Source organism: Salmo salar, chromosome 03 (assembly GCF_965601325.2).
Source record: "Salmo salar chromosome 03, fSalSal1, whole genome shotgun sequence".
Classification (NCBI taxonomy): domain Eukaryota; kingdom Metazoa; phylum Chordata; class Actinopteri; order Salmoniformes; family Salmonidae; genus Salmo; species Salmo salar.
Window position 1 is genome coordinate 52,661,841 of NC_138293.1, and position 119,386 is coordinate 52,781,226.

Sequence of the window (119,386 nt, forward strand, 5' to 3'; positions counted from 1 at the left end):
AAGATCATACCACTAAACGACACCACCGTTGCATGTTTTCAGTTAGTTTACAGAACTATAGTTTAATAGTGGATCCAAAATCAGTTGTGGGGAAGGGATGCGAGGCCTCATTTTCCCATCGTATTGAGAAAAACAAACACCATAAGGAGAGTGAGTGAGAGAATGCCAATGAATGCTCTGATTGCTGTGAGAGGGAAACCTTGTGGTCAGGTGTTACCATGGCCACTGGGAGAAAGAGGATGGAAACAGAAAAATGGTTTCGACATTACATTTATTTAGACACACTTTGACATTCAAATAAAAAACATTTTATGAATAATATGGAACACTAAAATTCAGGACACAAGTGTATTAAAATACATTGAAAAAATCATAGCCATGCATTTTTACATGACCAGTATTTAGATTTGAGTGTGTTCTTACATAGGGAATTTTGTTTTGCCCTAATTAAACAGTTCACATCACTGTCCGGCTGTGGTGAAGTGGACTAGGAGGAGAGAAACACATTGTGCATTGAGCCCTGTAAGAGCTTTTTATTAGTTAGCACACCTGTGCAATATTTTGGTCTGTGTAATAATACATATATAAATAAATAGTTAATCACAATACTTGCAACCTCACCAAATCAATGCCCTAAAAATCTCCCAATGGTACACTCTACAGATCACAGGCAAGCCAAGCACTCCAGTAGTCTGGGTACCAGTCTCTTTAGCTAATCCACTCCCTGTACTCCATGTCATTTACCAAAGATGAAGATTGGCAATGACAAGGAGTGGCAAGGAGTGGAATGTTAGCTAAAGTGACTTGTACTCAGACTAGCACTGTTGCACACAATTGGCAAACACCACACAAACACATACACACACACACACACACACACTGAAGAATGAGCAAAAAAAATTTGATCAGATCTTTTTCTAGTCCATGGGCTCAAACAGCTTCATTCTCTCTTGGACAGAAAGACCCTCTTTCAGACTCTGACAGACAAAGAGACGACACAGATGGATAAAAAGGGAAGAAATTAGGCACAAGATCAGTGTTTTGTTTTAAGTTATTGCAGAGTATTATCAAATTGGGATTGAGTGAAAGTTACAGTGGCTTGTGAAAGTATTCACTCCCTTGGAATTTTTCCTATTTTGTTGCCTTACAACCTGGAATTAAAATGCATTTTTGAGGGGTTTGTATCATTTGATTTACACAACATGCCTACCACTTTGAAGATGGAAAATATTTTGTATAGTGAAACAAACAAGAAATAAGGAAAAAAATGAAAACTTGAGCGTGCATAACTATTCATCCCCTCAAAGTCAATACTTTGTAGAGCCACCTTTTGCAGCATTTACAGCTGCAAGTCTCTTAGGGTATGTCTCTATAATCTAGCCACTGGGATTCTTTAAGGCAAAACTGCTCCAGCTCCTTCAAGTTGGATGGGTTCCACTGGTACACAGCAATCTTTAAGTCATACAACAGATTCTCAATTGGATTGAGGTCTGGGCTTTGACTAGGCCAATCCAACACATTTAAATGTTTCCCCTTAAACCACTCGAGTGTTGCTTTACCAGTATGCTTAGGGTCATTGTCCTGCTGGAAGGTGAACCTCTGTCCCAGTCTCAAATCACTGGAAGACTGAAACAGGTTTCCGTCAAGAATTTCCCTGTATTTAGCGCCATCCATCATTCCTTCAATTCTGACCAGTTTCCCAGTCCCTGCTGATGAAAAACATTCCCACAGCATGATGCTGCCACCACCATGCTTCACTGTGGGGATGGTGTTCTCGGGGTGATGAGAGGTGTTGGGCTTGCGCCAGACATAGCATTTTTCTTGATGGCCAAAAAGCAAAATTTTAGTCTCATCTGACCAGAGTACCTTCTTCCATATGTTTGGGGAGTCTCCCACATGCCTTTTGGCAAACACCAAACGTGTTTGCTTATTTTTTTCGTTAATAAATGGCTTTTGTCTGGCCACTCTTCCGTAAAGCCCAGCTCTGTAGAATGTATGGCTTAAAGTGGTCCTATGGACAGATACTTTGCAGCTCCTTCAGGGTTATCTTTGGTCTCTTTGTTGCCTCTCTGATTAGTGCCCTCCTTGCCTAGTCCGTGAGTTTTGGTGGGCGGCCCTTTCTTGGCAGATTTGTTGTGGTGGCATATTCTTTCCATTTTTGAATAATGGATTTAATGGTGCGCTGTGGGATGTTAAAAGTTACAGATACTATTTTAGAACCCAACTCTGATCTGTACTTCTCCAGAACTTTGTCCCTGACCTGTTTGGAGAGCTCCTTGGTCTTCATGGTGCCGCTTGCTTGGTGGTGCCCCTTGCTTAGTGGTGTTGCAGACTCTGGGGCTTTTCAGAACAGGTGTATGTATACTGAGATCATGTGACACTTAGATTGCACACAGGTGGACTTTATTTAACTACTTATGTGACTTCTGAAGGTAATTGTTTGCACCAGATCTTATTTAGGAGCTTCATAGCAAACGGGGTGAATACATATGCACGCACCACTTTTCAGTTTTTTATTTTTGAGAATTCTTTTAAACAAGTTTTTTTTTTCATTTCACCAATTTGGACTATTTTCAGTATGTCCATTACATGAAATCCAAATTAAATCCATTTAAATTACAGGTTGTAATGCAACAAAATAGTAAACATGCCAAGGGGGATGAATACTTTTGCAAGGCACTTTACCTCACCCCTAACCGCTCACCTTTGACCTGACTCCTCTGATTTGCCTGGTGAGTGTCGACCTCTCCTTCTTCAGGAAATCAGGGTTGCTTGTCAACTTCACTATGTCTACAGTGTATGCATAGAGAGAAGTCCTGAGTCACTATACATGCCAGTAGGATTATGCATAAGTATGCATGCAGGTGTGCACATGTGAGTGTGAAGAGGTTGCACTGTGTGGGTTGGGGGTGTTTGTGTGTGCATGTCTTACCGTATGCCTGAGCAGCATTGGAGCCGTCGCCGCCCCTGCCCTCATCCCTGGGAGACCCTGTTGCAGTCTGGAGTTCCTCTCGCAGTTTGGGAATGTCACATTGGACCTTGGACTGGCTGAAGCTCAGCTCAGCATACAGGGCTTTGAGCTTGTCTTTGGCGTACGCCTTATCCTGCATATACATATTGGGAAGATTGAAGTTTTGACAGATTTCCTTTGACGGTCTATTGACCAAAAAATCTGGTGAATTCGAGTGGATACACATGGTTTCAGAACCCCTATGGAACGGGGAGCCAATAATTTATTTTTGACTACTTGAATCTAGAGATGTGCACTGTTATTTGAATATACAAATAGAGTGAATATAAATTTTTGCGCAAAATAAAATTATAGGCCTATTTTAACACTGAAAAGTATTTTTTCTGAATTACATTAAAATATCTATGTGACATTGTTACATACAAGTACATACTATGACATTTGAAATTATTAATTTAATAAAACATTTACTTTTCAATGTAGTTTTGTAGTTTTTGTGACATGCACTGTGCCCCATAACAAAGACTGGGAGCCTTCATGTGTGTAGCGACAAAGAGGCTCAATGTGTAACAAGTGTAGAGAGAGTTCACTAATGCGATGCAAGGTGGAATGAAATCATGGAATTAAAAGCTAAAAGAAATGAGAAGGAGTAGGCTACAACGAGCAACCAACAGGGGAGTTGGGACCACATTTTGCCTATCTAGCTATAGCTGACTAGCTAGGCTATTCCATTCAAGACAGGCACTGTTACAGTGCCTTCGGAAAGCATTCAGACCCCTTGACTTTTTCCACAATTTGTTATGTTACAGACTTATTCTAAAATTGATTAAATCGTTTTTTTCTCTCATCAATCTACACACAATACCGCATAAAAACAAAGCAAAAACAGGTTTTTTGAAATTTCTGCATATTTATAAAAAATCTCAAATATTACATTTACATAAGTATTCAGAACCTTTACCCCACACTTTGTTGAAGCACCTATCGTAGCCCGAGTCTTCTTGGGTATCACGCTACAAGCTTGGCACACCAGTATTTGGGGAGTTTGTCCCATTCTTCTCTGCAGATCTTCTCAAGCTCTGTCAGGTTATATGGGGAGCGTCGCTCCACAGTTATTTTCAGATGTTCGATCGGGTTCAAGTCCGGGTTCTGGCTGTGCCCCTCAAGGACATTCAGGAACTTGTCCTGAAGCCACTCCTGCGTTGTCTTGACTGTGTGCTTAGGGTCGTTATCCTGTTGGAAGGTGAACCTTCGCCCAGTCTGAAGGTCCTGAGCGCTCTGGAGTAGGTTTTCATCAAGGATCTCTCTGTACTTTGCTCCGTTCATCTTTCACTCAACCCTGACTAGTCTCCCAGTCCCTGCCGCAGAAAAACATCCCCAGAGCATGATGCTGCCACCACCATGCTTCACCGTAGGGATGGTGCAAGGTTTCCTCCAGACATGATGTTTGGCATTCAGGCCAAAGAGTCCAATATTGGTTACATTAGACCAGAGAATCTTGTTTCTCATGGTCTGAGAGTTCTTTAGGTGCCTTTTGGCAAACTCCAAGCCGGCTGTCATGTGCCTTTTAATGAGGAGTGGCTTCCATCTGGCCACTCTACCATAAAGGCCTGATTGGTGGAGTTCTGCAGAGATGGTTGTCCTTCTGGAAGGTTCTCTCATCTCCACAGAGGAATTCTGGAGCTCTGTCAGAGTGACGATCGGGTTCTTGGTCACCAGCCTGACCAAGGCCCTTCTCCTCCGATTGCTCAGTTTGGCTGGGCTGCCAGCTCTAGGAAGAGTCTTGGTGGTTCCAAACTTTTTCCATTTAAGAATGATAGAGGCCACTGTGTTCTTGGGGCCCTTCAATGCTGCAGAAATGTTTTGGTTCCCTTTCCCAGATATGTCCCTAGACACAATCCCATCTCGGTGCTCTACGGACAATTCCTTCGACCTCATGCCTTGATTTTTGCTCTGACTTGCACTGTCAACTGTGGGATCTTATACAGACAGGTGTTTGCCTTTCCAAATAATGTCCAATCAATTGAATTTACCACAGGTGGACTCCAATAAAGTTGTAGAAACATCTTAAAACCTCTATGGGCAAGGCGGGACGAATTCGTCCCACCTACGTAACAGCCACCTGAATTCAGTGGCGCGATTTTTGAATCGTTTGAAATACTATTACTTCAATTTCTCAAACATATGACTATTTTACAGCTATTTAAAGACAAGACTCTCCTTAATCTAACCACACTGTCCGATTTCAAAAAGGCTTTACAACGAAAGCAAAACATTAGATTATGTCAGGAGAGTGCCCAGCCAGAAATAATCAGACACCCATTTTTCAAGCTAGCATATAATGTCACAAAAACCCAAACCACAGCTAAATGCAGCACTAACCTTTTATGATCTTCATCAGATGACACACCTAGGACATTATGTTATACAATACATGCATGTCTGTTCAATCAAGTTCATATTTATATCAAAAAACAGCTTTTTACATTAGCATGTGACGTTCAGAAAAAGCATACCCCCCGCAAACTTCCGGGGAATTTACTAACAGTTTGCTAAATTACTCACGATAAACGTTCACAAAAAGCATAACAATTATTTTAAGAATTAAAGATACATTACTCCTCTATGCACTCGATATGTCCGATTTTAAAATAGCTTTTCGGATGAAGCACATTTAGCAATATTCTAAGTACATAGCCCAGCCATCACGGCTAGCTATTTAGACACCCGGCAAGATTAGCCTTCACCAAAATCCTATTTCCTATAAGAAAAATGTTCTTACCTTTCCTGTTCTTCGTCAGAATGCACTCCCAGGACTTCTACTTCAATAACAAATGTAGGTTTGGTCCCAAATAATCCATCGTTATATCCAAATATCCTCTGTTTTGTTCGTGCGTTCTAGACACTATACGAATGGTAAATAACGGTCGTGCGCATGGCGCATGGCGTGACAAAAAATGTCTAAATATTCCATTACCGTACTTCGAAGCATGTCAACCGCTGTTTAAAACCAATTTTTATGCCATTTATCTCGTAGAAAAGCGATAATATTCCGACCGGGAATCTGCAATAAGCTAAACAGCCGAATGAAATTTCTCCACGGGGGCGAATCGTGCACACGCCTCATTCAATGGTCCTCTGATCGGCCACTTGGATAAGGCGATAATCTGTTTCAGCCAGAGGCTGCCTCGTCATCGTTCAGGTTTTTCCCGGGTTCTGAGAGCCTATTGGAGCCCTGGGAATTGTCACGTTACAGCTAAGATCCTTACTCTTCAATAAACAGATGCAAGACGCACGACTCCTTGTCAGACAGGCCACTTCCTGCATGAAACCTTGTCAGGTTTTTGCCTGCCATAGGAGTTCTGTTATACTCACAGACACCATTCAAACAGTTTTAGAAACTTTAGGGTGTTTTCTATCCAAACCTGAACAATAATATGCATATTCTAGCTTCTGAGTTGGTGTAGGAGGCAGTTAAAAATGGGCACATATTTTTTCCAAAATTCTCAATACTGCCCCCTAGCCCAAACAGGTTAAGGATGATCAATGGAAACAGGATGCACCTGAGCTCAATTTCAAGTCTCATAGCAAAGTGTCTAAATACTTATGTAAATAAGGTATTTCTGTTATTTGTTTTTTATAAATTTTCAAAATGTTTCACTAATCTTTTTTCACTTTGTCATTATGAGGTATTGTGTGTAGATTAATGAGAATTTGTATTTATTTAATACATTTTAGAATAAGGCTGTAAGGGGTCCGAATGCACTGTATTTGGAATGATAAATAACATTGTGGCTGCTACAAGGTAGGCAGTCTTGGGTGTAGCCAAGTAGTGTCTCGCTCTCACCTGCACAGCTAGAGCAATAGAGCGCCAGCCCCTCCCTCGCACAGCAGTGCTCAGGTTAGAAACGTATGTGATATAGTACATGTAATATTTTTGCGGCCAGCAAATCTTTTTGTCATATTGAGTGGGTCTGAGCGATTTGTCGTTAGCGTGCAGTTTAGGCCCAGTCAATTTGAGTATGTGGTAGACTGAACCGAAAAATGTGAATTTGATTGATCCCTGTCGAGGGAGGAGCAGATTTTTTTGTATACAACTGTAAAACATTCTTATAATAACTATAAAAGTTGTTGACACTTTCAATTCTTGCACATTTTATCATAAAAAGTAGATTTCAACACTATCTGCTCAGGCAAATTTGACGAACTTCTAAAGTTGGAATCAATCAGAACTCCCGTACATACCCATCGTGATGAAGGCAGCAATGGCCTGTTTCTATCTACAATGTAAACACAGTCTCTTGTGAAAACGCGAGCGGCTGTCTGATGTAGGAATGAACGACTCCAGGATTTTTGGAGTCGCCTCCAACTCCTGTGTCTGGAGTCGTAGTCGACTTTTGCTCGACTCCCAAAACACAATGAAACTGAGTCCTACTAACAAATGTTGCGTTTTAGAGGACTGGCATGAGCATGATACTCATCAACAGCTTATAAAAGGCTTATCTTGATCTTGTTTGAATATATACAGGTATGGAAGGTGATGTGTAAGAACAAGAATATTTCAGTGGTATTTCTACTATGCCCAGCCTTGACAGATCCCTTGGGATGATGCAATGCACTCTACGCTAATAACCAGATGACCATTGTGCGCATGTTGATTTTGTTTGATTCTGCCAGTGGTTTGCGGTTATCAAGAATGATGCTTGACCAAAAATTAACTGTGATTTTCAGGCTGAACTGATGGAGAATCCATTTTTACAACAGCTGAGAAGTGATGCGATACCATCGATTTTTTTCTCACAACAAAAAAGAAGATTAGAGGTAATCTAATGTTAGCTAGCTTGCTACTGTAGCCTAGCTGGACTATCTGGGTAAGTTAGCTAGCTAGAATTACAGTCCTGTATTGAACTCTGAAATCTTTGACGGATGTCAAAAACGTAAGCTAGCTAATGTTAACAAATAAGAGCATCTCAATTTGGTAGCATCTATTCCACTCTTGTCTGGAAAACACTCCGTTTCAAAAATTGAATTGTATGTATAAATCGTACATGGTTGGTTAGTTGGTTCTCAGGCAGTCTCAGCTCGATAGCAATCTTGCTGCCATTGTAGTGATGCTAGCTAACTAACAGCAAGCTGACTATTGAAACGTCCATGGTAAGTACGCTTAGCTAAATTGTGTATTGTTGTGTATTTTGTTGTAAGTGGTACATAATCTGATTTCACCAACATGCGCTTCCAACCCCTAGCTCTGCACAAGGTGAAGGAAAGTTGACCTAAATATTTATAAGCTGATGGCTAAGATTGCTCATTTTACAGTAAGCATGGTTTAAACATGAATTGGGTAGTGTTTGTATGGTTTGTGTTTGTGTTTGTGTTATGGGGTTACAAGTGGTTAGAGGTAGCCTGAGGACCACACCCAGCTAGCAATGAGGAATCGGCCCAGAAGAGGCCCTCTTCTGGGGGGCCGAAACTGATTGAATCGGCCCGGAATCGGGTGTCGGCCCGGAATCAAAATGAATGACTGACCAGAATCGGCCCAAGTACATCAGGCCATTTCCGTCTACAGGAATTCAGCCAACTTTGCCGGCATCTTACCAGAATCCCCCCAGAAGCAGCCCGATACAAATTTAAATAAATGTATACAAAATTACCCGATTTAGTCATTTTAAATATTACTATTATACATTTTATATATACAAATTATACCCATCCACAAAAAAAAAACATTTTGTGTTGGAGGAAACACCATACACCTGGTGACCGTGCATGCGCCTGGCCCGCCACGGGAGTTGCTACAGCGTGATGGGACAAGGACATCCTGGCCGGCCAAACCCTCCCCTAAATCGGACGCGCTGGGACAATTGTGCGTTGCCTCGTGGGTCTCCCAGTCGCGGCCGGCACAGCTCTCGAACCTGCATCTGTAGCAATGCAGTTTGCACTGCGATGCAGTGTCTTAGACCGCTGCGCCACCCAGGAGGCTCCATCCGCAAAGTTTTTAATGCTTATCAATTGCCTTGCACAAAGTATCAAAATACTAAAATACTACACAGGACTCTTAAAGATTTTTATTTAAATGTTAATTGTATTTTATCATCACAGAAACAATGAGAAAATATGGAACAATAAATAATGAAATGTTAATTATATAAAGCAGCCCGTGTAATCATCTGCCAGAGAGTAGCCCCAATCGGCCCAAGCCCCAAGTAATACATTTGGGCCAGATAACTCACACCGGAATCGGCCCAAGCCCCAAGTAATATATACACTTGGGCCAGATAACTCTCACCGAAATTGTCCCGAGCCCCAAGTAATACATTTGGGCCAGATAACTCTCAGCGGAATCAGCCCGAGCCCCATGTAATATATACATTTGGGACAGATAACTCTCACCGGAATCGGCCCAAGCCCCAAGTAATACATTTCGGCAAGATAACTCACACCGGAATCGGCCCGAACTCCATCCCCACATCCTAGCCATAGGTAATACTGCCGAAGGCGGCCGAGAATCGGACCACATGACGTTGGCCGAGTCTGACTCTCAGCCGAGTGTCATTTTGGGTGCACAAGCATGAGGGAGTGGACACACCTTGCAGTTATGGAGCGTAACAAGATTGTGAGACAGAAACCCACAAGGGACACTGAAAGGTACAGTAAGGGAAAAAAGTATTTGATCCCCTGCTGATTTTGTACGTTTGCCCACTGACAAAGAAAGGATCAGTCTATAATTTTAATGGTAGGTTTATTTGAACAGTGAGAGACAGAATAACAACAAAAAATCCAGAAAAACACATGTCAAAAATGTTATAAATTGATTTGCATTTTAATGAGGGAAATAAGTATTTGACCCCCTCTCAATCAGAAAGATTTCTGGCTCCCAGGTGTCTTTTATACAGGTAACGAGCTGAGATTAGGAGCACACTCTTAAAGGGAGTGCTCCTAATCTCAGTTTGTTACCTGTATAAAAGACACCTGTCCACAGAAGCAATCAATCAGATTCCAAACTCTCCACCATGGCCAAGACCAAAGAGCTCTCCTAGGATGTCAGGGACAAGATTGTAGACCTACACAAGGCTGGAATGGGCTACAAGACCATCGCCAAGCAGCTTGGTGAGAAGGTGACAACATTTGGTGTGATTATTCGCAAATGGAAGAAAAACACAAAATAACTGTCTCTATCTCCCTCGGCCTGGGGCTCCATGCAAGATCTCACCTTGTGGAGTTGCAATGATCATGAGAACGGTGAGGAATCAGCCCAGAACTACACGGGAGGATCTTGTCAATGATCTCAAGGCAGCTGGGACCATAGTCACCAAGAAAACAATTGGTAACACACTACGCCGTGAAGGACTGAAATCCTGCAGCACCCGCAAGGTCCCCCTGCTCAAGAAAGCACATATACATGACCGTCTGAAGTTTTCCAATGAACATCTGAATGATTCAGAGTACAACTGGGTGAAAGTGTTGGGGTCAGATGAGACCAAAATGGAGCTCTTTGGCATTAACTCAACTCGCCGTGTTTGGAGGAGGAGGAATGCTGCCTATGACCCCAAGAACACCATACGCACCGTCAAACATGGAGGTGGAAACATTATGCTTTGGGGGTGTTTTTCTGCTAAGGGGACAGGACAACTTCACCGCATCAAAGGGACGATGGACGGGGCCATGTACCGTCAAATCTTGGGTGAGAACCTCCTTCCCTCAGCCAGGGCATTGAAAATGAGTCATGGATGGGTATTCCAGCATGACAGTGACCCAAAACACACGGCCAAGGCAACAAAGGAGTGGCTCAAGAAGAAGTACATTAAGGTCCTGGAGTGGCCTAGCCAGTCTCCAGACCTTAATCCCATAGAAAATCTGTGGAGGGAGCTGAAGGTTCGAGTTGCCAAACGTCAGCCTCAAAACCTTAATGACTTGGTGAAGATCTGCAAAGAGGAGTGGGACAAAATCCCTCCTGAGATGTGTGCAAACCTGGTGGCCAGCTACAAGAAACGTCTGACCTCTGTGATTGCCAACAAGAGTTTTGCCACCAAGTACTAAGTCATGTTTTGCAGAGGGGTCAAATACTTATTTCCCTCATTAAAATGCAAATCAATTTATAACATTTATGACATGCGTCTTTCTGGATTTTTTTGTTGTTATTCTGTCTCTCACTGTTCAAATAAACCTACCATTAAAATTATAGACTGATCATTTCTTTGTCAGTGGGCAAACGTACAAAATCAGCAGGGGATCAAATACTTTTTCCCCTCACTGTATAACATCAAGACTACAACAGTAATGACACAACCACCTCATTCTTTTCTCTGCAGATTCTCAATACACAATACAAAATTCCCCTGCAAAGGACTACTATTGGAGGTTTACAGATAGTACTTTGAGATGAGATAGGGAGTTTTGATTCTGCAGGGTTGTGCTTAGACAGTAAATGTATTGTTGCTTTCTGAGAGCGATTGAGGTGCCATGCCTCCTCAATCTCCCATACAAACCAACTCATACGGTGTAAGAACTGCCTTCCAAAGACTTTTCACACCTTCTTTAGCCCCCCAGCCCATTCACTTTGTTGACTGATCTTTCGTCTCAAAAGCAGCTCTCAATGTCCCCTCATTGTCCCTAAAGAATACTCTAGAAGGTCCCATTCGGTTGATACATTTACCAACAAAGGTGTGTTGCCATCTGTCCCTTCCACAAAAAGTGTAAAATGCTTACACCACAACCATGTCTTCCAATAGACATGCAGTACCAGCAAATCTTCTGCAGGAGGACCAAAAATGTGGCGGTTAAGAAGCAATTGTTTCCAGGAAACAGGATACCCCATTATAGTCAATGGGAGAATGGAGATCTTCGTGGTCAATATTTTTTGTAACACAATCAGGTATGAATATTTGCTTCTATTTAACCAATTACTTTAAAATCCCACACTGAAAAAGTTATGAGGATAATTTTTTTGCTACCAGCAGCTAGTTTTGACTTCACAATCCTGTGTAGAGAAGAAGAGCTAGAACTTATATGGTCATTGCATTCCGTGGGAAAGATGTTTCAGTCTCCTCCTTGCTGATAGTTTTTATATCAGATCTATTTTTATGATCGCACCACTTCGGGTATGGGATACAGTTTTGATAGAAAGGGCAAACATGGCTTGTTCAGGATTTAACTGCACTAATTTCTATTCTAAGGAGGACCATTTGTTTGGTAAATCTGGTAAGATTTAGTCCCGTGTGGCTCAGTTGGTAAAGCATGGTGTTTGCAATGCCAGGGTTGTGGGTTTGATTCCCACGGGGGACCAGTATGGAGAAAAAATGTATGAAATGTATGCTTTCACTACAGTAAATCACTCTGGATAAGAGCATCTGCTAAATGACTAAAATGTACATTTTCACTTTCATATTTTCATGTCAACTAGGGCTAGGCTTAGGATAGTAGAGGGATAGCTAACAGATAGCCTAGCTCCTAATGCTAGCTTTAGCATGAATGTTCCAATTTTATGTTAAATAATGAACGACATGAGAAGCATTGTAGAGAGCATTTGCTTGTTTGCTAGTGGCAAGTATGTTCATGAGTCATGAATACAGGTTTGTGACAGAGGTCTCATTTAAAAAAAATGTTTAACCATTATTTAACTAGGCAAGTCATTAGCTAGATAACGTTAGCTAGCTAGCTGGCTGATGTCTTGAGATATTGCTTCAACATATCAACATAATTTTCCTGCCTCATGATGCCATCTATTTTGTGAAGTGCACCAGTCCCTCCTGTATCAAAGCACCCCCACAACATGATGCTGCCACCCCCGTGCTTCACGGTTGGGATGGTGTTCGTCGGCTTGCAAGCCTCCCCCTATTTCCTCCAAACATAACGATGGTCATTATGGCCAAACAGTTCTATTTTTGTTTCATCAGACCAGAGGACATTTCTCAAAAAGTACAATCTTTGTCCCCATGTGCAGTTGCAAACCGAAGTCTGGCTTTTTTATGGCGGTTTTGGAGCAGTGTCTTCTTCCTTGCTGAGCAGCCTTTCAGGTTATGTCGATATAGGACTTGTTTTACTGTGGATATAGATATTTTTGTACCCGTTTCCTCCAGCGTCTTCAAAAGGTCCTTTGCTGTTGTTCTGGGATTGATTTGCACTTTTTGCACCAAAGTACGTTCATCTCTAGGAGACAGAACGAGTCTCCTTCCTGAGCGGTATGACGGCTGTGTGTTCCCATGGGGATTATACTTGCGTACTATTGTTTGTACAGATGAACGTGGTACCTTCAGGCATTTGGAAATTGCTCCCAAGGATGAACCAGACTTGGGGAGGTCTACAATTCCTTTCTGAGGTCTTGGCTGATTTCATTTGATTTTCCCATGATGCCAAGCAAGAGGCACTGAGTTTAAAGGTAGGCCTTGAAATACATCCACAAGTACACCTCCAATTGACTCAAATGATGTCAATTAGCCTATCAGAAGCTTCTAAAGCCATGACATCATTTTCTGGACTTTACCAAGCTGTTTAAAGGCAGAGTCAACTTAGTCTATGTAAACTTCTGACCCACTGGAATTGTGATACAGTGAATTATAAGTGAAATAATCTGTCTGTAAACAATTGTTGGACAAATTACTTGTGTCATGTACAAAGTAGATGTCCTAACCGACTTGCCAAAACTATAGTTTGTTAACAATAAATTTGTGGAGTGGTTGAAAAACGAGTTTTAATGACTCCAACCTAAGTGTATGTAAACTTCCGACTTCAACTGTAGATATGTTTAACGTGACTATGCATATATGATAAACAGAGAGTAGCAGCAGTGTAAAAGAGGGGTTGGGGGGTGGGCACACAATGCAAATAGTCCAGGTAGCCATTTGATTACCTGTTCAGGAGTCTTATGGCTTGGAGGTTAAAACTGTTGAGAAGCCTTTTTCTCCTAGACTTGGCACTCTGGTACCGCTTGCCATGCGGTAGTAGAGAGAACAGTCTATGACTGGGGTGGCTGGGGTCTTCGACAATTTTTAGGGCCTTCTTCTGACACCACCTGGTGTAGAGGTCCTGGATGGCAGGCAGCTTAGCCCCAGTGATGTATTGGGCCAGACACACTACCCTCTGTAGTGCCTTGCGGTCGGAGGCTGAGCAATTGCCATACCAGGGAGTGATGTAACCAGTCAGGATGCTCTCGACGTTGCAGATGTAGATCCTTTTGAGGATCTGAGGACCCATGACAAATCGTTTTAGTTTCCTGAGGGGGAATAGGTTTTGTAGTGCCCTCTTCACGACTGTCTTGGTGTGCTTGGACCATGTTCGTTTTTTGGTGATGTAGACATCAAGGAACTTGAAGCTCTCAACCTGCTCCACTACAGCCATGTCGATCAGAATGGGGGCGTGCTCAGTCCTCCTTTTCCTGTAGTCCACAATCATCTCGTTAGTCTTGGTTACGTTGAGGGATAGGTTGTTGTTCTGGCACCATCCGACCAGGTCTCTGACCTCCTCCCTATAGGCTGTCTCGTCGTTGTCGGTGATCAGGCCTACCACTGTTGTGTTGTCTGCAAACTTAATGATGGTGTTGGAGTTGTGCCTGGTCATGCAGTCGTGGGTGAACAGGGAGTACAGGAGGGAACTGAGCACGCACCCCTGAGGGGCTCTAGTGTTGAGGATCAGTGTGGCAGATGTGTTGCTACCTACCCTCACCACCTGGGGGGCGGCCCATCAGGAAGTCCAGGATCCAGTTGCAGAGGGAGGTGTTTAGTCCCAGGATCCTTAGCTTAGTGATGAGCTTTGAGGGTACTATGGTGTTGAACGCTGAGCTGTAGTCAATGAATAGCATTCTCACATAGGTGTTCCTTTTGTCCACGTGGGAAAGGGCAGTGTGGAGTGCAATAGAGATTGCATCATCTGTGGGTCTGTTTGGGCGGTATTCAAATTGGAGTGGGTCTAGGGTTTCTTGGATAATGGTGTTGATGTAAGCCATTTACCAGCCTTTCAAAGCATTTCATCGCTATGGACGTGAGTGCTACAGGTTTGTAGTCATTTAGGCAGGTAGCCTTTGTGTTCTTGGGCACAGGGACTATGTTGGTTTGCTTGAAACATGTTGGTATTACAGACTCAATCAGGGACATGTTGAAAATGTCAGTGAAGACACCTGCCAGTTGGTCAGCACATGCCTGGAGCACACGTCCTGGTAATCTGTCTGGCCCCGCAGCCTTGTGAATGTTGACCTGTTTAAAGGTATTACTCACGTCGGCTATGGAGAGCGTGATCACACAGTCGTCCGGAATAGTTGATGCTCTCATGCATGCCTCAGTGTTGCTTGCCTTGTAGCGAGCATAGAAGTGATTTAGCTCGTCTGGTAGGCTCATGTCACTGGGCAGCTCGCGGCTGTGCTTCCCTTTGTAGTCTGTAAAAGTTTGCAAGCCCTGCCACATAAGACGAGCATCGGAGCCGGTGTAGTATGATTCAATCTTAGCCCTGTATTGACGCTTTGCCTGTTTGATGGTTCGTCGGAGGGCATAGCAGGATTTCTTATAAGCTTCCGGATTAGAGTCCTGCACCATGAAAGTGGCAGCTCTACCCTTTAGCTCAGTGCGAATGTTGCCTGTAATCCATGGCTTCTGGTTGGGGTATGTACGTACAGTCACTGTGGGGACGACGTCCTCAATGAGCTTATTGATAAAGCCAGTGACTGATGTGACGTACTCCTCAATGCCATCGGAAGAATCCCGGAATGTTCCAGCCAAAACAATGCAGGAGTGGCTTCGGCACAAGTCTCTGAATGTCTTTGAGTGGCTACCCAGAGCACGGACTTGAACCCGATCGAACATCTATGGAGAGACCTGAAAATAGCTGTGCAGCAACGCTCCCCATCCAACTTGACAGAGCTTGACAGGATCTGCCGAGAGGAATGGGAGAAACTCCCCAACATTTTTTACAGTACCAGTCAAAAGTTTGTGATGCATGGAGGAGGAGATGTGATGGTGTGGGGGTGCTTTGCTGGATTCAAGGTTTATTTTGAATTCTAGGTACACCATAGCATTCTGCAGCGATACGCCATCCCATCTATCATTTGATTTTCAACAGGACAATGACCCAACACACCTACTCACTGCTAGTCACTGCGGTGGTAACGATCCACTCCAGTAACTCACGCAGCTGAACAATTTGTTTGTTTGTTAAACTCTGTCTGTAAACACGCTGGATGATTCAGAATCCATTGAAGAGCTTGAACGATTCATTGACGAGAGATACTTACGAACTCTTAGAAACATGTCGCTAGATTCGGAGGACTCAAGCATTGTTAAGGACAACCAACCCAATCAACAAAACAAACCAAAATCAGGTTGGACAATTGGTATCAATGATGGAACCAAACCATCCCCTAGTAAGAGGGCGCGTGTGGCGAGTGGGGAGAGGTTTACAGATATGGATGTTGACTTGTTAAAATCCATCAATGAAAGGCTTGCCAAACTTGATATCTTGGATATATTACGAGAGGACATCAATGCATTATGTGCTAGTCTAGAATTTAGCCAACGTCAGATTGATGATCTAAGGAAAGAGAACACGGAGCTGAAAGGTACTGTAGACTGTATTCATAGCAAGGTGGAGGTGGTACAAAGGGAGAACAAACAACTTAAAGAAACCTTGCTTGATGTACAGTGTCGATCAATGCGGGACAATCTCATATTTTCAGGGATACCGGAGAATGACAACAGCAGAGGCTGTGAGGACACAGTCCGAGATTTTATGTCAACTCAACTAAAACTGCCCACTGATGTTGTGCGTGATGTCACTTTCTCCAGAGTCCATAGAATAGATAAGGCCTCTGGAAATAGGCCACGGGCTATTATTGCATGTTTTGACAAAATTAAGCAAAAGGAAATGACGAAGAACATGGGCAGAGAACTCAGAAACACAGATTTTGGAATGAATAATCACTTCCCCACCGAGATCAATGAAAGGAGAAAAAAACTATATCCCATCATGAAGGAAAAACGTTGTCTGAATCAACGAGTCTCCATGGTGATGGATAAACTTTATATCAACGGGCAATTGTATCGGGACTCTAGAGTAACTCCCTGGCTATTTTAATTTAATGTTCAAATTTGAGTTTGTATGTTGTAGTGTATCATGACAACTTCAACTATAACGAATACATGCTCTATTGATCTTCACTTGACAAGGAAAGGGTTGCATATAGCTCAGGGTAATGTATGTAGCCTTCCTAACAAAATACATTAGGTTTTTAACTTGGTCAAGATAAATAATATTCATATTTTGGCCTTGACCGAAACGCATTTAGATGCATCTGTAAATGATGGGCAAATTAACATTCATGGATATAGTCTACTTAGAAGGGACAGGAATAGGAATGGTGGGGGTGTAGCACTGTATATTCAGAATCAGATTCCTTTTAAGAGGAGGGATGACCTTAATGTATGTCAAGTAGAGGCACTATGGGCTCAAGTACATCTGCCTCACCAGGCAGCCATATTGGTAGGATGTGTGTATAGACCTCCTAGCTCTAAGGTGTCCTATTTGGATGACTTATGTACTGGGTTTGACAAGGCCACAGATAGCAACAGAGATGTATTTATCTTGGGTGATTTTAATATAAATTGGAAGGATCACAATAATTTGAATAGAACAAAATTGATGAGATATGCGGAGAACTGTGGTTTGAAACAAATGGTTAATGATACTACTAGATCATCAATTAAGTTGGGTCATCGTTCAGACACATCCATTGATCTGATTTTCTGTAATATACCATCGCAATGCTTAAAAGCCAGATCAATGCCAGTGGGCTGGACAGACCATAATATTGTGACCATAACCATGAACACCAAGGTTCCAAAGAAACCCCCTAGGATTGTGGTCAAGAGAAATTGTAAAACATTTAATTATGAGCTATTTCTAAATGATTTGGCTGCTGTACCCTGGGAGCTGATTTATCTAGAGGATGATTTAAATCACGCTACTGAATGTTTTATTGATTTGCTCACTGAGGTTATGGACCATCATGCCCCTATAAGAAAGAGTACAGTTGGTGCTCGTCCATCTCCATGGATTGATGATGAACTGGGTGAGGCTTTTTCTCAAAGAAATATGTTAAAAGTCTTAGCAGCCAAATCAAAATCAGAAATTGATGAACAGAATTATAGAACATTGCGTAATTATGCAGTTAAATTGAATCGAAGGAAAAATAAGTTATTTTTCAACAATGCTTTTAATGATTGTAAAAATGATTCTAAAAAGGTATGGAATACAGTTAAGGGTTTACTTGGTACATCTATCTCATCATGCCCATCTAGTGTGGAGGTTGACGGGAGAATAATAACAAAACCAGTTGATATTGCCAATCATTTTGCAGATTTTTTCACAAAGAAAATTAATTTACTGAGCAACAATGTAAACATACATTCTTCCAAACAAGCTATTGTCCAATGGATTGATGATCACATTATGAGCAACAAGATCTGCTCTTTTAGTCTGCAATCGGTGTCAGTGGAGGAGGTGTTAAACCTTTTGAAGTCATTACCGGATGGGAAATCTACAGGTTATGATCTTATGGACAATTTTTTGCTTCGCTGTGCTGCTCCCCAGATTGCAGTTCCACTGAGATACATATTTAATTGGTCACTGGAAAAGGGGATGTTTGCAAATGTATGGAAGCATGCTAAACTTTGTCCTATTCCAAAAGACTGCAAAGAACCCGCTACTCCTGCCAATAGTCGACCAATTAGTCTACTCCCTACACTCAGTAAGATATTGGAGGGTATTGTGAGTAGACAAATATGGGAGTACATGGAAAATAATGATTTGATTACAGCCAATCAGCATGCTTATCGCAAAAATCATTCCACTACCACTGCATTGGTTGACATGACTGACCAGTGGCTCAATGCTATGGATAATGGCAAGTTTGTGGGGGTACTATTTTTAGATTTCAGTGCAGCATTTGATTTAGTGGATCATGAGATAATTTTGACAAAATTAATGCATTATGGTTTTAAGGAGGTAGCATTGAATTGGGTACAGTCATATCTAACTGACAGGAAACAGTCCACCTATATCAATGGTTAATTTTCTTCCCCTCATGCTTTAAACTGTGGAATACCACAGGGCAGCTGCCTTGGGCCACTTCTTTATTTAATATATACCAACGACCTGTCCTATGCCCTAGCTGAAACTCAAGCTACTATATTTGCAGATGATACTACAATTTATGCAGCAGGACAATCGGTTCAACAGGTACAGCAAGCTTTACAAGGAGATTTGGAGAATATTAGGGAGTGAGTTTGCCAGAATAAACTTGTTTTAAACACCAAGAAAACCAAAGTTATGTTGGTCTGTTCCACTAGGAAAAGGCCAAAACAGCATGGGATACAATTAAGTATGGGAGGAGTACAAATTGAAGAAGTGGCAGAAACCAAACTATTAGGAGTGCAGCTAGACAACTGTTTATCATGGTCGTCTCAAATAACTAATCTATGTAAAAAAAAAAAAAATATTTAAACAGCATGCATAATCAGAAGGATAGCTAAATATTTACCAGGAAAAATCTTAAGCAAATAACACAAGCTTTAATTGAGAGTCAAGTGAACTACTGTTCTGTGGTCTGGGGAAATGCATCATCAAGTGAAGTTAGGAGGCTGCAGATTGCACAGAACAAAGCAGCAAGGATTGTTTTACGGTGGAGATATGGTTTTTCTGTTGCAGTCATACGCAATGTTCTTGGTTGGTCATCAATCGACAAGATAATTGAAAAAAACATGCTTATTTTATTTCATAATATACATCATTTAAAACGGCCAAGTTCTATTCACAACGGTAATCAGTTGGTAAGAGACAGACATTCCGTAAATACTAGGAATAGATTGTCCACCATCTATGCGTTACCCAGACAGAAAAGAGAAATGGGCAAAAGAACATTTCGATTTAGAGCAATAAAGAAATGGAATAAATTAACTGAGCAAATCAGAAACCTTTCAATATATACATTTAAATATTATTTTAAAACAATTTAAATATAATACACAGAAATGTTATGGAATTACAGTAGATGAAGAATTCATATTTTTTAGATTGATTACTTATTGGTTTATTACGTTAGTATATTATGTATGTTTGTAATAGTGTGTTATATGTGAAATTGTGTTCGTATATAAATTGTATTTTAATATTTAAGGACTCTTGGAAGATTAGTCCAAATGGGGACTAAAAGAGATCCAAATAAAATCAAAAAACCTCCAGGCTGTGTAAGGGCTATTTGACCAAGGAGAGTGATGGAATGCTGCATCAGATGACCTGGCCTACACAATCACCTGACCTCAACCCAATTAAGATGGTTTGGGATGAGTTGTATCACAGAGTGAAGGAAAAGAGGAATGGGGGATACCTAGTCAGTTGTACAACTGAATGCATTCAACTGAAATGTGTTATTTCATAGTTTTGATGTCTTCACTATTATTCTACAATGTAGAAAATAGTAAAATAAAGAAAAACCCTTGAATGAGTAGGTGTCTCCAAACCTTTGACTGGTACTGTATTTTTAATAAATTAGCAACCATTTCTAAAAACCTGCTTTTGCTTTATCATTATGGGGTATTGTGTGTAGATTGATGAGGGGCAAAAAACTATTTCATCAATTCTAGAATAAGGCTGTAACGTAACAAAATGTGAAAAAAACTCAAAGGGTCTTAATACTTTCTGAAGACACTGTAGCTATGCAGCAACGCTCCACATCCAACCTGGCAGAGCTTGAGAAGATCTCCAGAGAAGAATGGGCGAAACTCCCTAAATACAGGTGTGCCAAGATTGAAGTGTCATACCCAAGAAAACTTGAGGCTGTAATCACTGCTTCAACATTACATTTACATTTTAGTCATTTAGCAGATGCTCTTATCCAGAGCGACTTACAGTAGTGAATGCATACATTTCATTTCATGCATTTTTTTGTACTGGCCCCCCGTGGGAATCAAACCCACAACCCTGGCATTGCACACACCATGCTGGCATTGCAAACACCATGCTCTACCAACTGAGCCACAGGGAAGGCCATTACTGTGTAAAGGGTCTGAATACTTATGTAAATGTCATATTTGAGTTTTTTTTTTAAATATACATTTGCAAAAATTTGTAAAAGCATTATTTTTGCTTTGTCATTATGGGGTATTGTGTGTAGATTGATGAGAATGATTATGTTTTTATCCGTTTTAGAATAAGGCTGTAACGTAAAAAATGTGGAAAAGGTCAAGAGATCTGAATACTTTCCGAATTCACACTTGATCTCACATGCCCAAATAGAAGAGGAGAGGTAGGCTACTGAAGATGAAGCAGCGAATTCTGAGTGTGTGTGAATAGTGCGACAAATATGTTTTTAATCGGTAGGCCTAGGCATACAAAGCAGAAAGATGACAATTTTCAATTAATCTGCAAGACAACATAAACATTTTAATTACAAAATCATCAGATTCAAAAATCATGTTAACAAAATTATTGCACACCGAGTGACTCTATGCAACTTATTATGTGACTTGTTAAGCACATTTCTACTCCTGAACTTATTTAGGCTTGCCATAACAAAAGTTTGGAATACTTATTGACTCAAGACATTTCAGCTTTTCATTTTTTATTAGTTGGTAAAAATGTCTAATGACATAATTCCACTTTGACATTATAGGGGTATTGTGTATAAGCCAGTGACACAAATCGCAATTTAATCCATTTTAAATTAAGGCTGTAACACAACAAACTTAGGAAAAAGTCAAGGGGTGTAAATACTTTCTGAAGGCACTATACATTTCGAACAAAGAACACCATCACAAATAGTGTGTCCCCATTTATTGAGTACGGAGACAAATAGCAAAGGTGTCTGGGGCTGTATTTGAAGTATCTAAATATAGTGTAACCTACCAATCAATGTATATTAAGTGCCGTGAAGGGCACAATCTTACAATGTTGCAATCCAGAAATGAAAGCTTTATCATATATGCCAAAAGCCTGGGCCTCTGATGGAGACTGTAGAACTGTCATCAACGCATGCTTCACTATTCCCCCTTTTCTCTAGGATCATTTGTGTGCCCAGGCCCCATAGGCATATCGAAAGGATCCCACCCTGGTCACCAATGTAGCTGACCGATGTAGAGAGAAGTGCCTTAACAGAATGCAATTTAAAGCTTGTGTGGTCCAAAGACGGGAACTCTAACACCTATGGCAAAAGCCTGGGCTCCTGACGGAGACAATATAATTCTCCCCGCTGCATGTTACAATAGTAGCAATAGTCACCTGTTAAACTGATTCTACATTGAATTTAGTCTTTAAAATGAGTTGGTGTTCTTCAACCCAAAAGGCACTCGACTGTGTAAAACAAAATCCACAAAGGAAATACAACAGGCAAATGCATATGTGGTCCCAATGTCTAATTAGTGACGGCAGGGCTATTTCAAACTGCAGCAGGATGGTTCTCCTCACAGTCTGAGTAAATCAGCCCAGGCTTGGTGAATAGCACTTGGTTGATCTCTGGGAGCAGGACACTGGAGAGCTGAATAGAGACAAAAGTGAGAGACAAGAATGAATCAAATAATTCATCACAGCTAAGGAATGTAGTTTATGATTTTAAAGGTTTTTGTAGTCTTGAATTATTACTTGGAATAAACTAGGGCTGACCCCATTTGGTCGACTGGCCAATTGTTTGGTCGATAGGCTGTTGATCGACCAAGATTATTTTAGTCGAGCAGCTGCAAATAGATTTTTCTTTTTAATGGCACACGCCTTTCTGATTCAGTCTGTCTCAGTGGACTAATCCATTGCGGAAGCCGCAGGGATGTCACGGTCCAAGAAGAAGGGGAGTGTGGATAAAATGCACAAGGCATGTCTCTCTCCAGAATGCGCTCTCGCCCGCCATTTTGAACGCATTCATTGTTTCATAACTTCATTGTGTGAATTGTTTGACATTTGATTGTTAGATTCTATCAATTCCCCATTACATACACTGAGTATATAAAACATTTAGAACACCTGCTCTTTCAAAGACATAGACTGTCCAGGTGAATCCAAATGAAAGCTATGATCACTTGTTAAATCCACTTCAATCAGTGTAGATGAAGGGGAGGAGACAGGCTTCGGGATCGGTGTCCCTTCCATGGGACGGTTGAGCTAACGTAGGCTAATGCGATTAGCATGAGGTTGTAAGTAATAATTCAATTTCCCATAGACATATCTGATATTGGCAGAAAGCTTAAATTCGTGTTAATCTAACTGCACTGTCCAATTTATAGTATCTATTACAGTGAAAGAATACCATGCCATTGTTTGAGGAGAGTGCACAGTTTTGAACATGAAAAGTTATTAATAAACAAATTAGGCACATTTGGGCAGTCTTGATACAACAGTTTGAACAGAAATGCAATGGTTCATTGGATCAGTCTAAAACTTTGCAAATACACTGCTGCCATCTAGTGGCCAAAATCTAATTTGCAGCTGGGCTGGAATAATACATTATGGCCTTTCTCTGGCATTTCGAAGATGATGGTACAAAAACATACAAAAGAACGGTTGTTTTTTTCTTTGTATTATCTTTTACCAGATCTATTGTATTATATTCTCCTACATTCCTTTCACATTTCCACAAACTTCAAAGTGTTTCCTTTCAAATGGTACCAAGAATATGCATATACTTGCTTCAGGGCCTGAGTTACAGGCAGTTAGATTTGGGTATGTTATTTTATGTGAAAATTGAGAAAAAGGGGTGGATCCTTTTTTAAAGAAGGATTTTTAAGCCTTGAGACAATTGAGGCATGGATTGTGTATGTGTGCCATTCAGAGGGTGAATGGGCAAGAAAAAAGATTTAAGTGCATTTCAAAGGGGTATGGTAGTAGGTGCCAGGCGTACCGGTTTGTGTCAAGAATTGCAACGCTGCTGGGTTTTTCACAATCAACAGTTTCCTGTGTGTATCAAGAATGGTCCAACACTCAAAGGACATCCAGCCAACTTTACAATTGTGGGAAGTATTGGAGTGGGCCAGCATCCCAGTGGGATGCTTTCGACACCTTGCTCCGACAAATTGAGGCTGTTCTGAGGGCAAAGCGGTATATACTGTGTATATGGAAAAATACAAGGTTTAACATTTCGACCAATCGATTGGTCGAAAGAACAGACTACTCTCAGTCGACCAAGATACTTTTTTGTCGGGGACAGCCCTAGAATAAACTGATAGCTAAAACGCTCCTTGTCACAGAATAACATGCTAGCTAGTGATAAAGCTATCTGCTCCTGCTAGCTAGCAACATATCTACTTGTTGTAACTGGCTAACTAGCAAGCTAGCTACATTACCAAGGTTGCTGCATTCTAAGTTGGGACTCTTTTTACAGCTTGCATTGATGATATCACATTTCTATAACTAGTTAGATTACAGATAAATAAAAAAGACTTTACCTGATAGCAGCTTGTCGGACAGAACTCACCAGCTGTCTACTACCTTAGATGCGGATAATGTGATTGGCAGACATGATCAGCAGAGTTAGTACCATGGATAAGACACAAGTTTTGATTGGTTTACAGATTAGTACCCGGTGGTGCCAGCTAGCAAACATAAAAGTATTTAGAAGAATACTTGATTTTTTTTGACACTGCCAACAAACGGAAATGTGTTCAGAAGAATATAAATATATAATATATAAAAATCAGCTCCTCTCTGGACAAGATCGATCATCTCAAAAACCAAAGCAGATAGCTTTCTACGGTCCACCACCTAGAGTGGCTCTAGTCAATTTGAGTGGCTCCGTGCGCTAACTGATTGTGCCACAGACAAATCGTTAGTGTGCGGCTCAGGCCCAGTCAATGCGACAACAAGAGACTTCTCTTTGTTGACCAATAAGTAGGCTGAACCATTAGAATGCAATTTTGTGTGGGCCCAATTGAAAATTTCCAAGGGAAAACTATTGTGAAACACTATCATTTCACTACTACTTTAGATATATTGAAGACATTTTCTGAAATTACAATGCAAAACTATTACACGTTGCTCCTATTTCAAATATCTGGATGTCCGACAAAGATGTATGATACTATATGAACAGGGAAAATATTTCAAATCCCATCCCTCCTTGAAACACATATACATTGGCCGTATCTGAATACCCATACTAGCCTACTACATACTTAAACTGCATACTAATTTCAGCGTTTGATCTAGAATAATTCACTCAGCTTTTCCGACTCAGCTGTTTGACAACACCTGCTAATCAGATAAATTGATGGTCTGTACCAAAATGAACGAATGGTGGGAATCAACGCAATCACGCATTAGATTATGCATTCGGGGGACTATTTTCGAAATTTCACATACTATAAAACTACTATTTAGTACGCTCTTATGGGTATTCGGACATGGTCATTGTTTATTTTCCATTGAAAAAAATGTATAAAGCATCTGCTAGAGGGCATTGATGTAGAGGGCAGATCATTGGGGGGTGGTCAGCATTTACCTCTCCTCTCCTATTTGGGCGTGTGAGATCAAGTGCCCAGGCCTAGTATATGTGCATTCTCAATGAAATTGAGTAGGCTGCCTATAGAAGTTATCTTTCAAAGGAAACCACATATGATTTGACTGTAGTTTACTACAGTGTCTGTAAATTTATGTTGTTAATGGAAAGAAGTGGAGGGCGCTCAACCAACATGAGTCGAGGTACAATCAAAAGATTGGATCATTGAAAAGGTGCAACACACGCATATGCTACCATGGTTTATAGCCTTTTCATTTTCAATAAATATTGATTACCCATTTATTTGTGTCTGCCTGCAAATTGTCATCCTAAAAGTTAGGTAATATCCTATATGCAAAACATAGCTCAAGAGAAAGTGCTAGTTCAGTAGCCATACAAGCGAGATCAGGTGCGCGTGAGGTCTCAATTAAGTAGAATAGGCTATAGAGAAGCACGGGGCAGTTATCTTTACAAGGACATGTACTTCATAAATATGATTACGCTATAATTTACTACATCGCTTAGAAATAAATATTGAACACCCATATTTGTATCCAGGGCTGGCTCTAGCCTTTAGGGAGCCCTAAGCGAGATTTAGTTGAGGGGCCCCCCACCTCATGGCAAAACATTTTAGTGCCCCCCTCTTGGCACATATGCTAAAATAACATTGTGGGACTGCGGGTGGATTCAGGACCAGTTCTTCTGGTAGCGGGTGGAAGTCAGACAGAAAGCCAGGGTGTGTGGGCAGTGCAGTATGAAAAGCTGCAAGAGCGGGATAAATAAATCAGTCCTGCACAGACTTCTATATTGATGCACTGCAGCACAAGTGTTATACAATGAGGAAAGTGATGAAGTGTCTGTGGTAAATGGTTTTCTCTGAGTGTTTTCTAAATGCTAGGAGGTGCATGCATGTACCCTGTGAACAGCTTTCAGTTCCTCCTTCAGAGAGTTGGTCTCCTGTTTGAGGCACTGCAGCTCTGTGTCCCTGACCCGTAGGATCACCTGCAGCACAACACAACAAATTGAGGTTAAAAAAAGACATGAGTGTTAAGATAATTTGTCAATGGAGGTTTAATAATAATAATAATAATGAAATGTACCCTTTGGAGTGCCGTCCATATCATTTTTTATGGATACAATTTAGGAGGATCCAGCACGTATCTACTTTTGAATAATCATATTTTGACTGAGCGAATGTGTAGTATGAATTCTGCTGTAATGTGAGTACCTCCAGTTCGTAGAGGTCTTTTCCCTGTAAGGCAGTGGCCGGTTCCTCGCTGAGAAGGGAGTGCTTGCAAGAGATCTCCTCGGTCAGCCTCTGAGTCAGCTCCTGAGGAGAGGTGGATGAGTGTCAGACACCAACATCAAAGAAGCTTCCCTTTTGCCAACCATCCATGTTGAGTCTATGAAAACTTTGGTGTCCTACTACATGAAAACAAACATTTTTTTATTTTCAATCATTTCCCTCGAGATCATTTAATTTAAAAAAATGTATTAGCCTTTATTTAAACAGAGGAAACAAGCTGAGACAGAGTATATTTTACAGTTGTGCCCTGTGATACAACAATAAAAACAACACAGCAATTAATACGAATTTAAAACCAAACAAAATTATAACATATAAAAAGTACAAGATGGAGGTTAAAAAGATTAAAATAAATAAACTTCTATAAGAAAAACACACATTGCAAAAAGCGATCACAATTTATAATGAAATGTTAATGTAATGTGCATTTAAACTGTTTTACAAGCGCCAAAACATCTAACTGGAGTTCTCTCTGCAATCCATTCAATGAGTGTGGAGCATGATATTCAAATGCCGTTTTGCTTAACTCAGAGTGAATACTGTATCTTTCAGATTTTGTGCACTTTATTTAATATTTTAGACAAATGTAATTTCAATTTAGCGACATCTCCTCCCAGGGTTTGCTGTGTGTCAATCACTGAGGTAAATAATTAACAGGAGACAGCATTAGAAGATGGCTAATCTCGTTACCAGACACTTTCTGACAAATCTGCAGAAGTTCTGGTGGACCATTATATTAAACATGGCCTGAAAGTTAAACTAAATAATTAGGATTTCCATCATCCTAATCGAGGTGTAGATTACATCTGACATTCCAGTGTTCAAACTTGTAAACAAGGCTCCATGGGATTTCTCTTAATGCGACTCCATGCAGCGAATGGCAATGTCTGCTGTGTCTGTGGGTATAATGCGAGTAGCCACTTGTGGATTTGACAGCTCTAACACAGTTCCACCACTGACATGGCCAAAACGGATGTCGGTTAGAGCGTATCTGATTGAATAGAGTCCTTAAAGGGGAACAACGGCAAATTTCGGGAAATTTCTAAAAGTACCTAAACCTCTCTGACTCAATGTTGGACTGTCTGTCACAGTGCACACCTCTCTCACACAGGGAGAGCGAGGTAGAGCTAGGTCACAGGGTTATGCGCCCCTCCCCCTCACTGCAGCGCTACTATGCGCTAGATATAACTTTGGGGAATAACACGGGTCACGGGTTCACAATTGTACCTTTTCTAAAGTCTCTGCCAAGCAGGGAAAAAAAAACTGCCTGTGGGCTTACAGCACATGCAACAATACACACACAAGGGAACTCCTCATAAACACTACACCTGTCTGTAACCAGCAGTTTTCAAAATGCAGACATCACCCCTTTTACTATATTGTCAGAAGCATCAGGATAACATGTCTACAGGGGGAACAGCAACAAGTTTCTTCCCTGCCCACTAATTTTGGTAATGCATGAAATAGCCTAGTATATCATATTCTGGCCCAAAATGATCAGACTACACCAAGTTTAACCAACAAAACCAAAAGAGATACAGTAAGTATAATATTTCATCAAGTCAACCTAAAATATCATTGTTATTGAGTCCGTTATACAATTGCCATTATCTAATGCAACATTACTAATGTAAAGAAAACAGAGAGCATGTAAAAAAATAAATGTATATATATATATACAAAAAATAAAGGGAACACTTAAACAACACAATGTAACTCCAAGTCAATCACACTTCTGTGAAATCAAACTGTCCACTTAGGAAGCAACACTGATTGACAATACATTTCACATGCTGTTGTGCAAATGGAATAGACAACAGGTGGAAATTATAGGCAATAAGCAAGACACCCACAATAAAGGAGTGGTTCAGCAGGTTGTACCACAGACCACTTCTCAGTTCCTATGCTTCCTGGCTGATGTTTTGGTCACTTTTGAATGCTGGCGGTGCTTTCACTCTAGTGGTAGCATGAGACGGAGTCTACAACCCACACAAGTGGCTCAGGTAGTGCAGCTCATCCAGGATGGCACATCAATGCGAGCTGTGGCAAGAAGGTTTGCTGTGTCTGTCAGCGTAGTGTCCAGAGCATGGAGGCGCTACCAGGAGACAGGCCAGTACATCAGGAGAAGTGGAGGAGGCCGTAGGAGGGCAACAACCCAGCAGCAGGACCGCTACCTCTGCCTTTGTGCAAGGAGGAGCAGGAGGAGCACTGCCAGAGCCCTGCAAAATGACCTCCAGCAGGCCACAAATGTGCATGTGTCTGCTCAAACGGTCAGAAACAGACTCCATGAGGGTGGTATGAGGGCCCGACGTCCACAGGTGGGGGTTGTGCTTACAGCCCAACACCGTGCAGGACGTTTGGCATTTGCCAGAGAACACCAAGATTGGCAAATTCGCCACTGGCGCCCTGTGCTCTTCACAGATGAAAGCAGGTTCACACTGAGCACGTGACAGATGTGACAGAGTCTGGAGACGCCGTGGAGAACGTTCTGCTGCCTGCAACATCCTCCAGCATGACCGGTTTGGCGGTGGGTCAGTCATGGTGTGGGGTGGCATTTCTTTGGGGGGCCGCACAGCCCTCCATGTGCTCGCCAGAGGTAGCCTGACTGCCATTAGGTACCGAGATGAGATCCTCAGACCCCTTGTGAGACCATATGCTGGTGCGGTTGTCCCTGGGTTCCTCCTAATGCAAGACAATGCTAGACCTCATGTGGCTGGAGTGTGTCAGCAGTTCCTGCAAGAGGAAGGCATTGATGCTATGGACTGGCCCGCCCGTTCCCCAGACCTGAATCCAATTGAGCACATCTGGGACATCATGTCTCGCTCCATCCACCAACGCCACGTTGCACCACGGACTGTCCGGGAGTTGGCAGATGCTTTAGTCCAGGTCTGGGAGGAGATCCCTCAGGAGACCATCCGCCACCTCATCAGGAGCATGCCCAGGCGTTGTAGGGAGGTCATACAGGCACGTGGAGGCCACACACACTACTGAGCCTCATTTTGACTTGTTTTAAGGACATTACATCAAAGTTGGATCAGCCTGTAGTGTGGTTTTCCACTTTAATTTTGAGTGTGACTCCAAATCCAGACCTCCATGGGTTGATAAATTGGATTTCCATTGATTATTTTTGTGTGATTTTGTTGTCAGCACATTCAACTATGTAAAGAAAAAAGTATTTCATAAGATTATTTCTTTCATTCAGATCTAGGATGTGTTGTTTAAGTTGTTTATTTTTTTGAGCAGTGTATATAACAGGACGTGTACTCAAAGCATGCGCTGACCAACAGTCAAGTGTCTTCATGGACATTTTCAACCTCTCCCTGACTGAGTCTGTAATACCTACATGTTTCAAGCAGACCACCATAGACCCTGTGCCCAAGGAAGTGAAGGTAACCTGCCTAAATGATCACCGCCCCGTGGCACTCACGTCGGTAGCCATGAAGTGGTTTGAAAGGCTGGTCATGGCTCACATCAACAGCATCCTCCCGGTTACCCATGACCCACTCCAATTCGCATACAGCCCCAACAGATCCACAGATGACGCAATCTCAATCGCACTCCACACTGCCCTTTCCCACCTGGACAAAAGGAACACCTATGTCAGAATGCTATTCATTGACAGCTCAGTGTTCAACACCATAGTGCCCTCAAAGCTCATCACTAAGCTAAGGACCCTGGGACTAAACACCTCCCTCTCTAACTGGATCCTGGATTTCCTGACAGGCCGCCCCCCAGGTGGTAAGGGTAGGTAACAACACATCCACAACATTGATCCACAACACGGGGGCCCCTCAGGGGTGCGTGCTCTGTCCCCTCCTGTACTCCCTGTTCACTCATGACTTTACGGCCAGGCATGACTCCAACACCATCATTAAGTTTGCCGATGACACAACAGTGGTAGGCCTGATCAACAACAAGACTGACCTTCTCCCTATAGGCTGAAACCTGGCCGTGTGGTGCCAGGACAACAACCTCTCTCTCAGCATGATCAAGACAAAGGAGATGATTGTGAACTACTGGAAAAGGAGGACCGAGCACGCCCCCATTCTCATCGACGGGCTGTAGAGGAGCACGTTGAGAGCTTCAAGTTCCTTGGTGTCCGACAAACTAACATGGTCCAAGCACACCAAGACAGTCGTGAGGATGGCACGACAAAATCTATTCCCCCTCAGGAGACTGAAAATATTTGGCATGGGTCCTCAGATCCTCAAAAGGTTCTACAGATGCACCATCGACAGCATCCTGACTAGTTGCATCACTGTCTGGTATGGCTACTGCTCGGCCTCCGACCGTAAGACACTACAGAGTGTAGTGCGTACGGCCCAGTACATCAGTGGGACCAAGCTTCCTGCCATCCAGGACCTCTATACCAGGCGGTGTCAGAGGAAGGCCCTAAAAATTGTCAAAGGCTCCAGCCACCCTAGTCATAGACTGTTCTCTCTGCTACCGCATGACAAGTGGTACCGGAGCGCCAAGTCTAGGTCCAAGAGGCTTCTAAACAGATTCTACCCCAAGCCATAAGACTCCTGAACATCTAATCAAATGGCTACCCAGACTATTTGCATTGTCCCCCCCCCTCTTTTACACTGCTGCTACAGTACTCTCTGTTATTATCTATGCATAGCCACTTTAATAACTCTATCTACATGTTAATATTACCTCAATTATCTCGTCTAACCGGTGAGCCCGCACATTGACTCTGTACCGGTACCCCCTGTATAAAGCCTCGCAATTGTTATTTTACTGCTGCTCGTTAATTATTTGTTACTTTTATTTCCTATTCTTATTTTTTAAACTGCATTGTTGGTTAGGGCTTGTAAGTAAGCATTTCACTGTAAAGTGAAATTATAATACCTGTTATATTCAGCGCATGTGACAAATACATTTTTATTTGATGTGATTTCATGCATGTCCATTGAATCAGAACGACAGCTGGCTAGCTAGCTAGCTAGCTTCATGTATATCAGATATTATCTTGCAAAGCAGTTAATTTAGCAAGCCAATCAAAAAATTGTGCATTGAAATACACCAAGGTCTCACCTCACCATATCTCTGCAGCAGCTTGCTCTCATGTCATCTTGACACAACACAGACAGATGTACACATACAATCTTGCATATTTCCATAACCCTATAACTAGCTACAGTAAATATAACACAAGGTTAATAGCTTGGCTAGCTAGCTAGCTAAATACACTACATGAACAAAGGGATGTGTACACCTTCTCATTGAACATCTCATTCCATATTCATGGGCATTAATATGGAGTTGGTCCCCCCTTTGCTGCTAAAACAGCCTCCACTCTTCTGGGAAGGCTTTCCACTAGATGCTGCAACATTGCTGCTGGGACTTGCTTCCATTCAGCCACAAGAGCATTAGTGAGGTTTTGCACTGATGTTGGGAGTTTAGGCCTGACTCGCAGTTAGCTTTCCAATTCATCCCAAAGGTGTTCGATGGGGTTGGGGTCAGGGCTATGTGCAGGCCAGTCAAGTTCTTCCACACCGATCTCGACAAATTATTTCTGTATGGACCTCGCTTTGTGCATGAGGGCATTGTCATGCTGAAACAGGAAAGGGCCTTCCCCAATCTGTTGCCACAAAGTTGGAAGCACAGAATCGTCTACAATGTAATTGTATGCTGTAATACTAATTCGCTAGCTAGCTAATGAACCGATTTTAGCTGTCTGGCGGCTAACATGTTCTTGATGTGTTCAATAACTTTAGCTAAATAGTAATTACATATTAATACCTAACATCAAATTTTGATAACATGCACCAAGTGTAGAACAACTTTGCGACAGACGAGTAGGTAGCTAGTTTCCTGTGTCACATGATTTGGGTGGACTGACTAATCGGATTGCAGAAGTGCTGACAAAAGTGGGCATGCTAGGATCTATTGTCCATCCGATCAGAGACACTGTGCTCCCAACCTCTATCTCCTAAATAGCGTCGCTGGTGGGTTTTCTTTCAAATCTTTGAACATATTGCGCAATATATGTTGTTTTTAGCAGGCGCGACTCATCAGACTATAACAACAATGTAGCCAACTTTCACCAACCTTTTAGATAAGAAAATATCTGCTTACCATTCTGTCATGTCAACCATTCATCCAAATAAAATCATTCCATGTGTCCTCCTTTTGTCTTTATATGTGTCTTCACACATAGCTTATTCCATGATATGGGGGTAATCCCGGCCCGGTTCCCTAATGGGAATTGAAATTTGTGCCCCTTCAGTTTTAGTTTTATGTCCCTATATAAAAATTGCAAAAAAGTTCAAATGATTGAGTGACAGGTTAGTGCAAAATATGTTTATCTGCTGCGCTGTGTCAGCACAATGGACAGAGCATGCAGCGATGTGTTTAAGGGGGCTATGGAAGCCACTGAGGCGGTTATATATGACTCCTTTGGGTTGCCATAAAAAGCTAAAAAGAATAGGCTAAGTGAACAACGTGATACGCCTCCACCTGTAATATTTGCCACTGCCACGATGGATATCAGAAATTGTCTTCGCCAAAGTATCCAAACAAAGCCAAAGTAACGGGAGACAACTGGCTACTGTGTCAGTGGTTGTTAAATGTTATGACAGCATTGTGACGTTCCTCTCTGACATCTAATGCATGCAATCGTGCAAAACAGAAGTAAGACTCAAGGCTACAGGGGTACTGAAGGCGGTGACTGACCCCGGCTTTAAGTTTACAGTCACCATAGTGCACAGAATCCTCAGTCTTCTCGATTCTGTAAACAAATTACTCCAGGCAAAAACAGATCTTTACACTGGAGTCAAAGTGGTCCACAGCGTCACGACTTCGGCCGAAGTCGGTCCCACTCCTTGTTCGGGCGGCATTTGGCGGTCGACATCACCGGCCTTCTAGCCATCGCCGATCCACTTTTCATTTTCCATTTGTTTTGTCCTTGTCTTACACTCCTGGTTTCATTCCCCCAATTACTTGTTCATTATTTAACCCTCTGTTCCCCCATGTTTGTTTGTGACTGATTGTTTGTTTGTAATACGGTCCGTTATTGTGGGCTCGCATATTTGCATTGTATTTGTGAATATTTGAGTAAATTTCCGTTTATTACTCACATCTGCTGTCTTGCGCCTGACTCCTCTACACCAGCTACACACAGGCAATATTACACAGTGCGTTGAGAAGCTGAGGTGTGACAACGAGTTCAAAGTAATTTGGCCAATGTTTAATGCAAGTGAACCACCACCAGCTCCAAACAAATGATGACATCATGTCAGTACAAATCTCTAGCAATACGTGGTGGACAGTACAGTAGGCCAGCAAGACAGAGGAGAAGAGACTGAGTGTAAAAGACTATTCTTGGATGCTGTCATTGGTGAAAAGTCAGAACAATTCCGCTAACGCAAACAGCCAACTGGTGGAGACCCTGTGTGCCCTTGATCCAGAGACCCATGACTTTCTAGATGTGAAAATTGTGAAACATTTGGTGGTGGTGGGTTCTAAGAATATGAAATGTTACTTATTCATGTCACTGATGGAGGGCTAAGGTTGACGGTCTACACCAGTAGTTAAGGGTTATAGGAGGAAGGTATATAGTGGGTGCAACTAAGCTTGGAATGTGTTGAGTGCAGGGAACCTATTACATGTGGCAGGCATTGATAAGGGGAGACGGGTGGATATCTTATAAACTAACAAATGTCACTGAGGGAGAGAGGGTAATGTATAACGCTTACATTATGTCAGGATATGTTATTGTTAGCCATCAGGGATCCTCTGGGAGGAGAAGAGACAGTCTGGTATCAATAACCATGACGGACTTGAGTTGGGGAGGAGTGAGCACCTTGGGGTAGAAGTCAGGTCAGATGTGAGGAAGTGAGGAAGAACATATATCCTAAGGTTTTGTCTAGCAACAGGGATGCATTGGCTGTTCAGTTGTGGAGGAGGAGACTCAGCCTAGGAGAAAGGGTTAAATATCAGTGCTTCTGTGAAATGTTTTTTTGTCTGAATTACAGCTGTAACGACCCTTTGGGAAGAATTAAACTTGGTTAAGCTTCTCTAGTGTCCGTGAGTTATTCAATCAGAAAAATAAGAACCTAACAGTGGAAACTGAGTTTAGTTTTTTGCCCACTGAAATCGCCCACTCTGGGTCAAATGAGGACAAGTGGACCCCACTTGATATCCTGAAACGATTCTCTGGGCCGACCGTGCTTAAAGCACTCAAAGATTGACCTTTGGGGAGTCCACAACTACATGCGAGAACTCATTTTACACTTTGACAAACGTGTTCAGTCAGAACAGAAGAAGCATGCTATACCCAAGGAAAGCTAATCTAATCAAACTGGCATTTGAGGGGGATCTTACAAGAATATTTCGGGGAGAATGGAATAATCAATGTTTCATGAGCTGAAATAAAAGATCCTAGAATGTTGTGCACAAATTTTGTTTACATCCCTGTTAGTATTTCTCATTTACCAAGATAATCCATCCACCTGACAGAATGATCATTACGCAGGTGAACCTTATGCTGGGGACAATAAAAGGCCAATCTAAAATGTGCAGTTATGTCACACAACACAAGGCTCAAATTTTGAGGGAGCATGCAACTGGAATGCTGACTGCAGGAATGTCCACCAGAGCTGTTGCCAGAGAATTTAATGTTAATTTATCAACCATAAGCCGCCGCCAATGTCATTTTAGTGAATTTGGCAGTACGTCCAACCGGCCTCACAACCACAGACCACGTGTAACCATGCCAGCCCGGGACCTCCACTTCCGGCTTCTTCACCTGTGGGATCGTCTGAGACCAGCCACCCAGACATGAAGCCCCTTTGTGGGAAAAACGTATTTTGATTGGCTAGGCCTGGCTCTCCAGTGAGTTGGCCCTCAAGTGGGTGGACCTATGCCCTCCCAGGCCCACCCATGGCTGCGCACCTGCCCAGTCATGTGAAATCCATAGATTAGGGCCTAATTTATTTATTTCAATTGACTGATTTCCTTATATGAACTGTAACTCAATAAAATCATTAATTGTTGCATGTTACGTTTATATTTTTGTTCAGTATAGAACCATGGAGAGTTACCGCAAGTCACAAAGAAAACAGGAGCTGCCTCCACTATTCCAGCACCATTTCAACTTCAACATTTCAACATAATCAAATCACCTATGCTTAGTCTAATACAGTGACAACTAAAAGATACCAAAAACGATTTAGTCCAATCAAGTTAAGCTAAATATGTGGCTGTCCATTGTACTGATTTCTGTGTGTGTGTGTGTGTGTGTGTGTGTGTGTGTGTGTGTGTGTGTGTGTGTGTGTGTGTGTGTGTGTGTGTGTGTGTGTGTGTGTGTGTGTGTGTGTGTGTGTGTGTGTGTGTGTGTGTGTGTGTGTGTGTGTGTGTACTTGCAAGTAGAAAAATACATGTTGACTTACCCTACTTGTAGAAAAACACCAATGCAATCCTCCTCTTTCATGTTGCCTATATGGTCCATAACTCTGTCAAATAGTACACGCTTTTAGTTTTTGTTGTCCTAGGCTACCTGGCTAAAATGCTTGCTTGCTAGCCTAACTTCCTTTCATGGGCAACGATGAGCCAGGCCACCTAGTTAACATTAGCATACTACAAATAGCTACATTTTGAACTTCCATCCTCTCAGGCCAGGGGCACAATGTATGAATTTATAGTTGGATCAGAATCTCTGTAATAATCATTGGTTAGTACGGAGAATTAAGTAAAACCACAAGTTCAAATCCCTATCTCCATCCATGGCTAATATAGGAAAGAGGCAATTTTAGGTAGATAGCTAGCCACAGGACAAGGACACAACGAGATGTAACAATTCATGTTTTTTTTCGGACAATGACGTTTGGCTTCTGATGTGATTGGTCTGAAGCCAAATCCAAACTGGCTTTCGTTGACACCTTTTTGTGGTGCGCCAGGACGATTCACGACTGACCTCACTCAGTTTAGCAAGAATGCTGATTGGCTATTATTTAAACAAATAGAGATACATTCAGCCTTTGAGAATCGAAGGAAATGTATGAATCACAGAGACGAAAGATACGCTATTTGATATGGTTTTTTTCTTCATTTTTTCTTGGTCAATTTTTTGGGAATACAACATGAATACCCGCCACTGGCATCAAGGAGGCTGAAACTCTTCTGAAAAGGTGGAGAAACAGTCTAGCTGGTTGGTTGGCAAAATAGCCAGTGGTGCCATTTCAGCAAAAACCTAGGGTATGGAATGGCAAAATGACTTCCTTAGCCACCAGCCTAGATTTCCAACGGCCTTGCTTTAGTGTGTAGGGCGCTGTCCATGTTTCTGGAGATTTTGCGCCAACCTGTCACTTCTTGATCAAAAGCACTCAATGGTCTCAATGGTCTCACTCAATGACACCCCTGGGTAAAGCTAGTTTCATCATAGAAATAGATGCATTCTATTATGGTTTTCTTGGTAGCCTATTGGTTTCCGTGGTTGTAAATGGAACTGTACGTATTGGAAACGTATTTATGGCAGGCTGGTATTGCTAAATTGATTATGTGGGTCAAATTTGATCCACAGAAGTGGATTGTGCCATATCACAATGTGTTGCTGTACTCGTGAGCGCCATTATTTTCCAGGTTTGAAGCGGGCCTATATGCCTATTTATTACTACTACTTTCAGCATTTAGTTTTCATTATTTTGTTAAGACAGGTGTGTGTATGGCTGCATTCACAAAGGCTGTTTGTTATAGGTGAATTCACCTATCTTCTTTACCAAAATGGCCTTGCTTTACTGTGTAGGGCGCTGTTTATTGTGCTGATACAGTGCAGCGGATATAGGCTACAGATTTCGCCCAACCTGTCCCTTCAAAAGCACTCAATCAATGGTCTCTGAGTCTCTGCATTGGAACTTTATGCTTATTGTGGTATAGCATGATAGTATAGCGTGAAATAAGCAGAATTCAATACACAGTGCCTTTGGAAAGTATTCAGATCCCTTGACTTTTTCCACATTTTGGTAGGTTACAGCCTTATTCTAAAATTGAACTAAATATGACATTTACATAAGTATTCAGAACATTTACTCAGTACTTTGTTGAACCACCTTTGGCAGCGATTACAGCCTTGAGTCTTCTTGGGTATGACGCTAAAAGCTTGGCACACCTGTATTTGGGGAGTTTCTTCCATTCTACTCCGCAGATCTTCTCAAGCTCTGTTAGTATGGATGGGGAGCGTTGCTGTACAGCTATTTTCAGGTCTCCTCAGAGATGTTTGATCTGGTTCAAGTCTGGGCTCTGGTTGGGCCACTCAAGGACATTCATAAACTTGTCCCGAAGCCACTCCTGCGTTGTCTTGGCTGTGTGCTTAGGGTCGCTGTCATGTTGGAAGGTAAACCTTTGCCCAGGCTGAGGTCCTGATCGCTCTGGAGCAGGTTTTCATAAAGGATCACTCTGTACTTTGCTCCGTTTATCTTTTCCTGACTAGTCTCCCAGCCCCTGCAGCTGAAAAACATCCCCACAGCATGATACTGCTGCCGCCACCATTCTCATCTGTAGGGATGGTGCCAGGTTTCCTCCAGATGTGAGACTTGGCATTCAGGCCAAAGAGTTCAAACTTGGTTTCATCAGACCAGAGAATCTTGTTTCTCATGGTCTGAGCGTCTTTAGGTGCCTTTTGGCAAACTCCAAGTGGGCTTTCATGTGCCTTTTACTGAGGATTGGCTTCCTTCTGGCTACTCTACCATAAAGGTCTGATTGGTGTAGTGCTGCAGAGTTGGTTGTCCTTCTGGAAGGAAGGTTCTTCCATCTCCACAGAGGAACTCTAGAGCTTGGTCATAGTGGCCATTGGGTTCTTGGTCACCTCCCTGACCAAGGCCCTTCTTCCCCGACTACTCAGTTTGGCTGGGCAGCCAGCGCTAGGAAGAGTCTTGGTGGTACCAAAGTTCTTCCATTTAATAATTATGTAGGCCACTGTGTTATTGGGGACCTTCAATGCTGCAGAAATGTTTTGGTTACCATTCCCCAGATCTGTGCCTCAACACAATCCTGTCTCGGAGCTTTACAGACAATTTCTTAGACCTCATGGCTTGGTTTTTGCTCTGACATGCACTGTCAACTGTGGGACCTTTTATAGACAGGTCGTATTGCCTTTCCAAATCATGTCCAATCAATTGAATTTACAACAGGTGGACTCCAATCTAGTTGTAGAAACAGCTCAAGGATGATCAATGGAAAAAGGATGCACCTGAGCTCAATTTCGAGTTTCATAGCAAAGTGTCTGAAAACTTATGGAAATAAGGTATTTCTGTTTTTTATTTCTAATACATTTGCAAAAAATTCTAAAAACCTGTTTTCGGTTTGTTATTATGGGGTATTGTGAGTAGATTGCTGAGTTTAAAAAAAAATACATTTTACAATAAAGCTGTAACAAAATGTTGAACAAGTCAAGGGGTCTGAATACTTTCCGAAGTCACTGTACAGTGGGGGAAAAAAGTATTTGATCCCCTGCTGATTTTGTACGTTTGCCCACTTACAAAGAAATGATCAGTCTATAAATTTAATGGTAGGTTTATTTGAACAGTGAGAGACAAAATAACAACAAACAAATCCAGAAAAACGCATGTCAAAAATGTTAGAAAATGATTTGCATTTTAATAAGGGAAATAAGTATTTGACCCCTCTGCAAAACATGACTTAGTACTTGGTGGCAAAACCCTTGTTGGCAATCACAGAGGTCAGACGTTTCTTGTAGTTAGCCACCAGGTTTGCACACATTTCAGGAGGGATTTTGTCCCACTCCTCTTTGCAGATATTCTCCAAGTCATTAAGGTTTCGAGGCTGACGTTTGGCAACTCGAACCTTCAGCTCCCTCCACAGATTTTCTATGGGATTAAGGTCTGGAGACTGGCTAGGCCACTCCAGGACCTTAATGTGCTTCTTCTTGAGCCACTCCTTTGTTGCCTTGGCCGTGTGTTTTGGGTCATTGTCATGCTGGAATACCCATCCACGACCCATTTTCAATGAGCCTGGCTGAGGGAAGGATGTTCTCACCCAGGATTTGACGGTACATGGCCCCGTCCATCGTCCCTTTGATGCAGTGAAGTTGTCCTGTCCCCTTAGCAGAAAAACACCCCCAAAGCATAATGTTTCCACCTCCATGTTTGACGGTGGAGATGGTGTTCTTGGGGTCATAGGCAGCATTCCTCCTCCTCCAAACACGGCGAGTTGAGTTGATGCGAAAGAGCTCAATTTTGGTCTCATCTGACCACAACACTTTCACCAGTTGTCCTCTGAATCATTCAGATGTTCATTGGCAAACTTCAGACGGGCATGTATATGTATTCTTGAGTGGGGGGACCTTGCGGGCGCTGCAGGATTTCAGTGTGTTACCAATTGTTTTCTTGGTGACTATGGTCCCAGCTGCCTTGAGATCATTGACAAGATCCTCCCATGTAGTTCTGGGCTGATTCCTCACCATTCTCATGATCATTGCAACCCCACGAGTTGAGATCTTGCATGGAGCCCCAGGATTAGGGATATTGCCAGTTATTTTGTGTTTCTTCCATTTGCGAATAATCACACCAAATGTTGTCACCTTCTCACCAAGCTGCTTGGCGATGGTCTTGTAGCCCATTCCAGCCTTGTGTAGGTCTACAATCTTGTCCCTGACATCCTTGGAGAGCTCTTTGGTCTTGGCCATGGTGGAGAGTTTGGAATCTGATTGATTGATTGCTTCTGTGGACAGATGTCTTTTTTACAGTTAACAAGCTGCGGTTAGGAGCACTCCCTTTAACAGTGTGCTCCTAATCTCAGCTCGTTACCTGTATAAAAGACACCTGGGAGCCAGAAATCTTTCTGATTGAGAGGGGGTCAAATACTTATTTCCCTCATTAAAATGCAAATGAATTTATAACATTTTAGACATGCGTTTTTCTGGATTTTATTGTTGTTATTCTGTCTCTCACTGTTCAAATAAACCTACCATTAAAATTATAGACTGATCCTTTCTTTATCAGTGGGCAAACATACAAAATCAGCAGGGGATCAAATACTTTTTTCCCCCACTGTATATGCCATATCTCACAATCGATTGGGGTTACCCGAAAAAAAAACATGTTCACTGTGATAGTATGTGTATTTTTTCATAAATCTGTGTTATTCCACAAAGTTATATCTAGAGCATAGTAGCGCTGCAGTGAGGCGGAGGGGCGCAGCTGGGATGTTGCTCTACTTAGCTCTCATAGAGTGAGAGAGCTGTGCACCGTGACAGCCAGTCCAACACTGAGTCAGAGGTTTAGGTACTTTGACAAATCTCAGAAATGGGCTGTTCCCCTTTAATCTACCAATGAATCATCTCCCGCAGCACCTTCCCCCACTTGTCTTGTGCACCTCTGTTGTATCGGTCTGACGTTTTGGCAATAAGGAGATTGTGTTTGTAAGTCTTATTGGGATAGTTTTCCCCGCAAGTGCGACACACATCGACAATTGATTTGAAGGTTGTAGTCTTTCTTCTTCTCGGTGAAGCCATTAGCTAGCTATATATGGCCAGCTAACTGTGTCCTTTGCTAGTTAGCTAGCTGGAAGGTAGGGCAGATATATTTTTTTCTATTTGAGGCCAGTGGGAATTGGTGAATCCGAAACCACTCAATCGCCCCTACCAACTCACTCAGAGGGTCTTCCGTTGTCACGTATTGCTGACCAAACTCAAAGGGTGTCATAGTCCGTGTATGTAGGTGGCAGGGAAGTCAGGCGCAGGAGAAAACAGAGTGGTTTAAAAAATGGAATATTTATTCCCAAAACCAACGTAGAAAAGAATCCGGGTAAAACAATAACCCGTCGCACACCGATATAGAAACAACACGTACATCACAAACAAACAATCACCGACAGAGAAATGAGGGGAATCAGAGGGTTAAATACACAACATATAATTACTGGGATATGAAACAGGTGTGTAAAGAGACCAGACAAAACCAATGGAAAATGAAAAACTGATCAATGGTGGCTAGAAGGCCGGTGACGTCGACCGCCGAACACCACCCAAACAAGGAGGGGCATTAACTTCAGTAGAAGTCGTGACAGTACCCCCCCCCCGACGCGCGGCTCCAGCAGTTCGTCGACACCGGCCTCGGGGACGACCCGGAGGGCGAGGCGCCGGGCGATCCGGATGGAGACGATGGAACTCGCTCAGCATGGAAGGATCTAACACGTCCTCCACCAGAACCCAGCATCTCTCCTCCGGACCGTACCCCTCCCAGTCCACGAGGTACTGAAGACCCCTCGCCCGACGTCTCGAATCCAGGATGGATCGAACGGAGTACGCCGGGGCCCCCTCAATGTCCAGAGGGGGCGGAGGAACCTCCCGCACCTCGGCCTCCTGGAGCGGGCCAGCCACCACCGGCCTGAGGAGAGACACATGGAACGAGGGGTTAATGCGGTAATTGGGGGGAAGCTTTAACCTATAACATACCTCGTTCAATCTCTTCAGGACTTTAAACGGCCCCACAAACCGCGGACTCAGCTTCCGGCAGGGCAGGCGGAGGGGCAGGTTTTGGGTTGAGAGCCAGACCCTGTCCCCCGGTGCAAACACCGGGGCCTCACTGCGGCGACGGTCTGCACCAGCTTTTTGACATTGTACGGCGCGCTGAAGGCGGACGTGAGCTGCGTCCCAGGTCTCCTCCGCGCGCCGGAACCAGTGGTTCACCGCAGGAGCCTCGGTCTGGCTCTGATTCCAAGGGGCCAGAACCGGCTGATAACCTAACACACACTGAAACGGAGTGAGGTTAGTGGAGGAGTGGCGGAGCGAATTCTGAGCCATCTCTGCCCAGGGCACAAACTCCGCCCACTCCCCCAGCCGATCCTGGCAATAAGACCTCAGAAACCTACCCACATCCTGATTAACTCTCTCCAACGGCCCGTTACTTTCGGGGTGAAAACCCGAGGTAAGGCTAACCGAGACCCCCAGACGTTCCATGAACGCCTTCCAAACCCTTGACGTGAACTGGGGCCCACGATCAGACACTATATCCTCAGGCACCCCGTAGTGCCGAAAGACGTGTGTAAACAGAGCCTCCGCCGTCTGTAGGGCCGTAGGGAGACCGGGCAAAGGGAGGAGACGACAGGACTTAGAAAAGTGATCCACAACAACCAGGATCGTGGTGTTACCTTGTGATGGTGGAAGATCGGTTATAAAATCCACCGACAAGTGCGACCACGGCCGCTGTGGAACGGGTAAGGGTTGTAACTTACCCCTGGGTAGGTGTCTAGGAGCCTTGCACTGGGCGCACACCGAGCAGGAGGAAACATAAACCCTCACGTCCTTAGCTAAGGTGAGCCACCAGTATTTCCCACTAAGACAGCGCATTGTCCGACCAATCCCAGGATGACCAGAGGAGGGTGACGTGTGAGCCCAGTAGATCAATCGGTCGCGGACAGCGGACGGAACGTACAGACGCCCAGCTGGACACTGAGGGGGAACGGGCTCTGCACGTGACGCCCGCTCAATGTCCGCGTCCAGCTCCCAGACCACTGGTGCCAGCAAACAAGAGGCTGGGATGATGGGAGTGGGATCCATGGACCGCTCCTCTGTGTCATACAGCCGGGACAGTGCGTCTGCCTTGACGTTCTGGGAACCTGGTCTATAAGAGAGGGTAAACACAAAACGGGTGAAAAACATGGCCCACCTTGCCTGGCGAGGATTCAGTCTCCTCGCCTTCCGGATGTACTCCAGATTGCGGTGGTCAGTCCAGATGAGAAAAGGGTGTTTAGCCCCCTCAAGCCAGTGTCTCTACACCGTCAGAGCCCTGACGACAGCCAACAGCTCCCTGTCCCCCACATCATAGTTTTGCTCCGCCGGGCTGAGCTTCTTCGAGAAGAAGGCACAGGGGCGGAGCTTAGGTGGCGTACCCGAACGCTGAGAGAGCACAGCTCCTATCCCAGCCTCAGATGCGTCCACCTCCACTATGAATTGCAGAGAGGGATCCGGATGAGCCAACACAGGAGCCGAGGTAAACAGAGCCTTCAGTTTCCTAAACGCCCTATCCGCCCCAGCTGACCACTGCAAGCGCACCGGACCCCCCTTCAGCAGTGAGGTAATAGGAGCAGCTATCTGACCAAAACCCCGGATAAATCTCCGGTAGTAATTGGCAAACCCTAAAAATCGCTGCACCTCCTTTACCGTGGTGGGAGTCGGCCAATTACGCACGGCTGTAATACGGTCACTCTCCATCTCCACTCCTGACGTAGATAGGCGATATCCTAAGAAAGAGACGGACTGTTTAAAGAACAAGCATTTCTCAGCCTTGACATACAGGTCATGCTCCAACAGGCGACCAAGCACTTTGCGCACCAGGGACACATGCTCGGCGCGTGTAGCGGAGTAAATCAGAATGTCATCGATATACACCACTACACCCTGCCCGTGCAGGTCCCTGAAAATCTCATCGACAAAAGATTGGAAGACTGATGGAGCATTTTTTAACCCATACGGCATGACAAGGTACTCATAATGCCCTGAGGTAGTACTAAATGCTGTCTTCCACTCATCTCCATCTCGGATACGCACCAGGTTATACGCACTCCTGAGATCCAGTTTTGTGAAGAAGCGCGCGCCGTGCATTAATTCAATCACCGGGGCGATCAGAGGTAGTGGGTAACTGTACCCCACTGTAATTTTATTAAGACCTCGATAATCAATGCACGGTCGCAGACCCCCATCCTTCTTCTTCACAAAAAAGAAACTTGAGGAGACGGGTGAGATGGAGGGCCTAATGTATCCCTGACGCAGGGATTCGGAAACATATGTCTCCATAGCCACCGTCTCCGCTTGCGACAGGGGATACACGTGACTCTTGGGAAGTGCAGCGTCTGCCATGAGATTTATCGCACAATCCCCCTGTCAATGAGGTGGTAATTGAGTCGCCTTCTTTTTACAGAAGGCGAGAGCCAAATCGGCATATTCAGGGGGAATGTGCACGGTGGAGACCTGGTCTGGACTTTCCACCGTAGTAGCACCAACGGAAACCCCTACACACCTACCTGAGCGCTCTCGCGACCACCCCGTAAGAGCCCTCTGTGGCCAAGAAAAAGTGGGGTTATGACTAGTTAACCAGGGAAGACCCAGCACCACCGGATACGCAGGAGTGTCGATAAGGAAAATACTAATTTTCTCCTTGTGACCCCCCTGCGTAACCATAGTCAATGGAGCCGTGGCCTCCCTAATCAACCCTGACCCTAATGGTCGACTATCTAAGGTGTGAATGGGAAAAGGTATTTTCACCGGTACAATAGGGATCCCTAAACTATGAGCCAACGTTTGATCAATAAAGTTCCCAGCCGCGCCTGAATCTACTAGTGCCTTATGCTGGGAATGAGGGGAAAAAATCAGGAAAAGTGACAGACACAAATATATGAGCAACAGAGGGCTCTGGATGAGAATGGTGCCTACTCACCTGTGGTGGTGCCAGAGCGCCCTGCCTGTTACCTCGATTCCCAGAAGAACCTGCCCGGCACCGACCAGCAGTGTGTCCTCTGCGGTCACTGACGGCACGCGAGCGGGAACTCCCTCCGGTCTCCCTGTGCACCCTCTCTCCTGGCTCCATGGTTATAGGAGAGGGGGTGCAGGAGGATGAAACCACCAGACCCTGATCTGGACGTCCACGAGCAGCCAGCCCATTGTCCAACTGGATGGACAGATCCACCAGCTGGTCGAAGGTTAGGGTGGTGTCTCTACAGGCCAGCTCCCGACGGACGTCCTCCCGCAGACTGCAGCGATAATGATCTATCAGGGCCCCGTGATTCCATCCTGCACCGACTGCCAGGGTCCTGAACTCCATTGCGAAATCCTGGGCGCTCCTCGTCTCCTGCCTCAGATGGTAGAGGCGCTCACCCGCCGCTCTGCCCTCAGGTGGATGGTCGAAGACTGCCCGGAAACGGCGGATGAACTCTTCATATCGGTCCAACGCCGTATCTCCTCCCTCAACCATAGCGCTGGCCCATTACAGGGCTCTTCCGGTGAGGCACGAGACGAGGGCGAAAATCTTCTCTCGGTCTGATGGGACTGGGTGGACCGTGGCCAGAGAAAGTTCTAATTGGAGCAGGAAACCCCGGCAGTTGGCAGTACTTCCGTCGTAACCCCGAGGCATGGCTAGACGGATACCACCCGGTTCAGGTTGACAAGGGGTGTTTTGGATCGACTGGGCTGGTGGAGGCGCTGGCTGAATCTCCCGTCTCTCTAAGCGGTCCATCAGCTGAACAGCGCGATCCATAGCAGCGCATAGATGTAATAGTCTTTCTGCATTCTTCTGGATGCGCTCCTCCACCTCCCTGTCCGGGATCTCTTCTCCTGCTGACTTCAAAAATTTGGTCGGTGATTCTGTCATAGTCCGTGTATGTAGGTGGCAGAGAAGTCAGGCGCAGGAGAAAACAGAGTGGTTTAAAAAGTGGAATATTTATTCCCAAAACCAACGTAGAAAAGAATCCGGGTAAAACAATAACCCATCGCACACCGATATAGAAACAACACGTACATCACAAACAAACAATCACCGACAGAGAAATGAGGGGAATCAGAGGGTTAAATACACAACATATAATTACTGGGATATGAAACAGGTGTGTAAAGAGACCAGACAAAACCAATGGAAAATGAAAAACTGATCAATGGTGGCATTAACTTCAGTAGAAGTCGTGACAAAGGGTGACTTCCAGAGGGTGGTGAGAGGACCAATAAACCCATCAACTTCAGGATCTTCCACTTTTAAATAGTAAAACAAGCATGAAAATCGAATTATCGAGTTGAATTACTACATCCATTGAATTACTCAAATAATTGTAGATGTTCACAAAGATGATGATTAGGAATTGTTGTATGTTCCTTCCCTATTGGAATTGTCTTTTTGGGCCAGACTTAAGTTAAACTGCAACACCAAAGCTGGCCTGTAGGTACAGTTGAAAGCGTGCTTCGAGACCGGAACCCTGGGGCCAATGGGCCTCCTGTTGCCAGCTCACTTCACGGCAGATTTTTTCCTGTCGGACCCGGTATTCGAACTCAACCCAGGTCTGCCGAATAAACGCAACCCAGGTCTGGTGGTCATTGATCTAAACTGGCACACTTGGTGAGTACATGCAGTGTACTGTATGGGTGTCTGGTGGTGTCTTGCCTGCTTGTGGATGCTGAGCACCTGGTTCTCCCTCTGGCACTGTAGCAGGGCCTGTCTCTCGGCCTCCAGGGCCTGATTCATCTGGGCGCACTCCAGACACTTCTGGGAGTACTGGCCCGACAACACCTCCAGCTCCCTGTGCAGAGACCGCAGCTCAACTCTGGACGATGGGGCAAAGGGGAAAGTCAGCAGTTATACAAAGGTGCATGTACTTTGCATTGAAACATACATGTAACACACACACACACACACACACACACACACACACACACACACACACACACACACACACACACACACACACACAGTGCATGCATGCACACACACACTTTAAAAAAGCCAGGTGCATGAATACAAATAACACCCAGATAAGAAAGAGATATACAGTCTCAATCAAATGTTTGGACACATCTACTCATTCCAGGGTTTTTCTTTATTTTTACTATTTTCTACATTGTAGAATAATAGTGAAGACATCAAAACTATTAAATAACACATATGGAATCATGTAGTAACCAAAAAAGTGTTAAACAAATCAAAATGTAATTTATATTTGAGATTCTTCAAAGTATTCACCCTTTGCCTTGATGACAGCTTTGCACACACTCATATACACTGTGGCAGTGTCCGAATAACCATACTTGCATTCTAAATAGTAGGCATTTTGGGTATGCAAAAAAAGAAAGTTTTATTGTATGTTAAATTTGGAAAATGTAGTGCTTTAAATGCCAGGATGTCATACTCATTTCAGGTTCTCATCTAGTAGAATTCACTGTACACTAAGAAAGAGAATCGTCTTTAGAAACGTGTGTTTGACAACAGCTGATAATCAGCTGAGGAGACACGCTGTACCAAAATGAATGAATGAATGAATGGTGGGAATCAACGCAATTGTGCATTAGATGATGGATTTTCAGTAGGATGAGCCTAGTATGATGATATTTGTTGCTTACTGCATTTGTTTTTAGTAAACATTACATTCTAGTATGCAGTTTAAGTAAGTAGTAGGCAAGCCAGATTTATTTTTCACACACATAGTCACTCACTCATACTGGGAGTGAAGGTCCGTGATGTCAGAGCTCCCTCCACTCTGACTCCTCTCCAGCTCCTCCCGATGAGCATTCCTGATTGCCTCGATCGCTACACACAGGCCACAAACACAGGAAGTGAACAGACATGTTCCTACATGCCCCCTCCCCCCCCCCCCCATCCCACTTCTAGGGGCATGTTCAGCAGGACACAACGTTGTGAAACATTCAGATGGAAATATGCTAAGTGGAACAAACATGCCACTCTAAGGAATCATGTTGGCTCTATTCATTTGAGTCAGCAACTTTTGACCATGTTTGGCTACAGAACATGGGCCAGATGTTTTACCTGCGACAGTGGCGGCTGTCTCCTCCTCCAGTAGGCAGTCTCTCTCCTGCAGGAGCGTGGCCACCTCCCTCTGGTGCTGCCGTTGCAGATCCCCCACCAGCTTCTGGTGTACCTCCTCAATGGCAATGAAGCCACGCTCACAGGAAACCTGCAGGGTATGAATTTCACACTTATATGTGTATACTTTTAACGCCTACTTTTATGGAGTATTTGGAATTATGTTGGTACTGATGTATATCAAAGCATTAGCATTTACAGTGCCTTCAGAAAGTATTCAGACCCCTTGAATTTAACCAGATTGTGTTACATTACAGCCTTATTCTAAAAGTGATTCAATATAAAACATTTCTCCGCCAACTACACACAACACCCCATAATGACAAAGGGAAAACAGGTTTGTAGAAATTATTGCTCATTTATTAGAAATACCTTGATTACATAAGTTTTCAGACCCTTTGCTATGAGACTCGAAATTGAGCTCAGGTGCATCCTGTTTCCATAGATCATCCTTGAGATGTTTCTACAACTTGATTAGAGTCCACCTGTGGTAAATTCAATTGGTTGGACATTATTTGGAAAGGCAATACGACCTGTCTATATAAGATCCCACAGTTGACAGTGCATGTCAGAGCAAAAAGCAAGCCATGAGGTAAAAGGAATTGTCCGTAGAGCTCAGAGACAGGATTGTGTTGAAGGACATATCTGGGGAAGGGTATCAAAAAATGTCTGTAGCATTGAAGGTCCCCAAGAACACAGTGGCCTCCATCATTCTTAAATAGAAGAAGTTTGGAACCACCAAGACTCTTTCTAGAGCTGGCTGCCCAGCCAAACTGAGCAATCGGGGGAGAAGGGCCTTGGTCAAGGAGGTGACCAAGAACCCGACTGTCACTCTGGAGCTCTGTCAGAGTTTCTCTGTGGAGATGGGAGAACCTTCCAGAAGGACAACCATCTCTGCAGCATGCCACCAATCAGGCCATTATGGTAGAGTGGCCAGACGGAAGCCACTTTTCAGTAAAAGACAAAGGTACATAAAGGCTCTCAGACCATGAGGAACAAGATTCTCTGGTCTGATGAAACCAAGATTGAACCCTTTGGCCTGAATGCCAAGCATCACGTCTGGAAGAAAGCTGGCACCATCCCTACGGTGAAGCATTGTGGTGGCAGCATCATGCTGTGGGGATGTTTTTCAGCAGCAGGGACTGGGAGACTAGTCAGGATTGAGGGAAGGATGAACAGAGCAAAGTACAGAGATCCTTGATGAAAACCTGCTCCAGAGTGCTCAGGACCTCAGACTGGGGTGGACGTTCACCTTCCAATAGGACAACTACCCTAAGCACACAGCCAAGACAATGCAGGAGTGGCTTCGGGACAAGTCTCTGAATGTCCTTGAGTGGCCCAGCAAGAGCCTGGACTTGAACCTGATTGAACATCTCTGGAGAGATGTGAAAATAGCTGTGCAGTAACACTACCCATCCAACCTGACAGAGTTTGAGAGGATCTGCAAAGAAAAATGGAAGAAACTCCCCAAATACAGGTGTGCCAAGCTTGTAGCGTCATACCCAAGAAGACTCAATGCTGAAATCACTGCCAAAGTACTTCAACAAAGTACTCAGTAAAGGGTCTGAATACTTATGTTAATGTCATATTTCAGTTTACATTTTTTATAAATTAGCAAAGATTCTAAAAAACAGTTTTTGATTTGTGATGGGGTATTGTGTGCAGATTGATGATAGGGAAAAAACTATTTAATACATTTTAGAATAATGCTGTAATGTAACACAATGTGGAAAAGTCATGGGTCTGAATACTTTCCAAAGTCAATGTGTTTGTGTAAATGTATTGGGTATTTGAGTGGGGCTGTGTTGTACCTTGATGTTTTCAAGGTCTCTCTGATAAGCTTCCTTCATGGCAACTTCATCCCCTTCCAGATTCCGTCTCCCCGCCTCATCTTTCATGGTGTTTACCTGCGTCTCAAGCACATGGATTCGCTTCTTCATTGTTTCCATAGACACCATGTCTATTTTGCAGGCTCCATCCAGATTAAATTTCTCTGCCTGCAGGGTGGAATCCAAGGTGAAGTCTGGGTAGAAGGTGGCTTTTTCGGGAGGAGTGTTAGGGGTGGTCTGTGATGAGCGGGACTCGTGTTGTGCATCTGTTGCAACACAGGCAGACTGAGCATGGTGGCTGTGCAGACGTATCATTTCCTCCTCGTGGATCTTCTGGAGCTCCTGCATCTTCCCTTGGAATTCCTCTTCCAGCTTCTGCACCTGCTCCTCGTGGCGATCCTCGATGCTCTCGATATCAGCTAGGAGTACACCCACCTTACGTCGGGTCTCGCTCTCTGCTGCGGCCCTCCCTTGCTCCACCTGCTCCAGCTTCTCCTTGAGGACCTGGCTGTCCTCCTGCAGTCGTGACAGGGCATGGCTAAAAGTGCGGCGGTCTTTGCTGAGCATGGCCTCTTGCTCCTGACACAGCGCCCCTAGGCTGTCGAATGCCCCCTTGCACTGCTGCAGTTCCTGTTCGTGATCCAGCTGCAGGCGGCATGCCACGTAGGTCACCTGTGACTGGACCAGCACCTCCGGCCAGTACAGGGTCAAGTCCTTTGAGCCACTGCTGCTGGGGATCTCCTGACTGAGTTGGTGCAAGACCTTGGCCCTTTTCCTCAGCTGGACTGCAAGTCTTTCGGTCCAGTCGTGTTGTTTCTCTGCCTTGTCCCCACTCCAGACTGATTGGATCCTCTCCAGCAGGTTGTCTGTGAGGCCTCTGGACTTCAACTGGACCTGTTCCTCATAAGGAGCCAGCTCTGGAGGACTGACATCAGCCAGACCCCTGGCCTGACCAGAGCTCAGATTGTTATCCCCAGCGCCGCCACACTGTTCCTCTGGCTGAGAGCTCCGCCACAGCTGCTCCCTGGTCGGGTTGTCAGAGTGCAGTTCTTCTTGTATCGGCTCTCCCTGGTAGCGATGCTGTAAGGTTAGAGAGATGTAAGCTAACTCCGCTCTGGCACAGAGCCTGCCAATGACGCTCTCCTCCGACTCAGTGTCGCCACCTACTGGTTCCCCACAATCCGTTCCGAGGGCCATCCTTTTCAAAAGCACGTCGGCATACATGTGTGCGGAGTCACCTTCGTCTCCACCAAGGAGGGCTTCATTCTGGCAATTTTTTTTATCTTGGCTCTGCATTGCCAACGCCATCTTCTCTAACGTAGACGCTTCCAGGGCTAAAGCTCTACCCAATGTTTCCATTCCAGCTTCCTCTCCTTCTGGGCATGACTTTGTGGCATACGTGCCTGTGCCCATTTGCTCAACCTTGTCCTCTGATAGTGTCTTGTCATCAATCAAGTCTTCCTCCTCCCTCTGAGCTCGGTGGCACTCGTGCCATTGCTCATCGGCAATTATTCCTCCTTGCCTGAGGCAGGCGGCAGCAGTGACCAGCTGCATCTCCAGGGCACAGAGCTCGGCTTCTAGGTCAGCGTTGTTACCTTCCCCAGGGTTCCTCCTCAGCAGGGCTTGGATCCTCTCTCTGCAGGCCTGCACACTGGCCAGGGCCACCTGACACTGCCCACCCAGCACCCTGGTTCGGCCCTCCGTTTCCAGGGCGAAGCGCCTGCTCTGCTTGGCCTGGTTGTGAAGAAAGAGGCTAAGCCGCTGGGTAGCGGCCCGGCTCTGGGTGAGCTGGGAGAGGACGTGGGGGTCGGCGGCTGCACTGCTGCACCACTGACCTTGTGGCTCCTCCAGCCTCTGGGTGATGTCTCTCAATTTCTCCTCGGTCACATACAGCTTGGTCTCCAGGACCTGGATCACTGACATGAACCTGTCCGGATCATCTCCAGCCGTAACGATGTACTGGTAGGCCGGGTCGACAGAACATGAGCCAGGTCCAGAGTGGCTTATGGCAGGGACGCTGCTGCCGTTTGTCTGTCCTCCGTCTATATTGTAGGAGTGGTGGATGGTCTGGGTTTCCCGTGAATTCAGACCGCTGGATTTGATATTCAGTCTGTTGTCAGTCACTTTGAAGAGAGGAAGAGAGGAACAGCAGGTACATGCTTCCTTCACCTCATTCAGTTTCAGCTCCGTCTCTTCCAGGCTGCTCCCAAGGGCGGCCATCTTAACCAAGGCTTCACTCAGCTCCCGCTCCTTCCTGTCCAGCAGCCTCTTGTAGTCCTCCCTGGCTTCGCTGGCTGCCGCCTCCCTCTCCTGCGCCTGTCCCAGGGCCCGCTGTAGCTCCTCTGAAACACTCTCGTAGGAGTGCTCCAGGTTGTAGAAGTCAGTCTCCTCCGTCTGTAGGCGTCTCTGCAGCTGAACCACCTCCCCGTCCGCCTCGGCCAGCTGGTTCTGCAGCTCTTGGCAGCGTCTCTCCAGCTGCTCCCCCTCCCCCTGTAGCCTCCCTATAGCCGCCAATGTGCGGGCCAACTCCTCCTGCAGCTGCTGCTGAGCCTCCGCCACCTCTCCTTCCCTGGCCCACGGCTGACCCTGCCCCTTCCACAATGTCTTCGCTTGCTGCTCAGCCTTTTGCAGCTGCTCCTGCAGGTCCTGGGTCCGGCGCTCCGCCTGGGCCAGGTTGGCCCCTAGGCTTCTGCGTTCCCTGTCCTGGCTCTCCTGCAGGAGGCCCAGGTGCTTCTGCAGGCGCACCTCCTTCTCGGCCTGTGCCTCCTCTGTTGCTTTCATCTGGGCTGACACCTCTTGTAGTCGCTGGCGCAAACACTCCAACTCCTGTCGGTGGTTGTGCTCCCCCTCCTCCCGCTGCTTCCGAGCGCTCTGACGCTCCTGCTGCAGCTCAGAGCGTGCCAAGGCTGCAGCCTCCCCTGCGCTTAATGCCCGCGCCTGCAAGGCGATGAACTCAGCCCTCCGCTGCAGTTCAGCCTCACGCGCCTCCTCCTGGCTCCTCCTCTGGGCCTCCAGCTCGAAGCGCAGGTCCTGGTTCAGCTTCTGAAGACGCTGCCACGAGCACGCCTGTGCGGAGGAGGACGGGTTGAAAGATGTGGGTAGGCCATTCTAAAAGAGATTGATGGGAGATTTGGTTCTATTGTTATGGGGAAGCTAAACCAAGCGTACCTTAAGTATTATAAAGTATTTGACTTATGTATTTGACCCAATTCAGCTACAGGTATGGTCTGACCTGTAGTAGGCGGCTCACCCTGGAACGTTCCCTCTCCTGCTGCAGCTGTTGCTGCAGACTGATGTTCACCTGCTGGAGTCTGGACAACTCTCTCTGGGTCTGCTCCAGCTGAGGGCACACACACAGAAACATGCTCAAACACACACACACACACACACACACACACACACACACACACACACACACACCACACACACACACACACACACACTCAAATGCATCCTCAAACACACACATACGTACACTCACAAACAAGAGTTGCTCAAACACACACACACACACACACACACACACACACACACACACACTCAAATGCATCCTCAAACACACACATACGTACACTCACAAACAAGCCACAGTAACTTAAATCACACTCCTAACACACCGTTACACACACATACTCTAGCTCACCTCTTCAGTCTGCTGTTCATAGGACTGCTGCTCCGTCTCTTCTGTGGTTTCGTCAGAGTTACTGATGGGAATCCACCTCTCCTCTCTCAGCGGTGTGGAAGCCACTTGCTGCTCTATCACCACCTCCACCCGTACATCGGCAGTGCCATCACAAGGGGTGTTGCTAGGAGTGTTGCCAAAGCCATCACTAAGGGCAATGCTAGGGACATCACTATGGGTGTGGCCAGTGACATTGTCATCGCCACAACCAATGGGCAGCTCTGGTGTAGAAGAGGTGGAGCTGTTGTCCACCTCAGAAATTGTCCTTTTTTCAAAAACCTTATTTTGAGCATGAACTAGTGTTGTGGATGTTGTGAGTGTTTTGGTCCCAGCAACACTTCTTTCCTCTAGGGGTGTGGCCGTGAATGGAGCCTGGGGTAGCATGGTTGGACCTACCCCCCTTTCTAGCACCTCTGCCTCTTGCGAAGCTACAGTGTCCCTGAGGCACTGAGAAGAGGACGAGGAGGAGCAGGAGTTAGAGGCAACCAGAGAGGAGGCAGAGACAGAGGAGGAGGAGACTGGTGATGGGCTGCCGCCGTCAGCGGTGTCCCATCCTACCACAGGACGCGGCTGTCCACTGGGCTCCGCCTCCTTCTCTACTCCCTGGTGGTGCTGTTGGCGGCTATAATCAGCCCAGTCAAAGGTTTTGTAGCGTCCCTCCCGGCGACGCTCGCGGACACTACGGTTCTTCCTCTGATCTGGATCCACATCTTCCTCTGCAGAGCGTGTCTCCATAGGGGCTAGCGCTGGTGGCTTCTTCTGCTCTGGAAGAGAACTGGAGGACAAAAGAGAAGGCAAAAGCATGGTCAACTGTTGTCAAATAACAACATAACAGTTTATGCAAGCTTTCTCATCACCTAGCCACGATAAAGGGACCAAGTCAACTGTTACAATCTACATAGGGTACGCCAGAACTACTTTACATTTACATTTTAGTCATTTAGCAGACGCTCTTAACCCTAATTTCTCCTGTAAATTGCTCTGGATAATTGCCTTGCTCAACGGCACAGACAGATTTTTCACCTAGTCGGCTCGGGGATTCAAACCAATGCTCTTAACCGCTAGGCTATCTGCCACCCAAAATACTTTCAAATACTTGAACTGTGGGTTGATTTAATTTTCTAAGCACAATGGAAACAATGGAATGTCCAAAAGTGCAAACTCCAAACTAAGTCAAGTGCACATCAAACTCTACATATTTTACGTAATGTATTTGACCCAGGTCTTCTGGTGTGTGTACACAGATACAGAAATACAGGTAACACTTTACTTGACACCCAGCGTCATAACATGTTATGACACAGTCATAACCATGTCATATGTTATTACAAATTACATAACTTGTCATAACCTGTTATAATATGGTCATAAAACTGTCATGACACATATATTTAGACCTGTCGTGACATATATTGTGTTATTTTATGGCTGGTTATGACACCTACATAAGAGTGTCAAAACCCACAAAACCACCACACAAGGCAAAGCCTTCCATTACACCATAGCCTACATGTCAACAGTATATTTATGATGTATAATTTTTTTTTAAATAGACCATATTAAATTATCATTGTAATTTCGCACACATTGATGTCAGACATGTACCTACCCCAATGCACTGTTACATTACTTATATGATTATGATGGTCATAAATCTGCTTGACAGTGTCATAAAGTGTCTTTTCTTAGTCCAAGTAAAGTGACACAGGATGGTCATAATGCTTCATGACAGTGTCATTTTATTTCAAATATGATGAAAAAAATATGCCGGGGTATCCTGGAATGACATTGACCTCATCCCGTCAGTAGAGGATGCCTGGTTATTCTTTAAAAGTGCCTTCCTCACCATCTTAAATAAGCATGCTCCATTAAAAAAATGAAGAACTAGGAATAGATATAGCTCTTGGTTCACTCCAGACCTGTCTGCCCTTGACCAGCACAAAAACATCCTGTGGCGTTCTCCATTAGCATCGAAAAGCCCCCGTGGTATGCAACTTTTTAGGGAAGTTAGGAACCAATATACACAGGCAGTTAGGAAAGCTAAGGCTAGCTTTTTCAAACAGAAATTTGAATCCTGTAGTACAAACTCAAAAAAGTTCTGGGACACTGTAAAGTCCATGGAGAATAAGAGCACCTCCTCCCAGCTGCCCACTGCACTGAGGCTAGGAAACACTGTCACTACCGATAAATCCACAATAATTGAGGATTTCAATAAGCATTTTTCTACGGCTGGCCATGCTTTCCACCTGGCTACCCCTAACCCGGTCAACAGCCCTGTGCTCCCCACAGAAACTCTCCCAAATCTCCCCCACTTCTCCTTCACCCAAATCCAGATAGCTGATGTTCTGAAAGAGCTGCAAAATCTGGACCCCTACAAATCAGACAATCTGGACCCTCTGCTAGACAATCTGGACCCTCTCTTTCTAAAATTATCTTCCAAAATTATTGCAACCCCTATTACTAGCCTGTTCAACCTTTCTTTCGTATCGTCTGAGATTCCCATAGATTGGAAAGCTGCCGCGGTCATCCCCCTCTTCAAAGGGGGAGACACTCTAGACCCAAACTGCTACAGACCTATATCTATTCTACCCTGCCTTTCTAAGGTCTTTGAAAGCCAAGTTAACAAACAGATTACCGACCATTTCGAATCTCACCGTACCTTCTCCACTATGCAATCTGGTTTCCGAGCTGGTCACGGGTGCACCTCAGCCACGCTCATGGTCCTAAACGATATCATAACCGCCATCGATAAGAGACATTACTGTGCAGCCGTATTCATCGACCTGGCTTATGCTTTCGACTCTGTCAATCACAACATTCTTATTGGCAGACTCAACAGCCTTGGTTTCTCAAATGATTGCCTCGCTTGGTTCACCAACTACTTCTCCGATAGAGTTCAGTATGTCAAATCGGAGGGCCTGTTGTCCGGACCTCTGGCAGTCTCTATGGGGGTGGCACAGGGTTCAATTCTCGTGCCGACTCTCTTCTCTGTATAGATCAATGATGTCGCTCTCGCTGCTGGTGATTCTTTAATCCACCTCTACGCAGACGACACCATTCTGTATACCTCTGGCCCTTCGTTGGACACTGTGTTAACCTCTCTGGGCCAGTGGGACGTTTGCATCCCACCCTAGTCAACAGCCAGTGGAATCGCGTGGCGCGAAATACAAATACCTCAAAAATGCTATAACTTCAATTTCTCAAACATATGACTATTTTACACCATTTTAAAGATAAGACTCTCGTTAATCTAACCACGTTGTCCGATTTCAAAAAGGCTTTACAGCGAAAGCAAAATATTAGATTATGTCAGGAGAGTACCCTGCCAAAAATAATCACACAGCCATTTTCAAAGCAAGCATATATGTCACAAAAACCAAACCACAGCTAAAAAAAAACACAGCTAAATGCAGCACTAACATTTGATGATCTTTATCAGATGACACTCCTAGGACATTATGTTATACAATACATGCATGTTTTGTTCAATCAAGTTCATATTTATATCAAAAAACAGCTTTTTACATTAGCATGTGATGTTCAGAACTAGCATACCCACCGAAAACTTCCGGTGAATTTACTAAATTACTCATGATAAACGTTGACAAAATACATAACAATTATTTTAAGAATTATAGATACAGAACTCCTTTATGCAAACGCTATGTCAGATTTTAAAATAGCTGTTCGGCAAAAGCACATTTTGCAATATTCGAAGTAAATAGCTCGGCCATCACAGGCTAGCTAATTTGACACCCACCAAGTTTGGGGCAACCTAAACTCTGAATTACTATTAGAAAAATTGGATTACCTTTGCTGTTCTTCGTCAGAATGCACTCCCAGGACTTCTACTTCAACAACAAATGTTGTTTTGGTTCCAAATAATCCATAGTTATATCCAAATACCTCCGTTTTGTTCGTGCGTTCAGGTCACTATCCGAAGGGTAACGCGCGAGCGCATTTCATGACAAAAAATGTCAAACTATTCCATTACTATTCCATTATGTCAAACGCTGTTAAAAATCAATTTTTATGCAATTTTTCTCGTAAAATAGCAATAATATTCCAACCGGACAACGTTGTATTCATTCAAAGACTGAAAGAAAAAAATTGAGAAGTCTCGTGAATGCGCATCTCAGTCTCACTTTCCCCAGGCAGGTCACTTACAAACTCTGCTGCTGTACTTTGCCCAGAGACAGGAGACACGTCATTCCGCTTTCTGAACGCTTTAGAGAGCCAATGGAAGCCTTAGAAAGTGTCATGTAACAGCACAGATGCTGTATTTTCGATAGAGATGCAACAGAAGGACAACAAATTGTCAGACAGGGCACTTCCTGCATGGAATCTTCTCAGGTTTTGGCCTGCCATATGAGTTCTGTTATACTCACAGACACCATTCAAACAGTTTTAGAAACTTTAGAGTGTTTTCTATCCAAATCTACTAATTATATGCATATTCTCGTTTCTGGGCAAGAGTAGTAACCAGTTTAAATCCAGTTTTTTATCCGGCCGTGAAAATACTGCCCCCTAGCCCCAACAGGTTAACTAACCTCCAGATGAGCTTCAATGCCATACAACTCTCCTTCCGTGGCCTCCAACTGCTCTTAAATGCAAGTAAAACTAAATGCATGCTCTTCAACCGATCACTGCCCGCACCTGCCCGCCCGTCCAGCATCACTACTCTGGACGATTCTGACTTATGTGGACTTATGTGGACAACTACAAATACCTAGGTGTCTGGTTAGACTGTAAACTCTCCTTCCAGACTCACATTAAACATCTCCAATCCAAAATTAAATCTAGAATCGGCTTCCTATTTCGCAACAAAGCATCCTTCACTCATGCTGCCAAACATACCCTCGTAAAACTGACCATCCTATTGATCCTCGACGTCGGCGATGTCATTTACAAAATAGCCTCCAACACTCTACTCAACAAATTGGATGCAGTCTATCACAGTGCCATCCGTTTTGTCACCAAAGCCCCATATACCACCCACCACTGCGACCTGTATGCTCTCGTTGGCTGGCCCTCGCTTCATACTCGTTGCCAAACCCACTGGCTCCAGGTCATCTACCAGTCTCTGCTAGGTAAAGCCCCGCCTTATCTCAGCTCACTGGTCACCATAGCAGCACCCACCTGTAGCACGCGCTCCAGCAGGTATATCTCACTGGTCACCCCCAAAGCCAATTCTTCCTTTGGCCGCCTCTCCTTCCAGTTCTCTGCTGTCAATGACTGGAACGAACTGCAAAAATCTCTGGCTGGAGACTCTTACCTCGCTCACTAGCTTTAAGCACCAGCTGTCAGAGCAGCTCACAGATCACTGCACCTGTACATAGCTCATCTGTAAATAGCCCATCCAATCTACCTCATCCCCATACTGTATTTATTTATTTATTTATCTTGCTCCTTTGCACCCCAGTATCTCAACTTGCACATTCATCTTCTGCACATCCTACCATTCCAGTGTTTAATTGCTATATTGTAATTACTTTGCCACCATGGCCTATTTATTGCCTTACCTCTCTTATCCTACCTCATTTGCACATGCTGTATATAGATTTTTGTACTGTATTATTGATTGTATTCTCTGTTTATTCCATGTGTTGTTTTATGTGTCAAACTGCTTTGCTTTATCTTGGCCAGGTCGCAGTTGCAAATGAGAACTTGTTCTCAACAAGCTTACCTGGTTAAATAAAGGTAAAATAAAATAACAATAAAAAATACAACAACAACAAGGATTTAATAATGTTTGAGGAGGAAAAAATGTGGGTTTTGACACTCTTATGTAGGTGTCATAATCAGCCATAAAATAACACAATATACGTCACAACAGTAGTAAATATGTGGGTCATGACAGTGTTATGACCATATTATGACAGGTTATGACAGGATTAGTCAGCTGTTATCACATTATGACATGGTTTTGACAGTGTTATAATGTGTTATGACACTGGGTGTCAAGTAAAGTGTTACCCAAATACATCTAAAGGTCAAGGGTCACGAGGCCCAAGGATTCAACCTGGCTCTGAGAGTGGACAGTTTCAGCAGCTGCAGGTTTTTCCTAAAGAGTAGCATGGAAGACATAGGACAAAGCAGGAAAGGAGAGCCATCAGACTTTGTGTATCATAACAAGCACATATCAGGAGATTGAGGTGTTCAGTGCTGGATGCCATTTTGATTTGTTCATTTTTACTCTTTGATTTATAAACTTGCAGTTTGCACGTTATTGTAAACTGAAGCAAATTGTGTAATGTTCTGTTTAGAGCATTGATGTTGTCTTTTTGTCTTGTCGGTCTTGTTTTGTGATTGAAAATCAATCGATAAATCATAAATAGTTTGTCTCAACCAGAGAAGACTCCTTTACCTTGAGACGACCAGGGCCACTTTGGGCCTCACGTTCTTCATCACTGCCTGGACCCAGTTCCTCCGGATCCCAGAAGTCATGGCACACAGGGTGAATGCTCCCTCTGCAGTCTTGGTGAGGAGGGGGGAAGACTCAATCACTGTGATTTCAGTGTGCTTTTTGTCATTAACTATCCTACCCTGTCCTGTCCTACCCTTGAATAATTCATTTCATAGAATATTTTCACCCTGAACATGCACTACTCACAGAAGACAAAAAAAAGAGCTGATCTAAGATATACCCCAATGAACCATTTATTATTAACTTTTAATACCATCCCACACACCCCTTGACAGCCCTACTACATGGAACAGGTAAACTGTTGGGCTATAACAAATCATCTCAACTGACTGAGGATTAACCAATCAAAGACTCCAAATGTGACTCGTTTCAGGTAACTAGGCGTGTGTCGTAAGTCACGACTTCACAGGAGAGGCATTTGAACGTTTATTTAATTTTTTTTATCAAAATGCGTTTTTCAGCAGAAATGCCTTCTCGAACATTTGAACTTTCCTTTGCCTTAATAACAAACTTGTATTCCATCTGTAAATATGAATAAAGTTGTTAAATTATGAGCCTAGTTGTTTTAGCCACAGAAAAAGTCAGGAACCTTCCCACTAGCCATAATTGGCTGAGATAATGAATGGGCTGGACATGCTGAGAGATGACTTTCAGATTGTTCTGCCATGTAGCATCTTCTGTCTATAAAATGAGCTGCTCCTTATGTGTGGATAATCCTTCCTACTGCAGTTTTTTTTAAAGATATAACATTAGCTATGGAGAACTGAAAATGTGTTGCTAATGCTCAGGCACTATCGACAACGGTCAGTGGGAAAAAATTGTGATGGACTAATTTCAGGAGGACGATCGTACCATGCTGACTCTAACAGGAAATCCCTGATTTAGGTAAAAACATTTTAATTGAAGAAGACATTGTAAAGTCTTCTGATGACAGTGATTGGGAAGAAACATCAATCGACAGTGTTGTTGTCACGGAAGAAGTTTACTGAGTTTTGAAATCTGTACAAATAAAACGGAAATTACACAGGACGTCGTGTTTAATGAAAGGGGTTGCAGTCTGCTATGAAGCGTTCATCCATGCGTAAGAATCTAGCTACAGTTTCAGATATTATACGTTTCTAATTCTGTCAGAAAGTTGTTTTCATTGCAAGTTAAAGCGTACTGTTAGATAGCTATCTGACGTTAGATGCCTGGCTCGCTAGCTAACATTACGTGTATGATCTGTGTAGTAATATTATCTCAGCAAGCCATTAGCTAATTAGCTAACATTGAACTTATTTGGTTAACTTTAGCTAGCTATGACCCTCGGTTTGTATTGCTAGTACTCTATGGATTGGGATTATGGTTCATTGTTTAGCTAGCTACATGTCTAAACAAAAGACCCCAAGATAAAGCGTACTGTTAGCTTTCTAGCTGAGGTTAGATGACTGGCTTGGTAGCTAACATTACGTGTATGATCTGTGTAGAAAATATTATCTCAACAATACATTTGCATTGTTAGTTATAGCCTAATGTTAGTTAGCTAACTAGCTAATATCGAACCTATTTGGTTAACTTTAGCTAGCTATGGCAATTAGTTTGTATTGCTAGTACTCTATGGATTGGGATTATGGCTCATTGTTTAGCTAGCTAGCTAAACAAAAGACTCCACTTCGCCAGATGATTACATGACCCATCAAGTTAGCCAGGTGTGTTTGACAGTGATTACTGCTATCTATTGTATAATAGTGCTAAAATATTTGTGTCTGGAATTTATCTTTAAGCATCAGTAGAACAAGCCTGGCTCTCCTCCACCAGTCATACAAGGAAAATGGTCTGGATATACCATTTTGTAGCTCTGTCTCTACTTTTATCCAATGTAAAAAACACAATTTCAAATTATGCTGACCTGCAAAGCGGTCGGTCACAAATGTCAACTCACGTGTATCTGGAAGCCGTAGTTCCTCTGAACTGGGTAGTCTGTGATGTCATAACAAGTAGACAGGTTAATCTCGCCATCCAAATCAGCAGCCTGAAATTAAATATGATAGAGAAAGACAGTCGAAGTTAAGAGGATGCTGTGATGCCCGCCCGCCCACACACACACACACACACACACACACACACACACACACACACACACACACACACACACACACACACACACACACACACACACACACACACACACACACACTCTTGCTCTTTCTCTTTCTCTCTTTCTCTCTCACACATAAAATAATACAAGTGTAGTGTATTCTCAAACAACATTTAAAATAAGGCTGTGGCAGTGGATCTGACGTTTTTGGGATCGTTAGACCACAGACTAAAAGATCTGGAGCTTCCCGAAGATTCTGGAATTGTGACCAGGAGAAAAATGGGGGAGGGCCCTGCTTTTTCAATTTCAGACAGTGGGAGGGTTTAGTCATTTTTTAAATCTAGTCCAGGGGACGGTCATGTATTTTATAATAGATTAAATGTCAATATTGCTTAGTGTTTAAGAATTAGTTGCTTATTGATGTGTGCCCGATGCTGCCCCTCATCCCTGATTCTTTGCTGGGCGCACAATATTAAGTGTGCCAATATTTAGTGTGGTCTCAATCAAATGATCCATAGCCTATACTGTAGGCTATAGGCCTAGGCTACTGTATACGAAGTGAATGCTCTGAGAAAGGAAATAGAATGGTATTTGTCACATGCTCTGAATACAGCAGGTGTAGACTTTACTGTGAAATGCTTACTTACGAGCCCTTTCCCAACAATGCAGAGTTAAAAAGTAATACAAAAAATACAAATAAGGGAAAAAAGGAAATAGTAACAATAAAATAACAATAACGAGGCTATATACAAAGAGTACTAGTACCGAGTCAATCAGTGGAGGGTGCTGAGGGGAGGACGGCTCATAATAATGGCTGGAATGGAGCAAATGGAATGGCATCAAACACATGGAAGCCATGATGTATTTGATACCATTCAAATGATTCCGCTTCAGCCATTACCACAAGCCCGTCCTCCCCAATTAAGGTGCCACCGACCTCTGTGGAGTTAATGCGCAAGGGTATGAGGTAATTAAGGTAATATGTACATTTAGGTAGGGGTAAAAGTGACTTGGCAATCAGGATAGATAATAAACAGAGTAGCAGCAGCATATGTGAAGTGTGTGTGTGTGTGTGTGTGTGTGTGTGTGTGTGTGTGTGTGTGTGTGTGTGTGTGTGTGTGTGTGTGTGTGTGTGTGTGTGTGTGTGTGTGTGCAGTATGCATCCGTGTGTGTGTGTGTGTGTGTGTGTGTGTGTGTGTGTGTGTGTGTGTGTGTGTGTGTGTGTGTGTGTGTGTGTGTGTGTGTGTGTGTGTGTGTGTGTGTGTGTGTGTGTGTAGTATGTGTGTGTGTTGGAGTGTCAGTGTAGTATGTGTGAGTGTGTGGGTAGAGTCCAGGTAGTGTGCATTGAACCAGTACAACAAAGGGGGTCAATGCAAATAGTCCGGGTAGATATTTGATTAACTTTTCAGCAGTCTTATGGCTTGGGGGTAGAAGCTGTTCAGGAGCCTTTTGGTCCCAGTCTTGGTACTCCGGTACCGCTTGCCGTGCGGCAGCAGGGAGAACAGTCTGTGACTTGGGTGGCTGTAGTCTGATTATTGGGGCCTTCCTCTGACACCGCCTGCTATAGAGGTCCTGGATGGCAGGGAGCTAAGCCCCAGTGATGTACTGGGCCATACGCATTGCCCTCTGTAGGATCTTGCGATGGGATGCCAAGCAGCTGCCATACCAAGCGGTGATGCAGCAAGTAAAGATGCTCTCAATGGTGCAGCTGTAGACCTTTTTGAGGATCTGAGGGCCAATGCCAAATAATTTCAGCTTCCTGAGGGGAGGCATGCCCTCTTCACGACTGTGTTGGTGTGTTTGGACCATGATAGGTCCTTAGTGATGTGGACACAGAGGAATTTGAAGCTCTTGACTCGCCCACTACAGCCCTTTGGATGCAAATGGGGGCGTGCTCAGTCTTCCGTTTCCTGTAGTTCATGATCAGCTCCTTTGTCTTGCTGACATTGAGGGAGAGGTTGTTGTCCCGGCACCACACTGCCAGGTCTCTGACCTCCTCCCTGTAGGCTGTCTCATCGTCGTCAGAAAATCAGGCCAACCACCGTTGTGTCATCGGCAAATGTAATGATGGTGTTGGAGTTGTGCGTGGCCATGCAGTCGTGGGTGAACAGGGAGTACAGGAGGGGACTAAGCACACACCCCTGAGGGGCTCCCGTGTTGAGGGTCAGCGAGGCGGATGTGTTTTTGCCTACACTCACCATCTGGGGGCGGCCCATCAGGAAGTCTAGGATCCAGTTGCAGAGGGAAGTGTTTAAACTCAGGGTCCTTAGCTTATTAATGAGCTTGGAGTGCACAGGGCAGTTATAGGTCTAAGAAAATATACTTCCTTCATGATTTTTTTGTGCTGGTGGGATGTTGTAAAACTAGGCTACACTACAGCTGCAATGGTATCCCAATCATGAGCCCTGGCCTGCCCTGCTCTTGCAGATGTAAACCTTTGTGTGCCGTCTAAACAATGGGGGCACTTCAGGAGGCGAGTATAAGGCTTCTTCCAAAAATCATTTTTGATTAGTCCCAAAAATTCATTAGGCCTATCTGTACGTGCAGGCTACTGATTTCCTGTTCAGTTTGAAAGGGAGAGCATGCGAAAGATGTGAAGGAGGACCGGAGCTACATTTTATTAGCTTGCTACTGCTATAATTGATTTGAATAAAAACAATATGTTTCGTTGCCAATGATGAAGCTTTATCAGAGTTATTGACCTCACAATAAGCCATATTCAAGTAACTTACATAACTTAGGATACGTGCTAAAAGTAGGCTAATTCGAGAAGGCCTAATTCATTTAAACAGCCAGTCTTTGGTTTGATGCTCATGTGGTGAGCTATAGTTTGTTAGTCGATTTAGACTCTGGTGCAGCTGTAGAACTTTTTGAGGATCTGGGGACCCATGCCAAATATTTTCAGTCTCCTGAGGGGGAAAAGGTGTTGTCGTGCCCTCTTCACAACTGTCTTGGTGTGTTTGGACCATGACAGTTTGTTGGTGATGTGGACACCAAGGAACTTGAAATTCTCGACTCGCTCCACTGTCTGCGTTGCCAAGCGTTAAAATAGAAGTCAGTTCTATTTGTGACGCTGAACGCGGTGTAAGTCCTGCCTCTCCCATCTCCTCATTGGTTTATAGAAGCAGATACCCACGTGCCATCTCCTCATTGGTTATACCCACGTGGGTGATTGAAAGATGAACTAAGGTTGGTTGGTCATAATAATACACCTTATTATGAAAGTTAGATGCCAATCGCCATATAAAGTCCAAAGATTGTCATAAATGTTTAATGCTTTTTGACCTGTCCCCAAATTAATATAATTTGATCAGAGTTTGTTTTGATATTTAAACCTGCGTGTTCGTGATCGCGTGGTGTGGGGGGACAAAAAAAAATCAATTGGCGCACGATGGTGCACGTTCGTGTCCGGTTTGTGCATGGTGTAAGGCTCAGGTCTGAGGCTCTGGTCTGTCTTAGACATGCTCTCTGCTATCCAATTTGTTTTAATTATTATTTTGTGTATAGCGGAGGGTCATTTATTTATAGAGGAGGGTCACTTTTCTTCCAGATGAAAATGTAAGGGAGGGCTATCCATTTTCATTTCGGAGAGGTCCGATTTTCTCCAGCTATCCCTCATTATAAATAACGTACAGTCCCTAATTCTTCAAGTCTTACCCATAGTAACCAACCATTTGATCTCAATAAGTTTCATGGGGATATGCATTTAGACATTGAGTTATACAGTGTTGTCGCACAGTGTTGTTTTGAATGATGTACAGTGAGCAAATTTTTGAGCAGATGCTGTTAAACTGTAGCATAGCCTACATGTGCATTATGCCTAGTGGCGCGCTCTGTTGTATTTTGGCCACATGAGCGAAACATGCGGTGGTGTTTCTGTCTTACGGTAATGTTATACTATGCTATTATATTTGGTTCTGTTATGTAGAATACTGTGATCATTATGTGATCTTGCAGACATTGATTCAGCTTTGTCTAACTTTGATCTAACTTTGCCTGAGTAGCCTGTTCTCTACGCGTATACTTATGCGCAGAACGTGATCCACACAAATGCTGGCAGAAGCTTCAGGAAGCTCCAGATCTTTTATTCAGAGGACTAAAGATCCCAAAAAAGTCGGATCCATAGGCACAACATTAAAATTAAAATAACTGTCCATCCATACCTCCTCAGCAACAGCATCTCTGTAGAACCTCAGGGTTTGGTCAGTCAGGACGAACCAGTGCTTCTTCCACTGCAAGATAGATAACGAATCAACAATTAAAGAATTGCAATTCACATGCACAAACACATACAGATACAAAGTTTATAAACACTAACCTGCCCTTTGTCAGTCAGTCTGGTCATCCAGCCCTTTTTGAAGTTGAGGAGGTCAGGCTGGGAAGGGGAAAATATTTATCATTTTTATTTAAAAATGTTTATAATAATGTACACCAGTTTAGCTAAATCAAGCTTATCCTATATTTGTAATATTAGGCCAGTTTCCCAGACACAAATTAGATTTAGTCCTAGACTAAAAGGCGTACTCAATTGATAATCTCTTTGTCTGGGAAACCGGCCCATTATGTATTGGACACACCCAGGTCTAGTTTAAGAATGTAGAGTTCCCATCTGGAGAGATTTACCGTTGCTGTGGTGGCCGTAGCTTCTGCTGCTCTCCGGTCCAAGGACTTGGAGCGGCGGTAGCAGGGCAAGTTTGGTCTGGAGACATCCGGGGCCGAACGCTTCAGAGCAGATTCCAGGGCCTGCTCCAACCACAGGCAGAGAGGAGAGAACTACAGTTGAGCACATATCTACTTTTAGAAAAAAAAATACATTTTCTTTTTTCAAGCAAACTTCCATTGTGTAATCAGGAGTTGCTTAATGTAGGGTGTGTGAAAACTCACTTTGGTGATGACATTTAATCTAGTAAGATGTCGCCGACAGGCAGCTCTGCTTCTAGCTCCTAAGCAACTTTGATGGTAACAAGTTCTACCAACACGCTACCGAAGTTCTACCAACACATTGACAATAGTACTCGTGCTGGGAAAACACTCCACCACTGCAATTCTCTCTTCCAGGATGCCTACAAGGCCCTACCCCACCCTCCCTTCGGCAAATCAGATAACGGCTTCATTTTGCTTCTCCCTTCCTATAGGCAGAAACTCATACAGGAAGTACCCGTGCTAAGGTCTATTCAACGCTGGTCTGACCAATAAGAGTCCATGCTTCAAGATTGTTTTGATCACGCGGACTGGGATATGTTTCGGGTAGCCTCGGATAATAACATTGATGAGTTCATCAGGAAGTGTATAGGGGACGTTGCTCCTACTGTGACTATTAAAACCTACCCAAACCAGAAACTGTAGATAGATGGCAGCATTCGCCCTTAACTGAAAGCGCAAACCACCGCATTTAACCATGGCAAGGTGACTGGGAATATGTTCGAACACAAACAGTGTAGTTATTCCCTCCGTAAGGCAATCAAACAGGCAAAACGTCAGTACAGAGACAAAGTGTAGTCGCAATTCAATGGCACGGACACGAGACGTATGTGGCAGGGTCTACAGACAATCAAGGATTACAAAGGGAAAACCAGCCACATCGCAGACAAGCTAAACAGCCACAAGCACAGACAAGCTAAACACCTTCTTCACCCGCTTTGAGGACAATACAGTGCCATCGATGAGGCCCTCTCCCAAGGACTATGGGCTCTCCTTCTTTGGCCGACATGAGTAAGACATTTGAGCGTGTTAACCCTCGTAAGGCTGCCGGCCCAGACAGCATCCCTAGCCGTATCCTCCGAGCATGCGCAGACCAGCTGGCTGGAGTGTTTACGGACATTCAATCTCTCCCTATCCCAGTCTGCTGTCTCCATTTGCTTCAAGGTGTCCACAATTGTTCCTGTACCCAAGAAAGCAAAGGCAACTGAACTAAATGACTATCGTTTGTAGCACTCACTTCTGTCATCATGAAGTGCTTTGAGAGGGTAGTTAAGGACTATATCACCTCTACCTTACCTGACACCCTAGACCCACTTCAATTTCCTTACCGCCTCAATAGATCCACAGACGATGCCATCACCATTGCACTGTACACTGCCCTATCCCACCTGGACAAGAGGAATATCTATGTAAGAATGCTGGTCACTGACTACAGCTCAGCCTTCAAAACCATGGTACCCTCCAAGCTCATCATCAAGCTCGGGGCCCTGGTCTGAACTCCGCTATGTGCAACTGGGTCCTGGACTTCCTGACAGGCCTTTACTGATCCTCAACACAGGGGCCCCACAAGGGTGCATACTCAGCCCCCTCCTGTACTCCCTGTTCACCCATGACTGCGTGGCCACACACGCCTCCAACTCAATCATCAAGTTTGCAGACGACACAACCATAGTAGGCCTGATTACCAACAATAATGAGACAGCCTACAGGGAGGAGGTGAGGGTCCTGGCGGAGTGGTGCCAGGAAAATAACCTCTCCCTCAACGTCAACAAAACGAAGGAGCTGATCGTGGACTTCAGGAAAAAGCAGAGGGAGCACGCCCCTATCCCCATTGATGGGACCACAGTGGAGAAGGTGGAACATACTGCTTTACTAATTTCATATGTATACACTGTATTCTATTCTATTGTATTTTAGTCAATGCCACTCTGACATTGCACGTCCTGTTATTTATACAGTTCTTAATTCCATTATTTAACTTTCAGATTTGTGTGTATTGTTAGATATTACTGCACTGTTGGAGCTAGGAACACAAGCAATAACATAAGCAATAACATCTGCTGAATATGTGTATGTGACCAATACAATTTGATTTTATTTGATTTCACTTCCTTAAATTTGATTCTAAATATTCTGAATCATTCAGTGGGGTCTTTCTCTAACATATCATTAACATAATATCCAAACATTTAGATTTCGTAACCTAATACATCTGATAATAAGCACCGAGCTCTGTTGACAGAGCGGTGCAGCTTTCTCGCTGATGCTTTTTAGGATTTAACATTTTATGGTCGTCCCCTTCCAAGTTGTTTCCGCAAATATCAAATTAGCCTGACACGAGCTGAATTAAATGTAAACGGCTTTGAAGATAAAAAGCTTGCAGGAATGCTCAGTGCTCCGTTGACATTTCAAAGAGATCCGCTTTTTTTGTGACGTCTTCGAAAAGAGTAGGAACTTCGCATTATGAAAAGTGTATACTAAAATATGAAAATGCTACCTGTCATATCTCAAAATAGATATCTATCTTACCTCTATATTGTTTTATGTCCTCCGGATTTGAGAAGCAAGATGACGAGTTCAATGGTAAAACTGTCAGGCATCCTTAATTCTCGCACATCCTTTGTGACGGATGTTATTTTTTGACAACTTTTTTTTCCTGGCCATTGATTTATTCGCCCTAATTTTGACCATCCTACAAGTGTTAAAAGTCAAATAAGTTTTGAACGGATTATGATAGAGACAAGAGGTTTGCGACATTGGTTTTCTTAGAGGAGTATCTACACAATTAACATTATTTTACCCTTTGGCCAAAAATATGCAGTTGTGATTGTCTTCCCTGTGGCTCAGTTGGTAGAGCATGGTGTTTGCAACGCCAGCATGGTGTGTGCAACACCAGGGTTGTGGGTTTGATTCCCACGGGGGGCCAGTACAAAAAACATGCATGAAATGTATGCATTCACTACTGTAAGTCGCTCTGGATAAGAGTGTCTGTTAAATGACTAAAATGTGAAATGATTGTACACTCTACTTAATGTCTCTACAGTTTCTATCTCCACATATCTCACAATTCAGGCACTTGGTAGTCCAAAGCTAAATGAATGTGATCAATATACTGGTAGTTTATTGTGCTATAATCCGTTTTCCAAAAATGGTCATTGTACCTGTTTTTTGCTTATCTGCAGTCTGCTGTGTCGGGTCTGGCTTGTGGTGTTGGAGAATGATGAGGAAGAGGAAGTCGGCTCAGATGAAGAGCTGGTGTCCATGTTGTCAACGTGATCACCCTCTAACTGGTCTATGACCTGCGACCTCCTGATCCCAACAAACAAACACACAGAGTACACTTATCAATGCTTAACTCAGTTGACTTACAAAATGCAAAAGTACCCAAACACATTCCCTTAAAATACACAAAGAGAACAACACATATCAATGCTGAACTTAAACGACTTACATAACGCAAAAGTACACAAACAGATTACTTAAAAAATGTACACTTTACATGTTTAGTACTGTAATTTCAGCATGGTAATAATAAGGAATGCAGAGGCAAAATAATAGGTAGAGACAACTTGTGATGATAGGAATGGATTTGGTAATGTAGGGGTGATGGCTGGAGCCCCATGTTGTGGTTGGTGGATGGTTTGGAAAGAGGCCAGCAGGCAGGAACGGGCAGTCCCAGCAGGGCTGAGTGACATGGTTGGTGGGGCTCCAGAGACCTAGAAGGACAGGGAAAACAACAAAGGAGTATGATTTGTGTTTAGAACGTATGAACATAAAAACAGAAGATACAAGTTTTGAGATGGTGAACACCACAGCTCATGTGGCAAAAAGAGACATGAGAGCATCAATTCTGCTCAGTCAGTCTGCTCTGTCAGTGATCAGCGACTTGAGAAGAATTTATGCTCTCAAACACCGCTGTGACTAAGAAGTCTGACCTGCGTTCCAAGACAAATAGCCTGTTGAGCTGGTCCCTGCCAGGGCTGTCTGCTCTACCCTGCACCAGACTCCCTGCCTGGGCCCCGAAGGCCCCCATCGTCTCCTTGTCATCCAGCCGTCTGGTCCTGTGCACATCAGCCAACCACACATACTTTGGTCTCCCCACACTGGGACCCCGGGGGTCGTCACCCTGGTCCTCAGCCCGGCCCTTGTCCACCTTCACCATGCCCCTGGTAGACTCACCCCTTAGCCAGCCGAAGGACGTGCTGGTGGCAGAGCATCTTGAGCCCATTGGGGACCTGCCAATCAGGACCTGAGGACAAGGGGAGGAGGAGGAAGAGCAACCAGAAGAGGAGGAAGAGACGGGAGAGGCCAAGGGACCGTTGATGGGGAGGAAGACAAACCTCAGGGGGTCCCTGGGAGAAACACTGGACAGAGACAAAGATGGCTGCCAGGAGTCTGTAGCTGGTATGTTCTTCTCTGGGGAGGAGCAACCACTCTCCGCCCGAGACTTGGGTCCGGAAAATAGAAGGAATTGTTGGGCATCTGGGGAGGGAGTTCCAAGGAGAGGGAACGGGAGAAGAGGAAGGAAAAGGTTAATCTGCAATACAGATAAATCAATGGGAATAACCAGTAAATTGTAGGTAGATTTGTGCATAAAGTGGGCCACCAACAGGAACGTGCGTGTGTGTATGTGTGTGTCTGTGTCTAGGTGTGTGAGTGTATAAACGCTGGTTTCACTCCGTCAGGAACAATCTGGCCCGAGCTGGGGCTTTGTGGCAACTCCAGTGCCTTCAGAAAGTATTCACACCCCTTGACTTTTTCCACAGTTTTGTTGTGTTACAGCCTTAATTTAAAATAGATTAAATTCATATTTTTTGTCATTGCTCCTTGTGGTGGGCCGGGAGCCTGTAAGCTAACTTCGGTTGTCAGTTGGATGGTGTTTCCTCCGACACATTGGTGCAGCTGGCTTTCGGGTTAAACAAGCAGTGTGTCAAGAAGCAGTGCGTCTTGGAGGGTCATGTTTCGGGGGATGCATGGCTCTTGACTTTTGCCTCTCCTGAGTCAATTGTGGAGTTGCAGCGATGAGACAAGATCGTAATTACCAAACGGATATCATGAAATTGGGGAGAAAAAGGAAGTAAAAATATAAAAAACAATTATAAATAATATATATACAGTACCAGTCAAAAGTTTGGACACATGGGTTTTTCTTTATTTTTACAATTTTCTACATTGTAGAATAATAGTGAAGACATCAAACTATGAAATAACACATATGGAATCATGTAGTAACCAAAAAAGTGTTATAAAATATATTTTACATTTGAGATTCTTCAAAATAGCCACCCTTGCCTTGATGACAGCTTTGCACACTCTTGGCATTCTCTCAACCAGGTTCACTTGGAATGCTTTTCCAACAGTCTTGAAGGAGGTCCCACGTATGCTGAGCACTTGTTGGCTGCTTTTCCTTCACTCTGCGGTACAACTCATCTCAAACAATCGCAATTGGGTTGAGGTCAGGTGATTGTATAGGCCAGGTCATCTGATGCAGCACTCCGTCACTCTCCTTCTTGGTCAAATAGCACTTACACATCCTGGAGGTGTGTTGGGTCATTGTACTGTTGAAAAACAAATGATAGTCTCACTAAGCGCAAACCAGATGGGATGGCGTATCGCTGAAGAATGCAGTGGTAGCCATGCTGGTGCGCCTTGAATTCTAAATAAATCACAGACAGTGTCACCAACAAAGCACCCCAACACCATCACATCTCGTCCTCCATGCTTCACGGTGGGAACCACACATGCAGAGATCATCCGTTCACCTACTCTGTCTCACACAAAGACACAACGGTTGGAATCTAAAATCTCACATTTGGACTCATCAGGCCAAAAGACAGATTTCCACCGGTCTACTGTCCATTGCTCATGTTTTTGGCCTAAGCTAGTCTCTTCTTCTTATTGGTGTCCTTTAGTAGTGGTTTCTTTGCAGCAATTCGACCATGAAGGCGTGATTCATGCAGTCTTCTCTGAACATGTTTGAGATGTGTCTGTTACTTGAACTCCATGAAGCATTTATTTGGGCTGCAATCTGAGGTGCAGCTAACTCTAATGAACTTACCCTCTGCAGCAGAGGTAACTCTGAGTCTTCCTTTCCTGTGGCAGTCCTCATGAGAGCTAGTTTCATCATAGCCCTGATGGTTTTTGCGACTACACTTGAAGAAACTTTCAAAATTCTTGAAATGTTCTGTATTGACTGACCTTCATGTCTTAAAGTAATGTTGGACTGTCGTTTCGCTTTGCTTATTTGAGCTGTTCTTGCCATAATATGGACTTGTTTTTTTACCAAATAGGGCTATCTTCTGTATACCACCCCTATCTTGTCACAACACAACTGATTGGCTCAAACGCATTAAGAGGGAAAGAAATTCCACAAATGAACGTTTAACAAGTCATACAGTGCCTTGCAAAAGTATTCATTCCCTTTGGAGTTTTTCCTATTTTGTTGCATCACAACCTGTAATTTAAGTGGATTTGAATTTGTATTTCATGTAATGGACACACACAAAATAGTCCAGATTGGTGAAGTGAAATGAAAAGAATGACTTATTTCAAAAAATTCGAAAAAATAAAATTCGTAAAAGTGGTGCGTGCATATGTATTCACCCCTTCGCTATGAAGCTCCTAAATAAGATCTGGTGCAACCAATTACCTTCAGAAGTCACATAATTAGATAAAGTCCACCTGTGAGCAATCTAAGTGTCACATGATCTGTCACATGATCTCAGTATGTAAACACCTGTTCTGAAAGGTCCCAGTCTGCAACACCACTAAGCAAGGGCCACCACCAAGCAAGCGGCACCATGAAGACCAAGGAGCTCTCCAAACAGGTCAGGGACAAAGTTGTGGAGAAGAACAGATCAGGGTTGGGTTATAAAAAATATCTGAAACTTTTAACATCCCAAGGATCCCACCGTTAGATCCATTATTATTCAAAAATTTAAAGAATACCACAACAAACCTGCCAAAAGAGGGCCGCCCAGCAAAACTCAAGGACCAGGCAAGGAGGGCATTAATCAGAGAGGCAACAAAGAGACCAAAGATAACCCTGAAGGTGCTGCAAAGCTCCACAGCGGAGATTGGAGTATCTGTCCATAGGACCACTTTAAGCCATACACTCCACAGAGCTGGGCTTTACGGAAGAGTGGCCATTGCTTAAAGAAAAAAGAAAAAAGAAAACACATTTGGCATTCGCCAAAAGGCATGTGGGAGACTCCCCAAACATATGGAAGAAGGTACTCTGGCTTTTTGGCCATCAAGGAAAATGCTATGTCTGGCACAAACCCAACACCTCTCATCCCCCCGAGAACACCATCCCCACAGTGAGCATGGTGGTGGCAGCATCATGCTGTGGGGATGTTTTTCATCGGCAGGGACTGGGAAACTGGCTAAAACTGAAGGAATAATAGATGGTGCTAAATACAGGGAAATTCGTGAGGGAAACCTGTTTCAGTTTTCCCGAGATTTGAGACTGGGACGGAGGTTCACCTTCCAACAGGACAATGACCCTAGCATACTGCTAAAGCAACACTCGAGTGGTTTAAGGGGAAACATTTAAATGTCTTGGAATGGGCTAGTCAAAGCCCAGACCTCAATCCAATTGAGAATCTGTGGTATGACTTAGAGATTGCTGTACACCGGCAAAACCAACTTGAAGGAGCTGGAGCAGTATTGCCTTGAATAATGGGCAAAAACCCAGTGGCTAGATGTGCCAAACTTATAGAGACATACCCCAAGAGACTTGCAGCTGTAATTGCTGCAAAAGCTGGCTCTACAAAGTATTGACTTTCCGGGGGTGAATACTTATGCACGCTCAAGTTTTCCGTTTTTTTGTCTTATTTCTTGTTTGTTTCACAAGAAAAAATATTTTGCATCTTCAAAGTGGTAGGCATATTGTGTAAATCAAATGATAGAAGAAAAAAATATATATTTTAATTCCAGGTTGTAAGACAACAAAATAGAAAAAATTCCAAGGGGGGTGAATACTTTCGCAAGCCACTGTACCTGTTAATTGAAATGCATTGTAAGTGACTACCTCAAGAAGCTGGTTGTGAGAATGCCAAGAGTGTACAAAGCTGTTTAACCCTTTTTTTGGTTTCTACATGATTCCATGTGTTATTTCATAGTTTTGATGTCTTCACAAATATTCTACAATGTAGAAAATAGTAAAAATAAAGAAAAACCCTGAGTGAGTAGGTGTGTCTAAACTTTTGACTGGCAGAGTATATATATATATATCTAATATATTTTTTTGCTGGCCTACACACAATACCCCATAATGTCAAAGTGGAATTGTGTATTTAGAAATTTGTATGAATTAATTAAAAAGGAAAAGCTGAAATGTTTTGAATCAATAAGTAGAGTACAGTCGTGGCCAAACGTTTTGAGAATGACACAAATATTAATTTTCACAAAGTTTGCTGCTTCAGTGTCTGTAGATATTTTTGTCAGATGTTACTATGGAATACTGAAGTATAATTACAAGCATTTCATAAGTGTCAAAGGCTTTTATTGACAATTACATGAAGTTGATGCAAAGAGTCAATATTTGCAGTGTTGACCCTTCTTTTTCAAGACCACTGCAATCCGCCCTGGCATGCTGTCAATTAACTTCTGGGCCACATCCTGACTGATGGCAACCCATTCTTGCATAATCAATGCTTGGAGTTTGTCAGAATTTGTGGGTTTTTGTTTGTCCACCCGCCTCTTGAGGATTGATCACACGTTCTCAATGGGATTAAGGTCTGGGGAGTTTCCTGGCCATGGACCCAAAATATCAATGTTTTGTTCCCCGAGCCACTAAGTTCTCACTTTTGCCTTATGGTAAGGTGCTCCATCATGCTGGAAAAGGCATTGTTCGTCACCAAACTGTTCCTGGATGGTTGGTAGAAGTTGCTTTCGGAGAATGTTTTGATACCATTCTTTGCTCATGGCTGTGTTCTTAGGCAAAATTGTGAGTGAGCCCACTCCCTTGGCTGAGAAGCAACCCCACACATGAAGGGTCTCAGGATGCTTTACTGTTGGCATGACACAGGACTGATGGTAGCGCTCACCTTGTCTTCTCCGGACAAGCTTTTTTCCGGATGCCCCAAACAATCGTGATTCATCAGAGAAAATGACTTTACCCCAGTCCTCAGCAGTCCAATCCCTGTACCTTTTGCAGAATATCAGTCTGTCCCTGATGTTTCTCCAAGAGAGAAGTGGCTTCTTTGCTGCCCTTCTTGATACCAGTCCATCCTCCAAAAGTCTTTGCCTCACTGTGCGTGCAGATGCACTCACACCTGCTTGCTGCCATTCCTGAGCAAGCTCTGTACTGGTGGTGCCCCGATCCCGCAGCTGAATCAACTTTAGGAGATGGTCCTGGCGCTTGCTGGACTTTCTTGGGCGCCCTGAAGCCTTCTTCACAACAACTGAACCGCGCTCCATGAAGTTCTTGATTATCTGATAAATGGTTGATTTAGGTGCAATCTTACTGGCAGCAATATCCTTGCCTGTGAACCCCTTTTTGTGCAAAGCAATGATGACGGCACGTGTTTCCTTGCAGGTAACCATGATTGACTGAGGAAGAACAATGATTCCAAGCACCACCCTCCTTTTGAAGCTTCCAGTCTGTTATTCGAACTCAATTAGCATGACAGAGTTATCTCCAGCCTTGTCCTCGTCAACACTCCCACCTGTGTTAACGAGAGAATCACTGACATGATGTCAGCTGGTCCTTTTGTGGCAGGGCTGAAATGCAGTGGAAATGTTTTTTGGGGATTCAGTTCATTTGCATGCCAAAGAGGGACTTTGCAATTAATTGCAATTCATCTGATAACTCTTCATAACATTCTGGAGTATATGCAAATTGCCATCATACAAACTGAGGCAGCAGACTTTGTGAAAATTAATATTGTGTCATTCTCAAAACTTTTGGCCACGACTGTAGAGTATTACTTTATTAATCCCAATTTGGGAAATAGTTTTATCACAGCATGCATCAATGACTTACAATGACAGAACACGCAACAATGACCAACATGATAAAAAGAAGAAAAAATACACTAAGACAAAGGCACATACACCAACCGTAGTATCCCTATAAGAATAGTCTGATTCAAGTGCTGATTTTATATCCTACTCTGGGGAAAACAGGCAACAACATTTTCCAATAGAAAGACCCCATAAAACAGTTAATCAATTACACTCATTAAAAAGCCTCATGGCTGTGGGTAGAAATGACTGTCTAAACCTCTATTTGGAAATTCTGGGCAGGATGAATCTGATACGAAAGCTGTTCCTGTGTTGCATTAGAGTGCTGTGGATAGGGTGTGTGTCATTGTCCATGATCATGTGTGTTTTTACATACAGCCTTTTTATGAACATGTCCTGCATTGATTCCAGGCTGCAACCAATTGTAACACTGGCTTTGTTAATGATATTGTCAAGCTTGATTAAGTCTTCCTTAGCTAAATTCCCTTTCCAGCACACAATGGCATAGGTCACTACACTCGCCATGACACTGCTATAGAACATACAAAGCATTTTGTCACATACATTAAAAGATCTGCTGCCTGGATTGGGCTTTTTGTAGATACTGTGAGAATGATCCTTCCAGTTCAGTTTGCTGTCCACTATTACACACAAGTATTTATAAGAGACAACAGTGTCAATCTCTTCACAATTAATAGAAATCTACCACTAGCTCCTTGGTCTTCTGTACATTCAGGTCCAAGTAATTGGCTTCACACTCTGTTATATCCCTGTGATGAGCATCGTCTCCTCTCATGACACAGCTTACTATAGTCATCAGAGAATTTCTGTAAGTGGCTCAGTTCATTGTTGTGTGTGAAGTCATTTGTGTAAAGGGTATTCAACCCCTTTGTTATGGCAAGATTAAATACACTACATGACCAAAAGTTTGTGGACACCTGCTCGTCAAACATCTCATTCCAATATCATGGGCATTAATATGGAGTTGGTCCCCCCTTTGCTGCTATAACAGCCTCCACTCTTCTGGGAAGGCTTTCCACTAGATGTTGGAACATTGCTGAGGGGACTTGCTTCCATTCATCCACAAGAGCATTAGTGAGGTCGGGCACTGATGTTGGGCAATTAGGCCAGGCTCGCAGTCGGCATTCCAATTCATCCCAAAGGTGTTCGATGGAGTTGAGGTCAGGGCTTTGTGCAGGCCAGTCAAGTTCTTCCACACTGATCTAGACAAACCATTTCTGTGTGGACTTCGCTTTGTGCATGGGGGCATTGTCATGCTGAAACAGGAAAAGGCCTTCCCCAAACTGTTGCCACAAAGTTGGAAGCACAGAATGTCAATATATTATGTAAGATTTCCCTTCACTGTAACTAAAGGGCCTAGCCCGTATCATGAAAAACAGCCCCAGACCATTATTCCTCTCCCACCAAACTTTACAGTTGGCACTATGAATTCGGGCAGGTAGCATTCTCCTGGCATCCGCCAAATCCAGATCCGTCTGTCGGACTGCCAGATGGTGAAGGGTGATTCATCACTCCAGAGAACATGTTTCCACTGCTCCAGAGTCTAATGGTAGCATGCAATACACCACTCCAGCTGACTATTGGCATTGCGCATGGTGATCTTCGGTTTGTGTGCGGCTGCTCGGCCATGAAAACACATTTCATGAAGCTCCAGACAAACAGTTCTTGTGCTGATGTTCCTTGCAGAGGCAGTTTGGAACTCGGTAGTGAGTGTTGCAACCAGGCGAGGACAGACAATTTTTACACGCTTTAGCACTCGGTGCTGTGAATTTCAAACACAGATTCAACCACTAAGACCAGGGAGGTTTTTCAATGCCTTGCAAAGAAGGGCACCTATTGGTAGGTGTAGAAATAAAAAAAAGCAGACATTGAATATAACTTTGAGCATGGTGAAGATATTAATTACACTTTGGATGGTGTATCAATAGATCCAGTCACTACGAAGATACAGGGGTGTCTACAAAGTGTTGACTCAGTTGTGTGAATAGTTATGTAAATTAGATATTTCTGTATCACATTTTCCAAAATTGCTAGAATTTTTTAAAACATGTTTTCACTTTGTCATTATGGGATATTGTGTGTAGATGGGTGAGAATTTGTTTTTATTTAATCCATTTGGAATTAAGGCTGCAACAACAAAATGTGTAAGGCACTGTAACTGCCCAGTGAAAATCTTACTTTTAAAAGTTTATATTCTGTTAACTCATACCCAATTAACGTTGTTGATTCGTTCTATACTTCTATGTGACCAAAACATAAATTGGAGAGAGAAAAAACACAAAAAACCCGACCGTTTCAGAAATGCTTGATATTTCCTCATAGAGTATGATGTAATACTCCTCAGGAGGATGAGCCAATTGGCGGTCTAGAGGAGGACGAGATGGCCAATCAGCACTCTACTTGCATGAATATTTTTAATGACCGTATATGCTCACACCATTCCAACACAACGCAGATTTTTAACATAGGTCATGAACAGTCAAAATCAAAAATTATATTTGGATGAAACCAGATCAAAGTATGAAAAATTACTTGCTTAGACATTGATAAAGTTTGATCATTTAGTTATTAGTCCCCTCCCACATGTCAAACACTTGTATTTAGGAGGAGGGATTATTAAGGGGATACGGTAACCTAGTTTAAAAAGTACCCTCTTGTAACCAACATCGGAGAAGGCTTGTTTGCAGAGGGATGTGGTTTATATAGTTACTCTACTTGTGCCAAAATTTGAATGTAGGGTGTCAGCAAATATAATTCAAAGTTTACACTATCATCTATGGCACAGATATGTATTTCTCCCCTGTTATCTTTGTCTGGTGTTCAGGTCTTCAGCCAGCATGGAACAAAATGGGAGGAAGGGTCATTCAAAACATGTCAACATGTTGCTGTGACCCGCATAACAAGAGACATGCCAAACAGGAGATGTATTAAAAAAATTGACATCATTGATGCAATTTCAATACTGTTTGAGTTGCTTTGTGTACCACCAAATTTGCTTGCATAGATAGTCTGGTTTTCCTCAAAGCCAGTGGAAATTAATTAGTAAAGATTGAAAAAGTAATGGGCCTAGACAGCTGTCTTGGGGAATTCCTCATTCTACCTGGATTGTGTTGGAGAGGCTTCCATTAAAGAACCCCCTCTATGTTCTGCTAGACAGGTAACTCTTTATCCCGAATATAGCAGGGGGTGTAAAGCCATAACACATCAGTTTTGCCAGCAGCAGACTATGATCAATAATGACAAAAGCCGCACTGAAGTCTAACAAAACAGCCCCCACAATCTTTTTATCATCAATTTCTCTCAGCCAATTATCAGTCATTTATGTAAGTGCTGTGCTTGTTGAATGTCCTTCTCTATAAGCATGCTGAAAGTTTGTCAATTTGTTTACTGCAAAATAGCATTGTATCTGGTCAAACATAATTTTTTCCAAAAGTTTACTAAGGGTTAGTAACAGGCTGATTGGTTGGCTATTTGAGCCAGTAAAGGGGCCTTTACTATTCTTAGGTAGCGAAATGACTTTTGCTTCCCTTCAGGCCGGGGAGCACACACATTCTAGAAACTTAAATTGAAAATATGACAAATATGAGTGGCAATATCGTCCGCTATTATCCTCAGTAATTTTCCATCCAAGTTGTCAGACCCCGGTGGCTTGTCATTGTTGATAGACAACAACAAAAAAATTCACCTCTTCCACACTAACTTCATGGAATTTAAAATTACAATGCTTGTCTTTCATAATTTGGTCAAATATACTTGGATGTATAATGTCAGCATTTGTTGCTGGCATGTCATGCCTAAATTTGCTAATCTTGCCGATTAAAATAATCATTAAAGTAGTTGGCAATATCAGTTGGTTTTCTGATTAATGAGCCATCTGATTCAATGAATGATGGAGCTGAGTTTGCCTTTTTTCCCAGAATTTAATTTAAGGTGTTCCAAAGCTTACAGTCATTTTCTTAATGGGTGCATGCTTATTAGCAACTGGAATGAGCAATTTCATAAATGTGTCAAGTGCAGTGTCTGTTTTCTCCTCATTACACACCACTGACCAACAGATAGTCTTTACATCAATAACATAGGAATCACTACAAAACTTATTGTATGACACTATATTATACACTATATTAGGCCCAGCCTTTGGAACTTTGGTTTTCCTAGATATGGCTACTATTTTGTAAATTGGCTTCCCTGTGGCTCAGTTGGTAGAGCATGGTGTTTGCAATGCCAGCATGGTGTGTGCAATGCCAGGGTTGTGGGTTTGATTCCCACGGGGGTCCAGTACAAAAAAAAAATGCATGAAATGAATTGAAATGTATGTATTCACTACTGTAAGTCGCTCTGGATAAGAGCGTCTGCTAAATGACTTAAATGTAAATATTGTGATCACTACATCCGATGGATCTGGATACTGCCTTCAAGCTCATTTCTGCAGCATTAGTAAAGATGTGATCAATACTGATTGATTATTTAATTCCTGTGCTATTTGTAGCTACCCTGGTAGGTTGACTGATAACCTGAACCAGTTTGTAGGCACTGGTTACAGTTTGAAGCATTTTCTTGAGTCGGCAGCATAAAGGCGTGTCCCTTACATATGTTAGATGTAGTTTTTCTTTTTAGAATCGAATGAGCTGGTATTGAGGCAAAAGAGTTGGGGCTGCCTTGGCGGGCGGACTAGTTACATTTTTCTTTGTTATGTGTTTATATGTTTGTCCTATTTTGTCACCCCTTCTCCAGAGACCTTCAGGGCTGGCTCCCTTTTGGAGGGGCTCTTTTGGTTATAGAGTAGCAGTCTTATGAATTCACGCGTGTGCTTTTGTATTCTAATTATCACAAAGTGTGTTATCATCTTTCAGAGTGTTTCATCTCCAGTGTGCCATCTTACAACAAGTGTGAATATACTTTATAAAAATGTGCATAATGTTCTCCTAGAAGAGTTTTACATGCGAGGCTTGAGTCTTGGAAACTTGGTGTTTATTTCTTGCCCTGCTGCTAATTCATTGTGTGTGCCCTCTAAGCTGTAGTTCCAGACAGTTAGTCTGTTCAAGTTGTGGTGACCTGTCTTATGAATTGTATGTATTGCCTCTTATCTGTAATAAATCTTTCCACTTTGGTTAACTCTGTCGATTATTTGACATACCTGTGTATAACATGTCCCAAGAACATCCTCTCTTAACAAAAAGGTGGCATAGCACAGTTTACATAAAGTTAACACAATACCATAAAGTAACAAAAATCACCTCACACACAACTCTCTCACATAAAACAGATGCACAAACAAAAACACTCACAGCACTCCATTGCATAGACAAACAAGTATGAACACACATTAAAGCCACAAAAACCATAGAAGTTCGTCATTATTTATATGATCAGAGTGGGCCACCAATAAAACAAACAATGGACCATGTGTTTGCTCTTACCTTCTCTGGAGATGGTTTGACTGAGCTGGTCGAGGGAAGCGCTGCCACTCATGGAGGGAGACAAAGAGCAGAGAGAGGAGGAGGTGCTGATGGATGGAGAACTGCGGCTGCTGGGGAGGGTTCTTCTCCCGCCTCCTATCCTCTGCTGTTGTTCCTCCCGGCACCGCCAGGACCGACCTGTCGGTGTCTTCTCCACCATGGCTTTGCAAGCACTGCCGTGTCGGCTAGTGCTACCGCTAACACTGTCGCTACTTTTGCTGCTAGCGCTTTTGCTGATGCTACAGCTAGGGCAACTGCTGTAGCTACCATTAGCGCCTACAGCACTGCCGCTAGTAGCACTGCTGTTACTTTTAATGCTAACAGTATTTTTCCTGCTGATGCCCGGCTGGTCAACTCCACTGGTCACAGCCACCCTAGCTGGCCCGGGTTCCTGGAAGGAAGAGTGAGAGAGAAAAAGAAATAAAGAAGTAAGAGAAGGAGAGAGAGAGAGATTGAAAGAATGAAAGGCAGACAGAGATTGAGTCAGAGCGAGAGAGAGAGATAATGTGAGCCACTCAGAAACAGACAAATAAGAGGGAGAAAAGGACGAGGAATGATGAGGATGCAGAAGTACATTTCAATAAAATCTGTGGAGACTCCAACTGCTACCACTGGACCACCAATGTAAACTGTTTCCCATCTGCCTTGACCACGTCCCTCGTCTCTTCCAATCACACACCTAATCCCCTATGTAGTCCAGTTAGCTCCTCTCCCTCATCTAGTTTAATGTCCCACGGAGCAGCACCACATCCCCTGCGTGCGTCCCAAATGGCAACGTATGGACCCAGGTCAAAATTATTTCACTATAAAGGGAATGGGGTGCCGTTTGGGACACGGCTGCTCCTCCGCCTCTCAATCCCATAAACCTGGGAGGGGAGTGTCCTTTAATCCTGATCAGATCGCTGCAGCTAATTCTGTTAATGTGGCCATCTGACTGGGCCTTTAATCACACTTGTACACACAGCCGGCTGACCAACAATGCTAAAAGTCCCTCCCCACATACACACACACACACACACACACACACACACACACACACACACACACACACACACACACACACACACACACACACACACACACACACACATATACACACACACACACACACACACACACAAGTGTAAATCACATACTGTATACACACACAAGTCTGACTAAAGCTTAATTACACTAGAGCACAGGATGCCGTCAGACAGACGTTCTAGGAAGACGGAATGCCATTGGGAGATGTGCAAATCTTGAGAGCTGCAACCTCACCAAGTACACACACACACACACACACACACACACACACACACACACACCCACACACACACACACACACACACACACACACACACACACACACACACACACACACACACACACACACACACACACACAATAATCAATCAGTAGGGCCCATCTATCTGTGGCTGCACCATTTATAAAGCAGGGTGAAATCAATTGGCTCCAGCCTGCTGCCAGGAAAGTCCTGACTCTGCTACTGATGCAGTCATAAACAAACTCTTTAGTTCACTCCAAATGTTTTTCCAACCTTTTCAGACCTCAAGTAGTCTGTCAAGATGAGTCTACATCCCACAACATCCGTTGTGTAGTTTCAGCTATATACACAAGCTGTATTGTGTATATAGAATTCCTCCCAGCATTGGACATACTGTACTAGACATCATCTCACCATGTTGTTGACAAAGCTATAGAGGTAGAACAATGAGGAAAAGAAGGCGGGTTTACAGTGTCTGTGGTTGTGTCATGATGAGTCGGAAGACAGGGTCTACCTGGGATGTGGGTGTGTCCACTTTCCTCTTCTTCTTCTGTGTCAGTTTGTGGGTCTTGGGGTATACAACGAGGGCCTCCTGCCACCTGCTTGAGAAAAACACATAGTTATAAACATACACACACAAACAACATGGTATCAATTCAAATATATACACACAAAAACTACACACAAAACAGACAGCACACACAACCAGCTGCATACAACAAGCCGGAATGTTGAGCATGGCTGATCTCCAACTGTTTGTTTCTGTGTATAGGCTAGTGCGTTTTCAGAGTCTAACAGTGAATTATATATATTATATAACAATGTTTAGTCAAGTTTATAGAGGTCAGCTTCAGTAGCTAACCAGTGGATTAGGCAGCAGCCTTTGGCAGGAGTGTAGTGTTGACTACCTTGGATTAAACTCTTGAGATCTAGATTGCTGACATAAACGCATAGGCTGTGTTTACACAGGCAGCACAATTCTGATCTTTTAACCAATTATTGGCATAAAAGCTGATCTGATTGGTAAAAAAAAACAATTAGTGAATAAAAATATCAGAATTGGGCTGCCAGTGTAAATGCAGATGTAGACTGGAGAGGAAACAGTTAGACATTACTGTTTCATGTGTAATGCTTTCAAATGTATTATTGTATACTTGAGGTGCACTTGATTCAGATTAAGCTTTATCGTGTGCAGATTGGGTGGAGTTTGCAATTTTGGGACTATTCCAATGGTTTGGGTCAGGATTGGAACAAACCCTTCAGCAACAGTCAGTTCTGATGTAAATCGATTCCATGGTAATGATAAAGAATTAAAAGGCCACTGAGGTCAAGAAGGCATTGCCGTCCTTACAAAATGGCTGCCATCCAGACTGGAATAGTATTACGTATAGAACTAAATTAGCCCTAAAGAGGATTAAGGCTTTAAATGAACATTTCATTAGTGGTAAAGAGGTTCACATCACATCAAACAACTTTTAGTCATATGTAGACGTTATTGTGAGAATTGTGTTTACTGTGAATTCCTTTCATGTGTTTGTTTTCTAAATAGATTATAGTTACTTAGAGTGATATGCCAGACATACTCCAGACAAGCAAACCTTAAGGTTTGAGTCACAGACTTTCAGAAGCTGCCGTCAAATAGTCTTTAGATAGACATAGTTTCAATGACATCCAGACTGTCCTGCTGATCACAATAAGAAAGTATCGCACCTACAGTTACAAAGTGTCCCATGGACATTTAACATTCAGAAATAAAAAGCATTATGTTGGACTATTATCATGACAAGAACTCTAAAGCTTTCAAACTAATTTAACTCATATCTACACAAATAGAGTCCAATTCCCTTTTCTAACCCTACAATATTCCCATGTCTACATTGAAATATTCAGATGTCTTACTTCTGTTTCCTGGACATTGCCTGGTCTCAGAAAAGTGGTTATTCCAGAAGAGATGTCCACAATAATCCACACCAGGCACAATAGATCTCGATCTCAAATGAGGAATGACCAAGACCGAACAATCCTTAAATATCGGTAATGTCGAACAAAGAAATCCGAATTGAGATTACAAGAATTCACAAGCATGCCATTCAGTCAGTGTTTGGGATACAGAGCCACACACAAAAAGTCAGGTACTCAAGTAGACACACCAATCATGCTGCACACAGACACACACCTTGTTGCACACGCATACATACACACACAAACACATTAACACCCCCACTTTAATCCTGTTCAGACAGAGTTGACACACTACATTACAGTCTTACTGGATTAAGCATAGATTCCTTCAGATTTACAGCCTAATGACACTTAAAATACAAGGAAACAAGGATGAGCGAGGAACAGGGAGACAGTGAGTGAGTGATGGAGATGGGGAGCGAGAAAGAGAGATAGAGAGACTCAGGAAGAACAGACAAGAGGGGGAGAGGAAGGGTAAGAGGAACAGGGAGACAAGAGGGGTTGGTTATATTTCCATTAAATATCTGTGTTAAAGGCTATAACCCTTGCTAAACACTATAATCCAGAAAGCCCATCAGCATTGAACTTGAACTGAGGGGACCTGTATCTAGTCTAAGTCAGAGAGGCTTACTCACCGATGTGGCTAAAATTGGTAGAGCATAGCGCTTGCAACTCTTCAGTCAGGATAGTGGATTAGATTCCCGCTGGCGCCACACATACGAAAATGTATACAAGCACTAATGTAAAATGCTTGGAATAAAGTGTCTGCTAAATTGGATATATAATATTGACTGGGTAAATGAGGAGTGAGAGGCACAGGAGGAACATTACAATTAGGATCTAAATCAAAACCCTTTTCCCCAAAAGCCACCACACTTGGCCACAGTTTCAAAGGCTCATTTGGGTAGCTGCAGTTTAAGACTTATTACACTAGAGGGAGCCATCAGCAGTGTGTGTGTATTTCCCTCTAATCCAATGATTGCCTACTTGGTGTCAACACAGATAAGGTGATATGTGGCATAATACTGTGTCTGTGTTGTTTTTTCACCCTGCTCTGCTCTCACCAGGACTTCCAAGGCGTAGCGAAGAGAGAAAAGAGAGGAGCTGGATGGAGGAAGTGAGAACAGAGGGCAGATTAATTTCATATGCCAATAAATAAGTGATTAACATTCACTAAAAAGTTATTTAATGTTATTTTCTTCTCCCAATCTTTATTTTAAAATTGTGTTATTATTCCGGTACCAAAAAGGGAAAGAAAACATTTACTAAAGGAGCAGTGTGTGAGGTGGAAAGGTCATAAACTCAGCAACAACAAAAAAACGTCCTCTGACTGTCAACTGCGTTTATTTTCAGTAAACTTAACATGTGTAAATATTGTATGAACATAACAAGATTCAACAACTGAGACATAAACTGAACAAGTTCCACAGACATGTGACTAACAGAAATGGAATAATGTGTCCCTGAACAAAGGGGGGGTCAAAATCAAAAGTAACAGTCAGTATCTGGTGTGGCCACCAGCTGCATTAAGTACTGCAGTGCATTTCCTCCTCATGGACTGCACCAGATTTGCCAGTTCTTACTGTGAGATGTTGCCCCACTCTTCCACAAAGGCACCTACAAGTTCCCGGACATTTCTGGGGGGAATGGCCCTAGCCCTCACCCTCCAATCCAACAGGTCCCAGACATACTCAATGGGATTGAGATCCGGGCTCTTCGCTGCCCATGGCAGAACACTGACATTCCTGTCTGGCAGGAAATCACTCACAGAACGAGCAGTATGGCTGGTGGTATTTTCATGCTGGAGGGTCATGTCAGGGTGAGTCTGCAGGAAGGGTACCACATGAGGGAGGAGGATGTCTTCCCTGTAACACACAGCATTGAGATTTCCTGTAATGACAACAAGCTCAGTCCGATGATGCTGTGACACACCGCCCCAGACCATGACGGACCCTCCACCTCCAAATCGATCCCGCTCCAGAGTACAGGCCTCGGTGTAACGCTCATTCCTTCGACCATAAACGCGAATCCGACCCTCACCCCTGGTGAGACAAAACCGCAACTTGTTGGTGAAGAGCACTTTTTGCCAGTTCTGTCTGCTCCAGCGACGGTGGGTTTGTGACCATAGGCGACGTTGTTGCCGGTGATGTCTGGTGAGGTCCTTCCAAGCACAACCCCACTCACATTGACAGGGCAGTAGTGGAGCGGTTCAAAAACTTGTGTCCATATCACTAAGGATCTATCACGGTCCAAACACACCAACACAGTTGTGAAGAGGGCACAACAACACATCTTCCCCCTCAGGAGGCTGAAAATATTTGGCTTGGGCCCTTAGACGCTCCAAACGTTCTACAGCTGCACTATTGAGAGCATCTTGACTGGCTGCATCAACTGCTTGGCATCTAACCACAAGGCACTACAGAGGGTAGTTCGGACTTCCCAGTACATCACTGGGGCCAAGCTCCCTGCCACCCAGAGCCTCTATACCAGGCGGCGTCAGAGAAAGGTCCTAGAAATTATCAGACTCCAGCCACCCAAGTCATAGACTTCTCTCTGATATCGCACAGTAAGCAGTACCAATGCACCAAGTCTGAGACCAACAGGACCCTAAACAGCTTCTACCCCAAGCCATAAGACTGCGGAATAGTTAGTGAACTAGATAACCACATAGCAACCCAGACAATCTGCATTGACCCTCTTTGCACTCACTTTTTTGACTCATCACATTCGCTACCACTACTGTTTACTATATGTCACTTTATTCCTAGTTATAGGTACAGTGCATTCGGAAAGTATTCAGACCCTTGATTTTTTCCCAAAAAATGTACGTTACAGCCTTATTCTCAAATGGATTAAATAGTTTTTTTCCCTCATCAATCTACAGACAATACCCCATAATGACAAAGCAAAAACTGTTTTTTAATATTTTTTTCAGGTCTCTCCAGAGATGCTCAATCGGGTTCAAGTCCAGGCTCTGGTTGGGCCACTCAAGGACATTCCGAAGCCACTCCTGTGTTGTCTTGACTGTATGATTAGGGTTGTTGTCCTGTTGGAAGGTGAACCTTCGGCCCATTTTTGGGTCCTGAGCACTCTGGAGCAGGTTTTCATCAAGGGTCTCTCTGTCCTTCACTCTGTTCATCTTTCCCTCGATCCTGACTAGTCTCCCAGTCCCTGCCTCTGAAAAACATCCCCACAACATGATGCTGCCACCACCGTGCTTCACTGTAGGGATGGTGCCAGGTTTCCTCGAGACGTGACACTTGGCATTCAGGACAGAGTTCAATCTTGGTTTCATCAGACCAGAGAATCTTGTTTTTCATGTTCTGAGAGTCCTTTAGGTGCCTTTTGACAAACTCCAAGTGGGGCTGTCATGTGCCTTTTAATGAGGAGTGGCTTCTGTCTGGCCACTGTACCATAAAGGCCTGATTGGTGGAGTCCTGCAGAGATGGTTGTCCTTCTGGAAGGTTCTTCCATCTCCACAGATGAACTCTGGAGCTCTGTACTTCGACCTCATGGCTTGGTTTTTGCTATGACATGCATTGTCAAATGTGGGACCTTATATAGACAGGTGTGTGCCTTTCCAAATCATGTCCAATCAATTGAACTTAACACAGGTGAACTCCAATCAAGTTGTAGAAACATATCAAGGATAACCAATGGAAACAGGATGCACCTGAGCTCAATTTCGAGTCTCATAGCAAAGGTTCTGAATAAATATGGTTATTCAGTTTTTTTTGCAAAAATTTCTAAAAACCTGTTTTTGCTTTGTCATTATGGGGTATTGTGTGTAGATTGTTGAGGGGAAAAAAGTAATTTAATCCATTTTAAAATAAGGCTGTAACGTAACAAAATGTGGATAAAGGGAAGGGGTCTGAATACTTTCCGAATGCACTGTACATATCTACCTCAATTAACTTGTACCGCTGGTGCAGCACGTAGCCTGGACCTTTTTCCTGTTTTGAACGGGTATTGTGATGCTGCTGCTCACTCAACATAATGTTATATTTATTCAAATAACAGTCTGACTCCGTGTTAAAGCTTCCACTTTCTTGCCTGCCCTTGACCTGTCTTGTGCCTGCCCCCTGTTTGGGTCAATAAACATCTGTGATTCTAGCTGTCTGCATCTGGGTCTTATCCTGAGTTATGATAGAATGTCTTTAGAGATGGAGAGTGTCATTTGCATAGTTTGAGAGCTCTTGCCAAGAAGGATGTCTGGGGTTTGTTTTGTAGCTCTCCAAAACCCTTCTCCATATGCAAGGTTTTCAGCGGTTACATTCGCTCACATTTGGCTCCATATGAACCAAAATTCTGACGCTGTGTTTTAATGTTTAGAAAAGTCAATAATCATCGCTTTCAAACTGGTTTCCGAAACATATGCCCCTTATCTTTCAAATAAAAAATATACACTTATTGTAGCTCTTGATCATTACTCTCAGTTCCATTACATTACACAAGTGTCATTGGACGAAAGGCATCTTCTGGACGGGGGAATATTGTTAAAAGCCCTGGGGCTCGGTCTGAACATTAACACGCATGGCTTGAGGTACGGTTTTGGAAGTAAAAGGACATTATCTTCAAAAAACAAAAGGTTAAATTGATACACACCTTTATAAGGTTATGGTTAGTGTTCCCACATGGCAATATCTCCATGTTACTGCACGTGTTTACGGAAGACAGAGGGACCACCTGCGTTTATTAGCTATCTAGCATGCTCTGAACGTCTGTGTGTAATGGAAGAAGGCTGCCAGAAACATGTTGTAACTGAAAAATACTGTTGGCTGCAACTGTGATATATGTATATGTGTGTTACAAGTGTATATTTTGCATTTGTGAAATTGTTTTGATGTGATATGAAAGTAAATGGCTTTATGTAGGTAGCCTTGTGGTTAGAGCGTTGGGCCAATAACCGAAAGATTGCTGATCGAATCCCCGAGCTGACGAGGTAAAAATCTGTTGTTCTGCTCCTGAACAAGGCTGTTGACCCATGTCTATATGGCTGCCTATCGAATGGATGATAGGCTTTCTGTGGTGTCAGGGCATGTAGCCTATAGCTTTGCTTTAGCTAATGGATACATGTTCATTGGTAGGCCTATTTGGTTGTCATTTTCTCATGTTAATTAGGGCTAGGATCCTTTTTTCTCAATTTCCTCCTGACTGTAAACTGCCTGTTGCTCAGGCCCTGAAGCCAAGATATGCATATTATTGGTACCATTGGAAAGAAAACACTTTGACGTTTGTAGAAATGTTAAAATAATGTAGGAGACTATAACACAATAGATATGGTAGGAGAAAATCCAAAGAAAAACCAACCAGAATTTTTTGTTGTTGAGAGACCATGCTCTTACAATGGAAAGTATAAGGGCATTCTGAATTCTAGCTCCCAGGATGCAATTCCTATGGCTTCCATGGGGTGTCAGCAGTCTATGTTCAAGGTTTCAGGCTTGAAAACGAATAAGAATAAGGAGTTTTAGTAACGGGACACAGTCTTGGAAATTCGTGATTGAGCGAGCGATGAAGACAAGACGCACCGGCTAAAATCGGTTTCCTATTGAACATACTTCTTTCCATAAGAAATATTATAGATTGATTACATTTTAGGGTATCTGAGGAGTCAATAGAAACGTATTTGGACTTTTAACTTCATTAGCATACTGGTTATTGTTCTGAATTTTGGATGACTGATGTGCCCAAAGTAAACTGCCTGTTACTCTGGCCCAGAAGCTAGGATATGCATATACTTAGTAGCATTGGATAGAAAACACTCTGATTTTTAAAAAACTGTTAACATAATGTCTGTGAGTATAACAGAACTGATATGGCAGGCAAAAACCTGAGGAAAATACATCCAGATTTTATTTTGGGGTCACAGGCCATTTCAATGCTAACCTATGGGAAATACAAATAGATAGGACCCATATTGCAGTCCCTGTAGCTTCCACTAGATGTCAACAGTCTTTAGAAAGGGTTTCAGGCTTGTTTTTGAAAAATTAGCAAGTAGTTGTAGTTTTTCCAAGGTGTCTCTCATTAGAAATGTAGTCTTGTTTGCGCGTCAGTGAGGTGCCCGCTCTTTGTTATTTATCTTCAATATTGAACATACTATTCTCCGTCTAAAATATTATTGTTTATTTAGATATAAGAATACCTGAGGATTAATTAGAAACACTGTTTGACTTGTTTTGACGAACTTTACTGGTAACATTTTTGGGATATAAAGAAGGACTTTATCGAACAAAACGACTATTCATTGTGTAGCTGGGACCCTTGGGACTGCAAACAGAGGAAGATCTTCAAAGGTAAGTGATTTATTTAAATCACTATTTGGGATTTTTTTTTATGCCTGTGCTGGTTGAAAAAGTATTTTGATATGGGGCGCTGTCCTCAGATAATTGCAAGGTATGCTTGCGCCGTAAAGCCTTTTTGAAATCTGACAACGCGGTTGGTTGGATTAACAAGAAGTTAAGCTTTTAAATGATGTATGACACTTGTATTTTCATGAATGTTTAATATTACGATTTTTATATTTTGAACTTCTCCTTGAAGTTGTCGTAGGTGTCCCGCTAGCAGTTCATGCGCTTTAACAAAGTTTAGCGGTAGATTTTCGGATTCCTTTCTCTGCATGTTGAACGAGTGGATCACTCAAATCAATGGTACCAACTAAACTAGCTTTTTGGGATATAAGGAAGGATTTTATCTAACAAAACGACACTACATGTTATAACTGGGACCCTTTGGATGACAAATCAGAGGAAGATTTTCAAAAAGTGAATATTTAATTGCTCATTGTGAATTTATGAAACCTGTGCCAGTGGAAAAATATTTTGATATGGGGCGCCGTCCTCAAACAATCGCATGGCATGCTTTCGCTGTAATGGCTACTGTAAATCGGACAGTGCAGTCAGATTAACAAGAAATTAAGCTTTCAACCGATATAAGACACTTGTATGTACCTAAATGTTTAATATCCATAATTTTAATGATTATTTATTTGAATTGCGTGCCCTCCAGTTTCACCGGAAGTTGTCCCGCTAGCGGGATGCCTAGCCCTATTAATTACATTACTGCCGTCAACCAGCAGTCTACATGTCAGCATTGTGAGTCCATGTATAGCTGCCTGAAATGTTAGGCTTAAAAGTTGCTTACACCGCGGGACTTAGAGGTACCCAGCGTCACGGCTTCATTGCTCCAGACCACCACAGGGGGGAGTTAGAGCACTCATTATGCATTTAGGTCCCAAGGTATTTATATGACCAATCATATTGAGTGGTTCCAGTGACGAATTTGACGTGAGCCACCCGTCCCTGGTGACTTTCTTCAATGAAGAAGGCTGACAAAATACTATGGGGGAAGCAGATCAAGTTAAAAATGTACAATTGAGAGGAATATGTTAGTTAATGTAGAGACAAACGATTGTGCATATTTTTTTGTCATAAAGTTCATTTACGAAAATCGCGATTTAGCAAGTTAGCTGACTATCTAACATTAGCCAGCTAGCTAGCTGGTGTTATGACATGAGTACAGTATGACATTGTAATTCGTGTTGTTTAATGTTTTAGGGGCTCCTGAGAAAACCAGCAAACCAGGCTGTCGTCTTGGGAAACAGTGAATGTAAAGAATCTAGCTAGCTAAAGCATATACTGCTAATTGAATGTACAATTGTGTAAGCTTGCTTTGCTGTGCAATGCAGCGGAAGTAACATAGCTACTGTTAGCTATTTACTTGCTTATTGTGTAGTGGAGGATAAAAATAACTATGCCTATGGATGTGTAGCTAGCTACAGTATGTAGCCGATCTGTGTATGGTCCCCAAAATGTTAGGTTCTGAACAAATTTTCATACCAATCCATGAACCTCAGCTATCATAGTTGTTGTATCAACTTCAAGTCTGAATGGCATTAATGAAGCCTATGGATTGAGTAGAATATAATAACTTTAGTTATTACCACGCATGAGATCCCCCACATTGTAGCCTGTACATTGAATATATTCACTGATCATGTACTCTTCCTTGGCAAATAAAGGTCAGGTATGAATCTCTGAGACATTCTTTTTCAGTCATATCCAATACCAGGTGTATCAAACTCCATTCGTTGAATGATGCTGTGTCTTCTGCATGTATGTATTACAATTGTACACTTCAACAGTGTTTACCACTCCTGCTCCTGAGACATCAATGATTGCACATTGTAACTATGCAATAGACTAGAAACATTATTTAAGTAAAAGGGTGATTTGTAATTCATGTATACAGAAATAAAAAAAACGATGCATATTTAACTCCCTTCATCTGCATTAATCTGAGGACACAGGATAGTATTTCAATGAATTATAAATACATAATACATGTATTATAAATATGATAATTGTAATATATTTTAAATACAAGTTCAATCTGTACTTCAATGCACATATGGTGTGCATTATAAAACGAGGAAGAAAGTCGAGGTGGGGAGAGACAGGTGTAGGTGTAGAAGACAGAAAGGGAAAGAGGTAAGAACAGAGGCAGAAAGCAAATGATTAATGAATTAGTGCTACCCTAATATTCTCTCAGTTCATCACAATTACAGTGTCTCTAGCGGTGTCTCCTAACAAGCCTTGGGCCCCCAGTTGGCCCAAAGGTTATCTTAAGAGCGGGTGAGGTGGCGATGACGGGACTGGCTTCCTCTCTCACATCAAAACATACCTGCAGACGAGAGACAGATGGATAGACAGAAAGCATGATTAAGCCTTGTTTTTTTTATTCTAACATGGTCAGTCATCATAATCATCAGGAGGTGAAAAGCAAAACTGACCTTGGATCATTAACTCTGGGACTACTACATCTCTGTTTTTCAATGTAAAGCATCTCTTTAATAATACTTCCTGTTGACCCAACCTCTCACCTGTGATCATGCTGTGCCCTCTGTGTCAGCCAGATCAAATGCAGGAGGGGTTCACCGACAGCTGGTATAACCTAGAGGATTTAGGGAGAAGGGGAAGGAGGGATGAAGTGATGGAGAGAGACTGTTATTGTGTGTGTGTGGTCTCACCTGGTGTCCACACTAAGTGGCCAAAGAGTACTTTATGCTGAAAAACAGACACATGAGGACAAACAATAGAAGATAATGTCATTATTAGACATAAATACCACTTGAAGCTTGATGATCATTTGAATCAGCTGTGTAGTGCTAAGGCAAGAACAAAAATGTGCACAGGTGTTTGGAGCATTCCGATATGCCACAGTTGGTGAGGTGTCAGGTTCGCCTCTGTACTTAAAGGGTGATTATTCCAACTCTCTGTGACAGGAACACATATCCCACACAGAAGAGGTAGATAGAATTCGACAGGTCACGGTATCCTTCTTCCTCCAAACTGTGCATGTGAGACAGGTTCCATGTACAACAAGACAGGCAGAGAGGAAGAGAGAAAGAGAACACAGAACAGTTTAATTACCTCTGGTTATGGACACTTCTGCCAGAAATTAAGCTTCCACGGCCTGTTCCTCAGACAGTGAACATCTGGCAATATCTACATTTTTAATTTTGGGGGGATGATTTAAAAAAAAAAATGGAATCCTTTATTTAACTAGGCAAGTCAGTTAAAGAACACATTCTTATTTTCAATGACGGCCTAGGAAAGGTGGGTTAACTGCCTTGTTCAGGGGCAGAACGACAGATTTTTACCTTGTCAGCTTGGGGATGCAACCTTACGTTAACTAGCCCAACGCTCTAACCACCTGCTTTACGTTGCCAAGGTAAGTTGCTAGCTAGCATTAAACTTAGCTTATAAAAAAACAATCAATCAATCATAAACACTAGTTAACTACACATGGTTGATGATATTACTAGTTTATCTAGCCTGTCCTGCTTTGCATATAATCGATGTGGTGCGCATTCGCGAAAAAGGACTGTCTTTGCTCCGACGTGTACCTAAATATAAACATCAATGTCTTTCTTAAAATCAATACACAAGTATATATTTTTAAACCTGCATATTTAGTTAATATTGCCTGCTAACATGAATTTCTTTTAACTAGGGAAAATGTGTCACTTCTCTTGCAAACAGAGTCAGGGTATATGCAGCAGTTTGGGCCGCCTGGCTTGTTGCAAACTGTGAAGACTATTTCTTCCTAACAAAGACAGCAGACTTCGCCAAACGGGGATGATTTAACAAAAGCGCATTTGCGAAAAAAAGCACAATCGTTGCACGACTGTACCTAACCATAAACATCAATGCCTTTCTTAAAATCAATACACAGAAGTATATATTTTTAAACCTGCATATTTAGCTAAAAGAAATCCAGGTTAGCAGGCAATATTAACCAGGTGAAATTGTGTCGGTTCTCTTGCGTTCGTTGCACGCAGAATCAGGGTATACAGAATCTGGCTCGTTGCGAACTAATTTGCCAGAATTTTACGGAACTATGAAATAACATTGTAGGTTGTGCGATGTAACAGGAATATTTAGACTTATGGATGCCACCCGTTAGATAAAATACGGAACGGTTTCGTATGTCACTGAAAGAATAATGTTTTCGAGATGATAGTTTCCGGATTTGACCATATTAATGACCTAAGGTTTATTATATTATATTTAAGTCTATGATTTGATATTTGATAGAGCAGTCTGACTGAGCGGTGGTAGGCAGCAGCAGGCTCGTAATAGTCAAAGGTATATGGTTTAGAGAGAAATAGTCGACGCGTCATAATTCCTGTAATAACTTGCGGCTGAACTTGAAAGGGGTTCCTTCGTTATTTTACCGTTCATGTCTTCCATAGAGAATGTCTTGATCTACTTCAAATAAGGTCTGTGTTTTGTGCTTAAACCGCCTCGGCGTTTTGATACCCGTGTAAATCTCACTAGGTAACGTTTGTCAACATATTTTCATAAATCCACTCTACAAAAAAAATTAGCTTCACTTATATTGACCAGAGTTATATCCTATGGATATCTACACAGTTATAAAATTGGCAAGGTGGTGTAAACCTAAACCAAACACAGACCTTATTTTAAGTTAATCTAAAAATATCCTATGGAATAAATGAAGGAACCGCTTTTCAGATTTTGCTAGGTGTCATGGGAATTATGACTCGCACTTTGGTAGTCAATTCTTACCATGCCCATTATTAAAATAGGATTTCCTGCATATAGAAATTACAGTTTTTGTTTTCAGCATTCATCACAGGTAACTTAAACTCAATTTTTATTATTCAAACAGTTTATAGTATTTGTCAGACTCTTCAGTATCGTTGTCACTTCAGAGCTCTGTGTGTGTGTGTGTGTGTGTGTGTGTGTGTGTGTGTGTGTGTGTGTGTGTGTGTGTATATATATATATATACATATTTTATAAAAAATCATAATAATAATCGGCCGATTAATCGGTATCAGCTTTTTTGGGCCGCCAATAATCGGTATGCGTATCGGCGTTGAAAAATCATAATCGGTTGACCTCTAGTCAATACAGCACAGAAAGCTTAACACCAGACTGATATTGTGGTTGTTCATTAGGTGATGGGAAATATGCAATATGTATACAAAATAATATACTTACCTGTTGTATCTTGAAAAAAAGCATTGGAATTAAAAGTGAAATGTTTAACATATTAACCTGCTTCATTATTTCTGTATTACCAGTTGATGAAGAACAACTCCAATTTCATACATCATTGATAATTTGTATAGGAACAAGTAAGAATAAAAAAGTTAAAATAACTTCTGAGATTTGATGGAGACATTATACATCTTAGTACCTTATCAATTTATGATTTGTATCAATGTGGACGAGAGACAGGGTGGAGGAACAGAGTATTTTTTGCCGAGCAATGCAACGCAGCTGGATCATTCTGGCAATGATACCTTCACCATCTACACGCTGCAAAGACTCTTCGCCATTGTACACGATGGCCCATTGCTCTGAGACTTCCTTTGACCATTCTAAAGCCCGCATGGGGCATCCTTGCCTTAATGGCGCTGACTTTCTGGTCTAACTCTTCATCTGGCATATCAGAATAGCATTCCCTAACAGACATATTGTGCTCTTTCATCCTTCTGTAAACAAAGTTAACCGTTACACTGTCATGAAATACGTTTATATATCGACTATGAAACAAATACGACATGGCCTGCTTATGAGATGCCATGAAAGAAAGTTAGATTAATTCAACTGAAAATGCCGAGAACAGGCGTTCGTTGCTAAATGCTTTTGGTTAGCATGAGAATAATAATTGCATGATTTATCATTCTACGGTATGTATCAAGGTAATATATAATGTAATGTTATGATCAGACACTGAATCGTAGGAGCTAACTACTAGCTATGTAAAAGTTGGATGGAAGAATGCCCAGTGCTGCTTACCTAAGATGCCATCATCACACAGTCCTTCTTCATAGGTGTCCGCTATGACTTCCTTTGTGTCGGAAAGAAAGGCTGAACATTATTGGTTGTAGCCAAACTGACACTCAAAAAATTGCCAAAATGGAGGGTGGTTGTTAGCGAAATTAAATTGGAGTTTTGTTTTCCAAATATTTTTGGGGAATAAAATGCATAAAGTTTTGCGCTCTATTACAAAATATTTTATTGCAAAAAAATGTTTTTTACTTTGGAGCCTCGTTTTGGCTTTCAGAACAATTATTTTGGATTGAAAATAAAAAAGTTGCTTTCAGAAAGATTATTTTTTACTTTTGCTCTCGACAAAAAGATATCCATTTGTTGCAAGTTGGGGAGGGGGGCTAATAGTTGAACAATAGACCATTCAACCTTTACTAAAGTATAGTCTAATAGCCGAGCAGGTGTGAAAAACCCCTTTCTTACAGACCAGATTTGCCTTAACGACCAAAGGTGGAGTTAGAGCACTGATTATGCTTTTGGGTTCCAATGCACTACTGTCTCTAACTGACAATGAATGGGCAATATAAACCAAATAATAAACTGATAATTGTGCAGGACTTCAAATGAAACAAGCAGGTAGCAGGTTTCGAACTCTCAATCTTCTTGCCCGAAGTCCAGCACGTTATCGACAGTGCACCAAAAGCATGCTCAAGCCGCAGAGTCGATAGAGCGCGTCCTCGCGGTACCTTGCTACTCAATGTAATAAATTAATGACTTTTCAAATAACCTTACACTTTATGTTGGCTGACAATTTGGTAGCTGCGCTGTCCTTACGAACCACATAGCATATCATTACAGCAGTATGTACCGGTATGTTAGCTATCTACCTAACGTTAATAGTTATACATCAAACTTGACAGTATATTAACTATAGGCTATCTAACTACCCAACGTTTATTGACTTGATTATTCCCGTCATTCTTAGCTTAGCTAAATGGTATAGTCGGAGTGCGTTCTCAATGGACATTCGGGTGCTTTCGTAAATTCGCTCTAGCTATCTACTCCGATTTCAGAGCACTCTCGTCTGAGTGTACCAGAGCGCAGAATAATGAATTTACGAGCGCTCAACACCCATTGAATATGGCCGTGTCAGTAAACGTCGTCAAAAAAAGCGTAATTAAATTGTTTCCCGCAGCACAGTTACAGTCACCAACGCTCTGGTTAACACGAAAACTGCATAACCAGCTCTACTAGGGTGAGTAAAACGGTCAGAGTGGTCTCATTTGTGTCTGGACGTAGCTAGCAAGCTAGCCAACGTTAGCTTGGGTGCTTGACTGCCTCGGCCCGAACGTCCAGTGTACGCTCTGAGAGTGAACCGGTCTGAATTTACCCAGAGGGTTTTGCGTTTTTCTTGGAATAGAAACACCATAATATTAATCTAATTAATTAAGCAAGTACCAGTCAAAAGTTTGGACACATCTACTCATTCCAGAATGTTTCTGGTGGTCAAACTAGCAATAACTTGCAGTAACAGAAAAAATGGCTGAGAATTAAATGATGTGCCACAAAATTCTGAGGCAGCACGCAAGGTGTGCCGCAGTATGACACAACTTTTAAAGGAGGAACCACTGTATACAGTATTTTAAGCTGCTATTTAGCTGGTATTTATAAACTTTTTATAAAAATTGCACATAAAATAGCCTAACAATTCTCCTGAAGTATTCCTCGCTGCATCTCTGTGTCTGTCTCTTGTTCTCTTTCTTTCTCTTAGAAAAACCTTAATGTGTCTGTGCTTAAGAGTTTAGTGTCTTTCAACATGGCTCCGTCATAGGATACCACCTATCCAACAAGTCAGTTTGTCAAATTTCTGCCCTGCTAGAGCTGCCCTGGTCAACTGTAAGTGTTGTTATTATGAAGTGGAAACGACTAGGCGTAACAACAGCTCAGCAGGAAGCGGTAGGCCACACAAGCTCACAGTACAGGACCTCCAATTGCTGAAGCATGTAGTGCGTAAAAACTGGAGGTCCTTGGTTGCAACACTCACTCCCGAGTTCCAAACTGGATCTGCAAGCAACGTCAGCACAAGAACTGTTTGTTGGGAGCTTCATGAAATGGGTTTCAATGTCCGAGCAGCCGCACACAAGCCTAAGATCACCATGTGCAATGCCAAGCATCGGCTAGAGTGGTGTAAAGCTCACCATCATTGGACTCTGGAGCAGTGGAAACGCATTCTCTGGAGTGATGAATCACGCTTCACCATCTGGCAATCCGACAGATGAATCTGGGTTTAGTGGATGCCAGGAGGACGCTACCTGCCTGACTGCGAGCCAGGCCTATTCACCCAACATCAGTGCCCGACCTGCTCTTGTGGCTGAATGGAAGCAAGTCCCCGCAGCAATGTTCCAACATTAGTGGAAAGCCTTCCCAGAAGAGTGGAGGCTGTTATAGCAGCAAAGAGGGGACCGGCTCCATATTAATGCCCATGATTTTGGAATGAGATGTTCGACAAGCAGGTGTCCACATCATTTTGGTCATGTAGTGTATGTCTATTGCACTGCACACAATTTAAACTTAGTCTTGAATGATGCATGCCAAGATATAGCCTACCAGAGATAAGGGACTTGTTGATGAAAGTTACTTGAGAAGGAGACCAAGTCAAGACGCTGGACCAGGTGGATTCAGTATATAGTAAGGCTGTTTATTATGAGACAAAGATATTTGGGTGAGCGTGCACGGGCTCGTTCGTTTAGCTCTTAGGGAACTAGCAGAAGAGAGAGCCCCGAAACATGTTGTGCATTCATTTTATACATTGTATCTGTAATGTGATGATGTAGGTTGAGTCTGGTAGATTCGTTCTCCTGACTGGTCGTTGAGCAGTGGGCTGGTCCGGTCCTTGGGTGGTGTCGACTCCTCATTAGTCTTTGACAGTGTTCTTTGTTCTTGTCACCCAGCCCTCAGGGATGGGTGCTTGTGTGTGTGTGTATGTGTGTTTCTGCTGACCCATGTCTGTGTGTCTGTAGTCACAAGATGTTATGCGAAACTGGCCGTCAGGTCATGGTCAGGGCATTTCCTGTTTTGTCAGTGCTGTGTGAAGCATGTTGTGCAAATGCCCTCCTTATATATCATTAGGTAAAACGTTAGATTATCTTTATTACAGACTGTTGATATTGCAACCACACAACTCAAACACCGGTTCACCAGTATGACCGAAATTGTTTTTGTTTTAACTCTCAAGAACTGTTGTCCACTAAAGATGATAATCTATTTGCATCTGCCAATTTATTGGCTGTCCAGTATCCAGACGACCTGTCCCTAGACCTAGACCCTATACAGTTAATCTCTTTCCGTAACGTGTTGAGGCTGGCTAGTAAGAAGAATGAGCAACTCAATTAAAGATGTAGAACTGCTTATTTGAAGCACCACTCCCCTCTGCCCAACTTCCCTGATGTTGGTATGGCAATCAAGCTGTTTAAGCTTCCGTGTAACTGTCCCTTCTGCAGAGAGTTTGTTTTCTAAACCAAAACTAATAAAGAACTACCTAAGAAGCATAGACTCTCGGTCTGATATGCGCTTTTGAACACCTGAGTAAGATCCACAAATGATTTTATTTAAAAAATGTTTTAAAACTTTATTTAACTTGGCAAGTCAGTTAAGAACAAATTCTTATTTACAATGACGGCCTGCACCGGCCAAACCCGGACGACGCTGGGCCAATCAGACTCTCAATCACGGCCGGTTGTGATACAGCCTGGATTCTAACCAGGGTGTCTGTAGTGACGTCTCTTGCACTGAGATACAGTGCCTGAGACCGCTGCTCCACTCGGGAGCCCTCATTGCACTAGCACCATCGTAGCCTTGACCGCGGCATTTGATCACTGATATCCCCTTATTTTCAATCAGTTCAATTATTTATTTTTCAAGGCCTGAGGCACTTTGATCAGTCACATTCTTGAAGCCCAAGAAACAAACACTTACAGTGCCTTCCGAAAGTATTCATACCCCTTGACTTATTCCACATACTGTGTTGTGTTATGGATTACATTTTTTTTATCTCACCATCTACACACAATACCCCCATAATGACAAAGTGAAAACATGCTTTTATACATCTTAGCAAATTCTAATTTTTATATCTTTTCACCCCTGAGTCAATATTTTGTAGAAGAACCTTTGGCAGTGATTACAGCTGTGAGTCTCTCAGAGCTTTCCATACCTGGATTGTGCCACATTTGCCAATTTTTCTATCCAGATTTCTTCAAGCTCTGTGAATTTGGTTGTTGATAATTGCTAGACAACCATGCTGAACAATAGACTATTCAACCTTTACTAAAGAATAGTCTAATAGGGATGCTGGCCTTCTAGGCGGAGTTGCAAAGAAAAATACATATCTCAGACTGGCCAATAAAAACAAATAATTAAGATGGCAAAAAGAACACAGACACTGGACAAAGGAACTCCGCCTAAAAGGCCAGCATACCGGAGTCGCCTCTTTTTTGGACCTTCCTTTGACACCGCCTAGTATATATGTCCTGGATGTCAGGAAGCTTGGCCACAGTGATGTACTGGGCTGTACACACTACCCTCTGTAGCGCCATATGGTCAGATGTCGAGCAGTTGCCATACCAGGCGGCGATGCAGCTGGTCAGGATGCTCTCGGTGGTGCAGCTGTATAACTTTTTGACGATCTGGGGACCCATGACAAATCTTTTCAGTCTCCTGAGGGGGAAAAGGTGCTGTCGTGCCCTTTTCACAACTGTGTTGGTGTGTTTGGAACATGACAGTTTGTTGATGATATGGACACCAAGGAACTTGAAACTCTTGACTCACTCCACTTCAGCCCTGTCCATGTTAATGGGGGCCAGTTGGGCCCTCCTTTTCCTATAGTCCACGATCAGCTCCTTTGTCTTGTTCACATTGAGGGAGAGGTTGTTGTCCTGGCACCACACTGCCAGGTCCCTGACCTCCCTATAGGCTATCTCATCATTGTCGGTGATCAGGCCTACCACGGTTGTGTCGTCAGCAAACTTAATGATGGTGTTGGAGTTGTGCTTGGCCACGCAGTCGTGGGTGAACAGGGAGTACAGGAGGGGACTAAGCACACACCCCTGAGGGGACCCAGTGTTGAGGATCAGCGTGGCAGATGTGTTGTTGCCAACCCTTACCACCTGGGGTTGGCCCGTCAGGAAGTCCAGGATCCAGTTGCAGAGGGAGGTGTTTAGTCCCAGGGTCCTTAGCTTAGTGATGAGCTTTTTGGGCCCTATGGTGTTGAACACTGAGCTGTAGTCAATTAACAGCATTCTCACATAGGTGTTCCTTTTGTCCAGGTGGGACAGGGCAGTATGGAGTGCGATTGAGATTGTGTCATCTGTGGATCTCTCATGGCAGTATGCGAATTGAAGTGGGTCTAGGCTTTTCAAAGCACTTCATGGCTACCGATGTGAGTGCTACGGGGCGGTAATCATTTAGGCAGGTTACCTTCACTTTCTTGGGCACAGGGACTAAGGTTGTCTGTTTGAAACATTTAGGTATTACAGACTCGGTCAGGGAGAGGTTGTAAATGTCAGTGAAGACACTTGCCAGTTGGTCCTCGCATGCTTTGAGTACACGTCCTGGTAATGTTGACCTGTTTAAAGGTCTTGCTCACATTGGCTATGGAGAGCGTAATCACACAGTCGTCCGGAACAGCTGGTGCTCTCATGCATGCTTCAGTGTTGCTTGCTTCGAAGAGAGCATAAAAGGCATTTAGCTCATCTGGTAGGCTCGCGTCACTGGGCAGCTCGCGGCTGGGTTTCCCTTAGTAGTCAGTAATATTTTTCAAGCCCTGCCACATCCGACGACCGTTAGAGTAGTAGAATTTAAATCTTTGTCCTGTATTAACTCTTTTCCTATTTGGTGGTTCGTCTGAAAACATAGCTGGATTTCTCATAAGCGTCCAGATTAGTGTCCCCCTCCTTGAAATTGCCAGCTCTAGCTTTTATCTTAGTGCAGATGTTGCCTGTAATCCATGGCTTCTGGTTGGGAAATGTACGTACGGTCACTGTGGGGAGGACGTCGTCAATGCACTTATTGCTGAAGCCGGTGACCAAGTGTCAGTAGGAATCAGGAGGATAGAATTATGGTCATTTGCCAAATGGAGGGTGAGGGAGAGCTTTGTTTGCGTCTCTGTGTGAAGTAAAGGTGGTCTAGAGTTTTTTTCCCCTCTGGTTGCACATGTGACATGCTGGTAGAAATGAGTTAAAACAGGTTTAAGTTTGCCTGCAATAAAGTCCCCTGCCATGAGGAGCACCGCTTCTGAATGAGCATTTTCTTGTTTGCTTATGGCATTACACAGCTCGTTGAGTGCGGTCTTTGTGCCAGCATTGGTTTGTGGTGGTCAATAGACGACTACGAACAATATAGATGAAAACTCTCTTGGTAGATGGTGTGGTCTACAGCTTATCATGAGGTATTCTACCTCAGGCGAACAATACCTCAAAACTTCTGTCATGACTCTCCTGGTAGAGGATCCAAGGCCTCAGGTCAGCTTGGCAAATGACTGACAAATAGCCAGACCCCCCTCTCTCCCACAGGAGAGGAGAGGGGGGCAGGGCCGGTTTATGACACCTCACCGCAATCATAAATCTTATGCAGCGGAGAACCCTCTCTTGCTCTTTAGTACAGTGAGGGAAAAAACGTATTTGATCCCCTGCTGATTTTGTATGTTTGCCCACTGACAAAGAAATTATCAGTCTATAATTTTAATGGTAGGTTTATTTGAACAGTGAGAGACAGAATAACAACAAAATAATCCAGAAAAACACATGTCAAAAATGTTATAAAATGATTTGCATTTTAATGAGGGAAATAATAACATCCGTTATTCTGTCTCTCACTGTTCAAATAAACCTACCACTAAAATTATAGACTGATCATTTCTTTGTCAGTGGGCAAACGTACAAAATCAGCAGGGGATCAAATACTTTTTTCCCTCACTGTAATCTTGATGGTAGTACAGTCATCTCAAATAAAACTGTGAAGGACCTCAGCGTTTCTCTGGACCCTGATCTCTCTTTTGACGAACATATCAAGACTGTTTCAAGGACAGCTTTTTTCCATCTATGTAACATAAAAAAATTTAAAAAAAATTCTGTCCAAAAATTATCCAGAAATATGTATCCATGTTTTTGTCACTTCTAGATTAGACTACTGCAATGCTCTACTTTCCGGCTACCCGGATAAAGCACTAAATAGACTTCAGTTAGTGCTAAACACGGCTGCAAAAATCTTGAATAGAACCTAAAAAATGTATCATATTACTACAGCGCTAGCATCTCTACACTGGCTTCCTGTTAAGGCTAGGGCTGATTTAAAGGTTTTACTGCTAACCTACAAAGCATTACATGGGCTTGCTCCTACCAATTTTTCCAATTTGGTCCTGCCGTACATACCTACACTTACGCTACGGTCACAAGACTCAGGCCTCCTTATTGTCCCTAGAATTGTGAAGGTGAATGGAAAAACACTGGAGCGACGAACCGCCCTTGCTGTCTCTGCCTGGCCGGTTCCCCTCTCTCCACTGGGATTCTCTGCCTCTAACCCTATTACGGGGGCTGAGTCACTGGCTTACTGGTGCATTTCCATGCCGTCCCTAGGAGGGGTGCATCACTTGCGTGGATTGAGTCACTGACGTGATCTTCCTGTCCGGGTTGGCGCCCCCGACTGGATCGTGCCATGGAGGAGATCTTCATGGGCTATACTCAGCCTTGTCTCAGGGTAGTAGGTTGGTGGTTTCAAGATATCCCTCTAGTGGTGTGGGGGCTGTGCTTTGGCAAAGTGGGTGGGGTTATATCCTGCCTGGTTGGCCCTTTCCATGGGTATTGTCGGACAGGCCCACAGTGTCTCCCGACCTCTCCTGTCTCAGCCTCCAGTATTTATGCTGCAACAGTTTATGTCAGTCTGTTATATCTGGAGTATTTCAGATATCCGGTGTCCTGTGTGAATTTAAGTATGCTCCCTCTAATTCTCTCTTTTTTTCTCTCTTCTCTCTGAGGTCCTGAGCCCTAAGACCATGCCTCAGGACTACCTGGCCTGATGACTCCTTGCTGTCCACAGTCCACCTGGTCGTGCTGCTGCTCCAGTTTCAACTGTTCTGGAACCCTGATCAGTTCACCGGACGTGCTACCTTGTCCCGGACCTGCTGTTTTCGACTCTCTCTCTCTACCGCACCTGCTGTCTCTAACTCTGAAGGATCGGCTATGAAAAGCCAACTGACAGTTACTCCTGAGGTGCTGACCTGTTGCACCCTCTACAACCACTGTGATTATTATTATTTGACCCTGCTGGTCATCTATGAACGTTTGAACATCTTGGCCATGTACTGTTATAATCTTCAGCAGGCACAGCCAGAAGAGGACTGCCACCCATCAGAGCCTGGTCCTCTCTAGGTTTCTTCCTAGGTTCCTGCCTTTCTAGGGAGTTTTTCCTAGCCACCATGCTTCTACATCATTGAGTCTTCTTGGGTATGACCTTACAAGCTTGGCACCCCTGTATTTGGGGAATTTCTCCCATTCTTCTCTGCAGATCCTCTCAAGCTCTGTCAGGTTGGATGGGGGACGTTGCTGCACAGCTATTTTCAGGTCTCTCCAGAGATGTTTGATCGGGTACAAGTCCAGGCTCTGACTGGGCCACTCAAGGACATTCAGAGACCTGTCCCGAAGCCACTGCTGCCTTGTCTTGGCTGCGTGCTTAGGGTCGTTGTCCTATTGGAAGGTGAACCTTCGCCCCAGTCTGAGGTCTTGAGCGCTCTGGAGCAGGTTTTCATCAAGGATCTCTCTGTAATTTGCTCCGTTCATCTTTCCCTCAATCCTGACAAGTTTCCCAGTCCCTGCCGTTGAAAAACATCCCCACTATGCTTCACTCTAGGGATGCTTCCAGACGTGACACTTGGCATTCAGGCCAAAGAGTTCAATCTTGGATTCCTCATACCAGAGAATCTTGTTTCTCATGGTCTGAGAGTCCTTTAGGTGCCTTTTGGTTACTCCAAGTGGGCTGTCATGTGCCAGGCCCTGGCAGGCCCTTCCCGCCCTTTTTCTCAGTTTGGCTGGGCGGCCAGCTCTAGGAGGAGTCTTTGTGGTTCCAAATCAATCAAATGTATTTATAAAGCCCTTTTTACATCAGCCGATGTCACAAAGTGCTATACAGAAACCCAGCCTAAAACCCCAAACAGCAAGCAATGCAGAGCACCTTGTGTTGGGGACTATAAAAGGCCACTCTAAAATTTTCAGTTTTGTCACAACACAATGCCACAGATGTCTCAAGTTTAGCGGGAGTGTGCAATTTGCATGCTGACTGCTGGAATGTCCACCAGAACTGTTGCCAGAGAACTGAATGTTCATTTCTCTACCATAAGCCGTCTCCAACGTCAATTTGAAAATTTGGCATTACGTCCAACTGGCCTCACAACCGTAGACCATGTGTAACCACGCCAGCCCAGGACCTCCACATCCGGCTTCTTCACCTGCGGGATCTTCTGAGACAAGCCATCTGGACGGGAGATGAAACTGAGGAGTTTTTCTCTCTGTAATAAAGCCCTTTTGAGGGGAAAAACTCATTCTGATTGGCTGGGCCTAGCTCCCAAGTGGGTGGGCCTATGCCTTCCCAGGCCCACCCATGGCTGCGTCCCTGCTCAGTCATGTGAAATCCATAGATTAGGGCCTAATGAATTTATTTCAATTGACTGATTACCTTTTATGAACTGTAACTAAGTAAAACCATTAATTGTTGGATGTTGAGTTTATATTTTTGTTCAGTGTAAATCTGCACAGTTGGAAAGCTGGGATTCCTCTCTATTAAACAGTAGCCATGTAATTGCGACAACACAAAAAAAATATTCTAAGAATAGCCTAAATGACAAATACAGTGCATACGGTAAGTATTCAGACCCCTTGACTTTTCTCGAATTTTGTTACGTTACAGCCTTATTCTAAAATGGATTCAATTGTTTTTTTCCCTTGACAATCTACACACAATACCCCATAATGGGAAAAAAATGAACTATCACATTTACATAAGTATTCGGACCCTTTACTCAGTACTTTGTTGAAGCACCTTTGGCGGCGATTACAGCCTTGAGTCTTCTTGGGTATGACGCTATAAGCTTGGCACACCTGTATTTGGGGAATTTCTCCCATTCTTCTCTGCAGATCCTCTCAAGCTCTGTCAGGTTGGATGGTGAGCGTCACTGTACAGCTATTTTCAGGTCTGCAGAGTTGTTCGATCGGGTTCAAGTCCGGGCTCTGACTGGGCAACTCAAGGACATTCAGAGACTTGTCTAGTCTCCCAGTCCCTGCATATGAAAAACATCCCCACAGCATGATGCTGCCACCACCATGCTTCACCGTAGGGATGGTGCCAGGTTTCCTCCAGACATGATGCTTGGCATTCAGGCCAAAGAGTTCAAACTTGGTTTCATCAGTCCTGAGAATCTTGTTTCTCATGGTCTGAGTCCTTTAGTTGCCTTTTGTCAAACTCCAAGCGGGCTGTCGTGTGCTTTTACTGAGGAGTGGCTTCCGTCTGGCCACTCTACCATAAAGGCCTGATTAGTGGAGTGCTGCAGAGATGGTTGTCCTTCTGGAATGTTCTCCCATCTCCACAGAGGAACTCTTGAGCTCTGTCAGGGTGACCATTGGGTTCTTGGTCACCTCCCTGACCAAGGCCCTTCTCCCCCCATTGCTCAATTTGGCCAGGCGGCCAGCTCTAAGGAAGCGTTTTGGTGGTTCCAAACTTCTTAAATTTAAGAATGATGGAGGCCACTGTGTTCTTGGAGACCGTCAATGCTGCAGACATGTTTTGGTACCCTTTCCCAGATCTGTGACTCGACACAATCCTTTCTTGGATCTCTAAGGACAATTCCTTTGACCTCATGGCTTGGGTTTTGCTCTGACATGCACTGTCAACTGTGGGACCTTATTTAGACAGGTGGGTGCCTTTCCTAATTATGAATTTACCACAGGTGGTCTCCAATCAAGATGTAGAAACATCTCAAGGATGATCAATGGAAACAGCATTCACCTGAGCTCAATTTCGAGTCTCATAGCAAAGGGACTGAATACTTATGTAAGTAAGGTAATTATTTTCTTTTTTTTATACATTTGCGTTTCTAAAAAACGGTTTTCGCTTTGTCATTATGGGGTATTATGTATAGATTGATTTTTTTTATTTTATCCATTTTATAATAAGACTATAACATAACAAAATGTGGAAAAAGTCAAGGGGTCTGAATACTTTCCGAATGCACTGTAACTTGCTGTTTATAGATCTCCCATGAAACATTCATATTTGAGCATTAAATATAAACATGTCTAGCTACAGACCTTGCTTTGAAGTAGCCTACCTTATCCATTTGATCCCCTAATTCATTGAATGAGGGAATCATTTTATAGAGACAAAAGTATTTAGTTGTAATTTTGCAATATGTTATATCAAGGGTGGCAACCATCCTCCAGGATAGCTAATGCATGGATTTGCAGGTCTAACCATATCGTAGCCTAAACATCAGCTGCTCAACAGGACCTTGATTCGCAGATTTGGTTGTGTCAGGGCTGGATCAAAAGCAAGCCTGCACACCCAGGAACTCTCCAGATGGAGGGTTGACTACATGTTAACAACATGTGACTGACAGTACAGTTCTACTTTGTGGGGAGTCAAGTGCCTTGATCAAGGGCACAACAGCAAGAGATGGTAGGTCTACATGGGATCAGACAGCATCCTTCCTATGTCAATAATGCTTACTTTTTCATGTAGGCTATAATAATAAAAATAATAAAATGTGTATATAACCCTTAACAGTGAATAATCAGAGATCACTATAGCATAATGTAATTTGTGAATTTCCATAGGAAAAGCCATAGGAAAAGCAACGGTCCAGATTTTATAAAGCGATCTAGGCTATAACAATGATAAACTCCACGATTATTTCCGCAGTCTATTAGCCTATCAAAGGTCTTGCGCAGCCTAAACGTCACAGGAAAATGTGGTTGGTTTATTAAATGCTCTGCAATGTAGAGCTATGACTAATGCAAAATACCAAAGAGTTAGAATCGGTATGGGTCTATGCATCGATCAAACAGTTTAACAGATAAAAACATGTATTATTCAGGAGAATTCCATAGAATCCGGCTATTCATTTCGGTGCAGTTGCGTTCTTACGCATATCCTTAGACTAAACGGAAACGAAAACACCCCAGGCTGTTTTGATCACAGATCATGACGAAGCCTGAACATTTAAGTTGTTTGTCATTTATTTAGCCCACAATTGCCTCGATTTGATACACATGAAGACCTATATTTAATCTGGAATTGACAAACAAAAGCCTAACTAGGATCCCGACTTGCCCCCACGTCATATTTATTACCAATTAGGCTAAATGTATTCCTATTAATTTGCATAGGCTAACCATTGCAATTGTTATTTCCCATCTGCTTTTTATGAATAAACAGGCATCAGGGTAAACGTAATATCGTTTCAATGCCCCCCACACACACATTAATGTTATTTACCTTACAGATCACCAAGTGAGCTAATTTCCACTCCATTCATATGCAAATACATTTTATTCATACACTGGCTTGTCTGGCTGGCATGTTTTCATTTTAAAACAGGCCTTCCCTTGTCTATACTGAAATAACTTTAGTTATTTAGTTATAATCTCAATTATGATTTAAAAAAATCATAGCTCATTAGTACACCCTTGTGGTTGAATATTTATGTCTTATGATACAATTAATAATGTTGAACTAACAAATACCATCAAGGGATATGTTACAATTTACAATAACGAACACCTTATGAAATAGCTGTGAAAACCAATCTAGCAATATTTTTTACTTAAATACATAAAGATTGATATTTTTTTGGTACATGTGTGTCAATTTACTTTCATATTTTTTTGTACACTCACATGGCAATCATAGACTGAAATACAGAATTCTGGTGTGTGGAATAGAGAGGAGGTGGGTATTGTATGGATGGGAGGTTCTGCCTGGCACTTGTTTTTCAACAGGTAGTGGACTCGAAGAGGGAAACTGCAAAGTCCAGGCACTGCTGCCCTCTTTGTTCTGAGTGTTTGCAGTGTTAGTGTTTTTAGTTAATCTGTGCAGCTCACATTATGTGCCCAGTATGATAGTTTTCTTGCTCTTTTTAGCAGATAATGACAACTTGACAATAACAGTAGCTGATGTATTGAAAGGTTGGAGGGTGGTTAGTAAGAGGACATCAGGTGGATCCATGTCTGGGTGTTAGGCAGAACCCCTAGGTCCTGGAAAACAGGAGCAGAGTAAAGGGAACAGGGTAGGAGACAAGCAAACACACAGGTAATATGATTATCGGGTATGTAAAAATACAGTTATTGAATGATTTAATTAAAAATGTTTGATTAGACATGCAATAATGTTAATGGTCTGACAGAAAAGAAAGGATAACTGTCTAATTTTTGATGTCCTTGGGGTTGGTAAGGGATGGTCCCTGGAAAAGATAGAGATGAGTTGTGAGAGAAACTCCAGGATGGTGTCATGACCACTGGAGTCATACACCTTAACAGTCTCTACCTGGAAGTGGCAGTTACTTAACGTGACCCAGTGGTTAGCCTTGAGATTGACTATTTGGAGAAACCCCTGGGCCAGTGTTGGTACTGCTGACAGCATGGCGATGCCGCCCACCACGAGGCAGCAAATGCAAATAGTTATCATCTGAGATTTTTATATTCACCTTAACGGATGTTGACCCCAGCTAGGAGCGAAAGAGCACCAAGCTTTCCCGGGTCTCACCTTCATTTCGTCCTTCTTCCAAGCCAAGTCATTCGCCCAGATGTCGAAGCACTTGGTCCCCTTGATTCTTCTCAGGTGGCTCTCCTTTTTCTCATGTGCCCTGTCCATGTTCAGTCTCACCTTGATTGATACCGTAAATTCCGGACTATAAGCCGCAACTTTTTTCCCACGCTTTGAACATCGCGGCTTAAACAATGATGCGGCTAATATATGGATTTTTCCCGCTTTCAAAAAATGTTTCTCCAAAAAAACACATTCTGTGACGTGCTCAGTTTTTTGGCGGCATAAAGCCTTCATTACACCAATGAAATTGCCGAACGGGTTAAGGTGAAACAACTTTTTTGTTTACTGTTTAGATTAAATCGAGCGCTCTCAAACTTCCCATCATTCTGATTAAGGTAGTCATTTTGTCACCCTCATCATGGCAAAGACACGGAGAAATGCATATGATGCAGCTTTCAAGTTGAAGGCGATTGATCTGGCTGTTGGAAAAGGAAATAGAGCTGCTGCACGGGAGCTTGGTCTTAATGAGTCGATGATAAGACGTTGGAAACAGCAGCGTGAGGAATTGACTCAGTGCAAAAAGACAACTAAAGCTTACTGCTCATTTTTTATTTTTTGTTACAAGCCGTGTTTCTATAAAGCCTATATATTTTTGTTACAAGCCGTGTTTCGTTAAATAGTATTTATTTTTGTTACAAGCCGTGTTTCGTTAAAGCCTGTGTAAAGTTCATTTGTTTCAATGTACCGGTAGGCACCTGCGGCTTATAGACATGTGCGGCTTATTTATGTTCAAAAAATATATATATATTTAATTCAGTGGTTGCGGCTTATATTCAGGTGCGCTTAATAGTCCGGAAATTACGGTAATATAAATAAATGCAATTATATTTCATATTATTACAAATACATCTATTACATGTAAAAATCATAATGACTTCACAGATCTTCATTGTAAAGGGTTTAAACACTGTTTCCCGTGCTTTTTCAATTAACCATAAACAATTAATGAACATGCACCTGTGGAACGGTCGTTAAGACACTAACAGCTTACAGACGGTAGGCAATTAAGGTCACAGTTATGAAAACTTAGGACACTAAAGAGGCCTTTCTACTGACTCTGAAAAACACCAAAAGAAAGATGCCCAGGGTCCCTGCTCATCTGCATGAACGTGCCTTAGGCATGCTGCAAGGAGGCATGAGGACTGCAGATGTGGCCAGGGCAATAAATTGCAATATCCGAACTGTGAGACGCCTAAGACAGTTCAACAGGGAGACAGGACGGACAGCTGATCATCCTCGTAGTGGCAGACCACGTGTAACAACACCTGCACAGGATCGGTACATCCGAACATCACACCTGCGGGACAGGTACAGGATGGCAACAACAACTGCCCGAGTTACACCAGGAACGCACAATCCCTGGATCAGTGCTCAGACTGTCCACAATAGGCTGAGAGGCTGGACTGAGGGCTTGTAGGCCTGTTGAAAGGCAGGATGGTGAGGACCAGACATCACCGGCAACAACGTCGCCTATGGGCACAAACCCACTGTCGCTGGACCAGACAGGACTGGCAAAAACCGCTTTTCACTGACGAGTCGTGGTTTAGTCTCACCAGGGGTGATGGTCGGATTCGCGTTTATCGTCGAAGGAATGAGCGTTACACCGAGGCCTGTACTCTGGAGCGGGATCAATTTGGAGGTGGAGGGTCCGTCATGGTCTGGGGCGGTGTGTCACAGCATCATCGGACTGAGCTTGTTGTCATTGCAGGCAATCTCAACGCTGTGCGTTACAGGGACGACATCCTCCTCCCTCATGTGGTACCCTTCCTGTAGGCTCATCCTGACATGACAATGCCACCAGCCATACTGCTCGTTCTGTGAGGTGATTTCCTGCAAGACAGGAATGTCAGTGTTCTGCCATGGCCAGCGAAGAGCCCGGATCTCAATCCCATTGAGCACGTCTGGGACCTGTTGGATCGGAGGGTAAGGGCTAGGGCCATTCCCACAGAAATGTCCGGGAACTTGCCTTGGTGGAAGAGTGGGGTAACATCTCACAGCAAGAACTGGCAAATCTGGTGCAGCCCATGAGGAGGAAATGCACTGAAGTACTTAATGCAGCTGGTGGCCACACCAGATACTGAATGTTACTTTTGATTTTGACCCCTCCTTTGTTCAGGGACACATTATTCAATTTCTGTTAGTCACATGTCTGTGGAATGTGTTCAGTTTATGTCTCAGTTGTTGAATCTTATGTTCATACAAATATTTACATATGTTAAGTTTGCTAAAAATAAATGCATTTGACAGTGAGAGGACGTTTCTTTTTTTGCTGAGTTTATGTTTCAGTTATCACATCCAAGTCTCAACACTTTAGTTCTTACTCAGATCCAAATAGAAGATCTTATCAGTTTCTTAAAAGTTTCCTCACCCATTTATGATGGTGCAATTTCGAAAATATGTCCGTTATCACATTCAAGTCTAACACCGCTTAATTTTAATCTTAATCTTATTTTGATTATTTGTTTAATAAATCCAAGATCTGAAAATGTTCTTAAATCTTATTTTGCATCAATGTAAAGTTTTGAATCATATTTACTATATAAGGCAAAGTGGTGGTCATTCGCTCAGCTAGAATATAATTTAAACAATTTCTTAAATCTTAAAAAAAAAGTATGATTTAAATAACAGCACAATTAACTACACATCCAATGTACAGTATAACGATGTTGTGACAATGGAGGGTATGGGTTGCTGCATCCCCAGAACCTCCCTGTGGAGTATCAGTCAGTACAGTACGTTAATGAAACTACTGAAATAGAAAACAAAATATCCTAGACATTAAGAAATCAAGCCATATGTTTACAAAGCATTAATAACAAACAAAGAGAACAATGATGAATGACAAAGTAGTGTGCCGCCTTACACAGAACCCAAACCGGCTGCACGCGTGCGCCATCGTGTATACATTTATTTTGTCCCCCCACACCAAACGCGATCACAATACGCAGGTTAAAATATCAAAAACTCTGAACCAATTACATTAATTTGGAGACAGGTCGAAAAGCATTAAACATGTATGGCAATTTAGCTAGCTAGCTTGCACATGCTAGCTAATTTGTCCTATTTAGCTAGCTTGCTGTTGCTAGCTAATTTGTCCTGGGATATAAACATTGAGTTGTTATTATACCTGAAATGCACAAGGTCCTCTACTCCGACAATTAATCCACACATAAAACAGTCAACCGAATCGTTTCTAGTCATCTCTCCTCCTTCCAGGCTTTTTCATCTTTGAACTTATATGGTGATTGACATCTAAACTTTCATAGTATTACCAAGACGACCAGCAAAACAGTTCGTCTTTCAATCACCCACGTGGGTATAACCAATGAGGAGAGGGATGATGGGTACCTGCTTCTATAAACCAATGAGGAGTTGGGAGAGGCAGGACTTGCAGTGCAATCTGTGTCAGAAATAGGAATGACTTCTATTTTAGCCCTTGGCAACGCAGACACTTGTTGGCGCGCGCGAGCAGTGTGGGTGCAATAATTGAATAACATGGATTTCTACATTTATTTTGCAAAGCTCGCGCATGTGACGTGTCCGTTCTGGTGAGCATGTTAGGCAGAACTGGCAGTGCTGTTTTAATGACTTTAAAGCTTTTTAAATATTTTCTAAGTTCTTAAAGTAGTTTGTGCTAATCTTTCTCCAGAGTATTGGGGAAATGCCCCACAAAAACAAGGCCAGGCAATGAGGATAGATCCATACAAACAACTTTGCCCAGAACCTGCTGCAGAGTGACAGCAACCATCCTTACAGGGGTTTCCAGAAGGGGCACGATATGAAAACGTGCCACTTGTTGCATAGTCTTGCAACAGGCAGATATCTACAATCTCAACTTCACGAAAAAGTTCTAACATGGAAGAGTTGCCAGATTCTTCATGTGTGAAAAAGAACTCCACTTGGCCAATACTTGATCTGTGTCCCATTACGATATACAATAGTGAAGTTGTTTCTTCTTTCTTGTAATGTCTGGATGTGAGCTGCATTCTACCAACCTGAGCCCGATTAAAGGCTCTCAGAGTTCTGTTAATGGAGTGACCTACACACTCCTCCAAGGCAGTCAGATTGTCTTCCTCAAGATGAAACACACTAGCTCTGATCACACTCGTCCTTAAATAACTACTTTCTCGGCAAAAGCTGTAGTCATTGGACATTCTGGCATAGAATTCTATAACGGTATTGCCAGGTTTTACACTTTGTGCAATTATTGGAAGAGACTACAAGACAAACAGAATTTACCATCTGAATAGGTATATTTTGAGTGCCATGTATAAGACGTAGCAAATAGCCATTTTTGTCCACAAAATGGAAACATGAATGAGTCCACAGTGGCCCAAGCTCTAACACTGTCAGCTAAGTGAACAAGTAAGTGCATATTAGCAGTTTGTTATCTCTCACCATAAAGATCAGCTATCTAGGAGCAAAAGTTCAAGAGTAGTTTAACAGCATGGTCAAGCTGTAACTGATGGAGTCCATCACGAGTATGAAAACTGCTTCACTAAATAGAAAATGGTTGTAATAGAGCACCAAGAAGACCCCTGAAATCAACCGGGACAAAAAAAATTAAAAAAATAAAAATAGCAAAAGGGATCAATATTCAGATGCTTTGAAGAACATTCTGTGTGATGTAACTGAGTGAGGACAACGCGTCAGATTAGATGGTGGCAGGATATATTTTAATTGCTTGTCAATCTCACATGTCCCTTTGGTCATGCTAAAAGGCTGACGAGAGAACTCAGTAGAAAACCACAAAAACATTAGTAAGTGCACGACTCCAAGCAGTACAGAGTGCATGTAGTCAACGGCATTCCCACGAATAAGGTCAAAACTTTCAAGTTTACTGAGCCAAGTAGGACCCTTAACACCATGCACAGTGCTTTGAGTCTCAAAGCTGATTTTACATCAATTAACTTGTCATGTGTTCGCTGGGCCTTTTGGGTTGTCCTGCTGAAATGGGAAAGCATGCATATTTCCTCTCACTCCAGGCTGTTCACATTTGAGGCATCCAATTGACCATTAATTGCACAATATGGGAGACCAATGCCCTTGCAGGCAAGTCACACGTTCCAGCGATGGTCAAAACTTTGCATAGAAAAGACTGAGGTCTTGCCGTATCTAAAAAAAAAACACAATTTTCTTCAAGTGTTGCTTAAAGGTTTCAGGAATGTCAACTGTAACAGCCATCTGAAGGAGTAGACCAAGGCGCAGCGTGGTTAGTGCTCATCATGTATTTATTTTGATCTGAACACTGAAACAAAGAAACCAATAATGACAGCCAAACAGTTCTGTCAGGTAAGTAATACAAAACAGAAATTAACCACCCACAAAACACAATGAGAAAACCCCTACATAAATATGGTCTCTAATCAGAGGCAATGAGATTCAGCTGCCTCCAATTAAAGACCAACCCCAAACAATTCCAACATAGAAACAGATAAACTAGATATTTAAACATAGAAATACAATAACATAGATCAACCCAAAACAAACACCCCCTGCCACGCCCTGACCAAACTATCATAACAAAATGACCCCTTACTGGTCAGGACGTGACAGTACCCCCCCAAATGTGCAGACACCGAAATGCACATCAAACAAAAAAAAACACAAAACAACCCCAAACCTAAAGGGAGGGAAGGGAGGGTGGCCACCGTCAATGACGGTTCTTGTGCTACACCACCCCCCCTTCCCAATCCTCCCCCCTACGGAGGTGGCTCAGGAGCAGGACGCAGACCCCACTCCACCACTGGCTCACCCCACTCCACCACTGGCTCACCCCACTTTGGTGGCGCCTCTAGACCTGGGTCCCTCGCCGTCGGACAGGCGGGCGACTCTGGAAGCGCCGGACAGGCGGGCGACTCTGGAAGCGCCGGACAGGCGGGAGACATGCAGGAGGCCTGGCTCTGGGAGCAGGCACAGGATAGACCGGGTCTTGAAGACGCACTGGAGGTCTGGAGCGCACGACCTGCACAACCCGTCCTGGCTGAGTTGTTACTGTAGCCCGGTACGGGCGGAGTGCTGGCACAGGGCGAACTGGGCTGTGCTGAGGAATGATGGCTGCCGTGCGTAGAGCAGGCGCGGGGTAGCCTGGGCCTAGGAGATGCACTTGTAGGCCAGATGTGCTGCACCGGCGCACTTCTCCCTGGCTGGATGCCCACTCTAGCACGGCACTTGCGGGGGGCTGGTATCGACCGCACCGGACTGTGCGTGCGGATGGGTGAGACCATGCGCACTTCCGAATAGCACGGTGCTCTCCACTCCAAACGCAATTCTGGGGCTGCCGCTCAGGCTTCCTTGCCAGCCGTGTTCCCTCATAACATTGCCGGTGGGCCTTCCTTCCTGCTGCCTCCACTCTCCTGGCTGCCTCCACCTGTTCCCATGGGAGGCGATCCCTTCCGGCCAGGATCTCTTCCCACGTGTAGGATCCCTTGCCATCCAGGATGTCCTCCCATGTCCAGTCCTCTTTTCCACGCTGCTTGGTCTTCTTGTGGTGGGTGGTTCTGTAACGGCCGTCTGAAGGAGTAGACCTAGGCGCAGCGTGGTTAGTGCTCATCATGTATTTATTTTGATCTTAACACTGAAACCAATAACGACAGCCAAACAATAACCACCCACAAAACACAATGAGAAAACCCCTACATAAATATGGTCTCTAATCAGAGGCAATGAGATTCAGCTGCCTCCAATTAGAGACCAACCCCAAACAATTCCAACATAGAAACAGAAAAACTAGATATTTAAACATAGAATAACATAGATCAACCCCCCAAAAAAAACACACAAAACAAACACCCCCTGCCACGGCCTGACCAAACTATCATAACAAAATGACCCCTTACTGGTCAGGACGTGACATCAACATGGAAGGTTTGAGGTCCCAAAACCAAAGTCCAGCAAAAATCATATGTTCCCTTTTAGTGTGTTCACTGTAGCTCAACTCATTAATGATACAATAAAATGGCCAGACTGAGAATTTTGATGATTTAAAAATAGGCACTCCATCAGTGTTCCAGGTAAATTATATATTTCTAGGATCGCTTAATGGCCCACCAACAGTTGCATATTTTCTGTACACCTCTCCATCATATATATCCTCAATGTTATCTCTTCTCTTTTTCTGCCTGTTGAATCTGAAATTCAGTTTTTCTTTGAAACCCTCTTTTGCAAACAGCATCTGCAGTTGCTCCTCGATAGAAGCTCCAATAAAAGATGTTGCTGTCACGTCCTGACCCTAGTAAGATGTCATTTTCTATAGTAGAGTAGGTCAGGGCGTGACAGGGGGTGTTTTGGGTTTTCTATTTCTATGTTTAAGTTCTAGTTTTTCTATTTCTATGTTGGGATTGATCTCTAATTGGAGGCAGCTGGTCCTCGTTGCCTCTGATTGGAGATCATATTTAAGTAGGGGTTTTTCTTCCTGGGTTTTGTGGGTAGATGTTTTCTGTTTAGTGTATGTCACCTGACGGAACTGTTGTCGGTCGTTTTGTCAAAACGTATATTCATTAAAAGTAAATATGAGCACTTCACACGCTGCGCCTTGGTCCCCTTTATACG

At 43.3% G+C, this 119,386-nt stretch overlaps 2 protein-coding genes across 2 annotated transcripts; both read right to left on the reverse strand.

Moving 5' to 3' along the window:
• Window positions 1–917: 917 nt before the first annotated feature.
• On the reverse strand, window positions 918–70,686 carry LOC106600690 (uncharacterized). The gene is made up of 17 exons (XM_045716044.2): window positions 70,150–70,686; window positions 66,911–67,030; window positions 66,606–66,662; window positions 66,451–66,519; window positions 62,132–62,221; window positions 60,151–60,260; window positions 53,745–54,558; window positions 53,334–53,441; window positions 50,084–53,209; window positions 48,216–48,363; window positions 47,885–47,978; window positions 46,692–46,998; window positions 26,653–26,754; window positions 26,340–26,426; window positions 2,933–3,104; window positions 2,705–2,790; window positions 918–977 (listed from the first exon to the last, which is right to left on the reverse strand). The coding sequence occupies exons 1-17, from the start codon at window positions 70,249–70,251 to the stop codon at window positions 918–920; spliced, it is 5,652 nt and encodes a 1,883-aa protein (XP_045572000.2). The 5' UTR covers window positions 70,252–70,686.
• Window positions 70,687–70,859: 173 nt separating this feature from the next.
• LOC145877502 (uncharacterized) lies at window positions 70,860–83,142 on the reverse strand. Its single transcript, XM_082973104.1, has 2 exons — window positions 82,399–83,142; window positions 70,860–71,470 (listed from the first exon to the last, which is right to left on the reverse strand). The coding sequence occupies exons 1-2, from the start codon at window positions 82,595–82,597 to the stop codon at window positions 70,860–70,862; spliced, it is 810 nt and encodes a 269-aa protein (XP_082829230.1). The 5' UTR covers window positions 82,598–83,142.
• Window positions 83,143–119,386: the final 36,244 nt, after the last annotated feature.

Coding starts and splice junctions, on each gene's coding strand:
- LOC106600690 (XM_045716044.2), bottom strand. CDS start 70,251: ATGGACACCAGCTCTTCATCTGAGCCGACTTCCTCTTCCTCATCATTC. Junction 60,261..62,131: donor ACTACGGCTTCCAGATACAC/GTGAGTTGACAT, acceptor CTCCTCACCAAG/ACTGCAGAGGGAGCATTCAC. Junction 26,755..46,691: donor CCGACAGGAAAAAATCTGCC/GTGAAGTGAGCT, acceptor ACCTCTCCTCAG/GAGCTGACTCAGAGGCTGAC.
- LOC145877502 (XM_082973104.1), bottom strand. CDS start 82,597: ATGGTGGAGAAGACACCGACAGGTCGGTCCTGGCGGTGCCGGGAGGAA. Junction 71,471..82,398: donor TCAAACCATCTCCAGAGAAG/GTAAGAGCAAAC, acceptor CTCCCTCCCCAG/ATGCCCAACAATTCCTTCTA.